Here is a 144,179-nt window from a genome sequence, read left to right on the forward strand (position 1 = left end):
GGCCGATTTGCTTCTTCAGCTTCTCCAACTCTAATCTTTCCAACGGACCACATGAATACTGCAAATGCACTATGCCGCTTCATACCTCCATGCCTAGAATTCCCTTTTCCCCTCTGACCATCCGACGACTACTCATTCATCTTTCAAGACTCATCTCTTCTACAAAGACTTTCATAACCACCTAGCTCCTTTTCCCTGAAAAAGAGCATTTCCTCTTTGATGTCTCTAGCTGTAGTATTTATATACTTTTATCTTAACAGCTATAGCAACTGTGTTTGCTTAACTGATGACCAAAATTTGCCTGGTTAAAATTTTATCTCTGTCTCGCCTTTTAAAATAATAATTGAACTACGCTGAATTTAACATTGCTGCAAATATGCCAAACTGTTAACTTTCACTTAACACAATGATGTATTTTGAATAACATGTTCTGATCTGTAAGATTCAAATTCTTTGGGTTTAGAATAGGAAAAAAAATCCCATTTTTAAGGATGAACCCTGCAGCAAATTTAGGCTATAGGAAGAAAATATCTCAAGACAATAGATGGAGGAAAAGTATAGTATACCATGAAAAATACTTTATGATTCTTTTTGAATACTTAGGCATTACATTCTATATCAAATTTTACCAACATGCTGTTCTCTAAATTCATATTTATTTTATACCATAATTTGATTTTTCTGTTCCATGCTAAAAAGCCCACTCTTCCATAATTACTTTTAGCATACAGTACCTGGAATATAAAAAATTTAACTCAATGTTGGCAAACTCTTTCCTTTGACATGTAGGAGATCAATTACAGAAATATCTGGTGGTCACTCTTCTCAAGCCAATGAGCAAGAGAAAAGCCCCAATACATCAGCATTTTCACTTATCACTGGCTCATCACTACATTCATCAGAATTAAACCTACTTGCTACTGCACTATATATATAGGGCAGTTTTGCCAAATGCCTACCTTTAAGAGATAGGTCAACTTCTAAGAACACTGTACGGAAACATTCAGTTGTTAACAAAATTTAATATTAAAATTATTCAAAGTTACGTTATTGTTAATTTAGGGGAAAAAAACATGTATTAATCACCCATAAGAACAACTTTTATTTTAATAAATAACAGTGGGCTTACCAAAGGGTAGGGATTTTAATGTGTCAAGTTTTATGTATAATGGTAATAAACCTTAAGGAGGTGAAACCAACTATTCAATAACCCATTAGGCCCTAAAAATAAAACTATAATACTTTAATAATAAAATTAAAAAAAATATTTTCCAAAAGAAAATAATTCACTCCTTGACCATGCTTATTTATTCAGAGTACCAGCAATTTCAGTTAATGTTAAGTGCTTCACTTCTCCTGCAAATCTGATGTTGCACAGGGAATATACATATTTTCATATCATCACAATATCATCAATATCTCAAACTAGTAATATTGTGAATGCAACTGGTTTATAACAAACACAAAGTCATAAATCAATGCTACTATTTATGGCAAACAGAAACAAAAGTAAATTTGAAAGGACGTTTTCTTTTGTCTCCAGTACTAATTTTACTTGGACTTCAAATGAAGGTCACAAACTCTGCTGAAATAAATTCTCTCTCTGGCCTTCAATCCACAGTATAAATATGGTGAATAGAGCTAAACTATAAGAGCTAACTATATACCAAATAACCAAAATAATCAATTATAACAACTAATACTGCTCTGCAAGACCAATCTAATGAAAAAAGTATCATTAGATATGGTGGGAAAATACAGACAAATCTGTACAATCTAACATCCATAAACGGTAAAATCAAAACATCCAACTTCCTTATAGAAAGTGTTTCATCTATGTAATTATAAATGTTAAGGACTCTTGCATTTTATAAACACAAGATGGGTTCACTTTGATGATACCAATTTTAAGATTTATAAAAATGTTTAAAAAAATCTTTCCACAAAAGTTTATACAGTTTAAAGCTATACACCAATCTACAAATCTCAGAAAATGGAAAAAAAAAAAACCTTTATAAGATCACATGTATAAAACAAGAAATGAAATGTGATTTTATTTAAGGCAATACTGGGCTACTTCACAAATCACCACCTCAAATATTTACACTGCTCCACATTACTAGTTTCTATCACATTCACAAAGGATTTTTTTTTAAATACCAAATATTTAAAATCTTTGATGTAGTAAATTCTTAATTCACATTTCCATTATATTTCATGGAATCATATTAACTATATCCAATTAGAAGCACTGCAAAAAAAAAAAAAAACTATAGGAATACCATCCAAAAATTCTGGATGGTAAATTTACAAAGCAGAGCAAAGTGTTGATATAATGTGCCTACTTTGTGAAAAGTAATTTTGAGATATCCTGTAAATAAATGTTTTATGTAAAAATCAATGAACTATGGTAGAGTTTCTAGTTTTAGTTCAAAAATTCTTAATTTAAAACAACAAAGGAACAATTTTAAAAACTTCATCAGTTAAAAATTAAAATTCCAAATATAAATGTGTCATTTAATAGTTTAGACTTACATACTGCTGGTGGCAGCAAATGATTTACAATAATAAATATATACAAAAAAGGTATCTACAAACAAAGAGTACTGTTATACATGAGCAGTGACCTGGTGAAACATACCAATTACACAGATAATTCAGTTTAGTTCATGGGAAGGGCAACTGGTTGATAGAAATTTGAGGTTTAGCTCAACTATTTACAATAACTGAAGTACTGATTCTGTTCCTCAAGTCCCATAGGGATAAAAAAAAGTTTTACATGACACATGTCATGTTTTTTTTTTCCTTTTTTTTTTTTTTGGCCAGGTTAATTCATGTCAACAACAACAAAAAATGAAAAAGTTTCACAATTCTAGCATGCTTGATGGCTTCCCATGTAAAATAAAACTGTAAATAATGTATTTATAGTACATTAGTTATCAGTACTGCCCTCTCCCTGTGGCTTTACCCATACTGATTTCTTTCATAATAGACACATCTGGATCATCTGAATGTACTTCAAGTTTTTTCAGACTGACGGTAGGTTTCATTTCCTGAAGCTGCTTTAAGACAAGCTCGGTGCAATCTTTAAGAGTCTTGTCTAAAACAATTTTTACATTATCACTGCACTGAAGCTGTGATGGATTGGCAAACTGTACAAAAGTTTCACTTTCTTTACAAGAACATACATGATTTCCACTAGTCACAGCAGTCTTGTCAATATTTTTTCTTGAATTTGAATGGGATCCTTTTTTATTTCCACTGTTTGGATGGTCTTTGTCAGTATTTTTCTTCTGCTTCACTGCAGACTCCTCAAGAAACTTCAGAAATGATACTTCAAATCCCATTGGTTTAAATGAGCTCCAGTCAAAAGATGCAGGATGCTCCTCAGTGGTTTGAATTGCAACAGCAGTTTCTTCCTCTTTCTGCACACTACTTAACTCAACCGCCGATGCTGGTTCAGCTTTTTCAACTTTCCTCTTTTTATTTTGAGAGACATTTTTTTCTTTATTAACTCTCTTCAAGTTACTTGCTTTTTGTTTTTCTGACTGGCAGGGGTTATTTTCCTTAAAATCATTACTTACATTTGAAGACATGTGAGCTTGAGCATCCGCACTTGTGTTGTTGTCTTCATTTATTAGTTTTGTAATAAACAATTCTGTCAGCTCATCCATTTCGTCTTTTTCATTTTTTTCAACCTCTTTCTGTGGAACTGTAGTTGTTCTTGAGTTATCATTGCTCTCTGATACACATGTGTCAGAGTCTTTCACATCATTCTTATCAACTTCTTGCTCAGAAGTTTCCTTTACCTGTGAGTTGCAACACCTTTTGAAGACAATAAGAAGATTGCGGTGTTGTGATGTAAATGCCTTAGATAATTTATGGCATTTATAATGTCTAATTATATTGCTTTCACTTGTAACAACTGATGTACATCCCTTTATCATACATGGATACTGGGTCACAAATCTGCTTGTACACTCAGACAAAGCATCATTTCTAGCCTTTATAGAATATACGTGCTTTCCACGTTTCAGAGAATAAGGCTTATTTTCTTCTATCTGCACAATCTTTGCATTCTTGTTTTCTAAATTATTTTTTTTCTTTCGTTTGGTCTTAGGCATTTTGACTCCTTCCTTTCCAGATCTGTGTTTTGTCCCCCGATGTTTAGACTTCGTCTTTTCTTGGTTTGCCTTGCTTGATATATTTTCCTGGCCAGGTGTTAATCTTCTTGGCCGAATCAAATGAGCTTTATGTTTGTCGTTATGCTTATTAAAAATGTGTCGGAGGAGATTAGACCGAGTCGCATATATACGGTCACAGCCTTCACAGTCACACTTGTATATGCCATCTTCTTCAGTTTTACTTCCCCTTATCCCAATTCCATGGTCTGCCTCAAGATGAACAACATAGTTCAAATATGTGGTAAATGAAGATTTACATTCTAACTGGTCACATGGAAATTTCCCAACATCCACAGAAGCAGTCATACTTTCAATTTCCTCAGGAGTCATTTCATGAAGTTTCATGTAGTGTTGTATTAGGCCAGTAATTGCTTGGAAAATTCGAGAACAGTCACTCACCTGACATCGAAATTCTTTCACAGTTTGTTTAGTTTCAATTTCTTCACTTTCTTTAACAGCTTCGCTTTCCTCTTCAACCTCTGCAGAAAATGCAGGTAGATCTGATTTGTGTACAGCCTGGTAATGCAGAATTAAGTTTTGTTGTATTGTAAAGGCAGCAAAACAACCCTGGTGAACACATCGATAAGGTCTGTAGGGACTATATCTTGTTGGAAACTCAAGGGATTGAGAAACTGGCTTCTTGCGTTTTTTCTCCTCCTTTTCTCTTTTATGTCTCCTAACTTTCCGTCCTTTGGTTTGCATGTTTGTGAGAGAAAATGTATTACATTGTTCAGAAGTAATTGTAATCACTTGCGAAAAATTTTCGTTTTTTTCAGGACTTTTTTTTTCTATAAGTTGCTTTTCTGGGATCACTGCTACATTACTGAGGGCATTTTCCTTCACTGCTCCCAATTCTAAAGCAGGCTGGAATTCTCTTTTATTTTCCTCTGTCATAGCTAGCTGTCTTTTTACTTGTGTAATTCGTGGGGCTGACAAATGTTCACTCTGAGATTTTCTTCCATAAGGCCTTTTTATTTTTAACTTTACCATTTCTTCTGTTGTAAAATGATGTACCAACTGACAGTGTGCCCGGAGATTAGAATTTCTTGTAAATGTTTTTGTACATGTAGGTACTACACATTTAAATGGAGCAAATTTCAATTGATTTTTCTTAATTTCAAGAATCATCTCTGGAGTGTATTGATGTATTTTACCATAGTGCTTAAAGAGTGCATCCTTTGTCATAGCACTGTAATTACAGCCTTGGTTTTGACACACAAAAGGTTTATTAACTTTGTCACTAAACTGAATGTTGTTTATAATTTCAGAAACTGGCTGAACAACTGTGACATTTGGAATTGATTTAATAGCAGTGGGAGTCAGTGTCACTGATGTATTTATTAGTACACACTGGGATGCTGGAGTAGACAGGTCATTTTCTAATTTTAATTTCTGTAAGCCTTCTAAAATTTCCTGTATTTGATCCTCCTTATGCAATACTTCAGACTGAGGAAGGTTACTTTTCGTCGGCATGACACCAATGAAGGAGGAAAACTGAGAAGACTCAGGTAATTTGTTATTTTCTACAGTGTTTACTGCAGGAAGCTGAATGTTATAACTTATTTGAGCATTCTGTGATGTTTCACCAACACCCTGAGATGCACTTTTTACCTCAAGTATCTGAGAATTCATAGCAGTTTTAATAATTTCAAGAGTCTTTTCAAAGTTTTGTATAACATTGTCTTCAGAAATCTGCAAATCAGAATTTACTGACGTTGTGCATGAATTCAAAGCCATCATTTGAGAATCACCATTTTCAGTTTTTAATGTTAAAGGAGCTAACACTGTATGGGACTCAAGATTGGTTTTGAAGTTTTCTTTCACATCAGTCATAAGTAACTGATTGTCAACATTATTTAATTTTTGTGTTAGATTTTCCACCAAACCCTGAGGTTCACAATTTGAAATTACGTTTGAATGAAGGTTAGTAGTTGGTATCTCAATACTCTTTGCTATAAGTCCCACTGCTGTTAAGTCACTCGTTCCCAAGTTTTGGGAAGCATTAGGTGCAATCAGTGGAGGAGCAACTTTCTTTCTTCTCTTCGAAGCACTGTTTCCCTTTTTATTTAAATGACTGGGCCTTGTGTTCTGAGGACCACTTATAACTGAAACACGTGAACTAGTACTGGTAAAATTTTGTGATGGTCCACTAGAATCAGAGAATGAACTAGAACACAAACCATTTTCAACAGTCTTCAGTAGTAGGTCATTTGTTGGAAAAACAGGCAAACTGCTGCATTCCTCAATGGAGGAAGTTTTGGGGTTTGGTGTCCGATTCTGGCTTGTCAGCAGGGGGTTTGGGTGGCATACAGCCTGCAACAGGGTTGGCACAGTTGGATTTGGCATCACTGTTGCATTTACTTGTGCTGTTTCTGAGACACAACCTGTTGGAACATGAGAAAGCATTTCGGCACCCTCAAATGTACTGGGAATACCAGCAGTTTCCAAAGCCTGTTTAATAATTTCACTTCCTTCTTGACTAGCACTCGTATTAAAGTTAGTCACACCAGTCCGAGGAAACGTATTTGGTAAAAATGTTGAAGAGCGATTTTCAGCAGCAAGAAGTTGCAGGAATGATGGATCTTTAAAACACGCTTCTGGATTGAAGGTAGACTGCTGAGGCTGCTGCAAATTTACTGCATTTGTGGAGAGAATCATGCTGGCAAGAAGAGAAGGCTGTCCATTATTCTGCAGAAGTTCTTGAGCAATTTCTGCTCCATCCAGTGGTTTACAATAAGATCGCTTAGACAAGTGTCCACCCAGAGATCTGGGATTAGTAAAAGCCCTGTAACACCTGCTGCAGATAAATTTCCCATCTCTGATAATTGCAGGCCATTTGGCCCTTTTGTTGTGCTTGGGTTTTCTTTCCTTCCCGTTTGGGCCCCGCCCACGGTCTTTTTTAACTTTTTCAGATGCAGACTGTTGGGCACTGGTGCTACTGAAGTCATTTGCAACATTCAGTTGTGAAGGAAAAACTGCACTTTCACCATTACTTCCCTTTAGAAAAGAATTAGTGTTTCCTTCAATCTGTGAGGAAAAATGATTTGTATTATTTTCCATTGGAGAAAAAACAGAATTAGTCCCACTATCTGCTGGTGAAGGGAAGAGAGACATTGAACTACTTTCTGCAGGTAAAGGAAGGAAAGGATCTGAGCCACCGTCAATATTCAAAGGCAAAACTGTTTTGGTTAGATCTTCCATTTGTGCTGGCAAGGCAGTATTAGATAAATTTTCCATTTGGGAACATAACATACCACTACCTTGTTCATTTTTATCCTGAGAAGGTATATTTGGATTTATGACACTTTCCACAGAGGGCAACAGTGGAGTGGACAAACTTGCGAAATGAGCTGGAAAAATGGAAGGTGAGACATGCTGCAACTGATTTGAACAAGTGGGATTCCCATTGGCTTTGGTCTGTGGTGTAAAAAATGCACTATTAGAGCTGCCCACCTGTGATGGCAAAAAATAAACAAACTTTCCATTATTTGGTGTATTTAAGTTGTTAGATTTCTGACCTTTTTTATTTTTGCGCTGCATTTTAAACGCAGCATACTGGTCAGGGTGTGCTGTCTTCATGTGTTTCCCAATACTCTGTGAAGAATTATAGGTTCGAGTACATCCCTCAACCTGGCAACTGAATTTCTGAACTGGTGCTTTTGGAGGCACTGATGGAGTTCCTAAAGAACTAGTTAGGCTGGGCTGTGGGGGAACAAATGTGATACTTTCTAATGTCTTAAGAGGAAAGCTATAAAGATTGGACGATGTTTTAACATTACCTCCACATTCGAACTTGGAAGTTGATAAACTGTTTTGAAATCCTGCCTGATTTTGCACAGAAAAGGTCATCAGATTGTTCACTTGTCTTTCTAAGTTTTGTGGGGTAAGGTCACCTATTTTGAGGGTTTCAGAATTTACTAAAGAATTCTGAGTAATCTGCACTTCATTAAAGCAATCCTGTTCTTTTCTCTCTTGGAAACCTGGATGACACAAATCATTACAAGTAACCTCAACTGGTGTATGTAAGTTTGTGGCCAGTGATTCACCATTGCCTTCTACAGTTGAGCTTTCTTGCTTTCCAAAGTTACTCTCAATCCCCTGATTGAGGGACACCTTAATGGACACAGCTACTTCACTGGCCTGGAGCAGAGGAGTAGTAGCAGGATTTTCCAAACCATTTGACAGTGGTCCATCAGCTTGCCTGAGCTCGGACGCAGAAACTGGGTCTTGTTTGGTCACAGCTGGTTCTGCCTTGCTTTTATCCCAAGCATCATTTGCATCTGCTGGTAAGGTGTTTTCAGTGTTATTTTCTGAAGGAAGCACAGATCTCTCTTTCTCAGTATTCTCTTCTGCATTCTGATTCTCTGCGCAAGGCTGAACAGAAGCTCCAGATGAATTAAGTTGGTCTTCGGGAAGCAGCACTTTTTCAGGAGTACTGTGATCATCCAGATGCTTTTCTAGCTCACTCTGAGAACGATAAACTTTACCACAACCTGTGAACTTACAAGTATAGGTATTATAATGCTGTGCTTCATGATCATATAGTAAATAAGCTTCTGAAAAAATTCTGCCACATTTAGGAAACATACACTTTGCTCTAAAGACTTGATGCTCCTTTCGGTGGGTTAAGAGCTCTGCATAACTATTAAAACCAGCCTTACATTTCATCTGTATACAGATATATGGTTTACTGCCACAGTGCATTTGTAAGTGATCATTGAGATGAGTCACACTTACAAAATGCCGTCTACAGTACTGGCAAATAACTTTTTTGCTTTGCATTTCAAGAAAGCGCTTGGCATCTTCATTATCCTTATGCCCCTTTACATGAGCAATTAAATTTTTAAAGTACTTAAAGCCCTTTTTACAAAAAGTTACAGGGCAATTAAATTCATTAACAGGTACTGGTTTCTGGACTGGGATCACTTCTGGTTCATAAGATTTATCTTTGTCATCATTCTCATCATCTGAACCATCATTGTCATTAAATACTATGAAGTCTGTTGAATAGAGACTGTTCTTTTTTATAGGCCGCTGTTCCTGCTTGGCCACAGCATTAATCTTCTGATTCTCATTGGTAGTTGTGACCTTAGGAGGTCTTCCCAATCTTCTTAATGGTTTCATAGCTGCTAGTCTCTCTTTACTAGATTGTTTAACATGCAATGTGACATGAGGGACAAAAGTTTCTTTAGAATTAAAGTTCTTTGCACAAATGGGGCAACTGTAAATCCCATCTTTGTAATGTTTCTGAGCATGTCGTACTATTCTATGACCAAGGAATTCTTTGTCACACAGCACACAATATTGCATGTAGGCTTGCCAATTCCTAAACCTAGCAGATATAAATCCCCTCTCTCTCAATTGTTTTATCTCTCTCTTCTTCTGCTTTTCATCACCAATGTCTTTAAGAAGGCCAGAATTAGCACCAACTCCACCAGAAAGTCCATTCATAGAAGTTTCTTTAATCTCTTCCTGGTAGTCTACTACTTTTTCGTAAACTTCACTGTCATTTAGTTCATCTATTGAAGACACTATGGATGCTTCTTCCCCCATTAATGCAAGACATTGTCGTTTTAAGGTTTTCCAATCCCAGAATTCTGGATCAAAGGGCCACTGAGTTTTCAATACAAGCAAGAGCTCACAACGTAGAGAATTTGGTATTGGAAGATTCTCTTCATCGTATTTCTGGTCTGGCTGGTTATACAACATTTCCACAGCATAATATGCATCTACTGTAGGCTCAATAAGAAATTCACTCAGTTGACAAGCACGTTTAACTTCCAGATCATCAGGCAACAAGCACGAAATGGTCTTGCAAATAGATACTTTCACTTCAGTATTTTCTGTAGATTCCAAGCGAAGAGCTTTTACACACAGTTCTATACAGGTGGCAAGACCAGCCCCTTCAGTCTGTGAAAAAGCAAATAGGAAATGTTAACTCACACTAATCAACACAGATTTGTGAATTTAGAAATTTTAAATTTGAGGTTTGCTTCTCTCAAATTTTGCACCAGCCAACATACAAAAAGATGCACCTTCGAAAGCACTGCAGCTTAGCCTGGTGTGTGTGTGTGTAAAATGAACTGTATAGAACAGCAGAAAAAACATAAGCATGGGGAGCTAAGATAAGACCTGGGTAGAAAATCATCTAATAGCTAGGCAAACTTGGAAGTTATTTAACTTCTCTGACTTTTCCTATCCCATTTATAAAACAGAGATCAAAACAGCATTTAAACTTCATAAAATTGCTGTATTAATGGATATTATATACCTAAAGTACCTGGCATAATTTAGTATAATGCTTGGCACACAGCAAGTGATCAATAAATGTCATTAACTTTATCATAAATCTCACTTCCTTTATCAAAAATCTCACTTTCTAAGTTTATATTTGCAATCCTTCAGAAACAAATCCTCTTAACCCAATTACAAAACTGAGAATGTCTCCATATTTCCTAACTTATTAGTAATGAAAGGAGATTTTCACTTCTAACAGAATAAAGTTATTTGATCCTTAATAGTGGGGATTCTAGTTCTATCATAAAATTGAATGCCAAATCACGTACCTCATGGCTGAACCACCTTAAGAATTAGGAGTAGAAGGAGACACAATAAACTTTTTTCCTTTCAAATTAGCATCTTAAACTATTATTATAAGATGGCAGTAATGTAAGTTAAGAGTCATTTGAAAGATACATGTAGTGAAGAGGTAAAAATCAGTTTTAAAAGGCTAAAAGGGAACATAAATATTTGAGAAACAAGCCAGCCACAAGATGTGGCTACATTCATGGGTATGGAATACCTGTGATATAAGATCAAACGGCAACAAAGAAAAGAAGTCAAAAAAGCCGATAGAGCTTATATTTTCAGAGGTTAAGAAGGAAATAAAATATTTTAATAAAATATTTTACACTAAAACAGAAGCTTAGATTTGTGGGCCAAAAGGAGAGTGAGGGAAGGAGGCTGGGATACTGAACTGGTCCTGATTTTAGGAAAAGCAAGGGCACAAAGACCAAGAAGAACAGATATGAGACCTATTCTTAAAAAGCGATAGTGACGGGGCCGGCCCCGTGGCTTAGCGGTTAAGTGCGCGCGCTCCGCTACTGGTGGCCCGGGTTCGGATCCCGGGCGCACACCCATGCACCACTTCTCCAGCCACGCTGAGGCCGCGTCCCACATACAGCAACTAGAAGGATGTGCAACTACGACATACAACTATCTACTGGGGTTTTGGGGGGAAAAAAAAGGAGGAGGATTGGCAATAGATGTTAGCTCAGAGCCGGTCTCCCTCAGCAAAAAGAGGAGGATTAGCACGGATGTTAGCTCAGGGCTGATGTTCCTCACAAAAAAAAAAAAAAAAAAAAGCGACCGTGAAGAAAGGTCAACTGGGAAAGAGCAGGGACCACATGGTTATCTCCAGCTCTCACATAAACTTATATAGTTATTTTATACAATTTTGAGATAGATCTGAACCAGAAAACTTCTACAATAAAACATTCACATCTCTGTTACATGACTTAGGAGCTACCAATAATAGGGGACAATTAGGCCACTCTGTTATAACATGAAAGAAAAAGACATGTGGTCAGTGAAGCTGCATATGAGAGAGAGGAGGGTTTGAAGAAAGAAGTCTTGGAGGAATCAAAGGCCAAGTCTACCATAAAGACGATCTGAAGTGATAATACAGTCATATGTCAGAAGGACTGGTAAATATGTAGAGGGAAAGAATTCTGGAAGAGGCTGTACTTATTTAGAAAATTCAGGAAATGAGGGAGAAAGAATGTCTTTAAGAAAGGACTCAGAGAACATAGGATTTGCGGATGAAGCTTATCTGCCTTGAGGAAGGTAACTGTAACTATTTTCTGTCATATGAACATTAAGCCCTTTCTCCAGAAACGACAAAAGCTGACTACAAAATTCTACTTATTGCTTAGAAAATGCAACTAAAACTATTTCAGAGAGGAACTCAACTGACATCCCTATTCTAACACAGTCTGCTATTGGATTCAAGGGTTCATTTCAACTCATTAAGGGCAAATAGCTTTGAACAGATTTGCTTTAAAAACATCCTAATGTTGTAAATAAATTTAAAAGCTCAACAAATAACACCAATAAAAACAACAAACTATATCAAAACTTTTTTCTTCTGAATTTTCATCTTTGTCTCTGTGTATGTGATTGAAAATTAAGTTTACAGGCAATATTCAAAGCATGAACTGGTTATATAACAAGTGTGTTTTTAAAGCTGAGCTTGAATTCACCATTTCCCATAAAAACAATTTGATTAAATGAGTGATAAGCCTGTCTAAATCTACCTAATTAATAACATAAGTTAATAAAAAGTACTGATAGTACCAGTTTGAATTTATGAGTCACAGGAGCAGAAAGCTAAGTGATATCAATTCAGAGGTGGATTAGACTCAGCCCGGTTTCTAGCACTGGCGCAGCACCAGGCAAGCTTCTGAAAAATGCAAAGTTTTATTTTTGGTACTCGTTTTTCTGTTCCTTTCCTCTGGCTGCCCAGTATCCTTGACCCAAAACTACCCAAGGCTTATACACTGATACTAGTTTCCCATGTACAGCCCATTCAGTCCTTCCCCCTTCACCCATAGCATCATGTCTTACCCTGCTTTAAAATTCTTAAATGGTTACCTATGTATTTCAGAATTAAATATAAACTTCTTATCGTGCAGTACAAAAGGGCCTTCACAATCTGACCTATGTTTCATCTGGTCTAGCCTCATTTTTTCTTTCCACCTACCCAAATAGCCTATATTCCAGGCAAACTGAGCTAACCGTATTTTCTCAAATATGCCATTTCTCTCATTTGTCTTGATACCACTTGTGATATTGTAACATAATAAGAAATACATATTTTGGTCTTCACTCAAATATGCCATTTCCCTCATTTGTCTTGATACCACTTGTGATATTGTAATATAATAAGAAATACATATTTTGGTCTTCAACCACGGTTCCTAGCAGATAGCTCCTAAAACCTTTGTAATTTTCTAAGTGATAAGAGCTACAGGGGCATCTTTTGTTCCCAGCTCCTAAAATAGCTCCAGCCTTAAAGGTGAAATAGGTGTTTTTTGTTATTCATAATAAGGCCCTTTCAACCACACCAGAAGTTTATGTTAATGAGGTGATTTTTGGAAAGTCCCTAGATAACCAAAGCAAAAGGGCTGTTGCCAGGGGAACCAACCTGTGATTAGCGGTTGGAACTTTCAGCCCTCCACCCCCACCTCCAAGAAGGAGAGAGAGGTTGGAGGTTGCTGGTGGTTGAATCAATCATCAACTGCCAATGATTTAATCAATCATGCCTACATAATGAAGCCTCCATAAAAACTCCAAAAGAACTGGGTTTAGGGAGCTTCTGAGTTGGTAAATACATGGAGATTGGGAGCTTGCCCCTTCCCCCTAACCTTGCCCTGTGCATCTCTTCCACCTGGCTCTTCCTGAGTTTATCTTTTTATTATAAACTGGTAATCTGGTAGGTAAACTGTCTTCCTGAGTTCTGTGAGCCACTCTAACAAGTTAATTGAATCTGAAAAGGGGGTCATGGGAACCTCTGATTTATAGCCAATTGGTCAGAAGCACAGGTGACAACCTGGACTTGCAACTTGTATCTGAAATGGGGGGACGGGGCAGTCTTGTGGGACTGAGCCCTTAACCTGTGAGATCTGATGTTATCTCCAGGTATAGAAGTATCAGAATTGAGTTAAATTGTAGGACACCCAGCCAGTGTCTGGAGAATCAGAGAACTGCTTGGTGTTGAAAAAAATCTCCACACTCTTGGTGACCACAAGTATTCAGTGAGTAGTGAATAGAGGAGAAAACAGATTTTTCTTTATACCACTTGACATGCTTTTTCTGTTACTAGAACACTTGCCCCTCCTGCTTTGTCTGGCCATCACTATTTGAAAGTCGAACAGACAAGTGGGTTAGTTGGCCCATTTCTTTTATTCATTCAGCACCTACTTTATACCACGCACTGTGCTATGCAACGTGTGAGTCTTATTCTACTATAATAGAAAGACCCATATTACACTGCAACTGTCTGTGTGTCTCCATCAACAGACTATGAAATCCTTAAAGGCAGGGCTATATTGTTCAACTCTTTTAACATCAGGGGTCTAGGAAAAAGCATGAATAAAAAGATGGACCAAGGGGCCAGCCTGGTGGCATAGTGGTTAAGTTTGCAGGCTCTGCTTCAGTGGCGGCCCGGGGTTTGCAGGTTTGGATCCCGGGCGCAGAGCTACGCACTGCTTATCAAGCCATGCTGTGGCAGGCATCCCACATATAAAGTAGAGGAAGATGGGCGTGGATGTTAGCCCAGGGCCAACCTTCCTCAGCAAAAAGAGGAGGATTGGCTACTGATGTTAGCTCAGGGCTAGTCTTCCTCACAAAAAAAAAAAAAAAAAGATGGATCAAGCTTCTGCTCCATTTCCTTTGCAGATCTCAATTAGAGTTTAAGAAGGACACTATTTTAAGTTAATATGTGAGAAGCTGGCCAATCGTCTTCAACAACTCCTGGAGTTTAGAAAAAAAGAGGGCCACTAGTTAACCCAAATCACTTAACCTTGAGGCTAAATTTCACCATGTGAAAAATGAGGAGTTACACTACAACCTAGTCACTACAGTATAACTTTAAGGTCTCTTTCAGTCCTAAAACAACAATAATCTATGATTCTAGTATTAAGGTAAAACCTCTGCTTGATTAGATTTCAGAAAGAAAAAAACAAAGGGAAAATATTTTATGCAATGAGAAACAAGATTTCGGGGGCAGAGCAATTACGATGCTGCACATTATCCTTGTCAATAAGTCTGCTCCCCTGGCCAACTTCCCCAAGCTTTTAACTGCTTTTTTATGTGCTTTACTTCTGAACTCAAAGTCTCTCTAGAAAGCCACTACTCAACAGAACTGTCTTCGACAATGGAAATGTTCTTTATCTGTGCTGTTCAATATGGTCGTCACTAGCTAGACGGGGCTACTGAGCACCTAAAATGTGGCTATTGTGACTGAAGAATGGAATTTTACATTTTACTTAATTTAAATTAAACAGCCATAAGTGGCTAACGGCTACCATAACAGACAGTGTAGCTCTTGCCCAAGTGTTTCCCCCTCTCTAACAACGGTCTCCTTATGCATGGGGGTGAGGTTGAGGGAGGAGAGTCACTTTTTCAAACCTTCTCGATTCATCTGATTAAGAAATGAAATCCAAAGTAATTAAGCTTACCAGGTGGTCAACAGCAAGTCAAGATTTATACCTAGTTTGTCAGGCTTCTAGTTCCAAGTCCCTTCTACTTTGTCATGCTGCTCTTTAACTCAAATATAAATCAGTGGCACAACCTCTGTTTTAAAAATGCATAGTAATTTTCCAAGAAACTTATCACTGTTTTAAGTTTTTTTTTTTTTAATTGCAGCACCACAATATATAAAATGAAAAATCAGAATGAGTTAACAGGGTTGACAGAGAAAAACTAGCAAGTGGCAGGATTCATTCCTGTTCTTTACTCTTGAAAATGAAATTATTTCAGGAGAGAAAAATGAAGATGCATACAAGATTTATTGACTACAGATTTTAAAAGGTACCTTTTTTTCCCAGTAACTTTATTGAGATCATAATGATTTATAACATTGTGTAATTCTGGGTATACATTATTATTTATCAATTTCTGAATAGATTTCATCGTGCTCACCCCCAGTAGTCTAATTATTGTCCGTCACCATACATGTGTGTCCAAAAGGTACTTTTAAAGGGGGATAGGAGAGTGTCTTTTGGTCTCTGCTTTCAAACAAATAACACATTATTTTAAAAATACTTCTTGTCATGCTGCATCCCAGTTTTCAAGGATTCCTAAAAACTGTTTGGCATCCCATTCTATGCAATGGTAGCACCTTTGGAAAGTGTCTTCCGTGTACATTGAAAATGGAAATCAACTGCATTCCTACAAGGAATGTAGAAAATAAACTACTGTAAGAAAATAAATTAATTTTGTAAAACCTGGATTCTGATTTAGTTACTAAATAAATGGAAACACATATGCAACTTCTGCTCATTACTTCTCTTCTCTCTTTAGTTGTGTTTAATCCACTTGTAAAGTATTTTTATTTCAATGACTTTTTTTTTATTACTCAAAGTTCTTCTGACTTTTTAAAATCTGCTTGGTCATTTTGATAGTATCTTTCTCACGCTTTAATTCCTTATTCTGTCTTTAAATATATGTAATTTACAGTTTTTATCCTTGCATGTTTAATCCTATTGTTATTTCTCTCTGCTAAAATTCTCTCATGGCAGACTGTTTCATGTTTTATAAATCTTGATCAAGAACTCATCTAAGTAGGGCTTTGTCTGAGAATCCTGTATTGAGAGTACGTCCCTCCAAAGCAGTTCTGCATTTGCTTCTGCCAGGTATCCCAGGTATTACAAGCCCAGGAGTCCATCCTTACCTTCTTAAACATTACTTACTTGGCATGGGGATTCCTGGACTGTACAGGTATAGTAAATTTGGACCCCGAATCTGTGTGAGGGCAGACCTATGGTTACAACTTAGAGGAAACATTTTCTCCTCTGACCCACCGCCCAGTTGGACATGCACAAGGTTCCCTATCATCCATTTGTGTTAGAGAGTAATATTTTCCTAGTCTAATTTTCAATAACATTATAGAACTTCAAAGATTGGAGGAGGGGGGAAGGGGACACAGAGCTCAGTTCTAACTCCCCAATTTGAGAGTGTCCAAGATCTTATCTCCTATTCCCATATAGCTATCTACTGTCCCTGTGTGCATATTAAAACTTAAACCCCTTAGTTACTGCAACTAGTAACATATCCCAATCCGCACCAGGCTAGGAGGCCCAGCATCAGCTCAAGCTTTCTGCTCCCGTTTTTAGATTTGTCTTCATTTTGAGCCTAGAGATTTCCCTAATATTCTTGCAATCTCAGCTGCTATACATTAAAAAAGATGTCAGTTTTATTTTATCAAGTATTTCTGGGTGTTTTGTAGAAGCAGCCTTTTTAGATAATGTAATCTGCCAGACTGATAGCAAAGGAAGCTATCTCTATATTTCTCTTTACACTCTCTAAATTTCTATAGAGCCAAATTATCAAAATAGTATAACACCTAGGAGTAAAAATTGTAGAATAATAAAAGTATTATACATTAGTTTTTTTTCAGGCTAAGAGCAAGCCCCTGGATCTCATTTGCATTTTTAGGTTTTTCTATATCAAATGTCCCAAACTATTAAGTAAATCAATTTTCAAAATACTAAATGAAATAAAAATCACTTGTAAAAGGTGCCAAAATAATACAGTTAAAGTCTTTTATTAAAGACAATTTATATATTTTAAATTACTAAAAGATATCTTGATTATTCTTACCTCTGAATTAATAACTTTAATCAGGAAGAAAATGTGATATACCGTCTTGGTTAACAAAGAAAGTTGACGACATCTTTCTAGGTACACTTGTATAGATGGTTCTACTCTTTGCTGTAATTTACTCCAAAAGAGAGTGAGTTCCCTAAAAGAAAAAAAGTATAAAAAATAAGTTGGAGCAGTAATGTAATAATCATGGACTATGTCAGTTCATTACATTTGAAATTAAAACTGCTTTTAGATTCCAATTCCACATGTGGAATTAAGTTTAAAAGCAAGAAGACAGATCTCAGTTTTCTAGAGACTAAATAAAATCAGAATATAATTTATCGATTAATATTTTTCAATCTCAGACAGGGAAGCATCATCTTTTACTAAGAAAGCACCTGACATTTAAACAAGTTGTACAAATGCTAACTTTGAGCCACATCTAAACTTTAATAAGAAAGTGCAAAATGTGTGTGTATATATAAAATGCATCAGTGGCATAATGGTTTTTAAAAAGCATTTAATTTTTATCTTCTAACTTAAATTTAAAATTAACCAATTTAATTGGTCAATTAAAATTAAAATTTATTCTTCTTAGATAAATATTAAGAATCATGATGACAGAACTGAAAAGTAACTAATCTTAATCTGTGCCACAGCAGCGAAACAATAAAAGAAAATTTTGAAAAATGAACTTTGACATTTATTTCAAACGTAATTACAATGTATTTTTCATAGAAAACAATCCTACTGAAGTGATGAATTTTCCTCCCTTTTACCTATTGTCCTATTTCTCATCTGTCCTCTACGGTTAACTTCCACATCATCTTCTTGCTTCAACTTTCACCAAGTATTCTCCTCAATACAGGCCTTTCTTATTAGTATTTCCTCAGATTCTACTCTTAGGAACTCTGCTCTTTTCACCACCCGCCTGAATAACTTGCTGATTTACTGGATTTTAACCTATATATTGAAGACTTCAAAATCTGTCTCCCCAGTCTTGACCACTTTCACCTCTCTAGTTTGTGTGTGTGTCTGTGTGTGTGTGTATGTGTGTGAGTGAGTGAAGAGGACTAGCCCTGAGCTAACGTCCGATGCCAATCCTCCCCTTCCCCCCTTTTTTTTCTTTGAGGAAGACTGGCCCTGAGCTAACATCCGTGCCCATCTTCCTCTACTTTATATGGGACGCTGCCACAGCACAGCTTAACAAGCGGTGCGTTGGTGCTCGCCCAGGAGCCGAACCTGCGAACCCCAGGGTGTCGAAGCAGAGAGCACGCACTTAACCGCTTGTGCCACTGGGGCAGCCCCTCTAGTTCTTTATAAGACTTCTCCACCTTGATTTCTGAAACCTGAACCTTAACATATGAAAAAAGATGATTAACATTCTTTCCTGTTCACCATCTTTCTAATTTAATGCATCATTATCACCATCCCTATCAGCCTCTGCTTTTTACTATCCTACTGTTATCTTCAACATTTTTTTCACCAACATCCATAAGGAAGCCTTCCTAACTTCCCAGCTGGATGGACTAATCACTGGCTTTCTAATTGAGTTTCCTGTCTCAACTCAACTTCCTGTACTGCTACTTCCTCCCCACAACTCTGCCCTCACCCTTCAGCCTCAATCCATTCTCAACTGCTTTTCTTAAACAGTGTTTCTTAAACATAAACTTCTATTTTGCCCTAATTCTACTTAGGGGCTTATAATAGACCCCTTTTCCTTTCCATATAAAGTTCAGACCTGAACATCTTTTTAAAACAAATGTAACATTAATTTCTTAGTCATCACTGATAGTTACGTTACATAGAAAATCTGGGCTGGCCCCGTGCCCTAGTAGTTAAGTTCAGCATGCTCCGCTTTGGCAGCCCGGGGTCAGCTCCCAGGTTGTGGACATACACCACTCGGCGCCACCCTGCTGTGGTGGCAACCCACATACAAAATAGGGAAGACTGGCACAGATGTTAGCTTAGAGCCAAATCTTCCTCAGCAAAAAAAAAAAACAAGGAAGAAAGAAAGAAAGAAAATATACTTGTCCTCAGTAAATACATGTTATTTATTCTCCCTTCAGAATCTTTCTACCTGCCTTTTGTGTCAATCCTCTCTGTACTACATGTACAATTTTTCCTTCATAACAAAGCTGGACTGCTCAGAAAACCTTTATAATTATGAATTTTACTCTTCTTTGATTACACAAGCATTTACTTAGCTTGCCTGTTCTATATTCATTTGTATGCCATGTGTCACTTGGTAAATATTCTTAAATGTCAGCATGTTGTAACCTAAATTTTCTTTTGTGTTTCCATAATACCAATACAACACTGAAGACTAATAATGCTGCTGACTGACCAGATAAATTGCCAGTTTTAGCTAACACTAATTTAAGACAGCTGCTCTTAAGTTTTTTCAGTTAACTAACGTCAACATCTCTATTAGTTGTATCTTCCCGAAGGATTATATATAACAGGCTTTGCCCACTTGGAAATGTACCACATAAAGAAATGTGCATTGAAGAAGTTAGTAAAGTAGAATATTTCATAGATGGAAAATGAACTATATTGCCATACGTAAATGACTAGCAGCTAGTTATATGGGTAAAAGTGTATGATATGCAGAGGAAAAAAATACATTCAATCATAGGTTGCTTACATATCTGAAAAAATTTTTATTGTAGCATTAGACAAAATAAACCTTTCTTTCATCTTTCAGAGTTTAAAAATTTCCTGATCATTACTGATCATTATACGATCATTACTGGTATACTAAGGAGTTGTGTGGTCCTTAATACAAAAAGTTTTTAAAGTTATAATATACAACTTGATAATCAGTTTGACAGCATGTAATATCTGAAAATAAGCTTTTTGTCTTGGTAAGACTTAAACAGATTTAAAAAAATATGTCCTTAAGCTATCTGAATTCTCACAACCTATCTTGCATTCTTATTTAAAAAACTTTTCTTCACAAAAGAAAATCAACTCACCAAGCACAGTACATATCTCCTTGCTGGAGCTGACGTGATAAAAACGCTGTACATAAGACAAGAGCATTCTTTTCATCACCCTCAGATTCTAAGTTACAGATCATTTCTAGTGCATCTTTGCAATCAACTTCTGAAATCTACAGAAAAAGGATATAAAAAAATGCCATAAAATTGTTTTATATTAGGATATAGTTATATATTTTAAAATTTTCATTAGACACACATCACTTTCATCAGTAAAACCCCATTAACTCATACACTGTCAATTAATAATTTGTCATTACTGGGCTGCATTTTAAAGAAATAACCTTTCTTCAAGCCAGAGAACCAACTATATTCAAGAACTTTACAAGCATTCATTTATAAGTAAATAACTAATTCTAATTATAAGCACCCACCACCCGTTAAATCAGGTCTATAATACTGGAAAAGAAAAGCTGCAGTACTCATATTTTTCCCCCTTTTATCCAGTAATTTAAAAAGCATTAGAATCAGATGATGCAGAGAAGTCTCTGGACGTACCCTAATAAAATGTCTATTAATCCGAGGGAAAAAAGTGTAATATGAAACATTTTATGTAGCTATACCACTTTTAAATTAAGCTCACCTCAGTTTTCTATAGATCTCCATTATTTTTCTTTTCATGTAAATTCAATCCATCTCAAAGCTTATCAACAGTCAGGCATGCCTGAAGTATAACCCAGGTGAAGGCTACTTGCTTCATTTAATTATGCACTTACATCTACAGCTTATTTTTTTGAAAAATTAAAATTTACCACCTCATTACAATGATTTACTACATAAGCAAATAGAATTTACCTATGAGCTCTACAAGCATTTCCTGTAAGACAAGGACGTGACAAATCACATACAATCACAAATCACTGGTGTTCCACAGAATAGAAAGATTAATTCCAACATGGTACAACTGACAAATGGCAAAAAGACGACTTGAAGACCAATACAAACCATTAACACCCATGTACCACAGAGGAAACCATGCCCTCCTTGTTTATCTTCTCTCTCTCCTTACCAATTTTTGAGTTTAGGAAAAGCGTGCGTGTGTGTGTAAAATGTAATGTGTTTAGGATTGAACAAGTGGAGAGGAGGGTAATCTTGAGGTCGATCCTTGATAATGAGGATAAAGGTTGCATGGGGATAGATTCAGAGGTTCCATTTTATACATTAAATTGGGCTAGAAAACACTAAGACCCAATTCTGAATCTGTGTTTAATAACAATGATTTCTTAAAGGAAGCAGGAAGTTAGTGGCAGAGTTATGACTGAAACCTGAGTCTTGGAACTCCCTGGTGCAGTGTTCTTTCCACTACTCCTCTGTCTACTTCTTTCTTGCAGATCTGTATCTATAAGTAACCCCATTTAAACAAATAAACAAAAAAAGGGCTGAACAATTTATTTTATACAATAAATATTTTCAAATATCTATAATATGTTAAATGCACTGTCATACATTATATATATTATTATTTCATCGTAACTATTCTACTAGGTAGGTGTTAGCATTAACATTTTCCACATAATGAATATGGGGTTCAAAGAAATTATGTAATTTGCCCAAGTTACAACAGTTAGTTCAGTGGTAGAGCTACAAATCAATATTATGTCTGACTGTCACCAAAGACCTATATTCTTTCCATTTCATCACATAATCTTTTATGAAAAGTTGTATTAACTTTAAACAATTATCCTGACACACTCATGCAGACAAATGTTAGGAAGTCAATCCATGAGTTTTGTTTACTTTTTCATAAGATGTTAATAATAACAATAATAGCAGCTACTATTTATTTATTAGTGCCAGCTTCTTCAGAAATAGCACTGCTAATCAGCACAATAGCTTGCTGGTAGATACTATTGCTTCTTTTTAGAGATAAGGCTCAAAGAGGTTAAGTAACTTGCTCAAAGTCACATGCTTAATTAGTGGCAGAGTCAAGATTCCAACCCAGGTCTAGCTTCAAAGTCTGTGCTCTTTCCAGAATTCCACATGCACAAGCATATTGTGGCCCTCTATTTCTAAACACTGATTTTTACATGTTCATGTTTAACAAAAACTCTTATATCTTAAAAGTCTGATTTATTTTGAATCTGATCTTTTTGTTGTTGTTGTTCTTCTAAAACCTAAGCCACTCTTGTTGAATGCTCAAATGATGCAAAATGTGTACATTATGTATAAGGAAAGAAATTTACTTTCCCAACGATATTACCTACATTAGCTTATACTTAATAATTAAAAAAAATATTTGTGTGTATGTAAAATAGCCCCTATATATTTATTCACATATATAAATATACCAACTGAAACATTTGCCATATTCAATAATACAGAACACTTCATATTTTATAGGTATACTACTAAGGAAACAATTTTTACTGTGCACTTGATAGCCTTCATTTCCCTGATTTGCCACTAGATGGCCCTCTCGAAAAAATATGACACTAAAGAGAATGGCAGGGAAAATGAAACTAAACTAATGAATGGCTGAACTGAAACTGTGAAAGTGAAATACAGGTCAAATATAGCCATTAATGAACAAGGACAATTTTTAAAATCCAAGGCAGCATAAGGTAGGATTACCAATATGTTACCTATATAGGGACTATATATATTATAGGTATCTATTCTCTATTGCTTTGAAAAATGAGAAAAAATTTAAAAACCAGAAAATTCAAAAATCTGAATAAAATATTTAAAGCCAATTAGAATGATCTGTTTGTTAAAGTCATACTATGCTAAATCCCTTTGTAAAGCAGAGAAATCATTTCAAAAACGTGCATAATGATTTTTATGTTTTAATATGGCTCTTCATGCCAGGTATTCAAAAAATATACAATACTTCATCAATATTTTATGTACATTTACCAAGTGTACTTTTAAAATGTATTGACTCTAGGGGCTGGCCCGGAGGCGCAAGCAGTTAAGTGTGCGCGCTCTGCTCCGGCGGCCTGGGGTTCGTTGGTTTGGATCCCGGGCGCGCACTGACGCACTGCTTGGCAAACCATGCTGTGGCGGCGTCCCATATAAAGCGGAGGAAGATGGGCATGGATGTTAGCCCAGGGTCAGTCTTCCTCGGCAAAAAAAGAGGAGGATTGGCAGATGTTAGCACAGCGCTGATCTCCTCACAAAAAAAAAAAAAAAAAAAAAGTATGGACTCTAGTCATATTTCAAGAACAGTCTTGCTTATCAAAATAAAATTGCTTTCCAACAAGAAGAGAACTTAAATAGTAAAATTGTCATACTAAGAAAACGTAAAAACAAATAATGAGCTACTATTTTTAACTCTCAGGCTAACAAAGATTTAAAAGATGAATAATCTCTAGTGTTAGGAAAGAAGAAATTTCATATGCTGCTTACAGGAGTACAGATTAGCAGAATCTTTTTTGGATGGTAGTATTGTCCTATCTATTAATTTAAAATGTGTAGATTGCTTGATCCGGAAATTCCACTTCTAGAAATTTATCCTACCATTACACCCCCAACAAGAATGAAAGCATGTATGTACAAGGCAACAATTTAAATGTCTCCAGTCTGGCTAAAGATATTATAAATCCATACTGACGAATTATGCAACCATGAGAAAGAATGAGGTTGATCTATATGGAATGCTATGCAAAGATATCTAAAATAAGAGGGGGAAAAGTGACTAGCAGCCAGGGTGTGTGTACGTATGTTTTAAGTATATAAAAGTAACTATATATGCATAGAAAAATGTCAGAAAGGTTATACATCAAATTTCAAACTGAATCATTACTTAGGGGAGTATTAAATGGGGAAATGACGGTTAGAGAGAGACAAAATAGAAGATTTTACTTTTTAAACTTCTATGTTTATTTTAATGACAATACCAACAGAAATACTGGATATAAAATAAATATTGCTAACTTCATTTTTATACATATACCAAGAATCCAGGCCAAAGCTCATTCCTTCCAGACAGGCCAGATAAACACTCATCTTTCTCAGCCCCATTCCTCTGCCATCTACCAGGGCTAGCTGCTATTTCTATCAAATTGAAAGGGTCCTGGGAAGTAGTCAATCCTTTGCCTACTGGCTCCCTTGGACAAGGATTTCCTCAAAAGGACCATAGATTCAGACCACAGTTGACTCTTTCCAATATCTATTCTCACCATACTCTAAGGAATGGGTAAAAAACTCAAATGGTTACGAGAGATAGACAAGTAAAGTAAATGAATGAAGTGGGGCATGTGAGAGAGAGAAAGCATATCTCTTCTGAAGGGGGCAATGTCTTGGGCAATTGCTAAAGCAACTACCTCCTCTTGGGTCAGAAATAATAAGAAAACTTACTTCACATGGAACAATGAAGAACAAGTTTCTAGATGTTTGTAATAGAAACATAAAAGAGTACTCAAACAATCTCTAAGCAAAAAGAGACTTTTAACAAGGAATGTGTAGACTTATATGTATCCTGTCCTGTTCTGCACTGTGATCCAGTTTTGTTTCTGGGGCAGGGTACAGAGATTCTAGTGAACTTTGCTTAAGAATATAGAACCCTTAATCCTACTGCTTAACATGAGAAGGAAAAAAAATCATTTCACTGGACATCAGAGATACCCATGGTCCTCACAGAGAATTTTCCTGAGGCTCTCCCAGAACAGGCTGGGCTGCTGCTACTCAACTCTGGATAATTAAAATTAAACCAAAAGGGAATTTAGATTCAGTATTGTATAGATTCAGTATTGTAAGATCTCTTCCTTATTCAAGAGAGCTAGAAATACAGATTTTCCTGGAGATTACAAATTCATAGACTTCAACTTCGAATAGGACTTCAAAGCTAACTCAACAACCCTATGTTTAATTTCCTACTAGAAGCTACGCTTCTTTAGGGCAGGGCCTATGTATGCCTTCCTCACCTTGAACTCCCCTACTTCCCAGAAGTGCTTAGACTGCACATAGCATTCACTTAATAAACACTTGCTGAAGGAAGGAAGATCAACTTAAGGGCAGGGACTGAACTGATAATGAATGCCCTAGTGGAGTTAAAAAATATCTAAGATGTAGCAGCACAACAGCTAATTTACTTAAGGATTTAAAAAAAACATGTTATACACATTTCAAAGGCCATCTCAAGAAACTTTATACAGCTGCAAATTGTCTATATAGTTAATCTAAACTAATAAGAAAATTTCAATCTTCTACTTTGTTCTGATGTACAGTGTTTAAAAAGCCAACTACCTGAGATAAAAGAGAAATAGTCAAGAGAAAAAATCCACAGATCAGCCAAGGTCCAAACTAACAATATAAAATTTCCTAGTCTAGAGTCCTTGGCTCTACTCTATCCAGCCTAGAGACTGCAGGACATCACTGTTCCCAGTATCCTCATTATCCTCACCACACACAACAGGCTTATTTCTAATCTTGGTCCAAGCCTACCATCTTCCTCTTCACTTCCTATTCTCAAGAAAAATCACACAATCACTATTATAATTACAACCTCTAACCTCATGTGGGCATTCAGCTTTCTGTCTGAGGCTATCCTTCTTCTGAACTCTCAAAGAAAACGAAGTTTTAAATTAAATATGCAAATAAAAAATTTATCTTACTATACATAGAGAGATAAAGATCTAGATATCTAGATCTATCTATGACTTCCCCCTAGGAATATTTTCTGTGTTATATATATAAAAAGAGAAAGTACTCCTAGAGAGAAATCATATAAATTCTATAAAGTTACTTAAATTAGCCAGTTAAAACGATCTGCAAGTATCCTGAAGTCAGGTAAAGCTGAAGTGAAGACCCAAATGCCAACAAATATGAACATCCTACTAAACTATGAAGCCACGGCCATCTTTCCCATAATTTAGCCAAAGCAGTTAAAAGATCCAAATTATTTAAAATAGAAGCTAGGTGAAATCAGTTCACATATAATTCTGAAAGCTGCTTAGAATCACTACTCAAGAACATACCAAAAATTTAAGATTGACAGCAGTGGTCCCTCACTATCTAAGAGAAAGGGAAGTGAAAGACATTCTAATTTAATTAAAAATTAATTTCTTCACTTTAAAATATAATTACTAACAACAAAAAAAAAAACCATACTCACCTCTTCGATTAACTTTTCATTTGGTGATGATGTACAAAGACAGACAAGGTATGTTTGCTTAAAACTACCTTTTGTACCAATCTCTGGATGGTCAGAACACAGCTTTGCTAGAGCAGTTGCTTGACTTAACTGATTTGTTTTGATTAGATGTTTAATTCTCATATCCAACAAGATGGGACCCTCAAAAGCTAAAAATTCATTCACTTTAAAAAACAAGACATAAAAGATTATTAACATTTGGTAACAATTCATTTGCAATACAAATACTTATAAGGAATATTTTCTTAAAAGCACAGGAACTTTTTTATTTTTGCAATTTTCTATTACTGTCAGGCTATCACAAAATACTTGACCTTATAAGCAAAAGATTATATTACTGTTTAAAGATGCATTAAATATTTTTGCTCCTGAGAGTACCATTTAGAATGAGGTTAATTAACTTCTTGATGATAAAAATAACTTTGCATTAATTCTCATAAGTAAGTGTTATTAAAATTACAATAAATTCTTTTTCCCACAGCATTTATTCTTGAATACCAGGGGTTAGCATCCCTAGAAATTTGTAATGTTAGGGCATTACACACTCATACGGGCAACGATGAAAGGATGTTTGGATATTCTAGAAGATGAGATGCAACTAATATTGTGTTCAATACTGATGATGTATTTTTCATTCCACAAAGGTGAAGTCTATCTTGCTAAACAGGTGTTTTAGAACCAGTTAAAATACTACAGAAAAATAAATAAGGGGATGGGGGGAGTCTGCTGAAACTTCTGTGGGTTTGTGTTATTTTTAAAACATCAATTGATAAACCTCAACATTTGCTTAAGACTTACTTATGCATAATAAATTTCTATTCTGTTCAAACTTTTGAATTTCCTAGTGTTTGGTCTGATCAACTACAAATAAGAATTTAATTTCTATTTTTTTTATTTGTGGAGAAGAATTTAAATTTCAACAAGTACAAATTTAAACATTTCCCTAAGTATTCTTTACCAGGATGAAAATCATGTTTAAAAACTTACTTGGGGATGGCTAGCCTGAAACCTTTGGAAAGCTTTTGGTAATAAAATTTTTAATGACCTACAAATAAAACACACAATTTCTCTACTTGTGAACAGACTGGAAGACATGTCTAGTAAGTAATTTGTGGGTTAGAAGATGGAGAATGAGAGATGCTCTTCCCTTCTTTAAATATCCTTTGCTATCTGCTAGTACCTTTATTTTTTAGCTCTAACTGTACTCTACTCCACTATGAAAAGATTATTTTATAAGACAGTATGATCTGGCTCCTCAGTATTAAAACCATGAGCATATAAGAAATTTTACATAGAATCTTAAATTTCACCTTTTTCTTAAAGTCTAGACCTGCCACTCTTATTCTTTACATGAAACTGAACCAAAAAGTATAAAGACTGAACACAGATAAATAAAACTAAACATATAACTTTCTGGTGCCTCTGATCATATGTCTTACATATACAGGGCATTACTTTTCTTTTTTTAATATCACATGATCCCATTAGGATAATTATATTACAAATATCTTTTCACTGTTCAGTTCACTGCCAAAACAAAATCTGTAAAGATTTTAAATGAAAATTTTAAGAAAAATCAAGTTAAGATAAAGTTATTCAGGCTATAAATAAGTCATGAACTTTAAAAAACAGCTTTATTTTCCTAATACAGTAATTCTCTCTAAAGGAAACTCTAGCGATACAAAGTCTGGGAACTATTTCAAATACACTCACAAAAACTCATCATCAACAAACTCTGAAGATCATGGCAAGGAAATTATTTAAAGGTGGCAAGTATTTAATAAAACTGATGAGAATCTTAATAGAAGAATCTCAAATAGTCCCTTAAATCTCAAACAGCGGCATTCAAATTAGAACGACAAATCGTTAAAAATAATTTCTGTGCTAACTCAATGTAGAGGAGAATATATGTTAAATTATAAACTTCAAAATCATAGTTGTGTGGTTTTTTTTTTAAAGGATGAGAAACCATTGCCACACTTAGGGCAAAACCGATTTCAAAGAAATATATAATATTAGAGCAGAAAGGACGTTATAGATCATTTTGTCCAGCTCCATCATGTGGCAGATGAGTAAACTGAGGCTCACAGAAGGCAAGTGACGTCCTAGGGTCGAAAAGCCAGTTAATGACGGAACGAGGACCAGAATAATGGGGTCTTCTGACTTTCAGCTTTATACAGTGGTGGGACGATAAAAAAAAAAAATTCTTATATGATGAGTGTGTCTACTTCTAATTAGAATAGCACTTTATAGCAGTAAAGAGCTGTGAAGCAGCATTAGCTTTTAAAAGAAAATAATGAATGTATTCTGAAGCTCCTGATTCAAATAGATCAAGACTAGCTGGGCCGGCCCCGTGACTTAGCGGTTAAGAGCGCGCGCTCCGCTGCTGGCGGTCCGGGTTTGGATCCCGGGAGCGCACCGACGCACCGCTTCTCCGGCCATGCTGAGGCCGCATCCCACATACAGCAACTAGAAGGATGTACAACTATGACATACAACTATCTACTGTATAGTTGCTGGGGGGGGGGGGGGAGGGGAAGGAGGAAGATTGGCAATAGATGTTAGCTCAGAGCCAGTCTTCCTCAGCAAAAAGAGGAGGATTAGCATGGATATTAGCTCAGGGCTGATCTTCCTCACAAAAAAAACCAAAACAAACAAACACACAAATAAAAACACTAGCTTACACTGTAATACTCAATTTAGAACTTAGTGAAAGCTCACTGCCCTCCCTCCTTCCCCCTCCCCTTTCATTTCTCTTTCCCTGCTTTCTTTTTTCCAATTCCTCTGTATCTTTCTCTACTTCTCTCCAATCCAGGAAATGTTTTTCCTAATAGAGTTATAATATCACATCAAAGACTATCTATGTTAGTGCTTGCCAGACTTATGAAAAAGGTTTTATGATCTTTACCCTTGAGCAGCTAGTCACATCAACTTGCACTTTCTACCCTGCTTTTCCCACTCTCATCCCAGAAAAGTTAAAATATCTTGAATTTTACTTGTGTGTAGCCTTTTAATCTATTTTCCCTGTATTTATAGACTTGAACAGAAAAGCAAGTTTTACTACATTCGAGCCTATCAAGAGAGCTAGATGACATAAAATGGCAATGTAAATAAATGATATTCAGCCAGCACAATTAAGAAAGCAATAATGGCCTTCTCATAAAATGCCACTTACATAATATTAAAAAAGAAAATATTAGTTCCTACATTCAAGATAATTAACTTTAAATGTTACAATATATAAGCTGAATTTTTGTGATAAATCATTACATAAATATTAATTGAGTATGTACTACAAGCCAAAACTTAAGCTAGGTCCCAGATTCCCCCCAAAGTGCAGCCAATTTATTTAGTGGGTGCATATTTCTATGCCCAGATTTGCACACCATTTCCTTTGCAACATCTCAGACGAGCCGTTTCACAAGCATCTCAAACTCTGCATACAAAAATTTCTATACTACAAAATAATCAACAACTACAGCAAAGTCACAGGGTACAAAATCAATCTACAAAAATCAGTTGCATTTCTGTATGCTAATAACGAACTAACACAAAGAGAGCTCAAAAAGATAATACCATTTACAATTGCATCAAAAAGAATAAAATATCTAGGAATAAATCTTACCAAGGAGGTGAAAGACCTATACAATGAAAACTACAAGATATTGTTGAAAGAAATCGATGATGACATAAAGAAATGGAAAGACATCCCATGCACATGGATTGGAAGAATAAACATAGTTCAAATGTCTATATTACCTAAAGCAATCTACAGATTCAATGCAATCCCAATCAGAATCCCAATGACATTCTTCACGGAAATAGAAAAAAGAATACTAAAATTCATATGGGGCAAAAAAAGACCCCGAATAGCTAAAACAATCCTAAGAAAAAAGAACAAAGCTGGAGGCATCACAATCCCTGACTTCAAAACATACTACAAAGCAGTAGTAATCAAAACAGCCTGGGGCCGGCCCCGTGGCTTAGTGGTTAAGTGCGCACGCTCTGCTACTGGCGCCCGGGTTTGGCTCCCGTGTGCACACCAACGCACTGCTTCTCCGGCCATGCTGAGGCTGCGTCCCACATACAGCAACTAGAAAGATGTGCAGCTATGACATACAACTATCTACTGGGGCTTTGGGGAAAAAAAAGGAGGAGGATTGGCAATAGATGTTAGCTCAGAGCCAGTCTTCCTCAGCAAAAAGAGGAGGATTAGCATGGATGTTAGCTCAGGGCTGATCTTTCTCACAAAAAAAAAAAAAAACCGCGTGGTACTGGTACAAAAACAGACACACAGATCAATGGAACAGAACTGAAAGCCCAGAAATAAAACCACACATACATGGACAGCTAATTTTCGACAAAGAAGCTAAGAACATACAATGGAGAAAGGAAAGTCTCTTCAATAAATGGTGTTGGGAAAACTGGACAGCCACATGCAAAAGAATGAAAGTGGACCATCTGCTATCGCCATTCACAAAAATTCACTCAAAATGGATCAGAGACCTGAAACTATAAAACTCATAGAAGAATATACAGGCAACACACTATTTGACATTGGTCATAAAGGAATATTTTCGGATGACATGCCTACCAAGACTAGGGAAACTAAAGAAAAAATAAGCAAGTGCGACTTTTTCAGATTAAAGAGCTTCTACAAGACAAATGAAACCAAAATCAAGATGAACAGACAACCCACCAGCTGGGAGAGAATATTTGCAAAACATATATTTGACAAGGGATTAATCTCCATAATATATAAAGAACTCACACAACTGAACAACAAAAAAACAAACAACCCGATCAAAAAATGGGCAGAGGAAATGAACAGACACTTCTCCAAAGAAGATATACAGATGGCCAATAGGCACATGAAAAGATGTTCAACATCACTAATCATCAGGGAAATGCAACTCAAAACAACACTAAGATATCACCTCACGCACGTTAGAATGGCTATAATCACCAAGACAAAAAAACAACAAATATTGGGAAGGATGTGGAGAAACAGGAACCCTCATACACAGCTGGTGGGAACGCAAACTGGTGCAGCCTCTGTGGAAAACGGTATGAACATTCCTCAAAGAATTAAAAACAGAAATGCCCTATGATCCAGCTATCTCATTACTGGGAATCTATCCAACAAACCTGAAATCAACAATCCAAAGAGGCTTATGCACCCCTATGTTCACTGAAGCATTATTCACTATAGCCAAGAAGTGGAAGCAACCTAAATGTCCCTCGACTGATGATCAGATGAAGAAAATGTGGTATATATGTACACAATGGAATACTACTCAGCCATAAAAAAAGACAAAATCGTCCCATTTGCAAAAACATGGATGGGCCTGGAGGGTATTATGTTAAGCAAAATAAGCCAGAAAGAGAAAGACAAACACTGTATGATCTCACTCATATGTGGAATATAAACCAACACATGGACAGAGAAAACTGTATTGTGGTTACTGGGGGCAATGGGGGTAGGGGGTGGGCACAAGGGGTGAAGGGAGACATATATATGGTGATGGACAAACAAAAATGTACAACCCAAAATTTCACAATGTTAGAAACTACTAAAACATCAATAAATAAAACCACTTTCTTTGAATAAAAAAAAAAATTTCTATACTACAGTATGTGTTATCTCAATCCACTTAGTTGTGCTCAAGCCAGAAACCTAAGAGTTAGCCTTAAAAATGCTCTCTCCTGCCTCCTTCTCATACATATATCCAATCCACCATCTAATTCTGTCACTTCTAACTCCTAAATACTCAATCCCATTAAATTTCTCCCTCTCTACTCTTACCATTTGCCCTCTCCTCCCAGTTCAAATCACTAATCTACCAGACCACTTTGTAGCACTCTGCTAGTCTTCTGCATCCACTCTTACTCTCTCCATCACATCTCCATTAGGACCCAGAGTGCTTTTTTTTTTTTTTTTAAAGCAGATGCTTGATTGTCTTCTCCCAGTTTAAAACCCTCCAGTAGTTTCCCTTTGCCTTCAAAGGGTAAATTCCAAAATTCTCATCATGGCCTACATCAATCTGCATCACCCATTCCTTTCTAAAAAATACAACTTGCATTTTCTCTTAAAAACAATTCAGTATTTGGACAAGAAAAAGAAATAAAAGGCATCCAAATGGGAAAGGAAGAAGTAAAATCATCTGATTGCAGATGACATGATGTTATACATAGAAAACCCTAAAGATTCCACACAAAAAAAACCTATTAAAATAATAAATTTAGGGCCAGGCCCGTGGCTTAGCAGTTAAGTGCGTGCGCTCCGCTGCTGGCGGCCCGGGTTTGATCCCGGGCGCGCACCGATGCACCGCTTCTCCGGCCATGCTGAGGCCGCATCCCACATACAGCACCTAGAAGGATGTGCAGCTATGACCTACAACTATCTGCTGGGGCTTTGGGGGGAAATAAATAAATAAAATTAATAATAATAATAAATTTAGCAAAGTTGCAGGATACAAAAATCAAAACACAAAAATAAGTTGCATTTCTATACACAATGAACAATCTGAAAAGGAAATTAACAACTCCATTTACAATAGCAACAAAAAGAATAAAATACTTATGAATAAACCTTACCAAGAAGGTGAAGACTTGTACATTGAAACCTACAAAACATTGCTGAAAGAAATTAAAGAAGACAACTAAAGTAAATGGAAAGATCCTTGTGTTCGTGGATTGGAAGACTTAATATTATTAAGATGTCCAACTATCCAACACAATCTACAGATTCAATGCAATCCCTATCAAAATCGCACTGGCATTTTTTGCAGAGATAGAAAAATTTATCCTAAAATACACAGGCAATATCAAGGGACCCCAAATAGCCAAATAATTTTGAAAAGAACCAAATTAGAGGTCTCACACTTCCTCACTTCAAAATATATTGCAAAGTTACAGTAATCAAAATAGTGTGGTTCTGGCATAAAGACAGACATACAAGCAATGCAACAGAATAGAAAGCCCAGAAATAAACCCTCACATACATGGTCAAAAGATCTTCAACAAGGGTGCCAAGACCACTCAATGGGAAAAGGACAGTTTTTTCAACAAATAGTGCTCAAAAACTAGATACCCACATGCAAAAGAATGAAGTTGGACCCTTACACTTACACCATATAAAAAAATTAACTTGAAATAGATTAAAGACCTAAACATAAGACCCAAAACTATAGAACTCCTAGAAGAAAACAAAGGGGAAAAGTTTCAAGACATTGGACCTGGCAATGATTTATTGGATATTACACTAAGGTACAGGCAACAAAAACAAAAATAGACAAAAGGGACTACCATCAGACTTGACTTTTGTGCATCAAAGGACAGAAGCAACAGAGTGAAACGGCTACCTAAATAGAATGGGACAAAATATTTGCAAATCACATATCCAATAAGGGGTTAATATCCAGAATATATAAAGAACTCCTACAACTCAACAATGAAAAATCAAATATTCCTATTAAAAAGTGGGCAAAAGACTTGAATAGACATTTCTCCAAAGACGATATACAAATGACCAACAAGCATAGGAAAGGTACTGAGTATCAGTGTTCATCAGAGAAATGCAAATCAAAACCACAATGAAATAGCACCTCATACCCGTCAGAATGGCTACTATTCAAAAAACAGAAAATAAGTGTTGTCCACATAAGGATGTGGAGAAATTGGAAACTCTGTGTACTGTTGATATGGGACCGTAAAATGGTGCAACCTCTATAGAAAACAATCTGGAAGTTTCTCAAAAAATTAAAAATAGAATTATCATATGATCCAGCTATTCCACTTCTGGGTATGTACGAAAAAGAATTGAAAGGAGGGTCTTGAAGAGATATTTGCACTTTCATGTTCACAGTAGCACTACAGTTATGTGACATTCAACGACAGGGATATGTTCTGAGAACTGCATCATTAGGCTATTTCGTCATTGTGTGAACATCATAGAACATACAGAAACATAGATGGTATAGCCTACTATACACCTAGGCTATATGGTAGTAATCTTACGAGACCACCATCATATATGCAATCTGTCACATCCACTGTTGACCAAATTGCCGTTATGTGGCACACAACTATGCTCACAATAGCCAAGAGTGGGAAGCAATCCAAATGTCCATCAACTGATGAATGGACAAACAAAATGAGGTATATACATACAATGGAATACTATTCCCCTTTTAAAAGAAAGGAAATCCTGTCACATGCTACAACATGATTCTTGAGGACATTATGCCGAGTGAAATAAGCCAGTCACAAAAAAGGTAAATATGGTATGATTCCACTTATATGAGGTATCTAAAGTAGTCAAAGTCATAGAAACAAAAAGTAGAATGCTGGTTAACCAAGGGCTAGAGTGGAGGGTAGAGGAAAAGGAGAGTGCTATTTAATTGTTGTAGAGTTTCAGTTTTGCAAGATGAAAAAGTTCTGGAGATAATTAACACTACTAATCTGTACACTTAAAAATGATTAAATGTTATGTGCTTTTTACCACAATAAAAAAAACGCATTAAAAATCAACTCAGCATTGTTAGCCAAAAAAATCCAAATTCAGAAGTTTAATAAAAATACAACACTTCAACCTCTAGATCAGTGGTTCTTAACCCCAGCTGTAAGATTATCTTGAACTTCGACAAAGTACTAATGCCTAGGGCTCACACCCAGAAACTCTAATTTAATTGGTCTGAGGTAGACCTCCAGCAATGGTATGTCTAAAAACTCTACAGGTGATTTAAGCACAGCCAGGATTGAGAACCACTGCTCTAGGTAACTGTATTTCAGTGTCCAAATTTCCAATAGGGATAGTCAATCTTCACCCCACCTCTCACCCTTTCTGAAGGGAAAGTTACACTTACAAGAAATAGAATTTTCACTTAAAGATGTCAGAATTTCTTAAATCATGGTGCCTGCTTTTTCATTAAGTCTGAAATTTTATGGTCATAACTGATTTTTGACATGATTGATATAAAACAGATAAGAAAAAATTCCATGTCATAGATGAACCTAGTTAGTATGCGACACTAAAATTTTTGTGTGAAATAAGATTAGTATTACATTTAATTAAACTGACATATCTATGTAACATTATTATAAAATACACTTATTAAAACAGAAACAATGTATTTTTCTAGGATGTTTCAAGGAGCCACTGGATGTGTGTTTTAAAAACATTTGTAGTAAAAATGAAAATTTGAGGGTCTCTCTATTTAATTACATAATAGTAGAGTATAATTAATGTGAACAAAATACAAACTAAATACAAAATATGTCATCAGCCTGAAATGGGAGCGTGAACACTTTAAAAGCTTACTGCAGTTAAGTTCTATAGTTACATTCTATCCAGAGTCACTGATCCTCAAGGATCTAGGGGTTATACACAAGAAAAAGGCCATCTAATTTGGTAAAGATTTTTAAAAATAAAATCTAAAATGCTCCATTTACTTATTTTTTTATACTGAGACAAGGTCAGTTAAAAGCAAAGGAGAGAGAAGGAAAACAAAGGAAATAAATAAAAGATAATGAAAGAGAAACAAGTTAGGAAAACTAAATTACTATATAGTCTATAAGGTGCTCTTTTTAGAGACTTTCTATAAGAAATGTCCTAATACAAAAAAACTGTCAATAGATTTAAGTCTAGGTCTCAGAGTCAACCCTTTTGGCATTCTCTATACACAGAGGTAAAAATATATATACACACATGAAAAATATACCAAAAGTGTCAGAGTGAAAGAACTGGAGATTTACTATCTGAAAGCAAATGCAGTAGCTGCATTTAATCAGATCTGGCCTCACCCTATTTACCTGGACAGTATTAGTTATCCCTTGCTCTTTCTTCCCATCTCCTCTCCCTTTAAAATATTATTACATCTTACATATACTAATATCTGGTAAACCAGGAAGCATTTTTCCCATGTTCACTTTAAAATGCAAAGTTTATTACTGAAATAAAGACTTATTTTCTCATAAAACTGAAAGATTTATAAGTACTACGGAAAAGCTTAAACTTTAGAAATTTCCTTTGAAAACCAAAGGGTTGTGGAAAAAAAAAAAGAGAGATCTTCAGGGCTTAAGATTCAAGAAAGGACTGGCAAGTTGATAAAAATGCAAATATGCAATTGTAAATTACCCCAATATAGAATTAGAAGGGGAATGGCCAAAGGAATTCAGTGTGACTGTAATAGGGAGCTCTCTCAAAGTTTCGATTTTAAAATGACACATATAAAAGAAGGAAAAGCAGCCTCAGGACCAAGGATGCAGTGAGTGTCTGAGATCTGGTACTAACCTATGGAAAATGTTATTAAAGCTAAAATCCAAGATGACCTCTAGCTCACGAAAAATGTTGAGAACAATCAAACTGGTGGAAAATTCTCAAATTCTCTTCTTGAGAAAGGCCTGATGTTTGGGTTTGATTATGTATTATTTATGACGACAGAGAAAAGGAGAATTTCTCTATTCTTATGGTGGTTCTGATAATAAGCTTTAGATTGAAAGAGGTAGAACAACAATGGAGGAAACAGAAATGGGAAAACGTAATTTTCAAAAAGGGGCTGAAGGTAAATTTTGCAAAACTGTAGACTAGAGGAATAGATATAACCCTGAGTAAGAGTCTCAAAATTAATTATATTAAAAACATGGTTTGTGACTGTTCAGAAAAAGAAGTGTGACTATTAAGAGCCAAGACAGATTCACTAAACGTAAATTAGGTTACACTTTCCACAAAAGTTATCTCAAAATGTATCATAGACCCAAATATAAAATGCAAAACTGTAAAACTTCTAGGAGAAAATAGGAGAAAAATCTGTATGACCTTGGGTTTGGAAATGAGTTTTTAGATAAAACACCAACAGCACGATCCATGAAAGAAAAAACTGGTAAGTTGGACTTCATTAAAATTTAAAATTTCTGCTCTGTGAAAGACACTGTTAAGAAAAAGGACAAGTCATAGAGTGAAAGAACATACTTGCAAAACTCCTGATAAAGGACTTGTACCCAAAACATACAAAGAACTGTTAAAGCTCAACAATAAGAAAACAAACAACTCAGTTAAAAAATAGGCAAAAAATCTAAACAGATGCCTCCCCAACAAAGAGATACAGAAGGCAAATATGTATATGAAAAGATGTTCAATATCATTTGTCATTACAGAAATCCAAATTAAAACAACGTGATAGCACTACACACCTTTTAGAATGGCTAAAATTCCAAAAATAACAATACCAACTGCTAGTGAGGGTCTAGAACAACAGAAATTCTCACTCATTACTGATGAGAATGCAGAATGGTACAGCCACTTTAGAAGACAGTTTGGCAGTTTCTTACAAAGCAAAACACAGTTTTACCATTATGATCTAGCAATTGTACTCCTAGGTATATTTACCCAACTGATGTGAAAACTTATGTCCACACAAAAACTTGAATGCAAATGTTTATAGCAGCTTTATTCTTAAACACCAAAAATTGGTGGTAAACAAGATGTTCTCTAATAGATGAATGGATAAACAAACTGTGGTACAGTCATAAAATGGAATACTATTCAGCAATACAAAGTAATGAGCTATCGAGCCACACAAAGGCACAGATGAATGCTAAATGCATATTGCTAAGGGAAAGAAGCTAGACTGAAAAGGCTGTAATTATATGACAATATCAAAAAGGCAAAACTATAGAGATGGTAAAAAGATCAGTAGTTGTCAGGTGCTCAGGAGAAGGCTGAATAGATGAAGCACAGTTGATTTCTTTAGGGCAGTGAAACTATTCTGTATAATACTGTAATGGATACATGACACTATGCATTTGTCAAAATCCATAGAACTTCACAGCACAAAGAGGGAATCTTAAGGTGTGCAAATTAGAAAAAATTATTTAGGAGTTTGGGGGTACACAGGATGGAATGCAAAATATGGTAAAAGAATCTAACTATATTACAAATGTTATGAAAGAACTTCACTGAAAGAGGTGGGGGAATAAGGTGCTCATCTAACTAACTTTGGATGAGTGGAGTCTCTAAGAATAATGGCAAGAGAAACTCTATATAGCACTGTACTTGATAAAGTTGCTTTCTACAGGGGTACAGGTTATCAATTCTGAAATCACTACACATGTATATTAGGACTGATTAAGTAAGTATATGGATAGCCAATGGTGGGAGAAGCCAGTCTGAAAAGGCTACATTCCATATGATTCCAATTATATGACATTCTGTTCAAACGAGAGGTTCCAGATAAACAACAGGAAGAGGCTATAACGACCCATGTAGTATGGATTAGAGTTGGAGACATCAGTATGAACTCTCATATTTAGTGTAACACAGATACAGCTGGTTACATACAGAAATATTTATAGATATGTGTATATACACAGATTAGTATACCTACATATATTTTTCTGCTTGTCCACTGAGAGGTCCTAGAAGCAATGACACCCCAGCAGCAACAAGCAAACCTAGTTACCACATCTTGGTTTCTAATACTATTTGCCAATAAAAGGAGCTAGGGCTCCTTGGAGAAACAGCTGATTCTAGAACTGGGGCAGGAAATGTGCAAGATAAGCCTGGAGCATCTTATAGTGCCAGAAAGCAAGAAAGTACTCAAACAAAAAATATAACCCACAATGATGTGGGTATACCAAAGCAATACAGAAGTTAACTCAGAGAGTTCCCAGCTGCCAAAGTCAGAATAATTTGAGCAACAAAATAAATAAGGAGTATTGGATTATGACCAAAGTATAAAATAAATATCTAATGAGTCCACACTGATGTAAATAAATGACTAAATAAATAAAGGGGGAAGAAAAGACAAATCTGTGTAGAATTCCAAGTAATCTATGTAGACACTGCCTCCTCAAGGAGAGGAAGCTTAATTCTCCACCTCTTAAATGTGAGCTGCATGTAGTAACTTTGCTCCAAAGACCGGAGCGCGGAAAGAGGGAAAAACGAGTAATTTTATAGTGGAGACACCTGACAAACACACTACCTCAGCCAGGTGATCAAGGTCAACATCAACAGTGAGAAGTCATGTTGATAGTATGTACCCTTGACATGATGCGATGACAGCGGCAATTTACCTCTGTGATCTTCCTCCCCTAAACCCATAAGCCCAGTTCTAATCATGAGAGCAACATCAGCCAAATCCCAGTTGAGGGACATTCGACAAAATACCTGACCAGTATTCCTCAAAACTGTCAAGGTCATCAAAAACAAGGAAAGTCTGAAAAACTGTCACAGCCAAGAGGAGCCTAAGGAGACATGATGACTAAATGTAATGTGGTGTCCTGGCTGTGATCCTGGAACAGAAAAGGGACATCAGGTAAAAACTAAGGAAATCTGAATAAAGTATGGACTTTAGTTAATAACCAAGTATCGGGCCGGCCCCGTGGCTTAGCGGTTAAGAATGCGCGCTCCGCTACTGGCGGCCCGGGTTCGGATCCTGGGCGCGCACGGACACACCACTTGTCCAGCCATGCTGAGGCCGCGTCCCACATACAGCAACTAGAAGGATGTGCAACTATGACATACAACTATCTACTGGGGCTTTGGGGGGAAAAAAAACGAGGAAGATTGGCAATAGATGTTAGCTCAGAGCTGGTCTTCCTCAGCAAAAAGAGGAGGATTAGCATGGATGTTAGCTCAGGGCCGATCTTCCTCACAAAAAAAATAACAAAGCATCAACATTGGTTTATTAATCGTGACAAATATATCATACTAATGTAAGATATTAATAGAGAAAACTGGTTGTAGGAAATATGGGGAGTCTTCACAATTTTTCTGTAAATCTGAAACTACTCTAAAATAAAAAGTTCATTTAAAAAATAATAAATTAGGTCAGACTAACTTCAATATTAAACAATCATACTTAATAGAACTCCAGCCAAATATCTGTTATGGTCTTTCATCAAATCCTTACAGACAAAAAGGAAAACCATGGACCAGACATAAGGAAAAACAGACGTATTTGATGAAACAACCATAATCAAAGGGTATTGATTAAGGGACTGAAGGCAAGCAGGAAGACTTCTATCAGTATACCAGGGGCTAGGTTTCCGGACATGAGCTCTTTACGGTAATTATCAAGGACCTGGATGCCAACAGAGTGTATGCTAATAAGGTATGCTAATGAGAGGAAACTGGGAGATTATCAACAAGTTGCAGAGACAGAATGGATCGAACACAGTGAAATTAAAGAGAAAAAAAAATTTAATACCTTGTGTGCCAAAAGACAAAGTATAAAAATGTAGATAATTTAAGAGTATCATTTATTTAAAATTTTTTGTGCAATTTTAGTTACCTCATTGAGTTCTCCGAATGATATGGCTACCCAAAAAAGTAATGTCATCTTAAGTAACACTAACTTAAGTATAAATTGTTGGGATGAAGAGGATCAGAGTACCAATGACCTCAAAGCTGGCCAGATCATATTTAGCGTACACATTAAGTTCTAAGAATTCCACATTCAAGCAAACAACAACAAACAAAACGCACTCAAAAATCAGGAATTGTGATTGTAGATTTAAAACCATGCCACCCCAGGAAAGCTTTTAGTCTACAGAAGAAAAGAGGACAGGGTGTGGACATGATGGCGATCTTTAAATATGACAATCGCGATGATGTGAAACAGGGATTTATACCTTGTTTGGTATGGCTTTAGGGGTAGCACTAGATCCAAAAGGCGTAAACTCAAATAATGCAGTTTTCACAGTTCTCACAATGAAGCTTTTCTAATAGGAGACTAAGAATGGACTGAACTACATAGTTACCATTCTCTACAAGTGTTCAAGCAAAGGCTGATATATCTATCAACAATGTTTTAGAAGGGAGTTAAAATTGAGTAAAAAATAAATGAGCATTCAGTGCCTTTCCAATCCTGAGATTATGACTACAGAAATTGGCATAAGCAATATATAAGCCTGAAGTTCCTGTGATATTCAAAGGCCGTCTACTTGAATTATGTTGGTTTAGTTAACCTTATTCTAGGATGCTAAAACCTTAAAGTGAAACCAGCATTTTCAATATTCAGTCCTGCCCACCCCCAATGCCCCAAAATCAAGAGCATTTTTTGGTTTAGCCGGGTTTTAGTAAGTCTAAAATTAGTCAATTAAAAAAAAAAAAAAGAAAACAATTCAGGATTAAGTGGATTATCTACTGTTCAAATACTACATCAAACCTTCAAAGGCTTCACTACAAACAAATTAATGAGCACAGGAGCCTATCAGGTGTACTCATTATTCCCTGAGCTCTAGCTCTTCTCTTCAAACATGCTATAGGCTAAATTCAGTTAAACCAAGGGGTTGGATATATAATACAAAAAGCTAAAAGTTATCCATCCTTTTAAATCATCAAATTTGAAAATGTAAATAAATTAGTATGTATGTGTAAAATATTAATTCCTTCAACTTTTCAAAGGAAATAAACATGAACTTCTAATTTATGTTATTATCCATAAAATAACTCCCATCAAAGAAGCATTCTAAATCACAGAGGATAAAGTAAAAATTATGGCTGCAAAATCTCTCATCATATAACATCTCTCTGGTTGATTCAGAAGTTGTATTAAAGTCTGGCTACCTACAATCCATCTGCTATTGTTGAAACCCCTCTTGGCTGAATAGTCCAAATTATTCCAGTGGCTATGTCAGGTGAAGACCAAGAAATAAAGCAGCACAGAGACGGGCGGAGACATTTGTTAACAGAAACAATGTTAGGCACATTTAAACAAGTAAGGAAATTGAGTATATTTTCTTTTAAAAAAAATTTTAAATCTCTCCTAAGGTAAAGGTCCCATTTTCCTGCTTTAGTAGAATGTGTGAGTTTGGCAAAAACACTCTTCAGAAACTGACAACAGAAAAAAGGAGTTCATTCTTTATTTAAGTTAGGTGCGATTTTATTTTATTAGGCTAGGTAAAATAGGGCATAATATAAAAAGGAGAGAGACTGAGGATCTGACTTCAACTCCTGGCTCTGCCTCATATCACTGGCAATATGACATAGAAAAGACAACTAATTTTTCTGAGCCTCATTTTCTCATCTGTAAAATAGGGACAATAAAGATCTTACTTTTTTCCACAGGATCATTGTGAGGTTAAATGAAACCATATAAAAGAACATTTCAAACTGTTAGGAACTATACAATGAAATTCGATATTATCATTAATATATTTAATATCTACTCTCCATTTTCTCTAAGGTGTTCAGAGCACTGTAGCTAATCTGTCGATATCCATGAAGGAAGGGAGTACTAAAAGTAAACTTCTTGTGAAAACTAAGAAACAGATAACATTGCTAGAACTATCAGTAAAGCAGGGAGAAATGGGAAGAGGGGGGTCAGGGAGGAACAAGCAGCTTGAAAAGAAGTTTGGAGATTGGCTGGGAAGCCTTTTGGTAAATATCAAAGTACCAGCGAGTTCACAAGCAATGGGCTTAACACTCCCTTCTCAGAGCCTTGAAATTTGCTATCACATAGCAAAATATCTACAGTTTGCTATCAATCAACAGGAAAAGCAGCAATAAACAATGGAAGAAGCTTATTTACTTCTTTAGTTAAATACCTTGGGAAAGGTTAGGGTGAAATCTGGGCACCTTCCTAAATAATCACAAGAAAAATACCAAAGACAACTGTGCTCTTCTTCGCAGTATATACAATTTTTCAACTCTGAACAGTAACTATTATACATATTAGTGATTTAGCCATCTACTTTTCCAATAGGATATCTGCCAGTTTGAGGTAAACTGGGATCTTTATTGCCCGAGCTTATCCAATAACAACAAAGCAGGATAAAATAAAATTGAGCAGTAAGCTGTTTGAGAAAGAGTACTAATCTTAGAGACAAAAGACTTGAGAATTCTAGCATTAATTTCTTATTCTGTTTTGAGGAAAATCATTTAACTACCCTATTTCTGCTTCTCCATCTGTCAAATAAGTTAGTTATCAAATTTAAGCTAGATTGCCACCAGTCAGGATCTTGCAGAGGGAATTCCTCTGTTGAACAGATGCTGGGAAAATATTTTAGTTTCTCTGTTACTCTAAGATTGTATAATCCTACAAATACATCTTCCCCCAAATAAAATAACAGTGAAGGGCCTCAAGAATCTCAGATAAAATTTAATTAAATGGTCCTTCTTTGGGATATCTTGAGATGAATTATATCAAAACAATTTTAAGTACTTATTTTTTCTAGTCTACTGATTCCTTTTTTTTCTCTCTCTCTCTAGAAAATTTACCTTTATCCTTATCCAATGGTTCCTGGGAAAGAATAGTGCACAGTACCGGGTTTTTCCACACCCCAGTCTCTTGAGCTAGAGTAGCTAAAAAATGCAATTCACAGCTGCCATTCTCCATCAGCTTTTCATGAGCTACCTATAAATATTAAATAAACATCCAAAGAATTACAACAGATTTTCAAAAGCAAGCTTATCAGGCTTTAAATATAATACTAAACTTTTGAAAAATATCTTAAAAATTTCACATCACATTACAAAGTGCTGAATTCCTTTACTTCTGATTTTTAAAGACAAATCTCAAGGATAAGAATTATATCAATATAAATTTTAAACAAATACAACGGATTTCTAGAAATAAATCCATATTATTTTTTTCCTCAAAATCTAAACCAAGAGCAGAGTTATTTCTCAAGGAAGCTATCAGAATATCCATACCGTAAAAGACCTTACACATTTTATATCCTCTGTGTTAGTAAAAAAATTTTCCCCAAAACTTCTATCATTAATAAATGCATCAAGGCCTACGTGACAACTTACACATATTCCAATAAAAGGGACTTATGAAAAGAAAACAACTAAATGTGTGATTTTTCATTTATTCATTACATAGCCTTGGTAATATCCTATTAAAACTGACATTGAATCTTGCTTACTAGTTGTTTCCAAGTGTTCATGCAATTGGCATATTCTTCAGGCCACGAAAGACCAATAGCTTTTATTCAATTCAGAAAATGTTTATTGAGAACTTCTATGGGGCAAGTACTAGGAAAGAGAGCAACTAGTCCCTGCATTTATGGAGCTTATCCTCTAGTGAGGTAAAGAAATGTTTAAACAGTTAAAACACAAGTAAAATGAGACAAATGCTGTTAAGCAGGTATAAAATAACCCTGAGAAAGCCTTGAAATGAGAGCACAGTATCATGGAAATTCTTAAAGCTGCACACTATGTTTACACAAAACTCTATTCCTCAAAACCATAAAAATCTTCCCATTGCAACAAGTTCAAGCGCTTTAAGAAATTTTCTTTGAGCAAAAAGCTACCATAGAGGGATATAAAGAGTTGTCTCCTTCTCAGTAACCATAAGAAAACATACCAACTAGTGCTATTGTTTCAAAAAGTAAGGTTTAAAAGTTTATCTTATGTTGACAAAACAAGTAGTATGAAGAATTCAGTATTATATTTGTATATAAACAACTTATTTAATTAATTCTGTGGTAGAATGTATCTGAATGCCAAACAATAAAAAGTTCTGAAATAATTATTTGCCTAAAAATAAACACTTGCTAGGGAAAAAAAAATCTAAGATACAAGTTACTAATATGCTGAAGTAGAAATTGCATGATCAAAAAGTTAGTTGCAATGTGACAAACAGGACAAGACACCTTCATTTCAACAAACAGTTATTAAGTATCTATTATATGTAAGACATTACATGGAATCCTATGGTATTAACATGTGAATCCTGCCTTCAAGAATTTTTCACTTGATGTAGATTTTAATGTTTAATACTAAAATAGGAATGTTGATTTCTCTGCCTAACTACAGTTTATTCCACATGCTTCTAAAATTTGAGACTAATCCTCTTTAATATATCTCTTACAGAAAAACATAAGGCCAAAAGATATTTTAAGAACTCTGGCTAGAGAAATAGAGAGACGACTATACTTTTTGAAACTAGCTAGCAGGAACATTCCTTTTAACTAAAGAATTAGTCAAAATTTACTAGAAGCTATAATATATCCAGCACAATCTAGTGCTTGAAACAAAATTTAACATTCTTGAAGATACTCCAAAACAACTAAGGGCTAAATTGTATAGTACTTATATAAGTAGACAAAAAGATAAAGCACGTGTTTTCAGATATAGGAGAAAAAGCATGGGCTTTGGAATATAGAACCTTGGTTCAAATAACTACTCTGTGATATTAGCTGTATAAGTTTGGGCAGATAAATATTTTAGAGTATGAGCCTCAGTTTCCTCACCTTTAAAATGGGAAAAATAGACCTACCCCCACAAAGTTTTCATAAGGATTAAATGAGATACGTTAAACTCTTACCAGCATATGGCAGATTTTCAGCAATTAATTAATTAATTAATTTCTAAATACAAATGCGGGCATTTTCTTTTGTGTTCCCTTACTGCTCTGGCAAAGCCCTAATTATTTGCTCTGAAAGAACTGTGAAACATTCAACCAATCTATCTAAATGTATATTCTCATTTAGTAAACATTTATTGAGCATCTACCATACGCAAGACACTTGTGTTGATAAGAGCAGCAATTAATGTTTGTCATTACTTAGATATTTTAAAGTTTAACTGAATAATTTCTTAAGAACAAAGAAAACTGACATAAGATATACCTATATTAAATCCAATAGGTAAATATTCTCACCTGCACCAGTGCCTGAAATTGTTCCCACTGTTTATCTGATAACTCAACAGGCAGACACAGTAAAAGTTCAACACAGCTTCTAAAAAACAAAAAGTTGGTAAAGATACAAATAATTATTAAAATTCAAAGTAAAATGAAATGAATAATTCTAATATCATCAGTAGACATCTCATAACTAATCTATTTAAAATTCAACTATCATAAGACCTAAGATATAAAGTTAAAACTAAAAAGCTAAATCTAATTTTTTATTTACTCAAAGGTCTACTCACAATGCCAAACGTTCCAGAACCAATGCTACATTTTCACATTCAGAGGTAAGATATGGTCGGGCTTTAACATAACTTTGGATAGCCACTGTGTATACCTCCAGTAAAGGTAAAGGATCTTCTGAAGTTTTCCATTTCTCTGCATATTCAAGGAGTGTCTGTTTTGGAAGGAATAATAAAAAGTATTCAATGTAAATCAAAATACACATTGACCAATCAACTGTTTTTCTTTGCTCCCTGAGAAATTTTGAAAAGTAACATTTTTTATTTATAAAAACAAAAAGCAGTTTATGCTGATTAAAATACTAAAAGCAATGGCTTCATAGTTTTATTTCCAGCAGCTCTCTGCAGGAGAAAAGATTAGTGTTAATTCATCCAACAACAGCATCATTTCGTGAAGGCTGGTTTTAAATAATGCAAGCATTATCTCCTGTCTTTCCTAGTCAAAATACCACCTTTTGCCCCCAAATTTCTAAGATTTAAGTTATTTTAAAAAGAAGACACCTGGGCAAGTAATACTTGACCAGGCATACAGTAAAGAATTTAAAAGAACATTTATATTTTCTATTTTTCATATAAGGAGCAAAAAATTCAATACCTAACAATAAATGAATCGCAGATGCTCAGAAAAGACATGTAATTTTTCAGTTAACAAAAAAATAATAGTACATAACATATAACTGTTTTTATGACAAGCTTTACCATTTAAAAAACAATCTTGGGCCGGCCACATGGCTTAGTGGTTAAGTGTGCGCGCTCCGCTACTGGCGGCCCGGGTTCATACCCCGGGCGCACACTGACGCACCGCTTCTCCAGGGATGATGAGGCCACGTCCCACATACAGCAACTAGAAGGATGTGCAACTATGACATACAACTATCTACTGGGGCTTTGGGGGGGGAAAAAAAGGAGGAGGATTGGCAATAGGTGTTAGCTCAGAGCCAGTTTTCCTCAGCAAAAAGAGGAGGATTAGCATGGATGTTAGGTCAGGGCTGATCTTCCTCATGAAATAAAATAAAATATAAAATTAAAATAAAAAAATAAAAATAAAATAAAATAAAATAAAATAAAATAAAATAAAATAAAATAAAATAAAATAAAATAAAATAAAATAAAAATAATCTAGGGGCTGGCCCAGTGGTCCAAGCAGTTAAGTGCGCGTGCTCTGCTGCAGCGGCCCAGGATTCGCCCGTTTGGATCCCGGGTGCGCACCAATGCACCATTTGGCAAGCCATGCTGTGGCGGCGTCCCATATAAAGTAGAGGAAGATGGGCATGGATGTTAGCCCAGGGCCAGTCTTCCTCAGCAAAAAAAGAGGAAGACTGGCATTAGATGTCAGCTCAGGGCAGATCTTCCTCAAAAAAAAAAAAATAAATAATCTAAAGACCTTCAACATACATAAAATCAATATTAAAGATATTAAAGAATGATTATAAGGTCAAATAATTTTAAAATAAAATGCTTATTTTTTAAATTAAAAAAACATCACCCTTAATGAAGTAAATATTTTAAATTCACCTCATCAAAATTACTAAAAGGAAAAAAAATGCTGTTTATCCTATAGAATGAAGATATGGAAGAAACTGGCAACAGTTAAATAGACACTCACGTGGTAAGACTCCACAACTATTAAAATAGTGAGTTACTAAAAACTTATCTAAAAGGTTCTACAATTAAGCTAAATGAAGTAGGACTCTAATTAAATGTCTTTAAAATATAGAAGACTGCCACAATTGGTCTTCTTCACCCTTCAAAATTTAAGACTCATCTCATCACATGGAAATTCAGGTGTCATTTCCTAGGAGAGAGGGTATCTTGATGGAAAATTCCATGAGGGCTTGTATGCTCTGGCATACAGAAGCAGCTTTAAAAAAAGGTGTAGACAGGTAGGTAGGTAGGTATGAAGAAAGGAAGGAAGAAATTACACTCTACTCTCAAATACTCAAAAGAAGACACTGCCTTGTCCTCTCCACTAAGCTCCCTCTAGCAGAAGTAGTAAGTGATCAGAAAGAACAAGGAAGAAAGGAAGAACAGAAAAGGTAATCTGATAAATTAAAGAGCAACATAACCTACTTTCTGAGTAGTCATATATTCACAGACCCTGACCCTCTCCAAGTTGACAGAGTGCAGGTAGTCTGGAGACCCAGTACTTGCAACTGGCATCTGAAGTGAGGGACTGAGCCCTTTAACCTGAGGAGTCTGATGATAACTCCACGTACTGTCAGAATTGAACTGAATTGTAGGATCCCTATTTGATGTTGGAAAGTTGGAGAAGTGGTACTGGAAAAGACACCATGTATTTGGTGTCAGCAGTAAAAAAAATCTCTCAACAGGACTTACAAAGATCTAAACAAAAACTACCAATTAAATGGAAAAATCTGCATTCTGGGATTCTTTTGTGATTATCCTTCTATTTCTAGGAATAAAATGGAGTGTGATATTCTGTGTCCAAAAATGTTACACTGCCAAGTTGGCGTGGTTGGTTTTAACGTTTTCCTCAGGCATTTTATGGTGATGTGACAGAGAGAAGATGACCTCACTCACATCTTCAAGGATTTCAGAATTAACACCAACTATGCATACTTGTTACTTTAGCTACATATGTCTTTTCACACAAAGTTATTAAATAATATTTTCCCTTTCCTGAAAAAACAAGTTTAGACATCTAGGGAATTTCATGCCTGGCAAATGTTCTCAATCTAATATGTATTAGATTGAACACTTAGGTTTCCCCTATTAGTCCTCTTGCAGTAATGAATCAACTGCCATAATAGTTTTAACTTTTGCTGGAAGAGAAAAGAAACTATATCATACAGATTTCTCAACAGCTTTGAAATTATAAGCTTCCTCCTTTTCTTGTCTCCCAACCCTCAAAAAAAAAACCTAAAAAAGTCATATATATCTACATATATGTAAATATATCTACATTTTGCCCAAGCCCTACATTTCTTGATACGTTTAGTTCTGCAAAAGGTACTCATATATTACTTCTTTCCTTTATGTAATTGAGTTCCTTTGTCCTCAGATGAAAGAAATTTTTAAACTTACCTCAAATGTGTAACCAAAGATGAATTCTTTGGGGTGTAATAGGGTCTGAATTGATAAGAAAAATAATTGACAAATCACAGAATGTTGGAACCAGAAAGCATCTTAAAAATTATCTCCTTTCACCTCATTTTATAGATGAGGAAAGAGGGAGAGGAAGCAGATTCTGGTGAAAAGGAGACCATTTCTGTGGCTATTTAATAGTCTAGGAATAATGCAACTAGGGAGGGGGTAGAAGAAAAGATGACAGCAGATTATGAGAGAAAGTATGAAAAAAATATGACGACATGCTCATACTAATTACATATAGGAGAATAAGTTAAGTTGGGTTAGAAAATAAATATCTATCTGTATAAATCTATGAAAGTTGATATTCATAGCCTACTAATAGTAGAAGTTCCCTTGTTTCTCAAGACACTAAGATCAGTAGAATCACTGTGAAACTGGAAGCATCCCCAACATGACTAGTTAATAAATTATGCTTTCTTCCATTAAAAAAGTTACTTATTTGTATCTACTGCCTTATCTATATTAGGGCTTTCAGGCAGGAATCCCAGAATGATCAGACTCATATTCTTTTCACAGAATCAGAAGAGACCTTAAAGATCATTTAATTCTGTTTCACAGAGTAGTAATTAAAGGGTCCAGTGACCTGCACAACATTAATACAATGGGTAATTAGCAAAGCCAGGCAGCCTCACTCTGTGAAACATTCTATCCACTATAAACAAATGCTGTTTGTGGTAATGTAACAGAACTATAAAACCGTGGAGTTACTTTATAATTACTAAGTGTTTTTTACCTATATTATTTTAATTATTCCTCATAATTCTGTGAGGATAAGTACTATTTATCCAATTTGCCAGCCACAGTAGAATTAAATGACTTCTTTCTCGGTTAGGCTTATTTTAGCTGAAAGAAAATCCAACTCAAAGCAGCATAAACAATAAGAAAAGTTTCTCACGTAAGAGGAAATGAAGAGGAAGGGCAGGTTCCAGGATTGGTTAGTTTAGTAGTTCAACAATCTCCTCAAGGACTCTCACCTATGTCTTCACTCTGCCATCCTCAGGTGGTACCCCCACATCCAATGCCTGGGTCTCAAGAGAGTGAAACAGGTTTCTTATCCAGACTCAGCAACAGCCAGAAGAAAAGATGAGACCATCTCCTCATGTGCATGTCTTTTAGGAACAAGGAAACCTTCCCCAGAAACCCCAAATCCAATTCCCATCAGATCTCTCCTCAGGTCTCAATGGTCACAATTGCATGACACACCTATGTCAACAATCACAAAGCCACAATGGGACCCCGTGGTTGACTTTTAAACCAGTCAGAACTCACTCTCCAAAGCTGGAGATAAGGCCTGATTCTCTGAGGCACAAAGCCATGTGGAGGAAGGAAAATACATAAATAAACTTGGGATTCTATTAGGGAAGTGGGGGAGGGGCCAAAGTCTCACACTTCAGTTGTCTCACCAATGGTTTTTATTCCCACATGTCCTCAAGAATGAGTAAGTGAATGTGCGTGTGTGTGTATATATATATATATATGTATGTGCGCGTATTTATATTTATATACACATACACATATAAACAAAGATAATGGTCATTGTGATCTGGTTTGGAGAGAGGTGTTGGGAGATGGTATAGGGGAATAAGAGATAGGGAAAGAAATGTTAAAAGTCTTCCTATGAGGCACCAGATTGCTTCCATTAATGAGTAAACTATAAACTAAGTATGGTAAGAAATTTTTAAAACTGTTATATGAAGAATGACTGAAGGAACTAAGGATGCTTAATCTGGATAATGAATAACATTTACTGAATATTTACTATATGCTAGGTTTTGTTCTGAGAGCTTTACATGTTATCACCCATTAGCAATTAGGTAAATTATAGTAAGATGCTTATACTAAAAATGGACAAACTGAGGCATAAAAAGGTTAAAGTAACAAGCCCCAAGATCAAGGGAGAGGAGATTCAAACCCTATTAGTCTGACTTCAGAGTCTGAGTTCTTTACTAGGCTCTACATTACTGGAGAAATGAAAATCTGATTCACAGCTACATTCATAAATCTGAAAACTTGTCATGAAGACTTGTCATGTAAGACAAGAGTTGGTCTTATTCTGTGTGGTCTCACAGAACAAACCAGGATCACTAGGCTCAAGTTTGAAGGAGATACATTTCAGAACCATCAAACAGAATTATCAAAAACAGAACAGGCTGGCCTCCTGGGACCGGAGGACCTATCACTGAAGTTATTCAAGCAGGAGTAAGATGACTCTGAGTTCAGGATGCTGCAGACGAGTCATATTTGTAGAAGAGTCACATTCCAAAATATCACAAGAGACTACTGGTGGCTCAAAGAGGTTTTGATTGGTGTGCATATTGTTTAAAAATTATTTTAATTAGTTTCTAATATTTAAAAATCATAAGTTTTACATAAAACTCGGCTTTCTGGCTTTTCTTGTTTAAAAACTTGTGAAAATTTGGCAATCTTGGGCCCATATTTCAGCATGGCAACAACTGGCTGGAGCTGAGTAATAAGCCAAGCTCCTCCACTAAGACCAGGCATGGGCTCCCTGGTTGATAGAAGCCTCACTTAGCTGCCTCCCTCCTTAAGGATCTACTGGACCCTTACAAGGTATTAGTGGTCACAGGCTCTATTCTACAGCGTGTATTAGAGAGGAGGCCTGGGATAAGAGAAAGAAATACAAGCAAAAGAAAGGTTAAAGGATCATGTTATAACAGCGTCTCTAACTCAGTGTTGCTCAAGCTCTTTTTCATTATTACCCCCTCCTAAGGTGCCTTTTGACTTTTTTCCCTAACCGTCCCCCTACCCCCCAAAATTTTTGTGAATATCACAGATACACTGTATACCTGTTTATGGGCCACAAACTATTGTAATATCTAAGATTTTTTTGCTCCCGAAGAACCAATTTTCACTCTCTTGGGAACAAAAATGCATTCTTTAACATTTTGGCTCTAAGTTGATTTCTCATCATCTAAACCAGCAGAGACTAGAACATATATACTCTAGGGAGAAAGACAGTATAGATTAACTTCCAGTGCTTCCTTTAGTTTCTCTAAGGATTATTAGGAGAGAAAACAAAAGAGGAATAAAACCACAGGGGTGTTAAATTTAATGAACCTGAGGATTAAATTACATTACTGGCCTATGTAAAGATAAGACTAGTGGAGTGCTGGATGTGTTTATATTGTTATACTCATGTTCCAGTTCTAATTTACATCTAGGATTCTCCAGAGTAGAAGTTTCAAAAGTTTTGATCTCATGACTCTTTACTCTTTTAAAATTATTTGAGGATTCCAAAGAGTTTTTGTTTAAGTGGGTCATAACTATTGATATTCACCATTTTAGAAATAAAAGCTGAGATCTTTAAATTATATATTTATGAATGGATTTAAAATAACAATCAATCCATCATGTTACTATAAGTAAGGTATTTTTAATGAAAAAAAATGGTTTCCAAAAAAAATTAAGAGTGGCATTGTTTTACATTTTTCAAATCTCTTCAACATTTAACTTAACAGAAAAGAGCAGGATTCTCATATCTATTTCTGCATTTAATCTGTTGCAACATCACACATCATGCAACCTCTGGAAAACTCCACTGTACACGAGTGAAAGAAGGCAAATTTATCTTATAGTTTTGAATTTTTGGACCCCCTGAGCATTTGGTGAATGAATAGTCCTCTTTCAAATTTCAAAGTTATTAAAATTTATTTTAAGGTTTTGTGTAAAAATGCTGGATTGGAAACATACATTTTGCACCTTGCTCTCTCCAAACCTCACTAACGCAACAGTAATTTTTTCAAAGTGGCATAAACCCATAAGGGCTAAGAAAATAATGGAGGAAAGAGAAACAAAATTTTAAACACTGGAAAGCATATGGAAGATTGGCCTTCTAAGAAAAGTGATTCCTAAGTAGGCTTTACATAAAGACGCTAACTCTGCAGAATCACCAAAGGGCTCAAGAATTGGGAGCACCAGGTACCTCTGAAAACGGGGTGACGGTGAGGCTAAGAATGGTTGAAAGACAGTTTAAGCAGTTAAGCCTCACTCATTTCCTCATCCCTATCTACAACTAGGTGATCTAAGCTAGGCACTACTCCTCTCTAACCCCAGCAGAAGTTTATTCTGTAGAGAAGTTTAAAAAAAAAAGGTATCTGTCCCTAGTTGAGGGGAGGTATCTTATTTTTAACGGAGCATCAAGTCAACTTTACATATTGATTATAGAGACAGCTCCCCTCTCAAATCCCAAACCACTGCCAGAACCTATAGAGTCCTTAGCTGAGTCCTTCTCTGGGAACTCAAGAGAAAAGACCAAAAGATCCTGACACCAAGCCTTCCCCAGGAAAAGAAACCAGCTAGGTCACCTTACAATGAAGATCACAATAAACCCCACTCATAGCTCTCAATCAGTTTTTCAGCAGTATTCCTTTAAATATGGACAGCCAAGGACCACCAGACATTTGAGGAAAGCACCTAATAGGTGAGAGATCAAAACAAACAGTAACAAAAAGAAAAGAAAAAGAAAGAAACTTGGAGTGAGCAGAGACTATGCAGGCAGAAGAAAAAAATTCCAAGAAACTATCAATGATATCCTCAGAATTGTGAAAAATGTACTAGACATATGAATAAAAACACCATATCATAAAGGAATATTTATAGAAACAAAGATTTACATTAAAATATAATAGCAGAGGGGTCGGCCTGGTGCCATAGCGGTTCGGGTCGTGTGTTTTGCTTCTGCGGCCCGGGGACACCAGTTCAGATCCTGGGCGCAGACATGCTCACCGCTCATCAAGCCATGCTGAGGTGGCATCCTACATAGAACAGCTACAACTCTACAACCATGATACACAACTATATACTGGGGCTTTGGGGAGAAAAAAGAGGAAGACTGGCCACAGATGTTAGTGTAGGGCCAATCTTCCTTAAAAAAACAGCAGAAATGAAAACCTCAATTAAAGAGTTGGAAGATAAATTGAGGAAATTTCCCCAAAAAATAAAGTAAAAGGGATAAAAAAGAAAAGATACAAAAATTTGGAGAACAGTGCTAGAGGTCCCATAATCAACAACAGGAATTCTAATAAGTCAAAACAGAGAAATGGAGAGGAAGAAATCAAAGAACTAATTCAAGTTAATTTCCTAGAACCTAAGAACACGAATTGTAAGAATGGAAAGACCCACTGAGTGCCCAGCACAATTACTGGGGGTAGACCTATATCAAAGTATTTTTCTGCAAAATCAGAGCTCAAGGACAAAGAGAGGATCAAAATAAGTTGGGAGCGGGGGGGTGGGGGTGGAGGTGGAGTACAGCAGATTTCTCAACAGCAACACTTGAGACAAAAGAAAATGAAGCACTGCATTAAAAATTGAGGGGAGGGGCCGGCCCCATGGCTTAGCGGTTAGGTGCACACGCTCCACTGCTGGCGGCCCGGGTTCGGATCCCGGGCGCGCATCGATGCACCGCTTCTCCAGCCATGCTGAGGCCACGTCCCACATACAGCAACTAGAAGGATGTGCACCTATGACATGTAACTATCTACTGGGCCTTTGGGGAGAAAAAAAAAGGAGGAGGATTGGCAATAGATGTCAGCTCAGAGCCGGTCTTCCTCAGCAAAAAAAAAAAAGAGGAGGATTAGCATGGATGTTAGCTCAGGGCGGATCTTCCTCACAAAAAAAAAAAAAAAAAACTGAGGGGAAATTATTTCACATCCAACTATCATAAGTATTAAGACAGAAAAGCCATTTTCAGACATGCAAGTTCTCAAAAATTTCACCTTCTAGGCACATTTTTTTTAAGATGCTCCGGAAAGGAGAATTCCACCAAAATGAGAGAATAAACCAGGAAAGGAGTAAGAACAATATCTAGGAAAAAGGTAATCTAACATGAGAGAGATGATGAAGAAAGATCCCAAGAAGACAGCTGTGTAATGGGCCTAAAGAATAACTTCAGCATATCAGGGTACTCTAGAAGAAATTTCTTCAAGATGAACTTGATAGACTACTTAATGTACCTGAATAAGCTGAGAGGAGATTTATAAAACTGAGGGAGAGTTTGGACTGAATTAGTGGTATTTACATAGAAAATTCAGCTAATGAAATAAGATAATTTAAATCTACAGAAAACTTCACTCAAAAATTAGAGAATGCACATTCTTTACAAACATAATTAAAACATTTACAAAAACTGACCACAAACTAGGCCACATAGACAGTCACAAGAAATAACAAAGAATATTACACATTCCACATTCTTTTAACACACTGCAATAAAGTCAGAAACTATTAACAAAAGAATACCCCTACAAAGAAAACTATAAATTTGAAAATTTTTAAATGTACTTCTGAAGGAAAGTACCTCAATATAATAAAGGCCATATATGACAAACCCACAGCTGACATCATACTCAACAGGGAAAAACTGAAAGCCATTCCTCTGAGAAAAGGAACAAGACAAGAGTGCACACTCTCGCCACTCTTATTCAACACAGTACTGTAGGTTTTGGCCAGAGTAATTAGGCAAGAAAAAGAAATAAAAGGTATCCAAACTGGCAAGGAAAAAGTGAAACTCTTGCTGTTTGCAGATGACATGATTTTATATATAGAAAACCCTAAAGAATCCATCAGAAAACTATTAGAAATAATCAACAACTACAGCAAAGTTGCAGGGTACAAAATCAACTTATAAATGTACTTCTAAATTATGTGTGGAAATAACAGAAATCAGAGAATACTTAGACCTAAACTATAGCAAAAACACAACACATCAAAATTTGCAGGATGCAGCTAAAGCAATATAAGAGGAAAATTTATAAAAGCAAATGTTTTATACCATAAGTTCTGCTATAGCTTTTTTTTAAAAAAGCTACAAATTTGTTTCAACACAGTATGAGCAAAACATGAATCTGCTTACATGTGATTCTTTTGGTAAGAAACATTAGGTGAAAGCAGATAACTGCACCCAGCTGAACTGAGAGCTGTGTAGAAATACACAAAATGCATACAACTCAAACATGTACCAGCTACCTCAGCTCACCAAATGTGTGATGAACCACACCCACCCGTACATGGTGTTACAACTTTCTGTCCAATTTCAGAGAACTCTCCTTCCACCATCTCACAATAACTCACAAGCTGCATCTCTTCAGACAGCCACTTTCACAAGCAAACTTCAGGTCTTTTTCAAGGTATAGTACATTTATTTTAGTACTTATGTATGTCTTAACCACTAAAGGGGCATAAAATTGTACTACTGTTTTTATAAGGTTGTGTGTGTGTGTGTGTGTGTGTGTGTGTGTGTGTGTGTATGAGAGAGAGAGATTGATGAAGTTTTTGAGTGCTGTGCCTCTAACCCCATTTTCCCCATAAGCCCTGCGATTTTTGTCGTGCAATTCTGAAAAGCAAAGTGACTGCTATATGTTGTGACAAAGCAAAACCGGCTGCATTAGAAAAGAGAAAATGAGAAAGAGTCATAGAGGATATTATTGGGACAAACAGAGAAATTTTAATGTATTTTATAATTAGATAATACTATTGTATTAATGCTAAATTTCCTGAGTATGATGATTGTGTCTTTGGCCTTAAGAGATAAATGCAAGGGGGGCAATGTCATGATGTCTGCCAACTCTTAAAGAATTCAGAAAAAAGAAAAAAATTAAAGCACAAGACAGCAAATACAGCAAAATCTAAACAACTGGTAAAAGTTGTGAAAGGTATATGGATATTCATTGTACAATTCTTCTAACTTTTCTATAATAAAAAGTTTGGAAAAGAAAAATATTGGGAGACAGCAAGTGCAGTAGATTGAATTCTTCGCTCCTCCTTGTACCCAGGCCCTTTTTCACGTGACTCTGGAGTACTTCTCATGATGGTAGAGAATATTTTCCTACTCTACGCAAGTTGTTTGACCAAAAGAATGGGGTAGAAGTGAAGGTAGGCCAGGCAAAAGTTTAAGGATCTTGCTCCCTCTTATGCTTCTGCTATCAAAATGTTATGTCCAGATTAGCCTGCTGTTCCTAGGAGGATGAGAAGCAGATGTTATCTCTTGCTCTTGTTGAGGCCAACCTGTATCAGCCAACATTTAGCCAACTCAAACCTGTGCATGACTGCAGCCAAGACCAGCAGATGCCTAGCCAGTCGACCCCTGACCTCAGATGAGTAAGAAATACTTGCTTACTGTTATATGCTGCTAAGATTTTTGTGGTTAATAAGCAGAATTTTGTGGGAACAACTGAGTTAAGTAGCCAACTTAAGTTAGACAAAGAACAAAATAAACTCAAAGAAAATACAAAAATTTAAAAATAGTAAAAATAGCAGAAATAAATGAAATAGAACATAAAGACACAACAGAGAAGATCAACAAAACCAAACATTGGTTGTCTGAAAAGGCTTAAAAAAAAAAAAAAATCCTTTGGCAAAAATGATCAAGAAAAAAAGAGCAGGCACAAATAAGTAGAATTAGGAATGAGAAAGGAACCACAACTACAGAGGCTACACAGATTTTTTTTTTTTTAAATCATAAGAATACATTGAATAACCTTATTCCCTATTTGAAACAGTTGTAAAAATCTTTTTTTTTACTATTTACTTGTTTTTAATGAAATAGCTTAAAAACCTGAAAGCACTGGGAAGAGTTTTTAAAAAGTTATTAAAACTACCTCAAGAATAGGAAAAAAAAAACAAAACAGTGCTTTACCCACTAAAAAAACTGAATCCAATTAAAAAAAAAAATTCACCAGATGGTTTTTAGATGAGAATACAGCAAACAATCCTTTAAAAAACAGATGATCTTTTTATTATAAACTTTTGGAAGAAAAGAAGGGAAAAAAGAAAAGGAGGGAAAGTTCCCCAATTCACTGTTTGAGGTTACTGTAAACTTGAAAACTGGGTATTTATGGTATGAGAAAGGAAAATCATAGGCCAATCTTCACTTATAAACAGATTTAAAAATCCTAAATGTTACCAAACCAAATCCTGTAATAAACTTAAAAATATTTAAAAAATATTCTGAAACAATCACAAAGTTACAGAAAAATTGGAAATATAGTACAGAGAAAATTTCTTCTTGAACCATTTAGGAGTTAGTTGCCAACCTAATGCCCCATTGCCTCCAAATATTTTAGTGCGTATTACCTACAAACAAGCACCTCCTACATAACCAGATTATGACCAAGAGAATCAGGAAATAAATATTGATACATTACTACCACATAATCCTCAGACACCATTCAAGGGTGCCAATTATCTCACTGATGTCCTTTATAGAAAAGGATGCAGTTCAGAACCATGTGTTGCATTTCGTTGTCATGTCCCTTCACTCTCTTTCAGTCTTAGTTAAAACTTGAAGACTGATTTAGGACCTTGGCACTATTAAAGTTTATAGGTCAATTATTTTGTAGAATGTCCCTCAATTTGGGCCTGAACTTGCTGGAGGGCATTCAGAAAAACCCATAGCAAACCTCAGACTTAAGGGTGAAATGTTAAAAGCATTTCCCTTTAAAGTCAGAAACAAAACAAAAATGCCTGCTATCACTGTTTCTATTCAATACTGTAGGGTTAATCAATGCAATCAGAAAAAGAAATGAAAATAATAAAGCTGGAAAGGAAATATAAAAATGTCATTATTGCAGACAATGCATACATAAGAAGTCCAAGAGAATTCCTATAGTTACAGGATATCAAACCAATACAAAACATCAATTCTATTCACAAGCAAACAAGTAGAAAATATAATTATTAAAGATACCATTGACAATAACTAAACTTATGAGGTGCCTAAGAATAAACCTAACAAAATATTTATAAGATCTTTCCAGAAAAAATTATGAAACTTCATCTAACGACATAAAAGAAGGTCTGCATAAATGGAAATGCCACATTCATGGATGTTGGTAGACAAAATTTAAAGATGTTAATATGACCCAAATTTAATCTATAAAGTCACAGCAATGCCAATGAAATTCCCCAAATATTTTTCACGTAACTGGACAAGTTGATTCTAAAATTCACACAAAAGGCCAATATCAATTTTGCAGAGCCAAGTGGAAGTATCTGCCCTAGTCAGATAGCAAGACTTATCCTAGAGAGAGAAATTAAGAGAATGTGATACTGGTACAGGCATGGATGACAGAAGAGAATTAGAGAGAGCTTTAAAATAGAGGTGAGTATACATGGGACCTTGGTGTATAATAGATGTGCCATTAGAAATCACTGAGGAAAGTACAGACTATTCCATAAATAATGCTGAAACAACCAGCTATATGGGGGAAAAAATTACAACTATTCCTGGCATACAACAAAATTATATCCTATATGAACTAAATATCTGAATGTGACAAGCAATACTTTAAGAAGAAAACATAGGAGGAGAATATCTCAAGATCTTGAGACTATCTCAAGTGGCAATGAAGGATCTTTTAAACAAGACACAAAACAAAGAACCTTAAAGGAAGACAATGACAACTGAAGCTACGTTAGAATTTAAAACTTTTGTTCACCTAAACCCCACATAAAATCAAATGAAAAGCTACAAACTGGGAAGAAATATTTGCAACCCATATTCCCAAAGAATATATATTAACATATTCATAATATGAAAATAACTCTTACAAATCAGTTAAAAAAAAAAAGCCCACAAACAGTCCAATAGAAATAGGCCAAAGACAGAAACAAGTAAGTAAATGGCAAATCTGGCATAGAAATAAAATTCCATGATCAACTAGAATCCCAGGTTGACTTTGGGGTAAAAGAGTCCTCTGACTAGAATCAGTAAAGGTGGTTATTCCCAACTACCAAGCTTGTCCGAAGTCTGACTTCAAAGGACTGACGTTCATCTGCATCACTTCCAACACCCAAGTCGGCCTCAGCATTTCAGGTTTGACCTTTTCCATCACCATATTTTCTTCTGGGGGGTGCTGCTTTTATATCATCTTTCTCCTAAACAGTGAGAATTCAGGAGAGTATCTTACTTGTGATAAAATCCAAGATTATTTCATAATCTCATTTCCACATTGTTCTGGTCCAGATACTTGTTTCCCCAAACCTTAGTCTACTGTCCTTGACAAATGGCCCACTGTTTCAGTAGCACTTTAGCATTTTCAAAGAAAATCAATTATGAATTTGATATAATTCACACTCCCATACACTCATTCTAGGGTGTGAGATAATCATTCAGAAACTGGGTTTCTGATAGCTTTAAATCCTAACTAATCTCCAAAATGGATACATAAACACTCACTCTCCAGGATTTCTCAGACTCAAAGGCCTACCTTACTTTGTAGCATCTTGGTGGCATGAATATGATGACCCCAAAATTTCCTATTCCCTACCCTGAGTGTGGCCCGGTAACTTCTCTAGTTCTTGTAGAGTATATCCTTTGTTATAAGCAAAGCTTACAGAAGCAACCAGATCAGTTTCTTAGCATAGAGGGTCTCAATCTTGGACTAATATGAATATGTTTGACACTAACCTGTTTGTAATGCCCACAAGTGACTCTAATTTCCCAAGAAACCTGATGTAATGGAAAAAGAGATTTAAAAAAAATAATGTCTAACATACAACCCAGAGAAGGAACGTTTTTAGACTGCATCCACTGAATTAATTGTTCTAACACTAGATAACTTTCTCCATACAGGACACTCTAAAAATGACAATTCTGACTTCAACTTAGTCTCCACAATATTTCTAACTTTGTATGTATATTCCAAGAACCATGACAGCATATGTCTGGTTGACCTGTACCTTTATATTGTGACTCAATATACGCTTGACTAAGCATATATAGTGAAGATAAACACATGGCTCAAGTCTAGAGGCATGATTTTATTCCAATATACAGTTAAATACTACAAAGGAGGTCCAAAATCCTAGAGAGGAAACCTTCTAAACAAAATGTAACCCTAACATCTCCAGCGACCTACAAGCCCCGTATATGTATATAATCATATTCAAAGAAGCAGAGTCAGGCTGCCATAAATAATAACAGCATTAGTTTCAATCTCAACATGCTGGGGTTTTGCCAGAAAGGGTACCACAGACTACTGTGTATGTCCATCATGGACATACGAAATGAAAGAAAATATTTACAAACCATATATCTGATAAGGGGTTAATATCTGAAATATGTAAGGAACTCACAGAACTCAGTAGCAAAAAAAAAATCTGATTAAAAAATGGGCAAAGGGAGTGACGTCAGCATCATGGTGCAGTGAATCCTTTACTTAGTCTCTCCCCACTAAGACACACCAAGAAGGACATTCATAAACCAACACAGGATGTTCACACAACACAAAAGACGTCTGAGAGATCCACACAGCAATACATCTGAAGGTGGAGGTGCTGCACCCCCTGGGAGGCAGTGGAAGGTGGTAAGGGGATCTCCTCTCCCTCCAGGAACAGCAGCAATCTACGGTGCGAAACCGCACACAGCAGCTGGCATGCAACTCTGGGGTGGGGAGGCGGGTAGCCCTCCACGGGAATGTCTTCACTCTTGGAGTTGCCCCCCAGCCTGGGGGAACACTCCACACCAAAGAGACTAAACAATCACGGGGACATCTTCACCAAGCCAAGCAGCCCAGCAGAGCAGACAGCAAATGCAAAGTAGGACCACCCAGGATTGTGCATGTGAAAGAAAGCACCCATCCTCCCCCAGCCTGAAGCGCCAGTTCGGCCAGGGCCAGAGCAGGGGACCCATGTGAGAGCGCCTGCATGTCTACGTATATAAAGCAGTGGCAGCCAACAGACACACGCAGACTGGCCCTGTCAGCACAGCTTCCAAGGATGATGGTGGGCTCAGAATACACAGCTCCTGCCCACCTCCCCAGTGGGGGCATGTGGAATCTGCGACCAGATACCACTATGTGATGTCACAAGTCCACCCCAGCAAATAGAATGAAGAGGTATATTAACACTCCAGACCAGTAGGAAAATGACAAAAATTCAGAAATCAATCCTGAAGTCACAGAAATTTGCAATCTAAATGACAGAATTCAAAATAGCTATCAAAAAAACTCAACAAGTTACAAGAAAACTAGAAAGTTCAATGAAATCAGGAATATAATTAATTAACAGAGGGAATTATTCACAAAATAGATTGAAAGTATAAAAAAAATCAATCGAAATGCTAGCAATGAAAAACACAATAAATGAGATAAAGAAAAATCTGGAGTCCTTAAATAACAGAGCTAATATTATGGAGAACAGACAGTAATTTAGAGGACAGAAATACAGAAATGCTTCAGATGGAGGAGGAGTGAGAACTAAGACTAATAAGAAATGAAGAAATTCTCCGAGAAACATCTGACTCAATTAGGAAATGCAACATAAAGATTATAGGTATTCCAGAGGAAGAAGAGAAGGAGAAAGGAGTAGAGACCTTGTTCAAAGAAATAATAGCTGAGAACTTCCTGAACCTGGGGAAGGAGCTGGAATTACAAGTAAATGAACCTAACAGAACTCATAATTACATCAATGTAAAAAGACTTCCAAGGCATATATTGGCGAAACTGGCAAAAGTCAAGTATAAAGAAAAAATATTAAGAGCAGCAAGGCAGAAGAAAATAACCTACAAAGGAACACCTACCAGGCTTTCAGCAGATTTCTCAGCAGAAACCTTACAGGCTAGGACAGAGTGGAATGACATATTCAAAATTCTGAAAGACAAAAACTTCCATCCGAGAATACTCTACCCAGCGAAAATATCCTTCAGATATGATGGAGAAACAAAAACTTTCCCAGATTAACAAAAGCTGAGGGAGTTCACCACCACAAGACCCTCCCCTACAAGAAATGATCAAGAAGGCCCTCATGCCTGAAAAAAAGAAAGAAAGGGTTTATAAAGCCATGAGCAAAGAGATAAATAGACAAAATCAGAAAACTGCAGCTCTCTATCAGAACAGGCTAGCAAACAATTATAACATTAAAGATAAAGGGAAGGAAAACATCAAAAATAACTACAATCACTTCATTTTAATCACAAACTCAAAACACAAAATGGAATAAGTTGTGACAACAATAACTTAGAAGGGGAAGAAGCAAGGGATGGAAACTGCTTAGACTAAGGAAGTAAGAGGCTATCAGAAAATGACCTTATCATCTACAAAATCTTTTATACAAACCTCATAGTAACCACTAAACAAAAAATCAGAGCAGAGACACAAATCATAGAGAAAACTGACAAAACCATCACACAGAAGCATTAAACTGAATTGGCAGTCAGAAATACACAGGACAAGGGCTGGCCCCATGGCTTGGGGGTTAGGAGCGTGCGCTCCGCTGCTGGCGGCCCGGGTTCAGATCCTGGGCGTGCACCGACGCACCGCTCCTCCGGCCATGCTGAGGCCGCGTCCCACATACAGCAACTAGAAGGCTGTGCAACTACGACATACAACTATCTACTGGTGCTTTGGGGGAAAAAATAAATAAATAAATAAATACATACATAAAAATTAAAAAAAAAATTTAGAAATACACAGGACGAGAAACAAGGGAAATACAGAACAACCGGAAAACAAGTCATGAAATGGCAGCATTAAGCCCTCATATATCACTAATCACTCTAAATGTAAATGGATTGAATTCTCCAATCAAAAGACACAGAGCAGCAGGATGGGTTAAAAAACAAGATCCAACAATATGCTGCCTCCAGGAAACACATCTCAGCTCTAAAAACAAATACAGGCTCAGAGTGAAGGGATAGAAGACGACACTCCAAGCAAATGGCAAACAAAAGAAAGCAGGTGTTGCCATACTTATATCAGACAAAGTAGAGGTCAAGATAAAAAAGGCAATGAGAGGCAAAGAGGGGCAATATATAATGATAAAAGGGACACTGCACCAAGAGGACATAATACTTATAAACAGATATTCATCTAACACAGGAGCCCCAAGGTACAGAAAGCAACTATTAACAGACCTAAAAGGAGAAATTAACAGCAACACAATAACAGTAGCGGATCTCAACACCCCATTTACACCGATGGGTAGATCATCCAGACAGAAAGTCAACAAGGAAATAGTGGAATTAAACGAAAAACTAGACCCAATGGACTTAACAGATATACATAGAACACTCCATCCAAAAACAGCAGAATACATATTCTTCTCAAGCGCACATGAAACATTCTCAAGGATAGACCATATGTTGAGAAACAAAGCAAGCCTCAATAAATTTAAGAAGACTGAAATCATATCAAGCATCTTTTCTGACCATAATGCTATGAAACTAGAAATCAACTACAAGAAAATAGCTGGGAAAGTGACAAAGATGTAGAGACTAAACAACATGCTACTGAACAACCAATGGATCACTGAAGAAACTAAAGGAGAAATAAAAAAATATTTGAAAACAAATGAAAATGAAAATACACGATACCATCTCATACGGGATGCAGCAAAAGCACCTGAGAGGGAAATTCATAGCAATACAGGCCCACTTGAACAAACAAGAAAAAGCCCAAATAAGCAATCTTAAACTACACCTAACACAACTAGAAAAAGAACAAACAAAGCCCTAAGTCAGCAGAAGGAAGGAAATAATAAAAATTAGAGCAAAAATAAATGAAACTGAAACAAACAAAAAAAACACAGTAAAAAGGATCAATGAAACTAGGAGATGGTTCTTTGAGAAGATAAACAAAATTGACAAATTCTTAGCCAGACTCACTAAGAAAAAAAGAGAGAAGGTTCAAATAAGTAAAATCAGAAAGGAAAGAGGAGAAATTACAACGGATACCACAGAAATACAAAGGATTATAAGAGAGTACTATGAAAAGCTATATGCCAACCAATTGGACAATCTAGAAGAAATGGATAAATTCTTAGACTCATACAACCTCACAATTGAATCAAGAAGAAATAGAGAATCTGAATAGACCAATCACAAGTAAAGAGATTGAAACAGTAATCAAAAACCTTCCAAAAAATAAAAGTCCAGGACCAGATGGCTTCTCTGGAGAATTCTACCAAACACTCAAAGAAGATTTAATACCCATCCTTCTCAAACTATTCCAAAAAATTGAAGCTGATGGAACAGTTTCTAAGACATTCTACATGCAGGGATGCAGGGATGGTTCAACATCTGCAAATCAATCAATGTGATACACCACGTTAACGAAATGAGGAATAAAAATCACAATCATCTCAATAGATGCAGAGAAAGCATTTGACAAGATCCAATATCCATTTATGATAAAAACTCTCAATAAAATGAGTATAGAAGGAAAGTACTTCAACATAATAAAGGCCATATATGACAAACCCACAGCCAACATCATACTTAATGGTGAAAAACTGAAAGCCATCCCTCTGAGAATAGGAACAAGACAAGGGTACCCACTCTTGCCACTCCTATTCAACATAGTACTGGAGGTTTGTTTTGGCCAGACCAATTAGGCAAGAAAAAGAAATAAAAAGGTATCCAAATTGGAAAGGAAGAAGTAAAATTCTTGCTGTTTGCAGATGACATGATTCTATATATAGACAAACCTAAAGAATCCACCAGAAAACTATCAGAAATAATCAACAACTACAGCAAAGTTGCAGGGTACAAAATCAACTTATAAAAATGAGCTTCATTTCTATACACTAATAATGACCTAGGAGAAAGAAAAGTCAAGAATACAATCCCATTTATAATGGCAACAAAAAAGAATAATATATCTAGAAATGAATTTAACCAAGGAGGTGAAAGACCTTTACGCTGAAGACATCACTGAAAGAAATTGAAGACGACAAAAAGAAATGGAAAGACAGTCCATGAAATGGAAAGACAGTCCATGCTCATGGATTAGAAGAAGAAACCTAGCTAAAATGTCCATATTACCTAAAGCAATCTACAGACTCAATATGATCCCAATCAGAACCCCAATGACACTCTTCATGGAAATAGAACAAAGAATCCTAAAATTTATATGGAACAATGAAAGACCCCAAATAGCCAAAGCAATCCTGAGAAAAAAAGAACAAAGCTGGAGGCATGACAATGCCTGACTTCAAAATATACTACAAAGCTGTAGTAATCAAAACAGCATGGTACTGGCACAAAAACAGACACACAGATCAATGGAACAGAACTGAAAGCCCAGAAATAAAATCACACATATATGAACAGCTAATTTTCGACAAAGGAGCCAAGAAGATACAATGGAGAGAGGCAAGTCTCCTCAATAAATAGTGTTGGGAAAACTAGACAGCCACATGCAAAACAATGAAAGTAGACCATTATCTTGCATCATATACAAAAATTAACTCAAAATGGATTAAAGACTTGAATGTTAAGACCTGAAACCATAAAACTCCCAGAAGGAAATATAGGCAGTACACTCTTTGATACTGGTGTTAGAAGGATCTTTTTGAATACCAGGTATACTCGGGCAAGGGAAACAAAAGAAAAAATAAACAAATGGGACTTCATCAGACTAAAAAGCTTCTACAAGGCAAAGGAAACCAGGAACAAAACGAAAAGACAACTCACCAATTGGGAGAAAATATTTGTAAATCATATATCCGACAAGGAGTTCATATCCAAAATATATAAAGAACTCACACAACTCAACACAAAAAACAAACAACCCAGTCAAAAAATGGGCAGAGGATCTGAACAGACATTTTTCCAAAGAAGATATACAGATGGCCAACAAGCACATGAAAAGATGTTCAACATTACTAATCATTATGGAAATGCAAATCAAAGCTACATGATACCACCTTACACCTGGTTAGAACGGCCATAATTACCAAGACAAAAAACAACAGGGGCCAGCCCAGTGGTGCAAGCAGTTAAGTGCGTGCGCTCCGCTGCGGCGGCCCAAGGTTTGCCGGTTCGGATCCCGGGCGCGCACCGACGCACTGCTTGGCAGGCCATGCTGTGGCAGCATCCCATATAAAGTGGAGGAAGATGGGCACGGATGTTAGCCCAGGGCCAGTCTTCCTCAGCAAAAAAAGAGAAGGACTGGCAGATGTTAGCAGAGGGCTGATCTCCTCACAGAAAAAAAAATAACACAAATGTTGGAAAAGATGTGGAGCAAAGGGAAACCTCATACACTGCTGGTGGGAATGCAAACTGATGCAGCCACTATGTAAAACAGTATGGAGATTTCTCAAAACATTAAAAATAGAAATACCATACGACCCAGCTATCCCGCTACCGGCCAGTTAACCACAGAACTTGAAATCAACAATACAAAGAGACTTATGCATCCCTATGTTCATTGCAGCATTATTCACAATAGCCAAGATGTGGAAGTAACCCAAGTGCCCAAGAACTGATGAATGGATAAAGAAGATGTCATAGATGTATACAATAGAATACTACTCAGCCATTAAAAAAAGACAAAATCATCCCATTTGTAACAACATGGATGGACCCTGAGGGTATTATGTTAAGCAAAATAAGCCAGACAGAGAAAGACAAACACTGCATGATTTCACTCATATGTGGAAGATAAATACACACATGGATAAAGAGAACTGATTAGTGGTTACCAGAGGGGAAGTGAGTCAGGGGGTGGGCATAAAGGGGTACATATATATGTGACTGACAAATAATAATGTACAACTGAAATTTCACAATGTTATAAACTATTATGACCTCAACAAAATAAAACAAATGAGCAAAGGACCTGGATAGACATTTTCCAAAGAAGACATACAAATGGTCAACATGTAGGTGAAAAGGTGCTCAACATCACTAATCAATAGGGAAATGCAAATTAAAAAAATGAAGTATCACCTCAACCTCTTAAGATGGCTTTTATCAAAAAGACAAGAGACAGGTGGTGGCAAGTGTATGGAGAAAAGAGAACCCAGGTACACTGTTGGCGGGAATGTAAATTGATTACAACCACTACAGAAAACAATATGGAGGTTCCTCGAAAAATTAAAGATGGAACTACCATACGATCCAGCAATCCCACTTGTGGGTATATATCCAAAGAAAATGATTAGTATCTTGGAGAGATATCTGCACTCCCATGTTCACTGCATTATCCACAATAGTCAAGATATGGAAGCAGTCTAACTGTCCAATGACAAATGAATGGATAAAGAAAATGTGGTTTATATACACAATAGCATGTTATTCAGCCTTGAAAAAGAAAATCCAGCTATTTGCTACAACATGGATGAACCTGGAGGATATTATGCTAAATGAAATAAACCAGACAAATACTGTATGATCTCACTCATATGTGGAATCTTAAGGAAAAAAACAAAAGGTCATACTCACAGAAACAGAGTATAGAATGGTGGTTGCCAGGAACTGAGGTAGGGGAAAAACAGAGAGACGCTGGCCAAAGTGTATAAACTTTCAGTTATAAGATGAATAGGTTCTGGGGATCTAATGTACAACATGGTGACTAGATAACACTGTATGGTATATTTCACATTTGCTAATAAGAGAGTAAATCTTAAATATTCTCACCACACACAAAATGGTTAACTATGTGAGGTGATGGATGTGTTAACTTGAATGTAATCATTTCATAATGTATATGTACATCAGCATCTTGTACACCTTAAACATATACAATTTTATTTGCCAATTATACCTCAATAAAGCTGGAAAAAAAAAACATTTCTCATAAAAAAAGATAAGAAAATAAAAAGATAAGTATAGGCTGGGAGAGATATGCAAATGATATATCTGATAAAGGACTTGTATCCAGAACACATAAAGAACTATTACAACTTTATAATAAAAAGACAATGACTCATCGCCCCCCACCAAAAATGGGCAAAAGTTTTAAATGGACAGTTCACCAAAGATGATAAATAGTTAAAAAAGCACACGAAAAGATGCTCAATATCATTAGTCATTAGGGAAATGCAAATTAAACCACAGGATACTACTACACATCCACTAGAATAACCATAATTAAAAAGACAGACAATACCAAGTTTTGGTTAGGATACAGAGAAACTGGAACCCATATGCATTGCTAGGAGGAATGTAAAATGGTACACACAACCACTCTACAAAAATAATCTGGCAGTTTCATTAAAAGTTAAACATAAATTCACTATTCAAACCAGCAATTCAACTCCTAGCAATGCACCCAAAACGAATATGAATATGCTGACAAAAAGAAATGGATATGAACGTTCATAGCAACACTAACTATGAAGGAGCCAAATGTCCATCAAATGGTGTGGATGGATAAATAAAATGTAATATATCCATAAGGCTGAATATTATTCAACAATAAAAAAGAATGAAATACTTCATAGCTTTTATCCTGTTTAACGAGAATATTCACATATTTTGCTGTGTTCACGGGATGCAACCCAAACCCCTCCTAAGGTACTGTGTAATACACAGTACATGCACCATATTACTTTTCTGAAAGCTATAAAATTCTGAATTCTGAATCACATCTAGTCTCAATGGTTTCAGATAAAGACTGTAGAATTCACAGAAAACTAATAACTTTCCCAAGCCCACCTAACACACTTAAGTATTTTATATCTTACAATAACCAATATTAAGTATCATCCATTTCCCAAATACAAATTAGTTCTTTTAATTTTTTAAAATGACTGAACATGAAGTGCATAGTTAATATGTAATATGTAATAGTGACCTGGTTGTTTTAGGATTCAAATTTTAAGCAAATTAATGTCATTTAAGACATAGATCCCTGGCTGTCTGAATTTTCTCTCTGATTTAACTCAACAAATTTACAGAATCAATTTGAAACTAATGAAAAAGAAAATACCAATCAATACATATTAAACATTGTTAAAACATTAATGGTTCAAAATCATCATTACTTTTTTCAGAAAACATTAACTACAATTCAGAGCTTACCTGCTATAAAGGTTTTAAAAATACTCCTAAAATAGAAATTATCTGAAAACCATTTTAACTGTAGCACCCTCATAACCCAAAATCAGAGATGGAAAACCAAACCTTCTGAAAAGCCTCTCCATCGCAAAGCATATATTTATGAACAAAAAATTCTTGAACCTCCCCACTTATCAGAAATATAATGATTAAAAGCAACAAGGTGACACCATTTCACCAGGCAAAATGGAAAAACTTATAAAACTTTAAAAACTACCAGTGTTGTAGAATGTTTATCGATAGTTTTTTGGAAGTCAATTTGGCAATACAAACATTTTACATGGTCATACCAATGAACCAAAAATTCTGGTTCCACAAAAGAATCCTAACTAAATACTGTCACATACATGCAAAGATACTGATATAAAGGTATTTTGACACTTTCTGTAATCCAAAATATTGGGAACAACCTAAATGTGTAATAGAATATAATAATAAACAACCTAAACTAATAGAATATTGTTTAATAAATTATGGTATGTCCATACCATGAAACGTTTTATTTAAAAAGAATGAAGTAGGGTCAGCCCGGTGGCGCAAGCGGTTAAGTGCACGCGCTCCGCTGCGGCGGCCCAGGGTTTGCCGGTTCGGATCCCGGGCGCGCACCAACGCACTGCTTGGCAAGCCATGCTGTGCGGCGTCCCATATAAAGTGGAGGAAGATGGGTATGGATGTTAGCCCAGGGCCAGTCTTCCTCAGCAAAAAGAGGAGGATTGGCAGATGTTAGCTCAGGGCCGATCTTCCTCACAAAAAAAAAAAAGAGAGAGTGTGAAGTAGTTTTGAATTCACTGACATGGAATGATGCCCAGGATATACTATCAGGTGAAAAAAAAAAGTACAGCACAGAACAATATGTGTTATATGATCCCACTATTTAGTATGAACATATAAATATAAATGAATTATATTTATGTGACTGCATAGGAAAATGTCTAGAAAGATACTCCACGTTGTAATAGCTACCTCTGGAGTGAAGAGTGGAACAGGATGGGAAGGATAACAATTCTTTGTATTGCTTGGATTTTTAAATAACAAAAATGTTGTTTTTATAACTTAAAAAAGGAAATGATAAAGAAAAAATAGAAAGAGACTATTAATACTATGTACTGGAGAGTTAAGAAAAACTGATCACATACAAGTGTTATATCTAAACTGTTAGAACTGACTTTCAAAGGATGCTAATGACTAAATCACATTTCTATGGATATATTAACACCAGTGACCCCACTCCAACCAATGACGTCATTGGCTCCTAGTAAATCAAATCCCACAGGCAGATTATACATTAGAATCCAATTTCTGGAAATGAGTTTCTATATCACCAAAAAACATTCAAGTTGATCAAAAGTATAACAAACATATGCTTCAAAAATGTTTATTAGCTATTTAAATATTCCTTTGAAGGAATTTTTCTTCAATCTTCTTAAAAACATATATCCATTGGCCTAAGAACTCTATTTTCTGGTAAATTTCCCCATAGCAAGCACAGGCATTCTTCACTGCTTCAAGAACTTCAAAATCTTCTAGGATCTTCTATCTTGACAACATTCACTTTCAAGACACTGTTTGCCAACGTCTCTGAAAGTACTTGAACAAAGAATGCTGAGAGTAGGGCATAACCATAACAGTTGAATTTTATTAGTTATTATGGGGATTTAGGGTTAGCAAGGGTGTAAAAAAATGGAAGGATTATCTGTATATAAAACTTAATCTCAATTTTAAAATTTCTCTTCTACATCAAAACATTGTGTTAAACCACACACACACACAGACAAACACACAGATTTGGGGGGAGTATGCCAAAGGAACACAGGAGTCAACTGAAAGAGCTCCAAATGGCCCAAACTGGAACACTTTGCACAACAAAATATAGTAGTATTGGATTATAACCCAAAGTATAAAATAAATATCTACCAGTCCATGCTGATGTAAATGACCAAACAAATAAATAAATGCAGGAGAAGATACAAATGTCTCATGTAGAAGAATTCCAAATAATTTATCTAGACTCCACCTTCAAGGAGGTAGAACATAACTTTCCACCTCTTAAGTGTGGGCTGTACATAGAGACTTCCTTCCAAAGAGTACAGTGTGGAAAGGGTGAAAAAAAAATAACTTTACAGTGGAGAAACTTGACAAACACTTACACTAAGCCAGATGATCAAGGTTAACATCAACAGTGTTAGGTCATGTTGATAATATGTATCTTTACTATGACTGTGATGACAATGGCACTTTACCTGTATGATCTTCCTGCCAAACAACCATAACCCCAATCTAATCAAGAGAAAAACATTAGACAAATTCCAGTTGAGGGATATTCTACACAATACCTGACCAGTATTCCTCAAAGCTTAAGGAGTAATTAAGGTCATCAAAAACAAGAAAAGCCTGAGAAATCATCACAGCTCAGAGGAGCCTGAGGAGATATGACAACTCAATGTAATGTGTTACCCTGGATGGGATCCTGGAACAGAAAAGCACATCAAGACAAAAACTAAGGAACTCTGAATAAAACATGGACTTTAATTAATGATAATGTATCAATATTGGTTTATTAACTGTGGAAATGCAAGATGTGACTACCACGGCTGTGGGGTATATGGGAATCCACTGTACTGTCTTCACAATGTTTCTGTAAATCTAAAACCATTCTAATAAAAAATTTACTTAAAAAAAGATTTGTGTTTTTTTAAATCTTTCATTATTATGTTCATTTTCAAATTTGATATTCGGCTATTTTCACTTGAAAGACAACAGTGAACTGAACTTTCTAAAATAATCAAAAGATAATACAGCTGGCCGTGTATTAATCTAAAGTTAAGATTTTTTTTTTAGATAATGCAAAAAATTAAGCAACAATATTGACATTCTAAAAACTAATTTTAACATAAATATACTTTTAAAACTTTAAGTAATCACCTAAGTTTCAAGTTAACACAGCTGCAAGCTTGTGTTATATGATTTGCTCTCCTCTATCCTTCCACTGAAATATTCACAAAATCACCCTGGACATATACATATTTAAACAGTTCTGGAAACTTAGAATACTGGTTAAAAATCTGTCAGGCCTTAGAATAAATTAAACAAAGCATGGAGTCCTACAGCAGAAATACAAGACCAGAAAGATGGTAAGAGAGTTCTACCTATTTGCCAATGAGAATCTTTATTTTAGAGACCTCTCTATTCTAAAGAAGGTGCCAAAGCAATCCCTTCCCTGACCATATTGGCCATTTGTACATCCCTCTTTCCAGATGCACTCAGGAGACTCTAATCTCCAGGGATGCAAATAAAGGAGAGAAGCACAGACTGTGATGGAATCATAAAGAACCAAAACTCACTCTGGGGGAGGAGTTGTTTTTCACGTACAGTTTCTGGCAAACTACAGACTGCTCAAAATATCCAGAAACAGGCCGGCCCCGTGGCTTAGCGGTTAAGTGCATGCGCTCTGCTGCTGGCGGTCCGGGTTCGGATCCCGGGCGCACACCAACGCACTGCTTCTCCGGCCATACCGAGGCCGCGTCCCACATACAGCAACTAGAAGGAAGTGCAGCTATGACATACAGCTATCTAGTGGGGTTTTGGGGGAAAATAAATAAATAAATAAAATTATTAAAAAAAATATATATCCAGAAATAAATTCCCCAGACATGTTTTGTTTGGTTCACAGAGTTTTGGTTTTTTTGCCCCCCAGACATTTTGAATTAGTTGCCAATATTTCAACACTGGGACCTTACACATAAGAATCTGGATTTCTAGTTCTCGAAAAATCAGAAGATCTATCAACACTGGGCCAGAATTCCCACATAGCAGTAGTAAGCAGGTAGGTAGCAGCTGGTGAAGTGGGGTGGGAACTTTCTGCTTCCTCATTGCTCTTTCCCTATCCAAGTCACTCTGTTACTTTACATTCCCGGGGTTTACAGGCATTTAATGCTGTCACTACTGGCATAGGCAAACAGTTAAGTAGTGAAAGCAGTTTTTAATCCAGGAGCACCAAACTACATTAAGTCACCAGTAAATAGCAAAACATTTGTCCACAGAATAGGTTCACCTAACAGCCCTTCAGCTAAAGACATGGCTATGGATATGTATATTTCCAGTACTAAGCAGCCCAACCTTGGAATCCAGGAATTTAGTCAAGTGAGTTATTGAACAAGATGATTAAAAAAAAAAAAAAGTTGACTGATATTTATCATGATTGATCTGGACCCATAATTAACAGTACTTTTTATGTATTTAGTTCAGAGAGGACTGACAACTTATATATTTACTTAAGTAATTTTTTCCCTAAAAATCTGCATTATTATTTCTATTAGGGTTAGAAATTCTACACAATGTCGCTTAAGTGACAAAAAGAGTAATTTATTCACTCACGTAATAACTGGCAAAGACTAGAATGATGATGGCACAACTGGAATCCTGAATTTAGAAAACCACACACAGCGAAGGCTCCAGTCTTAGCCTACTCATCCTCCCCATGAACCCTTGCTGCTAATGTACTGGGAGTAGTTAGGAAGAAGTTTTGAATTCAAGTTTTCAGAGAAACTATGAGTTCAGGAGTATAGGAACAACTCTCAAAATACCCATATCTTCCCATTTTTATTATCTACTTGAAATCTTATCTACTTAAGACAAAAATCCACACATTATCATAAATTAGTCTAGATATTCCTTAAAGCTAGTTGAATTCTCCTATACTGATAAAATAGGAGGTTTGTGTGAGGATGCAAAGTGGGGCTCACAGAAATGTGAGAACGGTGGCTCACAGGAGCAGGGGAAGGGAAGAGGGAATGAAAATGAAGTGATAAGGAATGCCAACACACACACACACACACACACACACACACACCTATTACTTTTAAATTGGACAGTAAGCTTGCCTAATACTCAAAAAAATGGTAGGAAATCCTTCTTTCCTGCATGGTATCCTGTTCCTAGAATACAAAATAACATTAAAGCATATGCTGTGAATAAAAAAAGACCTTTGTGATTAGCCTGGAATTCTATCTCCACAGAAAAGTATGCTTGAAGTTCTAAAAGAATACAAATAGTACACAAACACCTCCAAATTCTTACTGTTACATAGTATCACTGTGTTAATTAAATTGCCACACCGCCAACTGAAGAGGCCTAAAAAAAAAAAAAAACCAGTAACTTCTTAGCAAGATATAAAATATACAATATACTTGAATTTCATGTCATATTCTCTTGCAGGGGTCAGCCTCCAAGAAAAAATGTATTTGATAGCAATATATATAATAAATTATTTTCCTATTATTTTTACTGTGGAAAAGAATTTTGTTTTCCTCTAAGATGATGAGATTCATCTCCTCATAATTATAATCTTTCTCTAGTATATCACACCCTTACTGAATCTCACGTGTCAAAGACTTGAATAAAGTACCATTCTTTCCATTGCAGGGGAAAAAATTCCTATTTGTAACTTTATTGAAAAGCTTTTTTTTCCTTTTCAAACACATTCACTGTATACATAGTAATTATGACCTAAGTCTAAAAAAAAAAATGGCTCCTCTACAGAAAACATCATTTGCTTTAAAAAATTTACTTAAAATACTAACTGAATAAATATTCCATCGGGAAAATCATCATCTACAGAGCCAGGACCATCAGTTTTATCTTCAACAATATCTCTACCCAAAGTTGTCACAAATAATGAAGTTAAAGCAGTAAGATCAGGAGGTAAGAAACCCTTCAAACAAGATTCTGGTGTCCTAATATTTTACTGATTTTTTTAAGATAATATAATTTACTTACTACAATATACAGATTCATCACTGTGTATCAGTGTAAAGGCTATTGGATATAGCAAATTCTGCTACAGAATCAATAATCTGATCACTAATTTACTTTTATTCTTTCCTCCTTCAATTTCTAGAAACATTATCATCATCCATTTTAAATCTATATCACAGCTTCAAAGAAAAAGCTAGAACTAGGGTGCACAAAAAGTAGAAGTCAGAAATCTAGTAACTGCTGACTTGAGAAAAATTCCTGGAAATGAAGGTAGTATTAATAGAACACTGCAGAGATGTGGTAAATGTTATTAAAGATAAGAGAGGAATCTTAAAATTAGCAAAGCTAACTATTTTAAATATTCACAAGAAAACTCAAATACAAAAAGGATAAACAATCAAATTTAGATATCCACAAATAAACCACTTAACAAGGTAGCACTACTAATAAATTAGCCACATTAGTACTTCTACTTTGTCTCTTTGCCTCACCAGCCCCACATCCTCTGGGAGTGTGAGTGTGCTTTTCTTTTAACCCAACCTCCTACTTGGGGAAATTGTTAGAAGATAATTCACATGATTGTCATTTGCTAATTTATTCAAAAAGAAATGACCAGTTGGAAATTTTTGAGCTATCAAATACGCTAATAACAATAGGATTGAAAAGTTCTCACTTGATGTTTCCTGATTGTTTAAACTATGACAGATATTTAACTATGAAAACACAGACGATTATTCCACTCCCTCACCTCAACAATTTTGGGGACAAATGACTTTTAAGGACCACTCCTGCATAGTTATAATCTCACTGGAATAAATAACTGAATTCACAAGCATGGTTTTTATTTTTTTAACACTGAAGCTAGTTTCCATGGACGAGCAGATAACCCAAATATGCCATGTGTACAAAGGAAAAAGTATTGGTTATAATCTACAGTTTGTAATTTATCTCGTTTTAGCCCACAGCATCAAATGCGATCCAACCAAGAAATGGGGATCACACAGTAATTTGAACAGGGAAAGTTTTACATAAAGAATTATTAGGGCCGGCCCCATGGCTTAGCGGTTAAGTGCGCGCACCCCGCTGCTGGCGGCCCGGGTTCGGATCCTGGGCGCGCACCAAGGCACTGCTTGTCCTGCCATGCTGAGGCCGTGTCCCAAACACAGCAACTAGAAGGATGTGCAACTATGACATACAACTATCTACTGGGGCTTTGGGGAGAAAAAGGGAAAGAAAAAAAAAAGTATTAATTTTATAACAGGTGAGTTAACTTAAACATGTAAAGATAACTCTAAAGAATACCCAAGGGCTGAGAGAGTATCCAAGGAAGAAACAAACTTGGAAGAAGGCCCTTCCCCAAAGCTAGTGTTTGGACCTTGCTGGAGAAGGTATGGTTGCAGCCTACTGGATGGCAAAGAAGGCCTCCAGGTTGGGTTGCCGGGGCCTAAGAGGCTGATGGGTGAGCACACAAAGTGAGGTGAGACACTGAGAACCTGACTGCCAACAACATCTGCATATGGAGGGCCATAGGAAAGAACACTCTGTAAGCAGATGTGCAGGGGGTATTGGGGTATTAGCTGCTGGCTCTCCAGCAAGGACACACGAGGTCTGGAGTGTGCAATGCCCAGGTCAGAGAACTGTGCTGAGGTGGTCACCAAGTTGGGCTGGGGCTGTGAGCTCACCAAGAGTCTGTCCACTCTGGGCACTCACCTGGGACAGAGGACCACTGGCTGTCCCACATCCATGCCACTAGCAGCCATGCAGTAGGAGCAAGAAACAAGGGACATTGCCCCTTCCTTGTGCAATGTCCCTTCAGCATCCTCTACTGACAAAGCTTAACATCATGCAAGCGAGACATGCTTAAAGGGTCAAGGTTCCAATATTGCAGAGCAAGTAATAAAGAGTGGATTCTGAGCTGAGAGGGAATCTGGTAAGTGGCAAACTCAATACTCAGAGATCTTCATAAAGGGTAAAGCATGACAGACACAATAAACTGGAAATACACATTACATTACATTAAATTTGACTAAAAGACAGTATGAAAAAAAAATCTGGGTGACTACCGTCACATCTCCAGTACATTCTAAAAATGGGGAAAATAAGTCAGGCAGCTATTTAATAATGTATCTCAGAAACCTCAGCTACTCACAGCACTATAAACTAGTGGTTTCCAACAACGAAGCACAGAAGGGGGAAAATTCTTTTTCTATTAAATTTATCTAAAACACAAACTTTATTATTAATAAACAGACTTGAATAACTATATAAGTTGAAATAGTACATATGTGTATGTATATATGTGCACATATATAATGATTTATAATTGGACATTCCTATATTGGGGTTTCACACTCAAATGTTTACTGGTAGGATACCCCACTAAAAGCAGCTTAAAGACCACTGCTGTAACAATGACCCTACTTTTTCCCACAGATTTTAGGTACTTCTTTGCACCATATAAAGAGGCCAAACACATCACAAATGCAGATTTGTTTTTTCTTAATCCAATAAAATAAATAATTGATCTTAGTTATATCTGGAGATTAGACACCAATTTCTTCAACAAGTTGCTCTCATTGTAGTTCATAAATATGTACTGAAGACTCATTCATTACTCAAATTTATTATTAAACTAATAAAATTCCCACTACTACTAAACAAAGAACCCTAATTAATACATTCTTAAATAAGGCTATTACTTAAACTCCACTAAAATAGTGAAATGCTTACATTTATTGTTCTGCTTTCTTGAAGCTTAGTTTCAAATGATTAAAGTTTACTATTGTAAATTCCATTTGTACCCTAAAACAAATTGCAACAAGCAACACCTACATATTCCTCCCAAAAAGAAAAAAAAGTTTAGTTTTTTTCAGTTTTGCTTTTCCTGTTTTTTTTGTTTAAATTAAATCCTAGTTACTTGACTTGGGCAAGTTATTTTACCTCTCCGTGCCTCAGCAGTCTCATATATAAATAGGGATAGTAACTCTACCTATTTCAGAGGGTTGCTGAGGACTAAACGAGTTCCTCTCTCTCAATATCTTCCCCCTCACACACACACACATACACATAGACTCAACAGTTCCTGGCACACAGTCAGCATTTAATAAATATAAGCTATTAAGAGGACTACTACTTATCATACACACGTTTGCTTTATAAGCACTATACATATTTGATCAAACTGAATCCTTGCCCTAAACATAAATACCCAATGTCAGAACTGAGGTGAAACAAGAGTAGTCAGAAGAAACCTAATTTCAGTATGTGAATGGCCTCTTAAGAGCACAAAATTCACTCCCCCCTTCAACAATTAAAACCACCTATTTAAGGAAAAAGGAGGAGACAGCATTCAACAAGATTTAATTCCAGTCAGCCCTCCATATCCAGGGGTCTCGCATCTACAGACTCAACCAACCACGGATCAAAATTCTGTGGATACGAAGGAATTGAATTGAATCCACGGATTCAAACCCACAGATACAGAGAGCCAACTGTATTCACTGTATTACGCCATTTTATATAAGGAACTTGAGCATCTTCGGACTTTGGTATGGGGGGGTCGCCCAGGAACCAATCCACTGGGGATACTGAGGGATGGCTGTACTTACGATTCAGTAATATAAGGCACAGCCCCTGTTTTAAGGAGCTCCAATTTAGGGGGAGCTCCTGTCTCCTCCTCACAGAGGAGGAGACAAACAGAATCATAAAAAGGATGGGGACTATGTCATTAAATCCTTTTAGAAGTACAGGAGTGCCCCACGAAAAATGTAATAATACCTAACAATCTTATCACAGATTGAGGGAAAGAAATGTGGAGAAATGGGATTGATAAAAGAAGGAAACACCAAAGGAGAAAGCTAAAGCCAAAGCACAGAGGTGAGGGAGGATATGTAAACTGTAGCATAAGAACAGACTATAAAGTCCTAAGGCTACAAAGAAATAAGAAAGATGAGTGCGAATAGGCCAGGCTGGCACGCTGGGACTAAGTCAGGTCATGCAAGTGCTTGAATGTAAGGCTAGTGAGCTTGAATTTTATTTTTCACGGAATAGCCTTTTATGTGGTGCTTACTAATGTGACGGGTGCTGTGCTGATGCCTCATTTAATCCCCGCAACCCTATGAAGTAGGTACTACTATCCTCATTTAATAGGTTAAGAAACTGAGCCATAGCTAGAGTAAAATGGTAGAGCTGGGATTTCAACTCACAGTGTCCAACCTAGACTCTGAACTCTTCAACATTGTGCTGCCCTTTAAAGTCTTTAAGGAAAGAATACAACACCCATGCTTTGAAAAGATAACTGATAATCTTCGTAACAATACAGAAGAAGATTGGTTGGAGGAAAAGAGAATGGAGGACAGAAAAGGTACCTTCATGAAAAAAAATCGGTGTTGAATTTTCTTGTTGCAAGAAACTAAATGGCCACTAATAACATATCAGATCTAATCAGATAAGGATACAAGAAACAGTGCAGGAATAAGAACTTGGTGGCTGGGCTGTGGAGGTAAAAGAAGCAGGAGCTAAAAATGACTCAGTTTTGAAAACCTAAGTTTGAGGGGGAGTCGGCAATGTCACCAATACCAGCAGGCTTTGTTCTTGGTGGAGGGTGGGGGAATGGAGAGGAGAGTGGATGAGTTCAACTTCAGACATGTTTAATTAGAAGTACCTATTGAACATCCATAAGGAAGAGTTCTTCAAGTGGTTGGAAATAGGAGCCAATAGCTAAGAATAGTAGTAGGTCTAAAAGAATAGACACCTAGAAATCCTATCCAGAGTGTGACAGGGGATGCTGCTGGAGTGGATGACTGCTGAAGATTAGTATGTAAAGCACGGATTATCAACTACAGCATCATGAGCCACTTTCTGATGAGAGAGTCCCATCTCAGACGTGACAATGAGGTGGGGAAAATGGTTGAGGGTCACTAATGAAGAGTGAAAGGAAGAAAAGAATATTGAGGAAATACCACCAAAAAAACCCGTGAAATTTTGCATCTAGTCCTCTTAAATATATTAATACTAGCTAATAATTAACTGTGCACTTCCAGCAGGTGAAAGGAAGAGTCAGTGAGGGATGACTAAGGAGCAGTCACAAAGGTAGGAGAATCAGGAGAGTAGCGTAAATAAATTGAAGGGAGCTGAACTTAAAATGGGCTCAGAAACATTTAAAAATACCAAGAGGGGCTGAGCACGCAGCCACTTCAGCCTGTAGCCATGAATGAGTCCAATACTGCCAGATCTTCTGATTTTCCAAGAGAAGCCAAATATCCTCATTTCAACATGAAAGCTTATAATTTTTAAAATGCTGACAATTAAGTTTTCTTAAAAACAATGTGCAGGCACATGAAGTAGTCTGAGCTGCTGGATTGCTACTCGGGTCTACAGTTAACAAAGTATTACAGATATGCCAAGCAAGTGACCTTTAAAAGAACATTTTCTTTAGTGTGGTCAGGGGCAGAATCCAAACTGCCGTGGAAGGTAAGAAATAAAGGCAATAAATATGGTACCTTTCCAAGAAATCTGGTAATAAAGATTAGAAAGCAAGAGTTAAAGAAAACCTTTTTCAGGACAAGCGAAGTCTCATGCTTGGAGAAAAGAGGTTACAGAAAAGGGAGCAATCTGAAGACAGATGACCAACAAAGCAAAGAGATGAGAGAGAGACACATATCTATATACTAAAGCACAGGAATGATGGAAGAAAAATGATGAAGACACAGGAAAGCGGAAAAGTTCTCTGAGGGGGTGGGGATCAAGTGCACAAATGAAAAAAATCTACACTCCAGAGAACAGCCACTCCTTTGGAAACCCAAGGAAGAAAATGAAAGACCCAGAGAAAACATAAGATGACATAGTTTTATGGGAATATATAAGATGGCCTAGGTCTTCTCAATAAATGTTCAGAAAGAATTAAACATTAGCACTGAGTATATTTGCAGAACTGTTTGTGCATAAGTTTCACTATTATTTTTTACTGTTCCTCTGATAAGGTACAACTTCTCTATTCATACCACATACATGTCAGTGCCATGCTTCCAGAGAAATAAATTTATTTTAAAACTTAAGCATCAAAAAATGAGTTTACTTAATGTCCCTTACAATGAAAGACAAGAATAAGCAGCACAATTAAAAGTCTTTAAAAATTAAATAAAATATATGAAAATCTTCAGTGATGGCTTTATTATGTCTCTAAGACAAGAACATTCATTATTTTCAGGAGAGTACAGAGAAGGAAGCAGTAGAACAAGGAAAAAAGAGAGAAAAACACCTATTTAAGAAGAAAATAATGTCAGAAGAGAACTGTGCTTGAGCTTCCTTTCAACCTCTGACAATGGTGCTGTTATTTTCTAGATTAGACTTGTCCAACTGTTCTGCAGAGGTAACTTTACTGTTGTGTACATCGAGACATCAAGTAAGACTTTGGGGGGAAAAGGGAGTTCGCCTAATTTTTTTTTTAAGTTTGAAAACTACTATCTAGATAGATGACAAGAAACTCAAGAGTATTTTACTAAACACTAAGATTAATGTTCTTTTATGAAGGAAAATTTCAGATTTATTCTTTAATGTATTAATAGCTAACATTTATTGTGTACTTCCAGCATAATATGCAAAGTGCTCAGCAAACATTATGCCTTAATCACAACAGCTTTAAGGCAGATATTACTACTACCTCCAGTCTACAGATGAGGACACAGACACAAAACCAAGCCCAAAGTCCCACAGGAAGTAATGGAGTTGGAATTCAAATCATAGTTCAGAATCTATACTTTTAGTTACTACATAATACTAACTTCTTTCATCCCCAGGCTCTCAAACCCCAGGTTTAAAATTTCGACAAAGGGAAGGTTTCAGTTGTAAAACCAATCATCTTCTCCTGGCACATTCACAAACATCAAGTCATCTGCCCCCTCAAGACAAAAAGATCTTTTATAAATTATTATAAAATCTAATCCTGCCTTCTCTAAAATGTACACTTCAAACAAGCTGGTAAATCAGTAATCTAATGTTATTTTTCAAAGTGATAATGACTTGAAAATGATAGCATTATTAATGTTTTAAAATTATGCTATGTCATTATATACATAAAACATCAAAGATGCTTCCAAAGTAGTTTCTAAGTGTAAATGAAAATATTACTTTATATCGCAACAATCATTTAAAATAGCTATGCCTACTGGCGGCCTGGGTTCGGATCCCGGGCGCGCACTGATGCACCGCTTCTCCGGCCATGCTGAGGCCGAGTCCCACATACAGCAACTAGAACCATGTGCAACTATGACATACAACTATCTACTGGGGCTTTGTGGGGAGGGGGGAAGGAGGATTGGCACTAGATGTTAGCTCAGGGCTGGTCTTCCTCAGCAAAAAGAGGAGGATTGGCATGGATGTTAACTCAGGGCTGATCTTGCTCACACAAAAAAATAATAAATAAAATAGATATGCCTTTGATCAATTCTTCTTATAACAACAACAAAGGTCTGGATCATCTCCATTTCAAGGATAAAGAAACAAAGAAAAGTTGTAAGTAGCATGCCAAGGGTCACAATAAACAACTTTGTGAAAATTAAAACCAGTGTCCTTAGAATCCCAAGAATTTTTTTTTTTTTTTATAATTTATTTAGTTTTTCCCCCAAAGCCCCAGTAGCTAGTGGTATGTCATAGCTGCACATCCTTCTAGTTGCTGTACGTGGGACGCGGCCTCAGCATGGCCGGAGAAGCGGTGCGACGTGCGCGCCCGGGATTCGAACCCGGGCTGCAAGCAGCAGAGCGGGCGCACTTAACCGCTAAGCCATGGGGCCGGCCCCAAGAATCCCAAGAATTTAATTCACAGAATCTAATGGCCTGTCAAGCAAAGTATACACGAAAGACAGAATCTAGAGTGTAGGTTTTGTCATCAAGTAAAACAGAATCTTTAAAAGATGATTCTCAAGGAGGGTAAAAAATCAAACACCACAAATGTTTTCATTCAGTCCTCAAAGGCCTTTTGGTGTTAAAAATAATTTCTCTTCAGACAGCATTTGAAACATCAGATCGTCTTTTCAGAAACATTTTATAAATAGGTCACAATATTAAATATACTTAAGCCTGACTCATTTCTTGCCAACATATTCAGTTTTACACACTAGGGTTAATTCTTAATTACTAAAGTAGTAGTAGTTATGACACAAGCATTCAGAAATGTGTTCTATAAAATATCTTCATGATGATGATGATCTTCATGATCAATTTGAGGATATAAATTTTATTCACAATGTTTATGTTATGTGCAATATCCCATTTTAGGCAATTTTCCTAATAGAAATTTAAAACAAACTTATACAAATATGGATTGGATAAGTCATGGTAAGTCACCAGATTCAAAGTACTTAAGTATCAATTTTTAATAGGTATTTTATTAAAACTTTATAAATACGTATTTCTTTTGAAATAATATAATCTTGTGAAAGTTTTCTTCAAAAAATTACTTCTAATTTTGTATCTCTCAGAATACAAATTGACAAAAATGTAAATGCTTCTGAGTTAAACATATAATGATGTTTCAAGTTTTTTATGTTGACTGAGATTTATCATATTTGCAAAAAGCAGGGAAAGATCAAGAATATGTACATGTTTATATACAAAATGTAAGCTATTTTGAGTAAATAAAAATTCTAAATGCCTGTTTTTGATGAAATGGCTCATCTAAAATAAACAGCAAAATCATCCCTATTTACTGGAAATAATTTTCTCTCAAAATCACAAATATCTACTTCAATTAACTTTGGTAAATCAACTACAGGATCTAATTTAAATATTTCATATGAGAGCTTTCTAACATCCCTATAAAACTGATTGGAATGGGGATCAAGTTAATTATTAATTACTACTTTTAAATTTAGATTACCTCTTTCTAAATATAAAACCTGTATCTAGGAGTTACGAAGTTAATACATAACATCACCAACGTCAGGCATCAATAGGGATGTCAAATGTCCCATACGAATATATTATCCAGATATCTGAAATTTATTTTTTAAAGAACTGCTTCATTTTAGCCGTTTAACCAAATATCTCAGTCTTCCTAAACAAATGCCTAATAAAATTTAACATTTTCTGATAATTCAGTGTCATAATGAACAAGTATTATATAGTAATGATGAGGTCCTAGGAGGCAATTTGGATAAACTGAGACATTTAAACAGACTAAATGGTTTTTAATCCTATGATCTCACAGGTCTTCAGATTAAATAATTCATTGTTATAAAGCATCTAACAGAGCCTGTTCTGAATATTAATTCTCTTCCTCTTCAATCTGCTTGGTCTAGCCTCTAACTCCAAGCTTCACCCTCACCTCAGCCTTATTTTTTCAGACCATGAAAGCATGAGCTACATATCTTGCCCAGATTTTAGGGGAGCTCATGTCTGAACTCAAAATCATTTGGCTTCCCACTATATAACAGTGCTCCTCTAAGCAAAGTGACAAAGGCAGTAAAATGAACAGGTATACTTGTAAGGAATGAAGAGACCAATTTAGATGCAGCAGAAAGTTCCCGATGAACAGTGAAAGGATGAAAAGTAAATAGTGCAGGGAAAGCACTGGGCCCAAGATTAAATTTGGATTTTATCCTATTCACCACTATTTCTCAAATTGGGTGCCATGGACATAATGCTGAGTTGCTAGCATTTACTGTTAAAAATTTAAAACTGTATTTTAATTCTGATGCTCCTCCTAAATAAAATTTAAGAATATTCTGAAATCAACTAGACTAGAAGGCCACCTTATAACTTAGGACTGCCTGTCTTTGTGCTTACTACCAAACTGAGCCCAGTGAGCTCTTAAAAGTAGGGTTTTTCCAACTGTTGGTTATGACCTACTGGTGGACCATAAAAGCTGCTCCTGAAAAAATCAAAAGCAGCTTTTAAAAATAAAAATAATAAGGGGCCAGCCAGGTGGCATAATGGTTAAGTGCGGACGCTCCACTTTGGCAGCTCAGGGTTTGCAGGTTCGCATCCCGGTTGCACACCGATGCACCGCCTGTCAAGCCATGCTGTGGCGGCATCCCATATAAAGTAGAGGAAGATGGACACGGATGTTAGCCCAGGGCCAATCTTCCTCAGAAAAAAGAGCAGGATTGGCATTGGATGTTAGCTCAGGGCTAATCTTCCTCACAGAAAAATGAATAAAATAAAATAAATAAATAAAAATAATAAATGAAAATAGAACGCATCACACATAGTAAGGATAAGTACTGTTTTGTGATCATTTTGTTTCGGCATGACAACTAAGCAGTGAGGCAAAAAAGTTACATTTTACTATGACCTGAGGTCAAAAACTTGTAACTCTAAGATCTGTAGACTCACTGTCTTGGATTTCTACAAACTCAAATTTGATAAACATTGTTACAAGCACTGACCCTTCACTGAGGCAGAAGGATAAAAGCTGGATGTTGGGGAATTTCACAAATTGAAAGCAAGCTTAAAAGCAAGTTTATCGGTTAACGAAAAAAAGGCTCAAGATTAGACAAGAACTAGGATACTATTATTAGACTGTATAAGGTAGAGACAACATAAAACATCAAATTCACACCAGGTTTAACATTAACGTAAAGAACCATAGTAAACAGAGGTCATTCCATAAATTTTCCAAAGTTACAGTGATGGAGTGGGATGCCCTTCTTCCATTTAGAGACTGAGATTAGATCGCAGGAATGGAGGGGCCAGCCCAGTGGCATAGCAGTTAAGTGCGCGTGCTCCGCTGCTGGCGGCCCTGGTTCAGATCCCGGGTGCGCACCGATGCACTGCTTGTCAGGCCATGCTGTGGTGGCGTCCCATATAAAGCAGAGGAAGATGGGCATGGATGTTAGCTCAGAGCTGATCTTCCTCACAAAAGAAAAAAACAAACAAGGAAACACCTTTTACCAAGTTAAGAGAAAAGGGACAGTCAGATGTGCTTTGATTACAGAATATGGGTGACAAGAAAGAAAGGAGAGGCAGGACTACAGAGAGGAAAAATTTCAACTTGACCTATAAAAGTGTCTGGAATTGCAGTGGAGAATAAAGGGAAATGGAACATGTGGTAGAATGTTACAGAAATGGTCCCTAAAGAATCACATGTCAGGCCAGCCCCGTGGCTTAGCAGTTAGGTGCGCGTGCTCCACTACTGGTAGCCCAGGTTCGGATTCCGGGCAGGCACCGACGCACCGCTTCTCCGGCCATGCTGAGGCCGCATCCCACATACAGCAAGTAGAAGGATGTGCAACTATGACATACAACTATCTACTGGGGCTTGGGGGGGGCCGCGGAAGGAGGAGGACTGGCAATAGATGTTAGCTCAGAGCCGGTCTTCCTCAGCAAAAAGAGAAGGATTAACATGGATGTTAGCTCAGGGCTGATCTTCCTCACCAAAAAAAAAAAAAAAAAAAAAGAATCACATCTCTCTGTACCCAGGAAAAGGCTAGGTTTGACCACTTGCTGTAGCCAACGGGACCCTGGCGAACATGACATAAGCAGAGGCTTGAAAAGCAGTTATGCAACAGAACTTGCTTTCCTGCTGCCATGTAAAAAAATCCAGGCTACCTTACTAGAGGATAATGGAGCAGAGATGAGCCAACCTAAGTGAGGCCCTCAATCAACCCGCCTGACAACCACAAGACATGAGTGAGACTATCTGGGACCATTCAGCCCCAGACGACCTACTAGAACCACCCAATAGACCCAGAGACTTGAGAATAGTAATAAAAATGGCCTTTCTTTTAAAGCCACAAAGTTTTGGGGTAGTTTCGTTATAGCAATAACTGATACAGGATACTTCAAGAAAAACCAAAGGCTGTAACATTCTGAACTTAATTTTATTTCAATACCCCAAACTTCGAAGGGTGAGTCTTCAGGCAATGTAAGCACATATTATCTACACTTGCAAGATTAATTAAAATTCCTTGGTTTGGATCCTAAACCCTTAGTCTGGTTCTCATCTACTTTTTCTATTCTATTTTTCATCCCAACCCATGATATTTTTCTCCAAGATGCCAGTTTGAACAGTTGTTCCATTCCTCTGAGCATTTATTCCCACCCTTTCCACTTCTCTTTGGTTACCCAAATTCATTCAAGACTCAATGTAAATAGTGCTTTCCTTTCTTGCTCAACTGTTAGCTAAATTAAGTAATTTCAAAATGCTCTAGTTCTCTTAATTTACACTCCCTTTATTGTATTTATCACTACATACTTTACTATCTAACACTGTTGCTTACTATTAATATAAGCACCAGATTTTGTAAACTCTTTGAAGGCAGAGATTCACTCCATAAATCTCCACAGCTCCCCTAGTGCTCGCACACAAGAAGAATTGAAATGTCTGATTAAAATAAATTAAGAGATATACGTAATTAAATTTTAACAAATCATCTGGGCTAAATATACATACTTACAGATCATTATATTTTTATAACGTAAAGGGCAAAAAAGGTAACATTTTTCTTCTGAGATGCATTGTGGACTCCCAATGCCAAAAAAGAAACAGTGAATCAAGAGGATCTCCTGGAAAGCAATACATAATTAAAAGTTACATGGAGCATGTGACAAACACATTAATAAAAAGCAAACTTTCCATTTTATAAATGAGGCTACTCACATATTCATTAGTTAATTTTATGAACTGATTTTTGTGTGGGAGTTGGGAAAAATAAGGTAATTTCTCAACTTTGACAGAATCTCAAGGAAAATAAGTACAACATCAGTTTCATATAGTGAACAACATATATTTTCAAAAATCCTTGGTTCTGCAGGTTAGTTATATAAGATATTATGAAGGGCAATTGCAGAATACATCTTCTCTTCCCCCATTTTAATTTAGGACCAAAAAGTGTCAAGAAGGAGGCAAGCAAAATTTGGTAAAGTTTTTCTCTGCTAAAATTGGTCTAAGCATATCCTGGAATGTGGAATTTAATATCTCCAGCATGCAATCATACTAATTACGAACATTTAAAAAATTATTTCCCTTGAGCATTACCTGAACTTTTAAAGTTTAAATGACTTATTACTCCCTCAATACCTAAAGTAATTATCACTAATTAACAAGCAAGCCATCTTTTCTTCTGATTTGAAGTGTCCTACAAATTAAGATATCCTCTAATAATCAAAAAAAGGGTCCAGTTTTTTAAGGAAAATGTTTAAGCATTTTCAAAATTCTTGCCACTATAATTAAAGCTAAGCAAAACATACAGATAAACAAATCAACTTGTATTAAACAGATGAAACAAAAATATACAAAGAAATACTTTAAGTACATAACAAATAGTAGCTCTCCTAACAGTTTTAATTTGATTTTTGTTTCTTATACCAATAAGGTACTAACAATAGTTAATAAAAGTACTAAGGTCTAGCTCAAATCCTACCTCTTCAGTAAAGCCTTGTCTGATACCCCAGCCTGAAGTGCTTACTACCTACTTTGAACTCTTTATTGAAATTACTATACATAAAATTAACTTACTCCTCTAAATAGCCACCAATAATTAACTAATTAGACACAGCCACAGACTGGAATTATTATACAGTATAAAACAGAAAGCCATATAGATTTACACCAGCAGCTACAGAATAATCTCAAAGATTCATTTTTTGGTGAAAAACGCAAAATGCAGTGTATAGTACGTCCTCATCTTTTATTGTTTTTAAAAAAGAGCAAACAGCATTTCTGGAAAAATGCATAAAAAACTACTAGGGGACTGTCTTTGTGGGTGGTGACTGGAGGTCAGGGGTGGGAAAGAGATCAATTTTTCATTATACGCCCTTTCTCAGTGTTTGAATTTTTAAAAAACCATTTCAATGTACTGTATTTTCAATTTAAAAAATAGAGAATAAAAAATAAAGCAAATTTGTTAGTTAATGACAGTGTCTTTTGACATCTCTTCAATTGTCATCTTGAAGTGATATTTAAAGCTTACCTTATATCCAACTAGAGTCTCCTATATTCTATATCCCCTAACATCTAAACCTAATCCTTGCATTAAATGCTTTCTTAAAAGTACAGAATTTCAATTATATCAAAAGGTCAAATCTCTGCTTTAATCAGGACAATTAACTATGTTGAATTTGCCACCCCCTTTAACCTAGTGAAAGTGAATTGTTTTAGTAATTGTTTAAGTAATTGCTTGTAATTTCTGCTAATGAAGTAGAAATTTTTTTGACCTCTCAAGCTCAGTGTGAATTTACATATGGTTGAAGAGCATTTACCTGGACCTGTTCCAGATTAACTACACTTCTTAAAATGATAACTATTATCTTAACATGAAAAGAACACAATAACTAAAAAAATCTTAATATATTCTTTTTCATTCTGTTCAGTGCTTCTCAAAAGGGCACTGTGGGTCTTTAGGCAGAGGCAAAAATAACAATGAGGGTAAGACTGTCCTGATCACCCCAGAAAATTTAGCATCCATGGCCCATGGACACTAAATGCCAGTATCACAACCCCAGTCATTGCAATGACAAAACAACAGACCCCAGATATTTCAAAATGCCCTCAAAGAGAGAACTGCAGGGGGAGAAAGTACTATGCCCAGGTAAGAAGTACTGCTTACATGAACTAAAGGAGGAAGTGTGTGTGTCTATGTATGATATACATACACATTTCCAAAACTACAGTTCCACCTTTTATAAACAATTACCAACCACCAGAAGATAAACGGCCACTAACAATCACAACTCAGCCAGTCATCCAGCTCAGTATATAATGCTGTCAACAAACATCATGCCCCAACAAATCATTCTTCACCTATTACAATGGCTTAACTTTTTGTTTTTCTTTTTGTTTTTTTTGTGAGGAAGATCAGCCCTGAGCTAACATCCATGCTAATCCTCCTCTTTTTGCTGAGGAAGACCGGCTCTGAGCTAACATCTATTGCCAATCCTCCTCCTTTTTTTCCCCAAAGCCTCAGTAGATAGTTGTATGTCATAGTTGCACATCCTTGTCATAGTTGCACATCCTTCTAGTTGCTGTATGTGGGACGTGGCCTCAGCATGGTCGGAGAAGCGGTGCGTCGGTGCGCACCCGGGATCCAAACCCGGGCCGCCAATAGCGGAGCGCTCGCACTTAACCTCTAAGCCACGGGGCCGGCCCAGCTTAACTTTTCAAATGAATAATTATTCTAAAATCCTTTTAGAACAATTCTTCTGTTGAAATACTTCTGTTTAAACTCCCCAAAAAAACCCTGCCATTGTACTTCACTCATTTCAGAAATAAAAGATATAAATCACAGTTTACTACTATTATCTGTCTACCTTCCTCCAGAGACTGTAGGCTCCTTGAAGCCAGAGACCATGATCACAGTCACACGGCCCATAGTGTAGGTATTCAATAACAATGCCGAATGAGTGAGTGAATACTGGTCCAGTCTAATACAATAAATAGTCAAACAAGTTCCAACTATATTTAATTTCTTATATATGATAATGATCTTGCAACAAATAAATGCAAGAAATTATTTCTGGTCATCCTATATTCTTATTCTAAGTAGATTTTAAGAAAATTAGTAATTCAACTACATTACCCAGATTAAAGCTGGCTTGTAAAGATATAAGGAAATTAAGATTTTTGACAGGCACTCCCATCCCATATGTGCATCCTCTACCACCATTCCCCTCCTCCCACTTAAGCTTTAAGTAAATGTTCACATAAATAGCTTAAAGTGGGGCATGCTTCCAAGAAGCAAAACAATAAGAAAAATTTACTTAATGTCTCTCATTTCTATTTTACTTCTCAGAACTCAAGAAATGCGTTACTATCCTACCTCATTCAAAAAGAAAGAAAATCTATAAATTAGAAAGTGTAAGCAACTTCTGTTTTTGTAGGTTTCACTATATTCTCCAGAGACTCACCTTTTGCTGAGGTAAAAATTCAGAATACAAACATTCATTTTTAAAAATAAATGCAACAATGAAGATTACAAAAGCACTAAGCATCAACAATACTAACTCGGAAGCCCACTAACTCTGACAAATATTTACTATCTTTGCCTTCTTGAAGCATATGAATATCTCAGTTTTACAGGAAAAGCTTAGATGGAAAAAGTTAAATATCTCAAGGTTAGAAACCAAGACAATTTCTAGCACCTAGTATTTCTAGCACTGTTTTCAGATTGCTCCAATAAATTCTATAATTGTTAACCACTGCTTCGCTCCACATGTATCAGAATGTTAAGTAATAATGGCTAGGATACAATTTTAAAGAAATAATTATGTTTCAAGTTACCTCCCATTTGACAAGATCACTAAAACAAATGGGCTACTTTTTAAAAACACACAGAAAATGTTCTAGAGGGGATCAAACATCAGAGACACTGGGGGACGGCCCAGTGGCGTAGTGGTTAAGTTCGCCAGCTTTGGAGGCCCGGCCGTTGACCTAGGCACTGCTTATTGAGCCATGCTGTGACAGGCATCCCATATATAAAGTAGAGGAGGATGGGCACGGATGTTAGCTCAGGGCCAATCTTCCTCAGGAGGAAAAAAAAAAATCAGAGACACTGTACCTATTCAAATAATGGAGATCACTTTTAAATGTATTTAAATTATTGTGGGATTTCAGTGCATGAAATATTTCATTATTTTTGAAATCCACAACCCAGCATTTATTATTGTTTCATGTAACACTGGTTAATAAAAACAATTTACGTGTTGTAAGACTAACCACTTAAAACTAATACAGGAAACTTTTATACTGAGAAATAAAGAATGCTGTTTCATCCACTAAACAATATTTATGATGTTGTACACCCTCAAAAAAGCCCAACTTGCATGAGATTCCATTTTTCCAGAATTATTAATCCTGCTTATAAATATTGCTGGCCAAGAGTATTTACAGTCATTAGCACTAAACCCATCAATAGACACTGTTATCTGAAAAATGTCTTTCAGCAAAGCTAGACTTGAATACTTTTCACTGATTAAAAGGCTGACTTTACCTATAAATGTAAGACTTGCTTTTATGGTATCTTACTGAAGTTTTTTTATATCTAAAATAAATCTTTATATCTAAAAGACCAATTAAGAATGAGTAAGTACTGCCAGAGTAGTGAAATTGGCAAATTTCAACAATTCCTTAAAACTAGGATTCAAAGGAATGACAGAATCTCTAATTTTGCCATAGATACTCAGAGCTGTTACCTTAAGTGGGGATCTTGCACGTTGCATATACTCCTAGACAAGTCACCACTTGATCTCACAAAGTTTTTTTAAGATAATGAACGACCACCAAATAATTAGCGACAATAATGTGCATACAGCAATGGAGAATTTTTTGTATGGTATAAAGGAAAGATTTCAGAACTTGGAGGCTAAAATTAAGTTAAAATGTAATCTACTCTGAAATGCTAAAATGGTCCACCATTGTTCGACCTTAAGTTCAATCTTTCCAAAACAACTTCTCTATAATGATACAAGGTAACTCTAAATGTGACCTGTATAAATTGTGTCTTTTTCCTCCTCAAGAAGACAGTCTAACCAAAATCTTCAGCATAACCAGCAGCAGCACCTTGAAATTTCAAACATAACTGGAGAGTTTGTAATCAAGTCCAAATGTAGACCCAAACTCTCCGACTTCTATCAAGCAAACAGTGCTATTAATATTCCAAACCCTGGTTAGAAGGCAATTACTGGAAAGCAATGTCCTTGTGCAAAAGAAGGAAGGAAAGGTCTGAAACTGACCTGAGTACAGGTCCACAGGAAGCTCAGTCCTCTCCGTTTCACCAGGAGACGAAATAGGGAAGGCTCCAAGTAACAGGAGGATGGGGACATGGGGAAGGAAAGGCAAAAGAAATCGCACTTCTCGAAGGGGGAAAGCAAGAAAGAAGTGGACTGGAAAAGCCGGCCCACGGAGCCATTCGAGCCTAGGATACATACACAAGAGCAACTCGTCTCCACCGACGAGAGCAACCTTTACCATCGAAGTGGTGCACCAACCAAGCAAAGGCAGGGAGGGACAACCTCCGCGCCCCCCACTCCCGAACGTCTCGCCCAGCTAAAAGGGGTCGGCGGGGATCGCTCCTCGGAACATCAACAAAGGCCCCTTCAGTTCTAAGGCGAAACTCGAACAACAAAGGCCCGGAGACAGGGAGGATGGGGCCGGGGGCGGGACGGATGAACGCAGGGGGAAGCAAAGGAATCAAACCAGTGGGGGCGGAGGCCCGTCGGAGTGGGAAACAGGCGCAGAGGCGGGGGGCGCGGTAATCCCCAGTGCACAATAAGAGGAGGAGGAAGAAGGGGACCTGGACTCCATCCCCCTCACCCGCTCCCTGCGGCGGAGAGGGCTCCAGTCCTCGCCGTCTGCATCTCCTCTGCCTCGGGGACCGCGCAGTCCCCACTTCGGGGAAGGAAAGGGGAGGGGGATTTTCCGCCCTGACCACAACTCCCTTCCCCCAGCCGGGAGCCGCCGACAACAACCGCCACAACGGCATCCACACAAAGGCGCCTTCCTCGTCCTCCCCGCTCCCGCCCGGGCGGCGGCGCCGACTACGCCAAGGCCGCGACGAGCACCGCTCGGCCGCCAGGCGCTCGCTCGCCCTCTTCCCCCTCTGGCGGGGGGAAAGGGGGAGGGGACCCCCGGGCGCCCTCACCTGGCACAGCTGCTGACAGTACTCCGTGGCCGCTTCCACGGCCGGCACCCGGCTCTCCCGCAGCTGCCGCTCCAGCTCCTGGAGCCGCTCGCCCAGGCGCTGCAGCTCCGCGACGCAGCCGCCTCCGCCGCAACTCAACCTCTCCTGCTCGGCCTCTTCGTCCGCCATCTTCACACCCCGCTCCGTCGCGTACGCACCTGGGTCACGTGATAACACAATGCCACGTTCGGCGGGGTCACGTGCCGGGCGCGCTCGCACGCCGCCGAGCACGTACAAAGGGCCCGGCGGGGAGGATGGGGGGGCGGGGAGAGTGGCGCGAGGGAGCCGGAGGGAGGTGAAGGGAAGGGGAAAGGAGGAGGGCGGGGTCCCGGCGGTGCGGAAAACCGCGGTTTACTTACCCCGCGCGGGAAGTGGGCAGCGGCGGCCGAAAGGGGCGGGTCGGTGGAGGCCTGTTCTCGGTCACGTGGGCGCCGCAAAGGGGGCAAACGCCTGGGGAGGGGCTGCCCTCTCGAGCGTCCTGATCCCGGCGTGACTTTCCCCCGTCCCCGAAGTCGTCTTACGGACATATGCCCCGGCTCCCCAAGAGGAAGGATGAGGGAGAGCTCTGGGTGGGCTGGGGCAATGGCTGCATTTGCGGTTGGCCTGCACAGAGGCAGGGGAAGACGGAGAAGGTAAAACCCACCCATGGACCACGAGCGTGAGAGCCAAAGCGGGACTATGAACTGTCAAAATTGCTTCTGACTTCTCACCAGGCGAGGGAGGAGGAAACTAGTGCCTGGGGTACCAGATCTCGTCCCACTCGGCTCTCCTCTTCAGCCCCAAGACCGCCTCTCCCCTGGAAACACAATCTCTAGGGGGTGGAGGCGACAAAGAAAAATAACAATTGGATCAAAGAATGAGGTTCAAATCCTCACTCTGGAGAACGGGGCAAACTCATGAAAAGCATAGCTTAAAAGATTTCAGACTGAAATTGTGGACGTTGTAACCAGATAACTTTTAAACCACGAAAACATTTCCAGAATAAGTGATAGCCAACTAATCTGTTTCACCGCAGTTTAAGACTCTTGGTCCTACACACTACAGAAATCACCATCACTGAAAACACACTATATATGAAAGCTCTTAAAAAGAAAGTAGGTCAAGAAAAAAAAAATCAGCATTAAGGACTCCATTAAAAATCACAACGGAGGAGGGGAAATGGATGCTAAAATAAAAAGACAGCGTTATCAAGAATTTATTATAAATTCAGCACCATTTTTCCTAGTGCTGCAATAGAGATGGCATTCTGAACCATATTTTATTTACAACCTGGAAGGAATGAATATTTGGCACTTGAACAAAACAGAAGAGGTACTACAAAAATTCAAGTGCTTAACCCTGAAGTTCAGAGTAAATGAATATTTTGTTACCAGTAGAAAATTAGACAAGAAACCTGCTTACAACTGAAGGGTCTACAGAAATTCAGAAACAATGATGTTGATGAGGTACCTAGTCTTTTTACTATCATATTCCAAGTGAAGTATATTTTTCTAGTACATTTAAAATAAAAAGAATTCCTATTGTGTGCAGCTTCCTCTTCAAGAGATTTCTAGCATTAATAGAAAGTGTTCTAGATAGTATGTTGTCCAGAATGAATGTTTTGTAATGCATCAGTGGTGGTGATGTTTTTTAAGTGCCATTTTGTAAGGTGAGTGGGCACAACTGAACCCCTTATGAAAAACAGTATCAGCTAAAATATTAGTGCAACATATGTGTACTGATATTACATATTAACAAGACAGCTTCTTTAAATATTTACTCATGGAAGGGGGGTACATTCAAAGGCTAAGGAGCAAGGATATAAAAGTATCACTGAGAGCTGAAAAAGCAACAATTAAGGCAGCTAATGGATTTTCATATTTGCAGCTCATGTTCCCAAGTAAGGTATTTTAGATATCCAAACCAGATTTCTCCAATTTATGTTATTTTAGGATGCCACTGAAAATATAAAGAGTGAGAAATACAAGATAAGCCAAAAGTACCAGTAAATCCAAGGACAGATACTGTATCGAAGGTTAGCAAGGCACATTTTTTACTTCAAGTATAATAGCTTACACCACATCACATCTAATTAAAAGAAAGGAAAACATATCCAAAGAGAAACATATTCAAATATTGATTTAAAAAAAAATAGCCTGAGAATATAGGTCATTCCCACCTACTGGCCATGATAGCCCTAAAACCAAGGAGACTTGAATAGCAAACTGATTCTGAGCACTATTACTGTCTTGCAAATGTCCCTCTGCATGGACAACTAAGTCCTTCACTTTCATTAGGTATCTTTGAGCCCTACCTCCCTCTTCATTCATTCCTCTGTTTTAGATCCTACAGAAATGAGTGGGGTTATTATTTCATAATCATTTATTGAGTACTTATGGGCAGGCACTGCTTGATTTGGGCAAATCAAAGATGAATAAAAACTATCCCTGCCTTGAGGGAGCTTCCAGTTTTGTGCAAGAGTGACCTGCAGTGGCAATACATACAATATGACAAGTGTCCTATTATGAAAATGCATGTAGATTCGACTCAGAACACCACAGTAGTCTGACTAAGGTGCTGAATAGAATGTCCACCGAATCTCTACAATAGCGCAGGTTTTTAATTCAATGAGAAGCATTGGAAATACTATCCCCTTGACAGATCGACCTGGTCTTGGAGATCTCAGAAATCTCATTCTTGTCCACAGAAAAGGTGTATCAACAAGTACATATGACTTATTGTACTAAGTCCATTTTTTTTTTAATACCAAACTGTCAGTTCGTGGGAATCATGACACACATACACACGCGCACACATACACCTACTTACTGAGACGTTCCTGGGGGGATTCGGAGGCCCGGTCCATTGAGAAAACAAGAATAAGCCCCAGGCCCAAGAGACTGCGTCTCTGGGGAACTCAGTGTCTGCGCAGCGAGTGCCTGTGCCCATTTTGGACACAGCGTGACTGCTATGCACATGATATAATCATATGGACCTTCAGTCCCAAGAGACTCTGGGAGACTGAAATAGACCTCTAACCCACCCCTGCGATCAATAAAGCTGGGGAGACCCTAGGGGAGGAGGCAGACGTGTCTGCATCCGTGCCGCGCGTGCCTGTCTGCTTCACGAGTTCCCCGGGACGCCCCGGCTCTCATTACGCTGGTGCACATTTTGTCCCTAGAATTCTTGAAACAGCAGGGCCTAGGGGCAGGAAGGGAGCCGGGTTGTGCCCGCTAGCAGAGCCAGGGACCCGCGCCAGGGAGGCAGCGAGAGTGGCGTTTGCAGGCGACAAAATCATTTAGGGCTGAGGCCGAGCATGTCCTTCCGACCCCGGGCCCCGGCCCCAGCACGCGGGGAGACGGCGCGAGGCCGGGAGGTGGAGGAGAGCGCGCGCCGCCCTCGAGCGGCTGTTTCTCCCTTCTCGGGCTCTCTCCCTAGGCCCTGGCCACCAAGAAGGTCCGTAGGGCTGGAAGCGGGCGGAGGCTGGCTCCGCTCTGCTCTGCTAACCGTGTCTGCAGATCCCCACTTGGCCGACGCCCCTCTGGGCTCCCCCGGCCGCAGCCCGGCGCTCGCTCGCCCGGCAGCCGCGCGGGTGCTCGCGTCCTCGGTCCCGGGGCCGCCGCCGCGCGCACGCTAGCGAACCCAGGCCCAGCAGCCGCAGCCCCGGCATTTGCCGCCGTGGCTTTTCCACCCAGCGCTGCGGATCAAGCCCCCAGAGCGACTGTGGCTCCTGGCCCGGGAGCAGCGGACGCCCCGGGCCTCCAGGCCGAGAGATGCTGGAGCCTCTCCAGGGCGCAGCGGGGCGCCGGGCCTCCTGTAACCGACCGGGCAAGGATGCTCGAGTCTGTCCTGCGGAGGCCGCGACGCGGGCACTGCTGCCTGTTCTCGCAGGCTCAACCTGCTCTCTTCCAAAGGGCTGGGCGGCCGGCCCCAGACAGGCCGCCTCCTGAATCTCGGAGATGAGGGCTGGAGTCTGTCTGGGGTCCAGCTCAGTAGAAAGTCTCCGAGTCTGGGAAACAGTGCTGTGCCCACAGACGCAAAGAGGGAGCATGGGTTGAAGCTCTATGGAATCGGTTAAAAATACACCACAATTTTCTAAGGAAGACATTTTCCTTGAGAAGAACAGCTAAGGGAGTCAAAAAAAAAAATGTTGAAAACGTGAGGCAGGTGCCGTGCCACATATAGAAATGATGCCAAAGGCACTGGAAAGGTTGGATCCACAATTAAAAGGATTAATTTTAGTCCTTGAGTTCTTCCCAGAAAGAAGATAGCATATATATTTAAACGAACAAGTAATTCAATGAGGAGGGATATATTATATAATATATATAGATATATTATATAATATATAATAATATTGCTTATTTGGATATTTTTTTCTTGCCATATAAGAAAAAGGCAAGTGTGAATGAAAAAGAGTAATAACATTTTAAGGAAAATGCTTTTAACAGAGCCTCAATTATTCAAACATAAATTAGCCAAGGTGAAAATAATCATGAAATAAAGCAAAATAAAATCTTGGAAGCATAATTGGTATATCTATCTCTACAGAGAATCCTTGAGTTGGTTCACAGCATCTCTCCAAAGAAGCAAAGAAAGAAATATAGAAAATGCCGTTCTTTTCTTATATTTCTAAGTTTTAATTGCTGTATCTCATTTACCTCATTGGAAGTCCATCAGAGAATATCACTTTTGTGGCATCTGGATTTTTAAAAATAAGACTGTCAAAGTGTGACAAACTTGGAAATGCATAGATCTCTCTTCCCGTTTTAGGACATCAACTTCTTAGGAGTTTTGCTGAATTCCATTATACTTATAGATGTATTCTTCAATATAATAATGAGAACAATAATAATTACATTAATATCTATTTGAGTATTTAGTATTCTCTTCATAAACTGGACCAGGATCAATGTCATCAAGCACTTATCCTCTATCACACCTTTACAGAAATGTTCTCATACTCACTGTTCCTCTTCCCACATCCTCACCCTCCTGAGTTCCTCTCTACCCAGGGCTCTTCTGTGAAGTCTTCCTTTGTCAGCTTGGGAGGAGTGAAGGCTGGGTAAAAGATCTGTCGCCAGAGTAGATTTGACTGGTTTGTTCTAGTTTCCCTAAGCCCCACTTCCCATACAGAAATAACCACTCTTTAAAACTCCTGTAGCTTGGATTCACTACTTACTCTGTTTTGATTTGGAATCTGTCGTCTTGCCTTTTGTTACAGTTAGTCTATAGATGAGCCTCGCTCATGAGCCTGTAAGCCCTTTGAGGGGAGAGACTGAGTCTTCTTTTTTTTTATAATTTTATTTATTTATTTATTTTTTTCCCCAAAGCCCCAGTAGATAGCGTGTCATAGCTGCACATCCTTCTAGTTGCTGTATGTGGGACGCGGCCTCAGCATGGCCGGAGAAGTGGTGCGTCGGTGTGCGCCCGGGATCCGAACCCGGGCTGCCAGCAGCGGAGCGCACACACCCAACCGCTAAGCCATGGGGCCGGCCCAAGAGACTGAGTCTTCTATCCAGCCTCCTTTCTCTAATACCCTTTGGTACATTGCAAGGTAATACGTGTAATAAGTAGTCAATAAATGCCCATTACACTAAATTCAATTCAGTTTATGTTTGGCAATCATAGATATGGACTTATACTTATGCTCATTATTATCTAAAATATCCTAGACTCTATAGGGAGATCACACTGTCTCCAAACTTTAGGAGCTTATTTACAGCTGTCTTTCAAATATTTTGGGAATCTATGTTTTATCAATAAAATTATCTATAATCAAAAGTTATAACAAGTAAAATCAAAAGAAGACAAGATATATGCTCAGTTATTACACTGTAACAGATGAACTGCAAAAATGTGTGCTCTAGCTTTCTCACAAACTTAATCTGTGCTTTAGGGCTAATTTAATTTTGTCTTTGTTCTTACACTTTGTTACATATTGATTTTTTGTTGTCTTCTTGAGAGATTTTAAATTTTCCATCCAATTGTTTACTTAACATGACTGAATCTTTTCTCAATTTCTTCACCTTGAGTTTACCCACTAACATCTAGTGCATTGCTTAGTATGGGCCCTTACTACCTTCCTAGAAATCTAAGGAGAAAATAACTATAAGGAGATTATCTCTGAGTCCAGATAGGACTTGTTCTTCAGGATCTGAATTATCTTAGAGTAGAGCCTCTCAAACTTTAGTGTGTGTTAAGATCTCTTGGACAATTCGACTTAAATGCAGATTCTCAGGCCACACCTCTAGAAAGTCTGATTCTGTAGCCTGGGGTTGGGCCCTGGAAACCTGCATTTCTAACCATCACTTCAGGATCCTTCAGATCACACTGTTTTAGACCTGTAGTTGTCTAATCTTGCCTTCCCTCCAACTCATGGCCCTTGCATCAATTTTGTAAAAAATGGCTAAACATCCTTCTTGCTCCACCCACCAGTGGGCACAAACTACTTTTTAAAAAGTTATAGCCAACTCTTCATAATTTGTTCTAATCATCTTAATTATTCGAAGTCTTTGTTTTGTGAATCATTTGGATTCTAAGCCCCTGGTTCAATGCTAGGCAACATAGTAGGTGTGTTCTCAATAAATGTGCATTTTTCAACCCCTTCCTCATGGATTCTCTAGTGAGGCTGCTTGTTGAAGACAAGAACTTGACTACTTCTTTACAGCTCTATCAGAAGAATTGTGAAAGGATAGGATGAAGAGAGTTCAAAACTTTCCCTGTATTTATCTGCTCTGATAAAATGCATTTTTCTTTTTATATGAGTAAGGGTTTGTGGAGAGAGAAGAAAGATAATTTAAAATTTGATTTGTAAATTCCAAATATCCATAAGTCCAATAGTTCCTATAATTGGTAATTAGGTGCCATTAATTTTAAAATTATAAACATAATTCGTGTTTGGGTAAAAATTTCAGGCAGTAAAGAAAGGCATAAAATAAAAAATAAAAGTCTTCCTCCATTCCTGACCTCTAGTTGCACCCTGTCAGTAGACTCAGTAATACCATGTTAATCCTGAAGAATTTTCTTCTGCATATATAAGCATTTGCATGTATGTCACCACTCCACTTTCTTAAACAAATTGATTCACACTGCTCTTTTGGACAGTTTTCCATTTTGCTTTTTCCCTTAGTAATTCATTTAAAAATCTTTCTATATCAGCATTATTTTTAATGGCCATATGGTATTCCACGGTATAAATGAAGGTAATTAAATTAAGTATTTCACTGACAAGCAATTAGTTTATTTCCTTTTTTTTTTTTTTTTTTGCTATAAAAATGCTGCAATGACCTTCCTTGTGCATATATCTGATTATTTAAGCAAGCAAATAACCATGGGATAAACTGCCCCACAAGGCATTGTTGGATTAAGAGCAATGTGTGATTTAGTTTAGTCAGATGTTGCCCAATTGCCCTCCCAAAATGTTGGACCAACTTAGAGTCCCATCAACAGTGTAGAAAAGAGCCTGTTTTCCAGAAATCCTGAGTTGAACTGTGTTTTGTCAAACTTTTAAAGCAATTTCATAGTTTAAAAATAATCTCATTTTGATGAGCATTTCTTAAATTTTGGATCAAATTAAGCAGCACCTTTTGACTTGTTTATTGCTCCTATTAATTTATGAAGAATATAATAAATTAAAATCAAACTATTTTAAGCAATTTTTAGCTCTGTATAACTCTAATTCATGGAACTCTAAGAAGTTCCATGAATATACTGTGCTTAAAATTGTTTATTAATTTAGATGTTAAAATATACTCTTAAAGGGATAACTTATACTCTTAAGTCAATAGAGGAATAGTAAGATGGAGCTAATTTTTCTTCGTTATTTAATATTTCTGCCAATAGAATGGCTTTCTGGTATATTATTCCCCTTTTGAGTTAGTGACAATAGGTAACTGGCTTGATTCCTAGTAAGAGATACTTATTTTATGCATGAAATATGCAGTGAAACAAGGAGGTAACTTCCTTTACCTTTGCCCAGGATGTCCGAGTCTTGCTGTCATTTCCATTCCACTGTAGGGTTTCCTTCTTTGGTGCTCTGCCCTATTTCAAGTGTAGAAAGTAACAGAACACTTACAAACACTCAACTGTCTGCAGCTTTGGTGCATCATTTAGAAAGCAAGAATCATTTCGCACCCAGCACTGACTGGCACAACACAGCCAGGGTGTAAAGCTGAAAGGAGGAACCATGAGAAATTTATGTTTTCTCTTTGCTTGGGTTTCCTGTCAAACGCATAAAACCAGAACTTAAAAACAAACCAAATGTGATTCAAACGAACTTTCAAGATTAAAGTAAAAACGTTATTTTTTAACTTCCAAATGATCAGTATGTACTGCTCCTCACAGAATTATTAGAGACTGCTCTGTGCATATTTATTTGAGGTTATAAGGCTATAACCACCAAAACTAGTTTTATGACAAACTCAATCTTTTAGAGTATTTTGCATCTTTCATATACTGGAGCTATTTAATATGAGAAGCCAAAGACTATTTTTAAGAAGGTGACTGATCACCATTACTTTTCTGTATAAGTGTTTTGCACTAACAATTTTCACAGTTACTCCGAATGCTTTCCCTTCAAAGCAAAAGTGAAGCATCCCATTCTGTTAAAGATGACTGCAGGGTAACACAGGTGCCGTGAAGTGTGTAGCGCCGGATGCCCAGAAAATCTGCGATGGAGATCTTCGTGATCTGAAGCCCACGCTCCTCACTTCCACCTCTGATCTTATAAAACCATTTTCCGTACAATTATTTTAGAAAATAACTTCCTTGTGACAGCTTTACCACTGTTAAGTTTCTATTTTTTGGGCATATGTTCTAAGATCCTTAATACCTGAACTTGTGTCTTAGTTGCTCAAGATATTGAGTGATTATTTTCCTTGTTTTTGCCTCCAGTGATCTAATGTGGTTTGATTATATTGGGTCTTTGATCTCACTAGAAACTCTTTCAGGCCACTCAATGTTTTTCTAAGTTCCTCTCATCAACCTTCTCATTGCATCTTCTACTTTGGCAATCTCATCCATTTTCATGGCTTTAATTTTTATTTTTATGAACATGACTCCCAAATCAATATCTCCAATCTGAACTCTTCCCTGAGCTTCAGCATCACACAGCTGTAGGACAGCTCCACCTAGATGTTTTGTCGGCATCTTAATCCCAAAATGAGCTAATGAAGTTCTCCTCTCATCCTTACTCTCACCTGGGCTAAGCTTTCTCTTGCTTTCCTGTTTCTGTTCAGGGCATTACTGTCCTTCCAAGTTTTAGGTTCCAGACCTTGAGTTCAGCTTTGACTTTTTGCTTTCCTTTTCCTTTACATGCCATCAGCTGTTTAGACTTGCCGAAGAAATCTTTGTATCACTTCTCCATTCCCAATGTCACCCCCCAGTGGCTGTCATAAATTTCTCCTAGGGAGAGGTTTCCTGATTTGTCTCTTTACCTTCTGCCTCTTCTTCTATTTTTTTTTTGTGTGTGTGAGGGAGATCAGCCCTGAGCTAACATCCTTGCTAATCCTCCTCTTTTTGCTGGGGAAGACCGGCTCTGAGCTAACATCTATTGCCAATCCACCTCCTTTTTTTCCCCAAAGCCCCAGTAGATAGTTGTATGTCATAGCTGCACATCCTTCTAGTTGCTGTATGTGGAACTCCGCCTCAGCATGGCTGGAGAAGCGGTGCATCAGTGCGTGCCCTGGATCCGAACCGGGGCCGCCAGTAGTGGAGCGCGGGCACTTAACCACTAAGCAACCGGGCTGGCACTCTTCTTCTATTTTGTGCTAAGGATTTCCAGCTAGAGCTGTCCTTCTAAAGTACAACTCTGATTTTAAGGCAACACAATCTGGAAGAGTTGAATTCCAAATCTGGAGTGAGCTTAGTGTGGGGGGTTGGTTAAACCATTTTTTCTCTCATTCCCTATTTCCTTATTTGGATCGTGGATAATAATAATTCCCACAACCTATTGTTGTTGCGATTGAATGAAAATATGCACATAAAATGTTCATCCCTGGCACTTAATTAGCACTGAATAAATCTTAAGTTATTATTATCATGTCACTTTGCTATTCAAAACTGTCAGTGGTATCATAATGTCTACCAAATGGTGCCGCTCTAACCTACCTTTCCAGCTCTAAATCCCACTTACTGACCTTCAGAAACTCATTTTTCAGTCATGCATGCTGAACTGTTCTCAATACACATATCGTTTATCTAAGATGTTTCTTACTTTCTGGTTTGTCTTTCAGCTATTTACTTAATTTCCCTGTCTTAGTCAACATTCTGTTAGTTACAAATGACCTACACTCTTCACAGTAACTTAAATTAAAAGGAGGGAAATTATTAACTCACAGGTGTGGGCTAGCCAGGGACTAGAAAGCTCTCAGGAACCACAAAAGGCACTCTGTCAGTCACTCTCTTTTTGGGGCCACATGGGCTCCACTTCTTTCTGCACATCAGCTTCATTTTCTGCCCCTGCACATTGGCTTTCTCTGTTTCTCCTTGTACCCAGAAGCAACACACCTTTCAGATTATGCCTTGTTATTTCCACTTACTTAGTTTCGCACACAGATCAAATGACACTGCATCCCAATTCCAACCTTCCAAGAAAAAGAATCAGGTCAGTGTTCATTCCAATCCAATCAGTTACAGCAGCCAGGCAGGTCATCTCAGACACACCCAGCTACCAGGGCCCACCCTATGTGTGCTGGGCAGTTCTCAGAGAAAGTCCATGGAGGGTAAGATGCTCCAAAGATATTTAACATATCAGAAAATAAGATCATTAAAGCATGAATAGTGTTTTATCGTCTTTATATTTTCTCATCGTTCTTGCAACTGTGCATTGCATAGACTTCTTCAATAAATATAGAAAGATCTGAAAATTTCTTTTGTGAGGTTGCTAAAAACAGTACTGATATTAAGAGTGAAGTGAAAAATTTATAATTTACTTAGTCTGCAGGGAATGATAAAGGCTTTGTTGGAAGTTACAAGACCTCACAATGCAATGGAAAATTTTGCCAAAAAGTGAAGGAAATACTTGAACATGTCTAAACAAGGGAACTTTGAAGAAATGCAGGAAGTCATCTCAATTCATCTTTGTTAAAACTCCATTTTGTGTAAAGCTTTGTGTACTTTGGAGCGCATTGGGAGAAAGACACCGATAGACTAGAAAGTATCCATATGAGGTCAATGAGGGTGATACGAATAGAGAGTATGCATTACTGTACTTTCTTAGGGCTACTGTAACAAAGCTGCACAAACTGTATGGCTTAAAACAACAGAAATTTATCATCTCACAGTTCTGGAGGCTAAAAGTCCAAAATCAAGTTGCTGGCAGGGCCATGCCCGCTCTGAAACCTGTAGGGGAGAATCCTTCCTTGCCTCTTCCTAGCTTCTGGTGGTGGTGGTTGTCAGGCCTTGATATCCTTAGTTTGCAGCTGCATCACTACAATCTTTCCCTCTGTCATCACATGGCGTTCTCCCTGTGTGTCTATGTGGAGTTTTGTCTATGTATCTATGTGTCACATGGCATTTTCCTCCTCTTTTAAGGACACCAGTCATATTGGATTATGGGCCACCCTAATGACGTCATCTTTACTCAATTACATCTGCAAAGACCCTATTTCCAAATAAGGTCACATTCACAGGTACCAGGGGTTAGGACTTCAACATATCTTTTTGGGGAAGACAATCCAACCCATAACAGAGTATGACCTACAAAGATCTTTCGAATTTGAAATATATTCTAGTCTAAAAATGAGTCTGTGAGGATATGATTAATTATAATAAATATTGGAGCACTGCGATAGGCAGAATAACGTCACCTACAGACATCTCTGTCCTAATCCCCCGAAACTGTGACTATGTCAGGTTACATGGTAAGGGAGAATTAGGGTTGCACATGGAATTAGTTGCTAATCTAGCTTTAAGATAAAGTGATTAGTCTCAGAGTGGGCCCAATATAAACACAAGTGTCCTCTAAATGTGGAAGATTGAGGCAGAAGAGGAGGTCAGAATGATTTGATGTAAGAAAGACTTGATCATCCTTGCTGGCTTTGAAGATAAAAGGGGGCTACCAGGCATGTAATGCAGCAGCATCTAGAAACTGGAGAAGGCAAGAAAATGGATTCTCTCCTAGAGTCTCCAGAAGGAATGCAGCTCTGCCAAAACCTTGATTACAGCACAGTAAGACCCATTCAGGACTTCTGAACTCCAGAACTGTAAGATAATGAATTTGTATTCTTTTAAGCCACTAAGTTTGTGATAATTTATTACAGCAGTCATAGGCAACTAATACAAGTGCTAATGTCGTGAAAGGAAGGAAGACAGTCTTTAAACTGGTTAATTTTAGTTTAACTAGGAAAACAACTTGAAACTTTAAAATGGACACATTAAGGTAGATGTTAGAATAAAATAACAGTAATTTGGCTCAGATAATAATTTATCAAAATCAATTGCTGCTGGAGGTGGTTAAAGGATGCTACATCAAATAGATGAGAGATCTTTGACCCACATTTGTTTACTGGCATATACTCAGAGGCCAAGCAAGCCTTTCACTCATATTATTTGTGCTTTGTTTCCCTTTACTAAAATAAAACTTACTACAATGGTATGTTTGCCCATTAGAGTGTGTTGAATTCCATCAACATAGCTGGATTTAGAATTTCAATTTCCCTAGGAGTATCAAAAAGTTCACCCTAACCATCTCCCTCTGGGCAAGATTGCCTTCCTGCGTAATCTGATTTCCATACATAGTTACATAGAATGAGAACCTGGCCTCTTGAAAACAAGGTATTGATCTGGTAAGAATCTACCTTATTCTTATTCATAAGAGCTGTTTTCAGTTGCAGGCATTTAAGGTTCTGAAAAATCACCTTATTCTAAAGGAATACTAACTAAAATTTGGATTGATGATTGTTGTCCCAGTTTTGCTTCTAACATTTTGTAGATTATCATATATTCAAGTTGTATCATATTCTGCAAAAATAACATTATCGAGAAAGTCAATAAAATAACATCGAGAAGTCAAGAAGTCGCTGGCCCTGACTAGAGGCCCCGACTTTTCATAAGCCACAAATTTGAAATGGGTCTTATCCATTTTTGGTTTGTTGGTCCTTTTCAACAAAATATCTCTGACTTTAATTTGTAAATTATAAGGCAGAAGAAGGGGGAAAGATAGCTTTCTGAGAGCTTTTATGGAGAGGTCGGAATGACCACAGAAGGATTCGTGAGCCCAGAGTGTTTATGGTTAGTCTTACAGAATTCCCAATTTCTTGCAGAGATTTATTTCTAATTGTTAATTTTATTCTGACCAAAGTGTTTACTCTCTTTCTTTCTTTTCCTTTACTCTACTATCAAAACATCCCCTGAAAAGTTTCCTTTATAACCTTATACATGCATATACATGCAAATTGCCATTTTAAACAATACTGAGTTCAATTTAGTGAGGATAATGTATAAAAATAATTGTTGCAAGTTTCTTTAAATCGAAGGAGAGTGCTTCTAGCACTGTTGATGCTGTGCCATGTTGATATAAGTAAGAGTTATTCTTTGGTAAACATTCAACCATGAAATTCCTCCTGGCAGGTGGAGAAACCTGCAGGTGGGTTCCAGAACCCAAAGATTGGACTATGATGGGCTACGGTAAGGGATAGGTACCCATATTAAGGAGGATTATATAAGAAAACTGATGTATGAAAAGTCTGAGGTCCCAGCAGAGAAGCTCGTTTCTGTCATCTCTGTATTTTCTATACCTAGAGCTGTCTCATTTTCATTTTCAGGATGTCTAATTGCTAGCTAGATTCTTTTGATATGTGGGCCCATCTATACCCATATTTTCTACTTTCCTTAATTTTAACTATATGTTTTCCTTTCTATGAATATTAATTAGTGTCATACTCTAACTTAAGTGCTACAATCACTTTAATAATTCAACCTTTAAGTTTTTGACGTGTCTCATTTTAGTTTCTTGACTTGGGGGCAGGTAGTACAACCAGATAACCAAAGGCAGCTTCGTGTTTCATGCAGCTTTTCCCAAAGATAATCGTTTGGTTTTGCCTTCCTGGAAAGCAAACGCTCCACCTCCAATCCCTTTTTTAAGTGCAGATTTTCTATGTAAAAATTACGCAAATTCAAAGTAATCTCAAAATATCCTGCTGTATTATCAGAGGCAGAGTGAGTGTGGAAGAAAAGGGTTCCAAATTTTCACATTTCATCTATGTGCAGTAGATAATTTTTTGCAAATTATATTTCTTTAAATCTTTTGTCGATTAGTATTGAGAATCACAGTATTTTCTCAGCAAAACAAACCAGAGCCTCTGAAAGAGATTTCACAAAATACAATAGCAAGGACAAATTCAAACTCAATTTTAGTAAGTGCTGTGTTAGGTCCTTGGAGTGTTTGATTGATGATAAACCTATGTGTATTACTTCTTAAATGTCTATTGATTTTAGCCTTATGGTAAAAATCATTGCGAAGTGGAAAAACAATAGCTGAGAAATGACAAAATGAAAAGCAATATAATATTTATTTTCAAAAAGATTAATGGGAATGCAATGAATGTAATAAATTCCTCTTGTAACATAGTTAAATAGCAGTAATAAGGACATGGAAAATATTCGGAGAAGAATGTAATAGCAACTTCTTAATAAAAAGCCTTATAGGGCCAGCCCCATGGCTTAGCAGTTAAGTGCACGCGCTCCGCTACTGGTGGCCCGAGTTTGGATCCTCGGCGCGCACTGACGCATGGCTTTTCCGGCCATGCTGAGACCGTGTCCCACATACAGCAACTAGAAGGATGTGCAACGATGACATACAACTACCTACTGGGGCTTTGGGGAAGCACAAAAAAAAAAGGAGGATTGGCAATAGATGTTAGCTCAGAGCCGGTCTTCCTCAGCAAAAAGAGGAGGATTAGCATGGATGTTAGCTCAGGGCTGATCTCCCTCACCAAAAAAAAAAAAATAAAAAAATAAAAAGCCTTATAACGTATATCTTCAGCAGCTAAATTTACTTTCCTATAGCTCTTCGTATATAGATAATTTTTACTCATACAAACCTTTGCATTATTTACAATTAATTCACAGTATTATGGTGATAGAGAATTTAGAAAAAAAGATATATTAACTTCCTCCTCTGAACCTCCCCTGAGATCAATGACTTGTGAATACATTCTTTTTCAGGGATGCACAGTCTCCGTTTTTTAACACCAAGATGACAGTTCCTTGCACAGCTATTCTCTTACTTGATTAGGGGTAAAATGTCACCTTTGCTGAAGCAAGCCGCTGCTTTTCACAGCAATCAAATATCAAAATTTCACTTTACAGATATAAATTGTAAATGGATTTTCATAGGAAAAAAGTTGTTGATAGGGTAAGTTGTCACTTGAGCGAAGAATTGGGGAACGCTGAAGGAATCTAGGGCAAATTTAATTTTATGATTCATTTAAAAATATTTTTTTAAATTTATTACTAAATCGTGTTTCTCAAAAGTGTTAGTTTAATAAGTCCTTCAATAATTGTTACACTACTTTTGACATTGAACCAAATTGCCATAATCTGCAACTGGATGATGTTTCAGAGTACTACTGGATGTGGTCCCCTCCATTTTCTTTTGTTCCTCTAACCCTTCCCCAGTAGCATTGCTGGCTGTTAGGTCACTGTTGCCCCAAGGACAATAGAAGCAGACAACCAAGGCAGCAACTTCCTGTTTTTGTTTGTTTGCTTGCATTTTAAGTTCAAATCTCCAGGACCAAGTATGAAGCAGAAAGATTGGAAAAAAAGCTTGATAAGTGAGTTCCACTTGGCCCTACCTCCCTTTGTTTCTACCTGACAGCAAGTTAAAAACAATAACAAAAAATCTCATCCTGCACTAGGAGGGGAAGAGAACGTTGGAAATAAAACAGTAGTTAGATGTTAGCAAGTGGTCCCTTGAAAGGAAGTCTGTACCTCTCCAAACAGAACTCTGAGTTGGGAGAGGGATCACGTTGATAAACTCTCCAGATAAACTTGGGCCTCCAAGAGTGGGTGTGTCTGGTGTGCTGCTTTCTGCCAGGTGGCCCTATCGATCAGATGAGATGCTCTGGGTCGTATAATCAATAAAGAAGCTTCCAGGAAGAAGTCCAATTACACACAACTTGCTCTTTCTCTTGCTCCCTCTCTCTTTTTAAAACTGTACATAACAGATACATAATAGGCTAGAGCTATTTATAAAGAATATCAATGAATCAATCAAATATTTATTGAATGTTATGTGTGACCCCCTTAGAGAACTCTTGAGGAAGTTATTGAACAGCCCATACAATACATGCCAGAGAAAGGAAAAATTCAGAGTGGAATGAAATAAGATTTAAGGAGGAGACAGGTCTTGGGTGGGCAGTGGAGACATACTAGTTATTAGTGAAATTAAAACAAACCAAAAACACAAAAACCAGGCAAGGAAGGAATAGGTCTTCAAAAGGATAATCTTTATTTCTGGAATTCCCTCCAGGCTAAACCCAATCACTGAAGCGTGGAAATGTACAGGAACTGAAAAGAATTAAGAGCTAACAGTAAATGACAACAACTCCTTTTCCCTATAACTGGTTCAATCCAGTAATGAGCAAAGAAGTGATCTTTGTGAAGGCTCAGTTTGGGATGTGGATATATGAGGTGACTTCACTTCCGCAGGCAAAAGGACTGGGGGAGAATTACTTCTAACTTTTGCTTGTCTGGCTAGTTTTCAGGTGGAATTGTCAAAAAACACCAAAAAATTATCATGAAATGTAAATTTCCCTAATAAAATCAACAAACTGGAAAGTGCATTGTTGCTTATGTTAAGGACCAACCAACCACTGCAGTTTGGGAGAATGTCTTTGAAGCCATGTTGTGAAACCGTGTGTGTGTGTGTGTGTGTGTGTGTGTGTGTGTGTGTGATACTGCACAAAGGGCGTGATCTGCTTGCCGTGAGACAAAAGCCAATCGTCAAGAGGCAAGATGGTGGCACAGAAAGGACAGTTTATTACAGCTTGCTAGCAAGGGGGAAGATGCCCGACTACTGTCTCAAAGAACGATGTTAAGGGGGCACAAAATCTTACAGCAGTTATATAAGCCAGTGGGTTACAGGGGAGAGGGTTAGGAACGTTGACCTTCTGGTGTTACAGACTGGAAGTGCCACACCAGAGCTTTCAGTTTTCACTGATAATGGCTAGCAGCATAGACTCTCTGTTCGGGGGTCATCACACTCCTAAGGAACTCAAAAGAACAAAGTCATGATCTTATTGCAGCTGGGAGGTACGTGCACAAGCAGGGGTCGTAAAATCTACAGAGCAGTTAGAGTTCCTGGAGGGTGCATATCCAGCTGGGTTAGTTAGTCAGAGATCATTCAAAGTTACAATAGGGTTTCTTTTCTACAATAGCTTCCCTCAAGTCAACCTTGTGTTGAGCCGGTATCATATGCGTGTGTGTGTGTAGTTCACGATAATGCCCTTGCACCTGTATCCCTATTCCTATATCACTCCCTCTAGGTGCTTTTCCCACAAAGCTTAGTCTCTGCATATCTATTTCATTGCTTATTCGGAAAAGGTATTATGAAGCTGCTATGGACTGAAGTGTGTCCCCCCAAATAATATATTGAAGCCCTAACCTCCAATGGCATGGTATTTAGAGATGGGGCTCTTGGGAGGTAATCAGATTTAGATGAGATCATCAGAGTGAGGCCCTCATGATGGGTTTAGTGCCCCTTTAAGAAGAGATGCCAGAACTTGCCCTCTCTTTCTCTTTGCCATGTGTGATGCCATGAGAGGACACAGGGAGAAGGTGGCTGTCTGCAAGCCAGGAAGAGGATCTTCACCAGAAACTGACCATTCTGGCACCCTGATCTCAGCCTCCAGAACTGTGAGAAAATAAATTTCTCTTGTTTAAGCCTCACAGGCTATGGTATTTTGTTATGGCAGCCTGAGCAAACTAAGACAAAGCATTGGACTTGCCAGCATGAGGATGTTTTCTGAATGTCAAGTGGTTATTGACTTTTAGTCCACAGGAATGCATTATGGTGAACATAAACCACTGCTTCTTACCACTTACATATCATCCTGTCAGTGCTGGAGCTGAGTCTAGTCGTAAAATGCAGCAGCAAGGAGACACCAATTGTTACTTCAGAGACATCACTTGGAGACCAGAATTATGCACGAATGACAGAGAAGCCCTGCAAGTTATCTCAGGGATTAGGAAGTCTCACATCTTCCTCTGTTAGGGCCATGCTTTTACAATTTGTGCAGACCACAAACCATCTCTGAGAGTCTTGTGGAAAAATAATCCTGTACCCCTAGTTATTGTCATATACGCAGAGCTCAAGATATTTTGCTTGATGTGTATGTCTAGTTTTAACAAGTATAAACCTAAAAAAGGGAGTAGATGATCTGAACCATCTACCACAGCAAATGCCCAACTCTGTAGCAATGCCTCCTTGAAAGTGTGGTGTAGAGAACCCTTCAGGATGATCAGACTGAATGATTACACTAATTCCAGATTGGTCAACAGCTTGAATTGCACGTGAGCGCGTGTGCAGGAGAGAAACTGCTTGAGTTGCTTAAGCCATTCATAAACCAGGAAAACAAATTATCAGTCTCACTTTTTGGGGAAAGTCACATTATCCCATAAGTTATTGTGTTGCATATACAGAATCAGGGGCTGTCTGCCTAAAAGTAATGGCTAGAAACTATATTTAAAGACTTGTGGGGCCGGCCCAGTGGCATAGCCATTAAGCGCACGCGCTCCGCTGCTGGTGGCTGGGGTTTGGGTCCTGGGCGCGCACTGATGCACTGCTTGTCAGGCCATGCTGTGGCGGCGTCCCACATAAAGTGGAGGAAGATGGGCATGGATGTTAGCCCAGGGCCAGTCTTCCTCAGCAAAAAAAGAGGAGGATTAGCTCAGGGCTGATCTTCCTCACAAAAAAAAAAAAAAAAAGACTTGTAAGGCTAGCAATCCTTCCCTAAATTCCTGTTATATGAAATTCTAGTATACTTAATTTTATTTCTGTACGCATTTTGGTAAGCATGAAAATTTTATTTCCAAAATAGGTGAGTTATTATTTCGGGGGCAATTAAAGAAAGAGAGAGAACTGGAAATAGAAAAGAGGAGAATGACAAAAGTATTGATGACAGATTAGAAGGACAGGATTTTAGAAATCTTGAGTTGGAGAAACAAAGATGAGAAACAAAATCCAAATGTTGGAACCAGCCTGCCACATCTGTGAGGACAAAGGACACTGAGATGTCTCTAAAGGAGCGGTGGTATCGAGGACCCCTTGAAAGCCTCCGGTGGGATTCTGGGGGCAACAGTACAAGTCTCGGGTGATGAAAGCAGAAAGCAGGCGCACAAAAAGGATAACTTTTAGGATGTGTATTATCTCCAGAAAAGCCAAACGAGTTTACCAGCATTTCTTTGAGACTGTAAGTGAAGGAGATTCTAAAAAGTTTCTAGTCAGCAGGAAATGGTAAATGGAAATTGATTGTATGGTGCCCATTATTACTCATGTAAAATGTCCTAGACCCAGCCTCAACCCTAGTCCTAACCTAATGGGTCAAATGTGTGGTGAAAGGAAGACTGTATTCGATAGACGTTTTTATATCTGTTCAGGTTCATAATCCTATATCTGCAACCCTTGGGGACAGATGTGTTTCAGAATTCAAAAAAATTTTTTTTAAAGTTGTTAATTTTAGAAAAATTATATTTATACATACACACACACATATGTTTTGCTGAGAAATATTGGAGTGCTTGATTATGAGTTACTTTCCCAAACTCTACCAGAGGCCGTATATATGTATACGTATATATGTATATGTATGTATTATATTCTCTCTCTCTATATATATATATGTATATACTTAATTTTATAAATATATTTTATGTATAGCCTCTGGTAGAGTTTGGGAAAGTAACTCATAATCAAGCACACCAATATTTCTCAGCAAAACATGTATATTTGTACAAAGTAGAAAAAAGATTATGAATGATCTCCTAATTTCGGGTCAAGATTTGCCGCCAAATGAGTCCAAGTTGGGTCAGATTTTACTGGTGAGTTATGAAAAAATTTCAATTTTAAAAGATTTTTAGATTTCAGATACAGGGCTATGGAATTACAAACATATATTACTTTTTTTTTTAAGCCCAATCTCAGTTTTGGCTAAGAGTTGTGCCAAGTTATCCTTTTTCCATGATAACTGAGGTCATAGAATCTGGGTTGTACCAAATATAGGGTGCAGATGGGCTGATATGGCATTCCCCGTGGGAGGTGACTATGAAGGCATTTCCTCATGGTGACCAGGCAGGCGCAGAACCATTGGGACACTCTTGTCTTTTGATGCTGGTCAGAAGGACATGCTCAAATTTTCCATAATGTTATCAAACGTCCCTGTCTTTGACGAGGTTGAAGAGGTAAGTAATCTTATTAGCACACAAGTTTGGGCCTCGTGGTGGGGAGTCTAGGGTGTTTCAATTCTGGGCTACTTAGTCTCTTTATCCCAGGATGCCGATTCATTCCATCAAACTCCACTTTGCCACCAAACAGTTGAGAACACAGTCTGCTCAGCTTTTATGATGAAGTGTACATTTTATTGCTAACCAGTAGCATTCTTTCTCTCTCTCTCTTTTTCTTCAACGAGATCCCAATTATGCTGCTAGAAAAGATGTTGCATTGGCTATTATGAAAAGCCAGGCTAGGAACAAGTATGCCTTTAACTAGACTGCCCTTTATTGCTTCAAAAATTGCAACCCATCCTGCAATTATTTTAGCCTGCACCTATAACAAAGCAAAAGAAACATAAACACCAACACCAAACCACGGTAAACCCAGACATACAAACAGGAACATCTCAGGAAAAATGAATAGACTGAACAAAACAGAGAAGCAGAAAATAAGAAATATAGGGAATGTGAGGAAAAGCAGACAGGAGCCTTGCAGAGTAACTCCATGTTGGATCATAACAGAAGAAAAAGCTGGAAAAGCAGTGTGGCACCAGGCGGGAACTGATAAGCAGGTGCTAAAGTGTCCCCATTATTAATTTTTATAACCTCTGTGCCAAGTGGAGGGGGAATAATAATAATAATAGTAATAGCTAATATGCATAGAATAATTTTTATGTGCCAGGCATTGTCTAAGAGTCTTATGTGAACTGGCTTATTTACTTCTCACAGCAACCCTATGAAGAGGGTCCTATTACCACCCACACTTTATAGGTGAAGAGACTAAGGCAAACAGCAATGAAAACTTGCCCAAATTTTTAGAGCTAGGGGTGAGATTTACCTCAGCCACTCAGTCTTCACTCAGCCACTAACATATACAGATGACCAAATGAGTATGGGGATCAAACAAGAGGAAAAGTCAGACATAATCTCAAGAAAAGTGGTGATACTATTAGCAAGATGGAGAATCAGGCTGAAGTAGAAGTGAGGCTATAGAGTGGACAACCGAGTTGTGGGCTGGCATCTAAACTCCCTTGTTGTAGATGCAGCCTCCTGTTTTGTTTGGGGATCTTCCCTTCTCAGAATCTCAGTCCACATAGCTCTCATGCAGTGGACTCCACTGGGCCCTGGAATGTGGAGTCAGGTGATTCAGGTGATTCCATCCTGGCCAGGCCTTCCATTCCCTTGGCCCCAGTGATTGGTTAACTGAAGGGTGACTGACCCCAAAGGAGCCCATAAGACACTAGGAGTGTTTTGCTGAGGTTTCTGGGAGAGAGGCAGATTCTCTTGACTGCTGTTGAGTTAGCACTCAGAGATTAATCTGGAGCTGCTGCAGCCATCTGCTATCACATGGAGCCTGCGACGGATGAAAGCAAAGTAGAAGGGAGTCAGGCTGCCAGAAGGGAGGGAGGCTGAGCTTCAAAGACCTGAAAGAGCCCTGAAGCTGGTCATGTCCCAACTGTCCCTCTTACTGAAAGCTCCAGTTGTAGCCAACCAATTTCCTTTTAAAATTAACTCCATTTGTATTAGGTTCTTTGTAACTTAAAATAAAAGTACTAACAAATATAGAATAAGAATTTGTAAAACAAATAAGTTTGGTTTAAACAAGTTGTGTTTGAGGCTGTTAGTACAACAGTGACTGGAGATGTTCCATAGACACTTGGAAATGGAAACTAAAATGCAAGGTCATAGGTGGAGATGTCCACTCAGAGGGTCCTCCTTTAACAGTAAAGTTGATGATCAAGAGGCCAACTGAACAATGGGTGTGAATAAGCTCTACAACCAAGGTGGGGTAGAGTGAGTAGAAAACCAAAGACCGAGTTCCAGGGCAGTGCTTCATAGTACTTTCGTGATATAGGAGTCCAGTCAATACATTTTTTAGGTTACAAAAAATTTTCATTGTAAGTTTAAGTAGTTGCAAAGTGTGTAATTTCCTGCATACTCTAAGTTTGACATTTTAAAATAAAATGGTTACATTTTAAAACAAGTAAATGAACAAACTCTTCTTTATCACAGGAATTTTACATTGTCAACTTTTCTTCTCAGACTCATTTCTCTTGTACTTCCTCGCCTGATTTTCTCCTAATATAATGTATTTTAATGCTTGAAAATCTTCAATAGCTGATCCTAACGTAATTCTCTGACAAAAAACGATGTACAAAAAATTGAACTTAAAGTATTTTTATTTTCTGTGATTGTAGTGCTCTATGCTAAAAATATTTTTCTGGATTAGGTATCATTACAATTATTTTCAGCACCAATTTACCAAAACAACATACATATATTATGATTTGATAAGTAATTATTAACATAAAACATTTTGGAGATGTGAAAATAGCTGTAATCCATATAATTGTCACCCCTATACCAAGTACAGGGATAATAATGATAATAATAATGACAATAATAATAGTTCACAAGTATTGGCATTCATTTTGTGCCAGACATTGTCTAAGTCCTTTTTGTGTTAGTTTATTTACTTTTTGAGGCAATCCTATGATGTGGCAACTCTTACTACTCACATTTTACGTGCATCTGTGGATAACTATTACTTATCATTACTTATCACTAGAAAGAGATGGGATTTTCAGCATCAATTCTATTCTATTTTTTTATTTTAATGATTTAAGCTCTGAGAAATCTTTATTCCCATAAGTAATGGGAATGGAAGAAGTTTTATTGCAGCAATATTACTCAATTTTTAAAACTTCTTTCAAGTTATGTGCTAAAAATATTGCAACTGACAACTCGATTATGTGCTCTTTCAATTTTGTTGAAAGCACAGAATTAGAAACCACCTAACTTGCAAAGTATTTGTTACTTAGTCATTAGCATTCTTTCATGTCTGGGAAGTCCCCCAAAGAGGCTTCACTAAGAGTTACCAAATGAGTATTGCTTACTCTTGCCTGTTTACTTGGAGGCATCTCCACGTACTCAGAAAGAACTGGGAAAATTGAAAAACTGTTAATGTCAATTCACCTTTGCAAATGTATTATTTTATTCTCTATGTGATTTACTTATTTTTTTTTTAATCCTTGGAGCTTTACATTTAGTTCATTCAATCTATGGAAAATGTTGGGCATGTACAATAGTTGGCCAAACCAGCCCTTTTGTCAAACCAATGGGCCAAGTCACACTAACTTTCCATTAGAAGAAATATGACTTCATTTGCAAATCAAATGTATGAGTTAGTATGTATCCCACCAATTATCATCTTCCTTGGTAATCATGGAGATAAATCATGGAGCTTAGCCAGGAGTTTGTTACTGCATAAAATAAGAGACTGCTACCTTGTCTTACTAAGGCTCTTTTGTTTTGCTCTCAGAAGGATCTATCTTCAGGGGTAATGCATTTTTGATGATATGCAGAGAAGGGAAAAGATGAGGTTGTTGAGCAAAAAACTGCCATGACCTCTGCTGTCCCCTCAACCATACATCTAAAATTGAAACATCCTGACAGAAATATCCAACATCTCGCTTCAGTCTTAACAGATACAGGTTTAAGACAGAGAAGATGCTAAGGTCTACTGTGGGTTTTTGATATATCTTGATTAAAGATGGTTTTATTAACAGATACTTTGATTTCTCCCTATGTTTTCACTCTGTGGTTTTTATTCTCAGGGCAATACAGTATGGTAAGTTTTGGGATGAATGAGAGACTTGTCTGTATTTTGTAATGTGAGAAAATGCAATTATGAAAGGTAGGGGAGGTGGAAAAGTAGAACAGGCATGATGTCTTGACTGTGGCATGTTCTCAGGCAGATCAAGTTTAGAAAAGAATGCCTATGGAATTCGAGGATTTGGAAATTGATGGTCCTAAAACTATTCAAGCCACTTTATCCCTTGAAAAGTCTTAGAGTACCCCCAGGGGTATGCAGGCACCTTTTGAAGACTATGCTTTAGTTATAGAAAGTTTAGGGAAGATGAATCCTCTGAATTAAATAGCAGGAATGTGACTATTACTAAAAAATGTTTGACTCCATATTATGGAGAGAATGCGCTAGGTCAAATTTCCTGTAACTAATGTCTGCTTTCTTATTGGTGAACTTTGAAAGATTATTTTATGTCTTGTATGGCTCCAAAAAGGTTTTAACAGCTTACAACTACATATAAAAACAAAATAACATATCTTAGATATGTGAGGGAACCAGAGTAGATGGAACACAGGGTAGGAAAGTAACATAAAGCTAAGAGCAAGATTAGAGCACAAAATGCTTGTTGAGAGGATCTCCATTCCCTTGTTAAGGTCAGGCCATGAATGTGATTATGTGCTTTCTAGTGGTTAACATAGGAAGATATAATCATCTAACTCAAAATGTCCGTGAGATGGATCATCTATTCCTTTCACTGATACCAAATAGAAATCTTTCCACAGCTTTTCGTGAAGAGATCACTGTGGAGCATAGTGGACAAGATCTTCAATAATACCTTTACAGTATATATAACAGTGATCTTCTTAGGACTGCTCCTTATAGTAGCCTTCAGTGCAATAGTTACATGTACTGAGTACTTACCATTGGAGAAATACTCAACTAGGGTATTTATTTACATGCATTATGTCATCTAATCCTCACAAAAACATTGTGAGATACAATAGGATAAGGCTGAAGTGATGATGTGTGACTCTGAGATAGGCAGTGTGGCTTCTTGCCTCACTCTGTCTCTCTCTTGGCTCACTAACTCTGGGGGACACTCAGGAGATTGAGAGTCACTCAGGCAGGTTTTGGAGAGACCCACTTAAGTGAGGGACTGAGGTCTCCTGCCAACAGCCAGTAAGGAACTAGCGCCTCCTGCCAACAGCTATGTGAGGGAGCTTGGAAGTGGACTCTCCAGCCCCAGTCGAGTCTTCAGATGATTGCAGCCCTGGCCAACAGTTTGACTGCAGCCTCATGAGAGACCCTGAGCCAAAGCACACTAGCCAAGCCATTCCCAGATTCCTGACCCACAGAAACTGTGAGAGAATAAATGCTTGTTATTTTAAACCACTAAATTTGGGGTAATTTCTTATGCAGCAATAAAGACCTAATAGAGATGGTAAAGGTACCAACCTCTCTGATGTTTTGATCAAGTCCAAAGAAATGTTTTAGAAAATCAACATTTAGGGATCTTAACCGTATGTGAATATATTTGAAGCAAACCCTTTTGAAAGTCTGATGGTCATGCAATCTCCCCTCAAAAAATGCACAAATGCACGTGAACAACACTTAAATACAATCTCAAGGGATTCACTGTCTTCCTGAGGCCTATCCAGGGATCCATGGACCCAAGGAGCGTGGTTTAGAGTAGTGCTTCTCAAACTTTACTGTGCATACGAATCTTGTTAAAATGCAGATTCTGATTTACTAAGTCTGAGTTAGGGCCCCAGTTTGTGCAAATCTAACAATCTCTCAGGTGATGCAGACACTTCTGGTCTATGGATCACACTTTGAGTAGTAAGAGAGAAGAAGGGGTAGCCTGCATGTTCTTTGGACAATCATTCGTAAATATTGCTTTTCCCTCTGGAAATTTTGATAGCGATGGGCCAGCAGTAAATGCGGGGTTATACTCTCTGACATGTGCCTGGAAAGCAGCAATTATTTACTGTATAGAGCCACAGGCCTTATCGTTTAACTGTAAACTGGCTGGGATCACAATTTAGGGGTTGAATAAGACAGCCACCTCACTTCTGCACAGAGATGGCTGTGGCAGCATCTTTAGTCAGGGCAAGATTCTTCTCAAAAAGTAACATTTGGTGGCTCTAGAACACAGACAGATGAGCTCTCAGAAGGTCAAATTTCTTCACCCTGATCGCCTCCACAATTATTTCATTCTGGGAAAACTTTAGAGAAGCTGTAACTGAACATTGGCCTTGGCTACAAACCTATTTCAGTAAAGGACCCAGAGGATGTATAACTTTAAGAAATAACAATTTCCTAGTGACCATATTAAGTTAAACTGTTTGTAAATAATTGATAAATGGATTTATGGAGTTTTTAATTATGAACCAATTTCATGTGTGATATTGAACAAAAATAATGACTTTAATTCTAGAATACTTGGTCTCTAGCCCTTTTGGGGGAAGTAAAGTGATAGGAAGGTTGATTCTCTCTTAAAGCCAGTCTTGGAGTGTTTGAATAGAGACATGTCATCTACGTATAAGACAGTGTTTATCTCTCTTTTGTTCATAGTGGGGTCGTGCATCCAGATCACGAAAAAGTGGTGTCAAATCACAAGGGTAAAAAGAGGGAGAGGCGTTGCAGATTCCTATTTTGCCTCAAAGGAAATTGTTAGCGGGCACATCAAGAAACTACTCTTTTTTTCAGACTCTAATTCTTAAGCTAGTTCAAATATATACAGATTCCAAATGAGCATAAAAAGCAAAACAAAATTTTAAAAGGAATTCTATTTGAGTTGATGCAGGTTGACCAACAATTCATTCTGTTCTCAAAGAACAAGAAAGATGAATAAAAGATAAGAAAATTATTATATTATTTGTGGCAGCGACAGTAATGCTCACCAAATCTTCCATTTGATCTCCTACATTTCTCAGCCTCTTTGTAAGTTTGTGAGCCCACGTGACTAGTTTTGGCCAGTGAAATGGGAGCAAAAGTGATGTTCAGATTGAGACAGTAAAAAGCTTATGTATAATTTTCCAGTCTCTTTTTTCCTGATCGAGGAAGCTGCATGTTCCATATGGAGCGTCTATGAGTTGATGGGGTCTTGGTCAGCCTGGGTCCCTGAGTGGAACAGAGACTCTTGCTGACCTGTTATGGACATGTAGTATGAGCAAGAAATAAATCTTAATTATGTTAAGCCACCGAGAATTCAGGATTAATTTGTTACGACAGTATAACCCAGTATATCTCAACTAATACATTTTTGTAATACATTTCTCCACAAGATAATAGGAGAGTTTAATAATGTTAATACGGAAATGGTTTTCTCTAAAGAATGCCTGCTCTTCATGGTGAGCATTGGTTTGAGAAAGCCAGCATTAGTTTAAAAAACAAGGAACTGGCATACACATTAGATGGAAGATGTAGTAAATTAATGGGTCAAAGAATTGTCCTTTGAAAAACAGGATTAAAGTATTTTGGGGATCTAAACTGACAAGTTTATATGTGTAGAATTAATGAAGGTAAACAAATTAGCATGCATTCCAAACAGTGCTTAAGGGGCCGGCCCCGTGGCGTAGCTGTTAAGTGCTTGCGCTCCGATGCTGGCGGCTAAGGTTCGGATCCTGGGCGCGCACCGACGCACCACTTGTCAGGCCATGCTGTGGCGGGGTCGCACATAAAGTGGAGGAAGATGGGCACGGATGTTAGCTCAGGGCCATTCTTCCTCAGCAAAAAGAGGAGGATTGGCATGGATGTTAGCTTGGGGCTGATCTTCCTCACAAACAAAAACAAAAACAAAAACAAACCCCAAAAAAACAGTGCTTAAGGCTTACCAATTCTAGAGTCGGAAAGTCTTTCTTACCATTCTTTTATTCATTTATGTTGAGATTTTAAAGTTAATATACAACAGATAAAAACAATACTGATACTCAGTCAGGGAGCATTCTGGGTTATGGAAAGTTAGGGTTTGGGTTTAAATTTTGGCTCTACTTCTTCCTAGTTTTCTAAGTGTCTTTTCACTCATTTGTAAAATGGAGATAAAAGTTCCTATCTTTCAGGCTTGTTATGAGAAATAGTTATGGTAAAATGATATGTATCAACTGCTTAGTCTGGATTCTGGCCCTCAGAAATCATTCATAATTGTGATGATAATGATGATGGTTTCATCAACCAAGATCTAAAATTCCACAACTTAACTCACAAATTCATATCTTGATTAACTTGGCCCCAGGACTTGCCCTCATTATAAGATCTGATCTGATAATCTCAAATCCTGTTGTAATCCAAGATGTGTGCACAAGGGCGCGCGTGTGTTATTTTTTTCTTCTTTTCTTTAAAAAAGAGAAATAAGGAGATTAAACTATTTGAAGGGAATAAGAAGCCAATAGCATCTTCCAGTTTGTTTCAGATGTCTTATTATTAATTGTGGCTTTTTTGACTGCTGCAATCTTTTTTTTTTTTTTAAAGATTTTATTTATTTACTTTTTCCCCAATGCCCCAGTAGATAGTTGTCTGTCATAGCTGCACATCTTTCTAGTTGCTGTATGTGGGACGCGGCCTCAGCATGGCTGGAGAATTGGTGCTTCGGTGCACACCCGGGATCCGAACCCGGGCTGCCAGCAGCAGAGCATGCGCACTTAACCGCTAAGCCACGGGGCCGGCCCGACTCCTGCAATCTTTATCAAACTGCTTGCTTGGAGAGCCAGTTTGCTGACAGAGAGTGGCATGTGTATGATCAGCAATCCATTAATAGGGAGTGAGAGGAGCAACCTCACCTTTGAGGCAGCAGTGGTGAATTTTAGAAATCATTGTACAGTAAGAAGCCACCCGCAAAATCAGGAAGATTCCTGATGCCTTTACGCTTTGTAGGGCCTTCATTTTCACCATCCAAACCCAAGTGTAAATGGCTTCTGAGTAAACTATGTAAAGGAATGGAAAAAGGGAAAAACCATCACTTTATCCTAGTCCAAATACTCAATTTGAGAGACAGCAGGGAGGAAATAAACATGACAGCATCTGTAATTATATCTAAGGTAAAAATACAGCCAAGGCTTTTTCTAGATTTATTTTACTTCCTACCTTTCAGGACACTCAGATTCTGGGTTTAAATACACTTAGAGAGAATTTTACCTTTTAGATAAATGTGTCTGTATCTTAAAGACTGGCTCACTGGAAAGTTTAAGATAGGCCTCCACAGGAAGTCATCACCAATCCTTCATGGGCTATTTAAAACAAATAAAAGATAGAAGAATGTAAAAAAAGAAGCTATATGTCCAAAACTCAGGGTGGGCCTTTATTAGGGAAATGTAAGTGTTAAGTTACCTAAGAATGACTGTGGTAAGTGTGGTTAATTCATCTTTATTTCTGATGGATTTTTTTCCCTTCGATATCAGAAGAGATAAAAACTCTAAAAATTCTCTGACCTGTTTCCCAACTAAATTTTGTTCTCTCTAAATTGTGTTTCATAGTTTGTCTCCTCTTTCCCTTCAGAACATTATTACAATCCATAATTGCATATTTATTTGTGTTTGTTGAGTATTTATCTCCTCTACTCAACCATAAGCACTATGAAGGCAGAAACAACGTATATTTTGTTCACATATAAATTTTTGTTTATCTATCACCAATGTCTGGGTGAACAGTGTCTGGTACATGGGAGACAGTCAATGAAAGTATTTGAGTAGAGAGTTATATCTTATAATGTTATATTATTACATAATATATGTTATAAAATTTAATTCTTTTTAGAATATGTATATTAAAATTATCCAGAAAGTCAACATATTAGAATCCTTTAATTTACCAGCTTGTCATATTACAGTGAAGAAATCTTAGATGTTGAGGATACTTAAGGGAGTTTAATAGGTTAAACAAATAAAAATGACAACTCCACAACTCTTGACCCTCTAATGTAGCCTAGAACACAGACACTATTTACAGGTGGTATTTGTCATAGAAGATCAATCTGAGGCAGAATCTGACTCAAGCTTGGTAAATCTTAGCTGGTTCCCTGGCCATATTTGGTTAGTGTGTTAGCTTCCTGTTGCTGCTATAACGGTGCCACAAACTTACTGGCTTAAAACAATACAAATTTATTATCTTACAGTTCTGGAGGTCTGAAGTCCAAAATCAGTTTCACTGGGATAAAATTGGTGCTGGCAAGCCTGCATTCCTTCTGCAGGCTCTAGGGAAAAATACATTTCATTGCCTTTTCTAGCTTCTAGAGGCTGCCTACATTTTTTGGTTTATGGCCCCTTCCTCCATCTTCAAAGCCAGCAATGTAGCATCTTCTCTTCTCTCTGACCTCTGCTTCTATCCTTCCATCTCTCTCTCTTTCTCTGATCCTCTTCCCTCCCTTTATGATGATATTGGGCCAGCCCATATAACCCAGGATAATCTCTCTATCTCAAGATTCTTAACTTAATAGCATCTGCAAAGTCCCTTTTACCATGTGAGGTAACATATTCACAGGTTCTGGGGATTAGTATGTGGACATCTTTGGGGTGCCATTATTCAGCCTATCATGATTGATCCAAGAGTAAGAATCTGACCTAAGTCAGGCCAGAGTCCTTCTGGATTTTTTGCCCTGGAACTTGAGAAAAATCCCCCATAGTGATGGAAGCTCTGACATATGAGCTTTAGGATCATCAGCAGTCATGTTTCTCGAGGTATGGAAGAAGCTGGCATAAAGGAAAAAGAATAGAGTCCCCTAGAAGAGAGATACTAAAATGGAAAATAGAAGAGCTGAGGTCCAGGTGTACTTTTACCTCATGAGTCACTGTAGTCTCCAAAAATTTCCACCTCTTGCCTAACCTAGTTTGAGATGGCTTTCTAACACTGACAACTAAAGAAGATGTACCTAATACACTTAGCATTCAGTTAAGCTCTTGCTACAGATGGGACAACTCACTCCAGTTCTTCCAAGCCAAGGTCCTGGAGATCAAATTTGCACATGTCCGCCAAGCTCATAGACAAGACAGGCCTCCTGGGGCACATTCCTGGGCCAGGGTGGTCAGTGACTCAGATAAACCAGGAAGATATTCAAGATCAAGCTTTGGGGATAGTGGAGCTGACAAAGGAGTGAGGTGACTGAGAACCAATCTCTTAGCCAGGAAAGCCTATAAAAAATCTGAGGCTTCTGCCATTCAGGTTGTATGATAATGAGGTAGAGCTCTTTCCCTCAAGGGGTCCCAGTGGGAGAACCTGGATAAATCTTTCCTTGTTCTCTCTGGCAAACTCTAACTCAATTCTAGAGGCCCAACTCAAAAGTCCCTTCTCCAGTGAAATCTTCCCTGGATGTCTCCTTCACCCCCTTTCTTCTTCTCTATCACCTTCTACTCTTCCAGAACTAATTGTTCCATCCCGTGTGTTCCCACGGTATTTTGAGCACTCTTCTATTGGTGTCTTCAAAACATGGTATATTACATTTGGTTGTTTTTCTTCGTGTATCCCTAACTACCTGCCTCGAAGGTGAGTTCCTTGAGAATGTGGCATGCTACATTGTGTGTCAGATATTATGCTATGTAAAGAATATGCAATAAAAGACAGACTTTACCCCAAAGGAGCTAACAGTCTAATGGGAGGCAGAGCAGTAAATCTTCACTGTGTGTGATGAGGACCATGGCAAGGGCATGGACAATACCGTGGGAGCACTCTTGAGGATGCTTCACTCAGAAGAAGTGTGCGGGCCAGGGATGGCTACCGGAAAGGTGATGCTTGGGCTGAATCTTAGAGGATAATAGGAGTTTTTGGGAAGTCAAGAGAAAGAACATTCTAGGCAAAGTCACAGAGGCATTAAAGAACATTGTAGATTCAGTGCACCATGAGCAGTGTGATACTATAGGAATAAAAAGTTTATGTAGCAGAGTGATGAGAAATGAGGTTAGGGAGCTTGACAAGGGCAAAATTGAAAAAGTCTCAAGGGTCGTGATAGAAAGTTAAGATTCTGTTTCCAAAAGAACTTGCACAGAGCCTGGCATAGAATATTGACCACCATATTGCTGATGGTTCTGACGCAGAGACTGCTCACAATCGATACAGAAATCAAAAAGCATGGTCACAGAATTGATGTTTGGCATTGGGATTGTTATGCTGACATCTTTGCTTTGGGAGAGAAAAATCAATATTGCAGAACTAAATTTTCCACATTTTTTAAATCCAAAGATCAAAGACACAAATATGACTGAGCAGCTGTATATGAAGGGGATGACGAGCAAAATTGGAAACCTTGGAAATGATCTACACTTAACACTTACTCAAGGCTCCTCTACATTCCTCATACACTGATTACTAATAGCAGGGATGTTAGCCTGGGGTCTATTGATGTGCTTCTTGGGGTTCTGAAAACATCTTGAAATTTCAGGCAAAATCTTAAGCATATGTGCATTTGTTTATTTTCCTAAGGAAAGGGGTTTTGAATTTTTATCAGATTTGAAAAAGTCCTTGGCTCCACAAAGCTTAAGATCCACTGGCTTCTAACATAGGCAACTAGAACAAAAGGACATGGAGCAACATTGTTTAGACATTGCCTTGTGGATTACAGTCACAAAAGTTTCTTTTGGGGGGAAGGTAGAGTTAGCAGGTAGGCCAACACCCAATGGTCTAATAAACAATCCCTCAGACCCCAGCGCCTTATCACAGTAACAATTTATTCTTGCTCACCTCGAGGATCAATGCAGTCAGTGGTGGGAGGTGGGGTTGTGCATCACAGTGTGTGGGAGTGTCTTCTGCACACAGTCCTTCAAAAGTCAGCTCCTTCCGTGCTGTGGCTCTGCCCTCTCCAGCATGTCACTTCAAAGGTACCCTGGCATCATCCAGGTAGCACACAGGGGAAAAGAGAGCACATGAGGAGGGTACAGCCCTCCTAACTGCCTCGATGGGGCAGTGACATGTCCCTTCTCACATTTCATTCACAAGAACTGATCATACGTTCCCACTGCTAGGTGCAAGGGACTTGAGAAATGTAGTTTATCTGGGTGCGCAGGAAGAGGAAATGTATTTGGTGAATATCTAGCTAGTCTCTGCCATGGGGAGTTTTAAAAACATTTGGATTCTTACTGCTGGTTATGGTTTTGGTCTAGTTCTAAATGAAAAAGATGGAATGAACTAGATATCCTTTCTCAAAGACCTTCCTACGATTGTGTGTAAGGGGTTTTTTAAAAATGTGTCCTTTGTTTAAAAAAGGTTTTAGGTCGGGAGCACATCTTCAGGAATTCTTTGATTCATCAATGCCCTCAAAGGTAGTCACCCACCCAATGACTCAGATGGAATGTAAGATAGGGGTCTAAGACTTCAATATGAAGAAAAAGATTTCTCCCTACACTCCTTTCTACACTGAAGACAGGTAATAGTCTTTTAAGACTTAGTATATTTTAGTGTCAAATCAGGTTCACTTTCTGCTTTCATTCTGATAAGCCCCTTTCTAAAGCATTAGTCCAGGAGCTCCTTAACTCAAATTGCAGAACCAGTCAATTCCGGAGGGGAACACAAAGATCAAATGATGTAGATCATCTAAGAACTGGAGCATATATTACAATGCTTTACTTTGAAAGACATGTTCAAATGACTACTTTAATCATATAGAATTTTGCTAATTAAACAGCTAATTTAAATGCCAACTTTACTAACTGGATTTTGAGTTACATTTAATTTTAATTGTTTTTGTTCTCTAAAAATATACATCACAGCTTTTTAATTTTAATTCCACATTTTACACAGCAGTTAACTCTCCCACACAGTCAGCTCCAATAGTTGCAAAAGCAGAAATCAGTGCTTGCTGAGGGTACAGTTTCCCAGTTCTAAGCTTTTCAAAAATTCGTCTGTTGAACTGTTTAGATTAAACTCTGCCCTTTACTCTATCTTACCAGTCTCACAAAAACCAAGCAGACAGTGTGGTCTATATGAATGTAATCATGGTCAAATTCTGAGTTTACGTGGTCTTTTTCTGACTTTAAATAGTCTCTTCTCCATTAAAAACAGACCTGCCTCTTTCTCTTGATTGCTAAGTCAATATTCTGTCTCTGTCTTCATTTGTTCATTTAAAAAATGTATTGAAAATCTTCTACTTAGCTGTGTGACCTTAGGAAAATTACTGTGCATTATAGATCCTCAGCTTTTTTGTCTTTGAAATAGGAATAGTCTCACAGGTTTGTTGAGAAGACCTCAAACCAGACGATGACTAGGAAGGTGCTTTGAAATCTTTCAAGGGCTGTAGAAATACAAGCTACCATTATCCATATAACCACTCAACCCCCCAATGGGTGGAACAATAGGTGCTGCAGAGTTTGCAGAAGGAAGAAAGTCTAACGTGAAGAATCTTGTTGAGAGTGAGAGGTGAGAGTGGGGAGGTAGGACTTGTATCAGGTCATGGTGGAAGAGGAGGATGTAAGTATGCGGAGAAGAAAGAAGAGGGTACCTCAGACAGAACTGTAAGATCTGACCTGAAGAAAATGCACGCAGGTGGGGAATGAACAGCACAAGTTGACTGGCTCTGAAGCAGGTTGATGACCTGGCTGTACTGAGGAAGAAACTGAAAAAGTAGATTAGGATCAAGTGGAGAGGGTCTTTTCCTTGACAAGCACCTTGAATCAATTTTTGATTAGGACATGGTGGGATGAGGTTGGTATTTTCAGAAGACTCATCTGACAAGAAGGGGGAGTGACTAGATGCACAAAGATCAGTGAGAGGGCTGCCACACCAGTCCTGGTGAGAAGAAATAGAAGCCTGAACTCTATGAGAGCAGTGGAGTAATAAAGAATGATATATGAGAAAAATAGAAAACAATTACCGTCATCATTGTGCCACTGCTGCCACCACCAAACCCACAAAAACCACGGCATTGCAACAGAGTAGCATGGATTTGGTAGGACAGGTAAGGGGAGAAGTCAAGAATGACTCTAACTTTAGAGTTTCAGTGACTAGGAAAATGACGTCATCAGCAGGCAAGACGGTACTTTTCAAGAGAGAAGGGTACAGGCTTATTGTTGGATATATTGAGTTTGAGGTGAAAGCTGGAGATGCAAGTGAAAAGCTCAGGACTCCATCACTGCCACTCCTTGCTTCGAATCTTATGCCTTTGTCATATTGAACTGTCGTAGTCTCTTTCTTGCACGTACCATACTGTCATACCTCCATGCCTTTTCCCTTGGTGTTACCTCTAAATAGAATGCCCTTCCCACCTTTACTTTTATTATTTTTTAAAGTCAGGTTCAGTGATGTATAATCTACATACAGTAAAATCCATCCTTTCTGGATGTATGGTTTGAGTAGTGATGAAAATATGCAGTCATGTAACCACCACTACACTTAAGATAGAGAAAATTTCCTGTATCTCTTTGGGGTCAATCCCCTCATCCCATCCCCAAAACACTAATCTGATCTCTGTCTCCATAGTTTTGTCTTTTCCAGAATGTCACATGAATGGAATGATACTGTGTATAGCCTTTTGTCTGGCAGACTTACATAGCATAATGATTTTGAGATTCATTCATGTGTTGCATGTACCAGTGGTTCATTTCTTTTTATTGCTGAATAGTATTCATTTGTATAAATGTGCCATATTTTGTATACACATTCACCAGTTGAAGAACAATTGAATTATTTTTAGTTTTTGGCTATTACGCTTAAAACTGCTACAAACTTTCACATATAGGTCTTTGCACGGACATGTGTTTTAATTTATCATGGATAAATACCTAGGAGAAGGATTGTTGGATCATAACGTAAATATATATTTAACATTAGATGAAACTGCCAAACTATTTTCTAAAGTGATAATACCATTTGTCTCCCCACCAATAGTGTACGAGATTTCCAGTTACTCTGTATCCTCACTAGCGGTGGCTGTTTTGAGTGCCTTCTTTCCCCCTCTCTCTTTCTCTCCTTCCCTGAGGGAGGCTGGCTACCATGTTGTTAGCAGCACGTAGTAACCACTCTGTCTCTGCCCAACAGCCAGTGAGGAACTGAGCCTTGCCGGTAACCATGTGTGTGAGTTTAGAAGCGGATTCTCCACCCGAATTGAGCCTTGGGACGACTGCAGCCCCATCTGACAGCTTGGCTGCAATTTCATGAGGGATCTTGATTCAGAACCACCCAGTCAAGATGCTCCCAGATTTCTGATCCTCAGAAACTATTGACGTAATAAATGTTTGTTGTTTAAAGCTGCTAACTTTGGGGTAATTGGCTACACAGCAGTAGATAGTTAGTGTACTGAACTAAGACGCTGGCATGAAGCTCAAGGGAGATGTCGGGTCTGGAACAGATATTTCACATGAAGCTATGAGAGAGGATGCATTTTGTATGCCTCGTATTTGAGGCCAGAGCTTCCAACCCTATTTCTGGGACTGCATCTACAATGTCTCTATCTCAATGGATTTAAATACTTCTCAAAGAAAAATTAATTTTTTAAAAATACAGAATTTTGGGGGTAGGGAGAGGGGCCGCATAATGACAGTGCTGTCTCAATTCTCTGAACTCTAGGAGTCAGCTTCCACGCTGGTTACTCTCTGTCTCTTGATCCACAACTCTCATGCTATATTTAATGGTGTTCTATCCTTTGGCAATTTTCAGGTGTATCCATATTCTTCACATCTCATTCTTCCTCTTCCTTCTCATTCTTCTTTTTTTTTTCCTGGAACCCAGCTTTAATGTTTCACAGAGTGACCTATGTTAAAACAACTCCCGTGGAATCTGATCAGGCATAGAGATAAATGAAGTGGGGGAACCTTTACTTCTGATTCCCATTTGGTCTCCAAATCCCAGAGAGTACATCTATCCTGGAGACGTGAGTGTGGGAAATGTATGGATGTGGAAAACGGCTGGTGGGTGATGGCTGATTCATACTACCTCCAAGACGCTGGAGAAATATGGAGGCACCTTTATAAGAAGCAGAGTCTTCCACTGTCTGAACAGTGACTGGGCTTGATCAGCCCAAATGAGGTGTAGGCAGCATTTAGAGGCTGAGATTAGACAGAATCCTTCCACTCTCCAATTCAGCTAAAGCTCGGGGGGTAGGGGCTGTTGGGTATTTGGGGAGAAGGTGTCAGGATAATGTTTGTGACAAGGTCTCCCTCTTTCCTCTTAAACATTTTTCATTGAATAGCAGCCAAGATTTTAGGCCAGGACAACTAGGCCTAAAATCCCTCTCACAAGAACAATGGGATTCCCGTGCCCCACACCAAAATCATCATCCAAAGGAAATCTCCTCCTTTACTTAATAAAAGTGGCTCTGATTCCTTCCCACCATGTTCTTCACTGTCTCTAAAGCTGTACATGGCCATTTATACAGACACAGAGGGAAATTACACAGAGTTTTCTGAATGTAGCACCCTTAACCTCTCATGGCAAAATAGCCAAGCCCTTCAGGATAGAGATGCTTTAGAAAAAACCATACGGCATCTAATGTCTCCTAAGACTTCCCCCGTGAAATTAGGGTAGGAAGTTCTTTTGGGCTTCATATTTTCCCCTCTCATATTCACTATAAGTACAACTGAACAACTCTATCAATACAATTGCTTCTGTTTCTGTCCCTGCACAAAACCCATTTCTCCTGTGAAGCCTTTCATTGATAGCCTATTACCAGAAGCTTTCTGAAATGGAAGTGGGAGGAGATATGTGCAAAGCAAAAAGGAATGCGAAAATGTTAAACAAATTACTTCTCACCTGTGAGATTTGCCTCCCTTTCTCTGCAGCATTCTTTGCCTGTCCATTGACATCTCAGACTCGAGGAAGATTACGTATAATTGTGCTAGCAGTTTCTTTCTCTCTCTGAGGGTTGAAGTGACAGAGATTGTTAGCCTGAGAAACAGGATGTTTGCATTATTGATTAGGCCACGCGGTTTTGACTGAAATGGTAGAGAATATTCTGGGCTGATTTGCACGTGTCAAATCGGCCTGCTTCTTGACGGTCAATTCTGAGGAGATGCTGCTGCTGCCGCATGTGTTAGCCGTCATGTCTCGGGCTGTTCTCTCCGACTGTCAGTCACCACACCTGCGGCTGCTGATTAAAAACCTTATCTCAACCAAGAAGCTGTCTGCAGCTGTCTGTTTTTGTGTCTGTGACCATGGGAGAGTTGTTTGGTGCTTTGGGTGATCTTTATTGTAGGTTCCCAGGGCTGAGTGTTTCATTGTTTGTGTGGGGTGGAGTCTCCCAGAGCTGAGAAAACGACTTAACCATTTTCAATTTAGTTGTGCTACAGGGGCAGCTGAAGATGAAAACAAACCATATTGCTCCTTCGCTACGAAACAGTGCTCCTGGCTTACGAAACAGTGCTGCCCACTCATGGCTCTCAAGCTTGGCCTATAAAATGCAAATTTCTCAGCTTAACTGACAAAGAGTTTGATCCGGTATGTCCCAGATTGGACCAAGAATCTGTATTTTAAACTAACAACCTAGCGATTCTGATTTAGATGCAACTTGGGACATACTGCAAGAAACACAGCTATGCAGCATTCACGGGTCGAGTGGAAGTTAAGAAATCAGTGTTCTGTCTTGGCAGACTCATGACAAGTCCAAGAGAATGTTGAGAGAAAATCCCAATACTTCTCATTTACAGCAAGCAGATTGTTAGCACCTTAAGGATGTGATTTATGTCTAATTTCTCTTTGGTAATGCACTTTGGATGATATACTTGGTAGATAGGCACTAAATAATTAAATCTAATACTTAATGATCTTAACAAATTTAAAACATTTATTATCATTTATTGAACATTTTTTAATATGAATCGAAATATAGAAACCAAACTAGACCCCAAAATATTTGGGAATTTAGTAGCATTTCAAGTTAGTTAAGAAAAAAAAAACAATTGATTATTCCCTACATAGTGTTATAACAACTGGCTTGCCATTTAGATTTAAAAAGAAGCTGAATTTCTACTTCACTCCTCAACCCCAAATAAATTACAGATGAATTAAAGATCTAATCTGAAAATAACGTTCCCTCGCAAAGGGCATGATCTGCTCCCTGTGAGAAAAAAGCCAATTGTCAAGAGGCAAGATGATGGAAAAGAAAGGGCAGTTCGTTACAGCTTGCTAGCAAGGAGGAAGATGGCCGACTAATGTCTGAAAGAACCATCTTAAGGGGGCACAGAATCTTACAGCAGTTATATAGGCCAGTGGGTTACAGGGGAGGCGGTTAGGAATGTTGACCTTCTGGTGTTACAGACTGGGAGTGCCACACCAGATCTTTCACTTTTCTTTGATGATGGCTATCAGCACAGGCTTTCTGTTTGGGGGTCATCACATTCCTAAGGAACTCAAAAGAACAAAGTTATCATCTTATCGCAGCTGGGAGGTACCTGCACAAGCAAGGGTCGTAAAACCTACAGAGCAATTAGATTTCCTGGAGGGTGCGTATCCAGCTGGGTTAGTTTGTCAGAGGTCATTCAAAGTTACAACAGGGTTTTTCTTTTCTACGGTATGGCTTCCCTTATGTCAACCTTGTCTTGAGTTGGTATCAAATATAGCTGTATACATTCTAGAATAAAATACGAATACTTCTTTTTAGTGTCTTGGCAACGCATAAACCAACAAGTCCAAAAGTTAAAGCTAGATATATTTGACCACATACAAACTATAGTATGGCGAAAATATATGAGTCAAAAGTCAAGCTTGAAATTAACAACTTGAGAAAGGTTTTTAAATAGGCAGTTCACAGAAAAATAACTCATAAATGACCTATAATTTATGAAATGATGTTCAGCCCTGCTCAAAATGATATTAATGCAAATGAAAATAAGATACTATTTTTCATCTATTTCACAAAAATTAACATATTTCATCGCATCAGCTTTGAGGGGTAGAGGAGCACTTGAGCGATCTCTATCGTTACAAGTTTAAATACTCATATTCTTTGATCCAGCAATTCCACTTTTAAACATATATCCCAGAACTACAATTGTGCATGTAACCAGACAAGGATGATAATTATAGCATTGTTTGTAATAGAAACATTGTTTGTAACAAAAAACTGGAAATAATGCAAATGATCATTAGTAGAGGGCTGATTAAATAACTAATGATCCATAATACTTTGTACTATTTATTTATTTATTTTTGTGAGGAAGATCAGCCCTGAGCTAACAACCATGCCAATCCTCCTCTCTTTTTGCTGAGGAAGACTGGCCCTGAGCTAACAGCTATTGTCAATCCTCCTCCTTTTTTTTTTTTTTCCCCAAAGCCCCAGTAGATAGTTGTATGTCATAGTTGCACATCCTTCTAGTTGCTGTATGTGGGACACGGCCTCAGCATGGCCGGAGAAGCAGTGCGTCGGTGCGCGCCAGGGATCTGAACCCAGGCCGCCAGCAGTGGAGCGCGCACCTAACCGCTACGCCACCGGGCCGGCCCGTACTTTGTACTATTTAAAAAGTATAGTGAGATCTGCATACTTGGATGTGGAAAAATCCACCAAGATACACTGTTACACTTAAAAAGAAGAAAGAAGTCAGAGCACTAAACAATGTGCATATTGTTTCTATTTGTATACAGCAAAACCCCTGAAAAAGTATACATAGGCAATTTTTGGAAACATGAAGAAATTATTAAAAATGGATACCTTTGGGAATGGAAGTAAAGATTTTGGGCCAGGAGGAAGGCTTATTTTTCATTGTAATATACTCTTGTATTGCTTGAAAATTTAAAATCATGTATCATTGAAATTACTGAGGAAAGGGCTACTTGAAAAAGCAAAGATTTTACATACCTCAGCTGTTCTTCTGATTACAGCATAATGTTTGTGATAATTATACTTTGCTATTAGGAAGATCAAATCATGTTTAATAAAACAAATTGAGTAAGCATGTGAAACATTTGAAAGATGTTTATTTTAAAAAACTCAGTGTGTAAATGACAAAACTTCATTAGAAAAAATTCATGCATTTAGCATACAGCCTGTATGTACTTCACTGTGTCATACTGCTAGGCAAATGTGTTCCTGCACACTCTCTGTAGCATGACGTGCTTTGAGGACTTTGCCTAGTAAAGGTGGCTAGTTGCCCTGTCATCCCAGTGTCTTCAGCCAGTCTACCTTCTTGGTAATGGGCACGCCAAATTTTAGCACCTGGCAGGTAACTGTAAATGAATGAAGAGTGGTTTGAATCTCACAACTACCAGCCCTACCAGTTATCTAAGATGGAGGAAAATAGAGCTATCAGGTTTTGGATAGAACAGTAAATAATACATGAAAGCAGCTACATAAAATAGTGAGATTTAAAAACATATTTTTGTTAACAGTACTGTTAATAATAAAACCCCAAAATTCAACCGAGTAAATTTGAAGATGTAATTGTCTTTATTCTACAATTCAATCTCCCAGCATCTCACCTAGCAAGCAGAGAGATACTCCGAGGAGATGTACAAAATGGAAAGTTTTTGTAGGAAGGAAGGTGGGGCAAAGAATTTATTAGCAAAAGAAAAGAAAGGATTGTTTCAGGTCTGGTCATCTTATTTTGAGGGGAAGGAAACAGCAGGGATTTTATAGTGCAGATTATCAAGAAATTTCAGATTGACTGTTTTAAAGGTCATATTTCTGGGACGAGTTGAAACTGCAGTTAAGACTTGGTTTACTGTCATGGTGGACAAATGATTCCATTTTGGGCCTGCTGCCTCTTTTGTAACAGTACTTTACCCAATTAAAATTAAAAATTATACTTCCCAAATGAACTAAAAATTAATTTCCCCAATTATAATTAAAAGTTACATATGCTCATTTTAGAAAGTATAGAGAAGTATAATTTATACTATATTAACAGAAAGACATTTCTCTAAACTATGAACAAAAATGCAGAGTTTCCTCCAATTTTTGTACAGCAGTCCCCCCTTATCCGTGGTTTCGATTTCTGAGATTTCAGTTACCCACGGCTAACTGTAGTCCGAAAATATTAAATGGAAAATTCCAGAAATAAACAATTCATAAGTTTTAAATTGTATGCCATTCTGAGTAGCACGATGAAATCTCGCACCACCTTGCTCCATCCCACTCAGGATGTGAATCATCCTTTTGTCCAGCCTTAGTCACTTAGTAGCTGCTCAGTTATCAAATCAACTGTCACAGTCTTGCAGTGTTTGTCTTCAAGTAACCCTTATTTTACTTAATAATGGCCCCAAAGTGCAAGAGTAGTGATGCTGGCAATTTGAATACGCCAAAGAGAAGCGATTGTTGTGAATCTCTTACTGTGCCTAATCATAAGTTAAACTTTATCATAGGTATGTATGTATAGGAAAAAACATACTATGTACAGAGTTTGGTACTATTTGAGGTTTCAGGCATCCACTGAGGGTGTTGTAACATTACCTCACCGATAAGGGGGGGCTACTGTATTCTGTTCGTCATTTTAAGGAGAATATGTGGACAGGGATGGGGAGTTACATATTATTTACTTATATATACATAGAGTATGTGCACAAACATATATAAAAAACTGGAAACATTACCCCTAAGTAAGGAAATTGGGAATCTGGAGAGGTCACACACGTGTGGAAGGCACTGTTTTGACAACTCTTTTCTATAACTTACTTTGTCACATCATGTTTAAAAAAATACAAAAGTACTGTAAATTTTAAAAACACTACAAAAACATTCATATGAATCCCCTAATATTCCTAATTCTTATATAGAAACATGTGAAATAAAAATAAAACCCATTACTAAACCATAAACCGAATAAAAATAATAAGAGCACACAAGAAAGATAATTTCTGGGCTGGCCCCGTGGCTTGGAGGTTAAGTGCGCGCGCTCTGCTACTGGCGGCCCAGGTTTGGATCCTGGGCGCACACGGACGCACCGCTTCTCCGGCCATGCTGAGGCCGCGTCCCACATACAGCAACTAGAAGGATGCACAACTATGACATACAACTATCTACTGGGGCTTTGGGGAAAAAAAGGAGGAGGATTGGCAATAGATGTTAGCCCAGAGCTGGTCTTCCTCAGCAAAAAGAGGAGGATTAGCATGGATGTTAGCTCAGCGCTGATCTTCCTCACACACACACACAAAAGATAATTTCTACTTAATCAGCCAGATAAAAAAGAAATAAGGATTGAAAGCAGGCACTAGTGGAGGGGAGAGCATAGAATAGAGGAGAGTGAAATGCCTGAAGCGGAGGGAGAGAGGGAGGAAAAGAAATTTTTTTCCATGAGACTTGAAAGTTTCCTTCCCCTGAAACTATGAAGGCTCCAAATTTCCAAAATAAGTCCGCTACTTTGATAATATACTGCCAATCCTTTGAGATTTAAGCGATAGAAATTCATGAATAATGGTGACATCAATTGTCACCAGGAAAAGGAGCCTGGATAGCATAGATGCTGAGAGAAACTGTTGGAAGGAGATAATGGAAACCTGAAGAGGCTAAGAACTGAAACAAATCAACTTATCACAGATAGTAAATCACAGACAACTTTGCTTTCTTTGGTCAGTTTCTTATGGTGTTAAACAAGAGTTGCCTTTTATACCCACGGATCTTCTAAGCTCTCCTCTTGGGACGTTGCTGGTAGTTTGGTATCTAAGCCAGTTCCTACAGAAGTGCACTGAGCAGAGTAGGTGGAGATAGGACTCTTTCTAGGATCATAATCTCTGTGCGGATAAGAGCAGAAGCAGCCGTAACCGGGGGAGCTGTGTAGGTTTTAGGGAGACACGGTATTGGGAATCTTAAAGCTAAGTGTCCTGCCGTTGGCAAGCCATGACGTGTGTGTTTCCTGTTTAGGAAGAAACTGAGCTTTACTAAAATGAAATGAGAGAAAAAAAAGCACAAATATTGAGAACCAATCATTCCTCAGAACCGCCTCAGACCTTCTCCACGCACCTTTATTAAATCCAAATGCACATTTAACTTTAGAAAAGTCTAAATAGGCATGTGTCTTATTTTTCTGTTTCCTACTGGAATAATGTTGTAAGCCTGGAAATGCTCTATATCTATTATCTGAAATTTACCGCTCTTCTCCTGTTTTAAGTAAACATCAGGTACTTAGCTAATTAAATGTGATACTCATAGGGTCTTGTTTATAGGAAAGCGTCAACTTGCAGGATGTTGTGTGTAAGTCTCGATAAAATTATGTAGAAGATGACAGTGTACTCTTGTTTCATAGGCTGACCTTGTGATCCTCACCGCCTGAAAATGGCTCAAAACAAAAAATGATCTGAGGGTTGAAACAAGATAAGATCAAATTGATGTCATGGTAATTACATGAAGTACCATTCAATTATTGGATGGAATTTACTGTTGATCCCTTGGCTTAGATGCAGGTGGGAACATGCAGTTTTTATTACTCTGCTAGTATAAAAGATAGGTGAGAACTTTATTAACTGCAGTTACTGAGAAATCACAAGACGAAGCTAAAATCCCTCTTCAGATCCACAATCAACTGCCCTGAACACGTCTTGCAAAAAGTCCAGAGGAAGGTAAGTAATATGAATGAGACAATTTTTGGGATTTTAACTTAGTGAGGAGTAAAGTATTTGAGAATATAGGGGAGCTATGCATAAACCTTAGTAAGAAGAAAGACAGGCATTTACACATTCTCTTTTCAGCACTCATGATTGGATTAGGAGGAAGTCTGCAAAACTGTGGTCTGTGATCACAGGCTAAGATGTTATCTAACAGAAGCCAGAAACCAAACGTCTCCTGCTGATACGCATGAGTGTCTATCAGTACCTAAAAATTTTCCTCAAGAAATATTGGATGTCATTTGAAAGGCACTCTTTTGAGTGGCTTCCAAGGGTCAGGCAGAGGGCGAGTAGACATTACGTATGTTGCTGATATTGTTTTATCACCAGTTTTTAAATGATGCATAATTATATCTTCAAGCTGGCCAGTGATAAAGCAGCTCACTGTTCAGCTTCTGACATTTTTTGGATAGATATTCTTGAGTGGACTTGGATAGTAACACTGAAATCTCTTGAACAACATTGTTTCCGTTTTCTTCTTTCTTAAAAAGCTACAAAAATAAGAGTAGTGGTATTTCTCCAACCCTTACTGATGACCTTGCAATTCTAAATTACTTGCTTAAGTCTAATTGGTTTGTTTCAATGCGAGTTTCTGGAAACTTGCTAACCTTAGTTATATTTGCATCAGCACTAGTTGAAATGGCAGCTGGTTGGGAAATTGAGAGTAGGAAATAAAAGTGCTCGTTTGTCCCTCCTTATTAGTGTTGAAGATCAAGATTTGGGCTCATGGAAGAATTAGGCACTGATCTTATGTGGGTCCCTTGGGAATACAGAGGCTCCATTTCATCTTCACAAGAACTTTTCTTTTCTAAGCTCTACAATCCTTTCTCTACTCAAAAGTAAGATATGTTACATTAGAACAGAGGAATATTTTTAAGTTTCTGAAGATGTCTTTTAAATAATTACTTGACTTAACACCAATTCAATTATCCAAAATATTGCTCACCCAAATTGCATTGAAATGCTTTGCTATAGTCTTGAATTATTTTAAAAAGGTAAGAAAAATCATTTATGAAAAATGTATGTATTTTCATTTCAACTTTAACTTTGGTCTTGGTTGAAGTTTCTTTTTTCTTTTTTTTTTTTTGCAGTAGTAGAGTTGTTAAAATTTTGAGTCATATTTCTTACCATTTCCTGCTGAAAAGGGTCGCAGGTGAACAATGTTAGAAAAGCAATTGATTATGTTCCAGAACAGATTCTCAGTTTCATTGTATATTTCTTTTTCATGTGGGACTCAAATTTACGTGAAAACTCAAAGTATGACTGGGAAATAGAAACAGTAAAATTAGAAAGTAACGTGCATCTTGTTCAAAAGTAGATCAAGAGAATTTGCTTTCACAGAGAGAAAATGTACAGGAATAATTGATATTTCCATTGAGAAAAGCATGACTTATGTCACCAAACTTCCATTTTTATAGATTGTGAATCCTATAGTAGTTTGCTACCAATTTATAATCCTTGCAAATTCTGGTTTTGGTCTGTAACATTTCAGCATTATCTATTGTAATGTTGCACCAAGTAATCCAGTAATTCCTTGGTTCATCAGACTCAGAGATAACATTATAGAAATGCTCTAGCATCCTTATTACACTGAGGTCTGAGAGATAGAAAGAGAAAGGACTTAGGCTGGACCAGGAGTGGAATCAAGGGCAATATTAGGAATCGGACTAGAAAAGACAGTAATAGGGGGCCAGCCTGGTGGTGTAGCAGTTAAGTGCATGCGCTCTGCTGCAGCGGCCGGGGTTTGGATCCCGGGCACGTGCTGACGCACCGCTTGGCAAGCCATGCTGTGGCGGCGTGCCATATAAAGTGGAGGAAGATGGGCAGGGATGTTAGCCCAGGGCCAGTCTTCCTCAAAGACAGTAATAACAGCATGATCCATGGGTGAATCAGTCTCCTAAAGGAGGAAATGGATTAACCCTGTGCCTCTAGGCTACAAGGGTGATAAAGGTGAAAGGGCACTATTTTAGGATCAGATCGCTTTTCTGGTGATTTTGGCAAATCCTTTTACTTCTCTGAAGTGTAGGGTTTTTTTTGGTGAGGAAGATTGGCCCTGAGCTAACATCTGTTGCCAATCTTCTTCTTTTTGCTTGGGGAAGATTGTTGCTGAGCTAATATCTGTGCCAATCTTCCTCTATTTTTTTGTATGTGGGATGTTACCATAGCGTGGCTGACTAGCAGTGTAGGTCCGCTCCCAGGATCCAAACCCGAGTCCCCTAGGCCTCCAAACCGAGAGTGTGAGCTTAACCACTACGCCACCAAGCTGGCCCATGAAGTGTAGTCTTCTAGTCTATGAAATAGGTGCCGTAATAATGCTTTCCTCACAGAAATGTAAAGAGAATCATACAAGGGCACGTGTGTGAAAGCCAATGCTTCTCCTCTTTTCCCCACTCCCCACCAATCAGACACTAGTCCCTCTAATTTGATTGGTTATAAATGCCTCTTTATCCAAATGATATGACTTTCTTAAGGCTGTTCTGAAGAAGATGAAGTCAGATAAATATACATAAAATAAAAAATTACCTGGGCAAGTTATATTTAAGCTGGTACAACATAAAGTTGCTCTAAAAAAAGATGTCAGCATTCTATTTAGGGATCTACCATCTGAAAAAATTATTCAAGAAGTTCGTTGTAAAATGTAAAGACTTGAAGGCAGCATAGCGAAGTGTGGTGCAGAGCTCGGAGTTTGGAATTATAAAGAGACATTCTAAAATCTTGGCTCTGCCGGTGACAAATTTTATGACTTGTATAGGTTATTTCACCTCTAGAATTTCTTTAACTGCCAAAATGAGAATAATACCTCACTGAGCTGTCATGGGTATCGAATATATTTGTGTGTTCAAGGTGCCTAGAAGAATATCTGGCACATACAAGTGCTCAATTGATGGTGGGTATTATTATTATTATTTTTTTTTTATTGTGAAAGTTTTGTTGTATATTATTGTTTATCAGTCACCATATAAGTGTATCCCTCCACCCCTTGTGCCCACCCCCCACCCCCCTAGCCCCTGGTAACCACCAAACAGTTGTATCGGTGCTTGTGTTGGTTTATCTTCCACATATGCGTGAAATCATGCCCTGTTTGTCTTTGTCTTTCTGGCTTATCTCACTTAATGTAATACCCTCCAGGTCCATCCATTTTGTTGCAAATGGGACGATTTTGTCTGTCTTTATGGCTGAGTAGTATTCCATGGTATATATATACCACATCTTCTTTATCCATTCATCAGTTGAGGGACACTTGGGTTGCTTCCATGTCTTGGCTATAGTGAATAATGCTGCAATGAACATAGGGATGCATAATGGTGGTTATTATTTTTTAACTATAAGCTATTATTATTACCAAATCCAGTATTGCAGATACTGTGTAGAATGCTAACTCCAAAATCTTTTCACATGTTGTTACATTTTCCCTAGTAGAGTAACTGAATATATGTTACGTAGATAACTCCCCGCAGAGGAAAAGTACCAGGAGAAAGTAGAGAGGCAAGATATGGGGTCCCATATCTCAGACCCTGGAGGAGAAATTTTTGTTATAAGAGAGAGCATTTGTTCCATTTATCTATTGCTGTGCATCAAACTACCTGAAAACTTAGTGGGTAAAACAGCAAGTTATTATTATCTCTCAAGGTTCTGTAAGAGGACTGGGCTCGGCTGGGCAGTTCTTAACTTGGGTTTCTTATGTATTTGCCTTCAGATAGTGCTGGGGCTGGAGTCATCTGAAGGCTTAACTGGGCGGGCCATCCAGGAGGCTTCTTCACTCATCACTTCTTGGCCTCTTTCTCTGCCTCTATGCGGCATCTCATTCTCCAGGGCCTCTCTGTGTGGCTTAACCTTCTTATCCTACAGTGGTCTCAGAGCAGTAGCACTTCTCACATGGCAACTGGCTTCTAAGAGAAAAGAAGCAGGAACTGCCATGTCAGTGTAGGGACACAGCCCCAACTGGCCCAGTGTTACTCCTGCCATATTCTTTTGGTCTAAGTAGTCATAGGGCCCGCCTAGATCCAATGGGGTACTAACATAGATAGACCTACTTTTTGATATGAGAGTGGCAAGGTCCTACTGCAGAGGGATGTAGGCTGAGCGATACTTTTGTGGCCATCTTTGGGGCATACCACCTGCTGTTGCAGTGAAAACTTAGGGGCAATGAACAACAAGGGGGCTTCTCTTTGCAGCTCCCCTGCTCTCTTTTTATCACAGAAAAAAATGCTGATAAAGTAGGGTGCTAGGATTGAGAAATCTATAATCTCAGCCTGTCTATCCTTTTATTGAAAGACTTCAAGGCAAATTAAATATGTTTTTATGCTATAGTGCTTTTAAATGGGAATGATACTTGGTGTGTCAAAAGATTGCATGAAAATAGGTCAAATAAACATAAAATATAATGCATAAATTTTTTTTTTTTTTTGTGAGGAAGATCAGCCCTGAGCTAACATCCGATGCCAATCCTCCTCTTTTTTGCTGAGGAAGATTGGCCCTGGGCTAACATCCATGCCCCTCTTCCTCTACTTTATATGGGATGCCACCATAGCATGGCTTGACAAGTGGCGTATCAGTGCACGCCCGGGATCTGAACCGCAGGCCGCCACAGCAGAACACCTGCACTTAACCACTACGCCAGGGCACCCGGCCCTATAATGCACAAATTTCCTTTTTTTTTTGTTTTTTTGTGAGGAAGATCGGCCTTGAGCTAACATCCGCCAATCCTCCTCTTTTTGCTGAAGAAGATTGGCCGTGCGCTAACATCCACGCCCATCTTTCTCCACTTTATATGGGACGCCGCCACAGCATGGCTTTCCAAGCGGTGTGTTGGTGCGCGCCCGGGATCCCAACCAGCAAACCCTGGGCCGCCGCAGCCGAGTGCGCGCACTTAACCGCTTGCGCCACAGGGCTGGCCCCTAATGCACAAATTTTAAAAGTTACAAGA

General features: G+C 37.6%; 1 protein-coding gene across 2 annotated transcripts; it reads right to left on the bottom strand.

The window, feature by feature from the left end:
• Window positions 1-1,082: 1,082 nt before the first annotated feature.
• On the bottom strand, window positions 1,083-95,299 carry ZNF292 (zinc finger protein 292). 2 transcript variants are annotated; one of them, XM_058566671.1, is made up of 9 exons: window positions 95,172-95,299; window positions 94,774-94,970; window positions 46,537-46,691; window positions 46,265-46,343; window positions 43,873-44,008; window positions 26,610-26,812; window positions 20,531-20,667; window positions 17,568-17,709; window positions 1,083-10,094 (listed from the first exon to the last, which is right to left on the bottom strand). In XM_058566671.1, exons 2-9 carry the CDS (start codon window positions 94,939-94,941, stop codon window positions 2,940-2,942), a joined length of 8,175 nt encoding a protein of 2,724 aa, XP_058422654.1. In that variant the 5' UTR covers window positions 94,942-94,970; window positions 95,172-95,299; the 3' UTR covers window positions 1,083-2,939. The 2 variants fall into 2 exon arrangements, with proteins under 2 accessions (XP_058422654.1, XP_058422655.1); XM_058566672.1 differs by lacking the exons at window positions 43,873-44,008; window positions 46,537-46,691; window positions 94,774-94,970; window positions 95,172-95,299 and having other exon boundaries at window positions 46,265-46,326.
• Between the last annotated feature and the right edge of the window lie 48,880 nt (window positions 95,300-144,179).

This window comes from Diceros bicornis, chromosome 23, assembly GCF_020826845.1.
Source record: "Diceros bicornis minor isolate mBicDic1 chromosome 23, mDicBic1.mat.cur, whole genome shotgun sequence".
Lineage (NCBI taxonomy): Eukaryota > Metazoa > Chordata > Mammalia > Perissodactyla > Rhinocerotidae > Diceros > Diceros bicornis.

Bases quoted from the DNA above. Each gene is read 5' to 3' on its own strand.
- ZNF292 (XM_058566671.1), bottom strand. From the start codon at position 94,941: ATGGCGGACGAAGAGGCCGAGCAGGAGAGGTTGAGTTGCGGCGGAGGC. The intron at 44,009-46,264 runs GTGAGAATATTT...TAATATTTATAG, and splicing joins AATTTCAGGCACTGGTGCAG to GTAGCTCATGAAAAGCTGAT. The intron at 17,710-20,530 runs GTGAGTTGATTT...TTTTTCTTTTAG, and splicing joins GGAGATATGTACTGTGCTTG to GGAACTCACTCTCTTTTGGA.